The sequence below is a fragment of the Seriola dumerili genome, unplaced genomic scaffold (genome assembly GCF_002260705.1).
Source record: "Seriola dumerili isolate Sdu_G_001 unplaced genomic scaffold, Sdu_1.0 BDQW01000674.1, whole genome shotgun sequence".
Lineage (NCBI taxonomy): Eukaryota > Metazoa > Chordata > Actinopteri > Carangiformes > Carangidae > Seriola > Seriola dumerili.
Window position 1 is genome coordinate 1,035,459 of NW_019174929.1, and position 144,179 is coordinate 1,179,637.

Here is a 144,179-nt window from a genome sequence, read left to right on the forward strand (position 1 = left end):
AAAGATTTAATTCTTATTTGGGGAGAGAGTTGTCTCATGTCTTTGCTGTCAAATGTGTCATAAAAGTTTAAAGATAAACATTTTCACAGCAGAACATCTTTAACTTCAACCTGTCACCGGGGATATTTTGATGTTTTTTATAGTTTAGGGTGAGGTTGAGCCATCACAGCACAACTTCGGAACAAGGTGTCTTTGAGTCAAAACTACTTTCCAGTTTTCGTCAGGAAAAGAAAGGATATTTACAGAGGCAGCAGCAATGGTGCGTTTGGAGGCTAATCCTTGTCAACATTGGCCTGACATCATGTCAGTGCTTCCCTCACACATTCTCTTAGTCTCTTATTTCACTCTTTCCTCCTTCTTTTCTTCGTTTTTTAACTCCAGTATGTTTGACCAGAAAAGACAAGTTATGCTTTTGCTTGCTTTTCTTTATTTTATCCTTACTTACCTTACTTGGCTCCCTCCTGCTTGGACGAGAAAGCCCCCAGACTTCATTTTCAGGGCACCACACTGAGCTTGTAATTTCTATTTCCCCCTCAAAACCCAGGTGAGTTCACCTACCTTTCTCCCTCAATATTCTGCCAAAGTCGACTGCTGCTACTCTTCAAACCCTCTGCCGTCACTTTCTGATACATCAGTTGATTTTTTCACATCAAAAAAAACCCCTCTTGAGTCCCTCCATCTTGTATAATTGTTTCTCCCCAGCAGGGATAGTTGAAATCAGTCCTCTCGCTGGTTACCCTCTGGAGCTGGTTTTCATTTTCAAACATTTTCTGAGCTCATTTACTCTGCAAATACTTTCCAAAATTAAAGACTTTCTTGGTCTTGCTTCCATGGTCCATTGCGGCTGTGTGCCTACCTTGAGACCTGGGGTTTCTCATTTTTGCTGGTTCTATTTGAAGAGATGAGTTGCTGCACTTCACAGGCAGCCTGCATAGCAAACCATGTTATTAAGACTCAGAGCACTGACCTCGAAATGCACAGAGAAATGAGATTATTATTAAAATTATCCTTAGCAAGATAGGGCTTTACTTCAAATGAGTCTTCACCAGGTGGATGCAGCTTTGACTGCAACAAGGTGAAGTAGGAGGCTCTTCTCCACTCTCTCTGTGGGCTCCAGGTTGGTGGTGTTTAAGGGTCCAAAAACTCTCTGCAAAAACTACTACTTGTAATTGTTTGAAACGCTGAGCTGGTCATTGTGTTTTGTCCTCATCAGCTCCCCTCCAAACACTATGCTGTGATTCAATCCCATATAAACACCACAAAGCATAATTTACCAGAGTCAGCTCTTATCTTCCCCGGTCTCAACAAAAAAATACCATATACTGTAAGCTTCAAAGAGGAATTATTCATTGCAGGACTTTTGAATTGCATTGCACAGCTACCTGTGATACTGTGTCCTCCTCTTGTTGATTAATTAGACATGGAAGGTCTTGTGTGAGTTGTGTGCTCTGTTTGCTTCCTTGCATTTCACTTGTTTCATCATGTATTACAGCACTTCATTTTGCCATGTGAATGATTATGATTAGAGAGATTTAGATAGGTTCGCACTTTCTCCCCGTATAGTCCGTCGAGACACACTTGTGATGAAGGGTTCTATAAATAAATGAGCTTGAACTTAATGTGATTTTCATCTCATAATCCCTGTGTCCACATCTCAGCTACTTACCTTAATATGAGGGCTTATTTAAAAGTACAAATATTCAAAACACTTCAGCGCAGAGTCAAAAAAAAAAATCTAATCAGAATCTTTGCCCTTCAGCTGTTGGCAGTGAAGACTTGTAATATAACTTGAAACCATGTTTTTTAACAAGGTGCAGTGATAGAAGCCGGAGACAGGAAGCACTACTGAAAACTTCATCCCTCTGATTCTTATATAAATGTTTCAGGTGTGTTAATAAATTGTAAGCACAAACAGCACATATGTTGCAGTTCTGCATGTATCAACACCAGGTTATGAGAAGGTTTCGGTAATGTGACTTTATGAAAATAGTTTACTTTCATTTATCCGCTGGTTGAATGTCAGACTTAAAATATTTTGTTCTCGATAAAAAAAAGAAAAGAAAAACTCTAAGGTTGTAAATCATGCAGCATACAAAAGGGACTGGTGTATAGGGTTTTAAAAAATCACATTTATGAATTTATTTCAGTCTCATGTTCAATCATCAGCAGTGTGCACCATATACATGAATTAACTGAACGTGATCCTGTCTCGGGGGAAATTTCCTTTTTCCTGTTGGTCCCTCGCCCACAGAGAGTTCAGAGTTAAGGAGCACTCACCCACTCCATATGAAGGGTGATTTGTGTCAGCCATTTCTAGCATTTAATGGGGGGGGGTCTTTTCCAAAACCTTTTTATCAATGTGCACAAAATTTTTATGAACAAAAATCACTATAACTCAAAGGCATCATGTCAGAAGAGGTTTAAGACGTAAAATTAATCACAATTATTTATTTACTTTTCTGTGCTGTTAAGGTCTAATACGTACATGTCGAGTGTGTGGTTTGCTGATTAATGGTCGCTGTCTCCACAGCTGAGGAAGTCAGCGTGCTAGTGTCTTTGTCGCTGGGACCTCGCTGTAATGATTATAGGATAACCTCTTGCACGAAGTAATTAATCAGTCCGGAAGAAGCCCATTCGCTCAGACTAAATGTGACAGCTGCTTGGCTGGGTGGATGACTCACTGGGAGGATCATAGGTCCCTAATACCAACCTCAAAGGGTCCATGAGGCTGGCTCCAATTCAAAGGAAAGAAATCAATAAAGGTTGCAGGTCTGATACCTGCAGGTGTTTGTGGCTTGTCAGTTAAAAGCGTACACAGCTTTGAGGTCGTCTTCATGACAACATTTTGTGTTTGACATCCAGTGGTTGTACTTACAAGGACACATTTTGTTCTTCACGGAGGAGAGGTCAAAAATATAAAATGAAACCGGAGCTCAAACTCAACGGTGAGATTCATACATCATGGTGTAGACCTACTGCTCTGTTAGTTAGAAAACAAGCTAATCTTTGAATCTGCCCTTCACTGGGACTGTTTGGTGACGTAGCTGAGATTTTTCTCATTAAAATTTCAATCTGCTTTAATTGTATTCATCTCTACACTGTGCACATTTCGCAGTCTGATAAGCATCACTCAGTGGAAGAAATTATTCCAAGATTTGATTAGAATAATTAGATGTTTCTCAGATTTCAGTGAAATATTTCTCCCTCACTCATATCAAAAGTCTATTTTAGGTGATCTCAAAGTTGGAATACAGTCCACAAAGACCTACTGAGTGAGGACAAAATATCGACTTCATGACAGAAGTGAAAAGAAAAACACGCAGACTCCAGGGATGAAACTATTATTTTTACCATCACATAATTGGTAGATCATTGTCTAGAGCTGAAACAGTCAGTCAATTAATCATTTTGTTGTTTGACAGAAAATGAATCAGCGGCTACTTTGATAATTGATTAATCATTTTCAAGGAAAAATGACAAATGTTATCTTGTCCCAGTGGCTTAAATGTTTGGATCCAGTGTTTTACTTTGGTTTATATCATTGTAAACTCAAAGTATTTCTGTTTTGGATAGTTGGTTGCACTGAAAACATTTAAAGACGTCGCCTTAACCTTTGACAAAGAGCGATGGGCATTTTGTTTTTACCATTTTCTGACTTTTTATAGACCAAACTAACAGATTTATCCAGAAAATAACTTGTCAGACTAATCCATAATGAAAATTATTGTTAATTATTTCAAAGCCCAAACTCATAGTCTTCAAATTTCTTGCCTTATCCAGCCAGAGATATTCAATTGTCGTTGCCAAAAGAGGATTCATTTTGTGCTGATCGACTAATCAATTACGCCTAATTGATCATTTCAGATCTACAAGGCATACATGATTGTAAATCATATTCTACACAGTCAACACTTTAAATTTATATTCCATAATGGACCTTCAGGAGAGAACCGTTTGCACCTCGGGGCATAAAATCCCACAAATAATTTATTGACTGTCAGCAGATTCTCTTGGGTTAGGATGAGAGATTAAATGAACAGAAAAAGTGAGAAAATGCTTTTTCATCACGTCCATGTAACTAGCAAACAGAAAAAAACACTTCACATATTGCAAAGCAGAACAAAAAGCTTTTTTCACTCTAGCAGGTGTGTTAGCTGAGATGAATGGGCAGCATGTTCCTGCATTGATCATCCCACAGCCATAAATGGCTTCTGCTGAGCAGACAGCGCAGAGGGGGTGGTCTGCCGTTACATCTGGATTATAGAAGGAAGAGCAAACAAAGCAATGCTGATGGACTTTGACTGACAAAATGAATTAGAGCCAATTATTGATACCCTCACGTGTTTCTAATGTGTAGTCATGTGCATTGGAGTTGAGGAGAATCTTTTCTTTATCGAAGGGCAACTTATTTCCAGCTGTCTCTCTACCATCCACAGTAATTGGAGGTATACGATAGCAGCCGGCCACAAAGGAGACGATTCAAATGCAGTTTGCTCTGAAAAGCCAGTGACTGTGAATATTGTTGCAAACAAAGAAGTTTGAACTTTTCTTTTCCAAATCATGCTTTGCAAACATGTTGCATTCATCCAGAAAAAAAATGTGGGAAATCGAGTGTCAATAATGCTGTTTATTCCATTTGAAAAACATAATTCATACATTATATTGATGTAACATTTATTTTCTTTTGTTTCTGACTATAATACTTTCACTCCGGCAGCCTGTTGTACCAGCCGTCTGGCAGGCTGGATGACAAAGACTGTTTTTAGCAAGGATGATATTGGAAAATACTGTCAAAACACAATCAAGACCTTTAGGACAAATATAGCAGAAGACCTGACATTGATTCAGATACTGCAGTTTTCATCTGCATTTAGAGGATCCTCAGTGACAGAAAGCTGCAAGATGTCCTCAAAGAAGAAAATGATTTGATGTTCTTAAAGAGTAGGAGGATGACTTGCAAGAAATGACAAGTCACCCAGCCTCAGATACACATAGAAAAGGGGGGGGAAATAAATAAACACAAAATCCAGAGAGTCTGCTGCACTCCTGCAGATGGGAGAATTATTGCATAGTATCTCGAGAGCGAACACGGGCAAAAACCCACTACACGATGGCATTTTGAGTTTTTTCTTTCTGCTGTGCCATTTAATGAGCTCCATTCTTCTCCTGGGCAGCACAAATAACAAGAACTGAGACCAGAACCATTCATAAAATTCTCGTATACTCTGGGACTGATACTTACAGTTTGGTAAGGGGGGGGGGGGGGGGGGGGGTGCCAAATTGCTTCAGGAGGTTAAACTGCTGCTCTTCAAGATCAGTTTGTCTGCAGTATTTTCCCTTGAAGCAGATCTGCTGTAGCCTAATTAGTCTGCCTAGTATCTTTTCCTGCTCTGGTCTAATTACAGAAACACATGGGATGAGAACAGCCTTTTCTCTGCATCCGGTGTGTCTCACAGTGAGCTGGACCAAAGCCAGGACCTATTAAACATGACCCCCCCCCCCCCCCAGCCCCCCCGCCCCCACCCCGCCACACCTTGATTTCTCCCGGAGTCCCGCTGTCTCTATCTCGTGGTTTGATCCAGTATTGCAGCAGGTAGCTTACTCTTTCATGTTAGATCTCATGGCAATATAACTCCAAAAGTGCTTTCTAGTCGTGCTCGGAAGGATGAAAAAAAAAAAAAATAAAAGTCTCAGAGATCCTGCGCTTCAGCCGGATGTGTCTCACTGCTCAGGGATGGAAAGCAAACATCAAATGTGCACTGTTCGGGTTGTTGTGGCGCAAATGTCTCGTCGTTTGGAGAGAAATAGGTTATAATACTTTGTGTCCTGGTCTTATGGAAATGGTCCGGTCAGATCCACTTTCACAGTGAATCAGTGCGCAGCAGGGACGCGTGCAGCAGGGAGGCTGTCAGTCCTCACCATCCCTCCCATTGGCTGCAGCAGGATGCTCGGCGTCTCTCCTGTTTCCTTGATCCTCAAATGCAGCTGGAGCCGACGCAGGTTTTGCCACGGAGCGGGAGAGGGAACCTTCACCTGTAGATATTTGACATTAACCGGTGTTTCACCGTCTCCGAAAAACCACAAGCCACTTCTGAAGTAAAGGCTGGGCGCATCGGATATTGCATCGCTGCACAGTCTCTGGAAATAACTTCATTATTCCAGTTTTTTTTTTTTTTTTTTTTGCGGGCGACTGTCGCCCTGTCCTCCGGTATAACGGGTATAGTGCAGGCTGTAGTGTATGGAGGGATGTTGGCATGGCTTGCACCAGGAGAACCAAAACTTTGGTGTCCACATGCGTGATCCTGAGCGGCATGACCAACATTGTTTGCCTGCTCTATGTCGGATGGGTAACTAATTACATCGCCAATATTTACATCAAAGTCCCGATGCCTTTACCGGAGAGAAAGTTAGAGGGTGACAAAAGAGGCGACACTCTCCGGATCATGCAGAGGCTGGATCGGCTGGAGAATGTGGTCAACCAGCACATACAAGGTAAAGCCTCTGGTAGAAAACTGCACTCTCTGCATTACTTTACATTATCTGTGCTCCAGCATGAGAAAGTTTCACTGTGTTTATACCTTTTACTTCAAAGTGTGAATTCACAGCGTGTGTGTGTGTGTGTGTGTGTGTGTGTGTGTGTGTGTGTGTGTGTGTGCGTGCCTGTGGTCTGGAGAGGGATAGAGCAGGAACTTCTTTTGTGTGTTAAAGATCAGGTTATTTGGAGGGTGTGATAGAGGACAAAACGTCCTCAGTACAGAAAGGCTGCAACCTAACACATCTGAGAATGACACCTCACATACAAGAGATTAATAATTAATTATAAGTAGGCTGCAATATAATAATATTATATTACATTTCTTCCTCAAACGGAAGAAAGCAGGTCAGATAAATTTAGGCTGAGAAGAATTTATATACAACATTTATGTCATGATTTACAGCGACAGACTCTGCCTCTCCTTCATTAGTCGGCTATACCAGTGCCTTTTGTTAAGGTTAATGCGAATGTTCAGGTTCTGCTGAAACCAGCTGCTCATTCTGTAGAAAAGTGCTCCTCATATCTTGTACTGCACTCCACCTGAAAATGTGGCGTGAAGCAGCATTATGCATCCTTACTGAGAGCCATAATCCAATAAAGTGCTCAAGATTCCATGCAGCAGTAAGAGTTTCATACCTCCCTCAGTAACTTCTTACCTCATCTGAATGAACTGGGATTATAAATGGAACTGTTAAAAAGAAATTCTCCGCACCTTGTTTAGCCCACATCATTCGACTTGAACTTGCTCTTTTACTTTTAGGAATGTCTGGAATCCCTTTCTTCTCAAATTCCTTCAAGCCTTTTCCTCCACTCCTGGTGTACAGTTTCTTTACGCTTGATCACACACAGTTAATTTGATTCCACTCTTGTGTCTTTAGAGGAGCTATTCTTGTCATCACATGAGGGCTCATTTTGGGCAGGTCCCAAAATGGCACAGAGCTGGTGCAAAAAAAAAAAAAAGAATTGAAATGCAGACAGAAATCTATGCATGCTTCTTTTTGAGCAATAAGGCTCTGTGCTGAGCTGGGTTAAAAATTCCTCCAGGAGGCAGGTCTCTATTTCACCTTGGTGCCCATAGGCATCTATGGGGAGGAACTTTATATTTGTCAGCGTGGTCAGGGAACATTTCTACAGGGATTTTTCCACTTTAGCGAAACTAAAACTAAAAAAAGACACTTTCAATTTATAGCTTATACGTTGAATAGCTTGTTTTGTCCATGGTCTCTAGAATCTGTAGGCTAACGTGTGTGTTTTTGGCGGTTTTAAGGAATAGTTCCACATTTTGGGAAATACACTTACAGTGGGGTCCAAAAGTCTTAAAAACAACTCAAACATTTGGACCCCACTGCATTTGTTTCCTTGCTCTAAGTTAGACGAGAAGATCGAAAACAGGGGTAAACAGCTAGCCTGGCTCTGTCTGAAGTTATGGCACCTGCCCAGAAACGGTTCCACACACAACCCTAGCTTCATATTTGCCATAAACACATGACAGTGGCGTCAGTCTTCTCCTCTTAACTCTCCACCAGAAAGAGCATAAGCGTATTTCCCCCAAATGTTGAACTCTTCCTTTAAAAACTAACCGTGGCTCATTGTCTTTTTATGCCACTTTTAAAACTAGGACACTCATTCTGTAATTAGTTTTTAAAAAGTCCTGCATATCAAACATTTTCACCCATTCTCTCGTGAGCTCAAACACTGTCAGCCAGCATCATTAGCGGCTGCTTTGGGTGTTTGCACTCATTTCAGTTTACGAACCTGTTTCCAGGCCCCAGACGTGAACTGCAGGGACGTGACAGAGATCACATTAATACCAACAGTAAGACCCTGTGCGTGTCATTGTGGAGGTTTGGAGCGCAGCGTTGTTGTTGACAACAGAATCTGGTGGGGATAATGCCGCAGGAGATTGTTGATGCCGTATAAGTGCACATTGGCGACAATAAAAACTCTTGCAATAAAATGACCTGTCACTTTAAATACGGGCCACATTGTCTGGATTTCCCTGATAATTGCTCTGAATTTATTCGCTACAAATAAAAGCCCGTAATCTTGAGTCTGTGAGTGGCTGAAGGCATCAACAGTCAGCAAGCTTCAGGCAGAGCCAGAGATTCATTAGTGCACTTTTGACATCTCTAAAAATACATTTCCTTCCCATATAGTGTTGTAAGACAAGTGCAGAAATTGTAGGCTGTGTTGTGATTCTTGCATCCTCCAGTTCAGTACTGTCCTGGTCACACAGTCACGCACTCTACATGATGCACTTAGTTTTAGTGCTCCGGAGGCCAGTGTGAGCTCCCAGAGCAACACTGCATGTGAGAATGAAACATTTACTGCAGCTGAATCACTGTGGACAGTCGAGAGGGATGTCTCTGGTGTCATCTTCACACTCATGGAAATATTCCACTACTGTAACTGTGAGATGGAGTGAAGTGGCCTGTTACCAGGACAGAGCAACATGGCAACAGCACGTAAAGCGGCTGAAGTCTTTCTTGTATTAAGTACAGTCAGCCGAAGAGAATTTATTGGATAGTTGGACAGAGCAGGTTCACACATGCTCACCATGAGGGCTGTTTGTTACACTCACTGCTTTATGCTACCAAAAAAAAAAAAAAAAAAATCAGGGAGGAATTTAGCAGCTGCTTGTTATTGAACTAGAGACAGTCTGCAGAAGACTTTGGCAGGTTATACCTCAGTATATTTATGATGTGGTAGGAAAATAATAATTGGAGTACTTTATGTTTGTTTACTTGTTACTCTAATTCAATCATTTTTATGCTTTTGTGCAGCAAGGTTACTGTGCATATGTTTACATCCTTTTGAATATTTCTATTTCTTTACGGAGGTATACAGTATATAATCAGATTTCCACATATAGCTATGATTGTTTTTTGCTTTGCTATCAACAGTTTCTCCTGTTCACTGTGTGGCTGTTCGTTGACCTGGGTGAGCAGCTGCATACAATTACCCTTGCACGGATAAATAAGTTTAAGCAGTGTTCAATTAAACGAGTAGATGGTTTTATAATGTGTTGATCATGCTGTTGATTTTGTCTATGAAATGCTGGCACACACAATTTCTCAAAGCTCACGGTCATCTCTTCTAATTGTCATGTTTTTTGTCTAGAGATATTCAATTTGCTCTCACACATGACAAAGAAAAACATTATCAAAACAGATGATTCATTTTATTTCCATAGACTAATCCATTAAGTTAGTTAGTGATTTACTAATAATTGCAGCTTTTTGATTGAATTCAATTAAATACAGTCAATGCCTCAGTTGAATAGTTCGGGTTTAAAAGGTGATTTATTTTTTATGTTGACAAACTAAAACAATCAAAACTTTATGTGGATACTGATACTGTCGATGCAGAGTTTGTATTGTTAGAAAATCTGTAGTCTGAGCAAGCAGTGTCCGATATATGTACATGACGGTGTTTTAACAAAGGCCTGTTTTAATAGCATGGTGTTCGTGAAAAGGCAGCTTAGTTCATGGTTTGCTTTGACCTCTGAGGATGTGCATTACCAGCGTGTTGTCTGATTGAGGCCTGCGAGAGCTAGTCATTAACACAGCGCTGATCTAGCTGCAAATGATAGTGACAGTTCCCAAGATGGCTTCAAGCAAATCCACCCGTCAAGTCAATTGAGAAGCTCAAGTAAATCAGCGCTTCTGCTGATGCTCAGAGGACAGTTATATTTGGGTATTTATCTGATGTGATTTTCCAGAGTGACAATGAATGCAGCAGAATAAATGAATGATGGAGAGAAATGGGAGAGGGGTGGAAGCACGTGTATATATGGATGTGTGCTGGTGTTTGTGTGCATGCTTGTGCTTGCAGGTTATGGAATGCAGCTCAGGAAAATACAAGTTACACTCGTACATACAGTACTTCCAGCTTCTTTGTCCTCAGTCCTCTGGGAGGAAAAACTGACAAAATACTGTTTTCAGACAGTGTTAAAGGAACGCAGCCTTGTTTCTTACAGAATAAATAATCTTTTCTTAATGAAAAATAAAAAACCTATTTACTAAAGTTTTGAATGATAATATAACACTCTTTTAGATATAAAATGCATGAATAGGTGTCATAAAGGTATGAAAAAAGTATTAAATGCAGTACAAATTATCAAGGTGTAAGTGCATATTGATGCTGCTGCAGAAATTGGGGAACATTTCTCCTTTTAAAATGGGCTTAATTTGCAGAGACCTCACTTCCAGTGATGATTGTGCTGTTTCAATCTGTCGTGTAACTTCCTCTGCAAAAATAAATTCATTTGGCAACTGTGAGAGCTCGTTACCTCAGCAGGTAGGAGATTGCAACAAACCACAGAATTGCTGCTGCCATGGTGAAGGCAGCTTTTTTTTTTCTTACTTTCTTCTTATAGAGGCAGGTAGTAGATTTATTTATAGAAGGTGATGATGATGATTTTGTAGTATTTTGCGTATTTTAGGTGTAATAGATGATGACTGTTATGTGTCGACAGGGAACAGTGGCAGAGGACTAGTGGTTCATGAAGTGAGTGGCTAATCAAGGTGGATGAGGGGCAGGTGTGCTGGCAGGTGATGCTCAGGTGATGGCAGAAACAGCTGAGGGCGGTTGCTGGGTGGAGAGAGGCAGCGACCGGGCAGGTTACAGCTGAATGGAAAGAGGGATGGGCGGAAAAGTGCAAAAGTATGTTGAGATGAAGATTTCGCTGTGACAATTAGAAGACATTCTTTGGATATAGTTGACTAATACACAATATTTAGTTATGAACTACTGTCAAGTAATCATTTCCTACATATACATTTCATTAGGTACACCTGTAAAATCGAATTAAATCCAATACAACAGCTCAGCCATAAATTCTACTTTTACACAGATAATAATGCTCAGTCTTAATTAACACTGTGAGAAAGGTATTAATTTAACTATATGTTTATTATTGAGCTTTCCGTTTGTTTGTCCCACTCAATTTCCAAACATGAGGGGAGGGCAGAATATTAGAAACACATTTCAGTATAATGCAGTACAGTAAAACACCACCAGGATCTATGACCTCAGTTATAAAACACGTAGTTGAATTAAGATATCTAATGTTTTCTCACATTTTCTATAAAAAAAAAGAATATGGAGCATAGCTGTTGTCCTGCACTAGGTGTACCTATAATAAAGTGGCCATGAAATGTATAATTGGAATAAGTTTTCAAGGCAATGGGTACAACGTTGACCATGGTCACCATTTGAATTTAGTGTATTGTTATTTTAATGTGTAACTTATCCTGAGGGGAACATGAACATCATCATCCATCAAAGAGTGGTTGAGATATTTAAGTGTGGACCAAAGTGGTGGACCGACTGACAGGCGGACGTCGCTGTGTTGGAGCATGGCTTATATTCTTTCATTTATTTATTTATTTTCAAATGCAACATAAGCAAACATTTTTGAAAACAATCAAATGTGTTTATGATCGACCAAGTACTGGGCTAGGTATTTTACAGCTGGAAAATAATCTTGTTGGTAGACAAACTGAGTAATGCCAACATTTGTTCTAAATGACTGCAAACGTATCTTTGGCATTTCTGTGCTGCAGTTTAGCATGACATTTTGATTTATGTATGTCCATATGATAGCTCTGCCATTAATAATATATGCCGGCTGAGTTATCCGTCTGGCTTTACCTTTAAAAGATTATGTGATAAATAAAATATATGTTGAGGGAATATTTTTGTTTTGCTGTTCAGAAAGCAGCCAGGTAGGACACTGGGCACGCTGAGACAGACAAAAAGCTGCATACAAATTTGAATGCCTACCGTAGATTATAAATTGTTATGAATTCATCACTGTACACTGATCGTGCTTCTCAGGTCAGTGATTGTAACCAACATATAATTGGCTCCTGTTGAAACAGAGTGAAGAGAAGAGGCTTTACTGTTCTCCGCACTTGATACATATAAAATGAAAGTAACTGTGGTTTCTATAAAACCTTCTGCTGTACATTTATTGAAAGATTGATTATCTCCCAGCAGTTGCTGTTTGCACTGCCTGTCTGTAGGCAGGGCTGCAGCCGAGGTGAGAGAGACAGAGTCCGGGGTGAGGAGTGCGAATATAAAACAGGATATTCTGGGTGGTAATTCCAATAAATCGGGGAGTTATTGAAATATAGGGATATGAGTGCACTGGAGAATATTTGGTAATGAAAACAATTAATTATCCCGACTCCAGAGGGCAAAATCATCATGAAGAGAATAAATTAGATGTGTAGAAACCTCGTACAAGAGTGTCGATGCAAAGGTCGTCCCTTGACAATTTGTACTAAATAGATCAGTTCACTATTGCAAATGTTCTCAGTGTAGTTCTTGTCCCCTCTGATTTTCTGCAGCCTCAACAAAAATATGAAAACAACGCTTGTAAGTCAGATGGAAATCTAGTTTAGCTGTGGCTGTATGAGATTTACATTAGAGCTCAAGTTGACAGCAAGCCATTTATCTGATATACACTGATATACCGTGATGTATTGCTAAACGCTTCATTGCTTGGTCAAAGAAACACTGTACATATTTTCAGGGTGGATGTAGAGCTGTATTGAATTATTTTTGACCAGTAATAGAAAGTGTCTAAAACACAGAAACTCATGTACTATCAGCTTATCAAATACTGGTGACGGACTTCCTGTAGCAAATATAGGATGTCTGGAGTCCTCTCTCTTGCCTGGTTTGATCTGCAAAATAATGTAAAGAATCATATCTGTAGCGATAGCATGCCAAACGTTCAACTTTCCAACCTCGTCTCCTAAAAATGTCATTAAAATACTGCTATCAGCATAACAAAGAGGCATGTACATGTAACGTATCTGCACGTATCTTGCACTGCCACACAAAACCTGCAGTGCGATTTGATTTTATTCACAATAACCGGATCCTGGCAATTCAATAATCCACGTTTTTGTGGTTGTGTTTTCGCAACTGAAACTACCAAAAGTGGCAATCTTGAAGGTTTCGGTCCTGATTGATTTGGTGACACCTGCAGTCACTGGTGGCAACAGCAAATGCAGTTTAATACTGCAGGTCACAGATTTCAAACTATTATCGTTTTTATAAAGAAGTCAGGAAATAATTTGCCTTTTTCCATCATTTTGTGAGCAGCCGTGATCTGATTTTATGCTGCAGACAGCATGAGTCTGAGAGAACAGCAGGGCACAGTGAGAGGAGTTGGTTTCACAAACAGCTTTTTTTCCCCCCTTAGCCGTCAGGACTCACATTCCACTAACATGCATTGTGTGCTGTTGCCCATTGATGTACTTGTCTGATGTTGTCCATTCATGTTTTGCAGAAAATAACATACTGTACCAAAAACAAATTCCACTGGCCTTGGTCGTCTGGCTAATGAGCAATCTATATCTACACGCTGAGAAGTTGGAGGTGTGCAGCCTGTCGTCTGCAGCTCTTCATGTAACAGCTCACCGAGGCTGCTTTGTGTCATTCCATTATCCCGTGCAATATTTCAAACTGATTCACTGTCAGAAAATGTCGAAAATGACCGTTGTCTTGTTTTTTAGATGCATTTTTGATTAATGATAGATACAAACACTTTGCATTTCATTTGACTACTTCATAAAAAAAACAAAACTAATTTTTCAACCCTTCACTGAATTCAGTTTTATGCTTTTAATGTGAAGCTGCAGCAGTGATGTTCGGTTTGCGTTAGCAGAAACTTAACAACAGCATTTTTCTGGGAATGTCGCCACAGACACCCAGTTCATAATACGGCAAATATACAGTAGAAATATTGCAATACTTTCATCAGCCGGCCACAGAATCAATCACCGGCAATTGTTCGGCAATAGATAGTGATTAACAGACTTCTAGTTAAATGAAAATCTTCAAGATTGCCCATTTTAATAGGAGAGAAAGGCCAAGGTGTTTTGACTAATACTGAAGAAAAACAACCACAAGAGCAGAAGAAGGTTCAATAAATGAGCCCATCTTTTCCTTCTCCCTCCTTACAAAATCCATGAGTATGCAATTCTTGAAATAGCTAGATCTGCACCCGCCATCTCCGCTGGTCCCGCTATACTTCGTTCCGAACACAACAACATAGTAACGCGGCTCCACAAACCCTACATTTTTAATGTTGAAGAGCTGAATTTGTGTGTTTTCACATTCAGTAATAATTGTTCTACATGTCTGATTTTAGAGGCGTACTGCAGCCATCAACAGCTGGGGGAGTTCAAATTGTTATTACAGTGTTTTATCGACAACACTTCTCAAGCAAACAACATTAGAAAATGATTGCTACCAAAATACCCACCTGTTTGGAAACCCACTTGTGTGAGGTTATTATGAAAGTCAAATTCCCTGTGTGGGTTTCTCATAATAACATCATACTTTCTCATAATTCTGAGATTGAATATCATTATGAGAAAGTTTTGGTCTTATACTTAATATCTTAAACTCCGCTGTAACATCTTTACATATTTGAGAAACCTCATCTCCATCCTGCAAATTCGACAGTAAAGGCACCAGCACTAAGGACAAATCAAAGCGTTTTGTTGCTTCATGCATTTAAAATTTGTCAGCAGTTTTTTTTTTTCTCACTCCTCCTCTCTACTTTCTTTTTCATAATTAATGGCACTAAGTGAGGAAGTGTACTCTGGTTCAAACACACCCATGCCATTATGTACAAAATGGTTTCATCTGCTGATTAACAAATGTAGACTGTCATTTCCTCGTCCAGTAGAGTGTTGTAAGTTTCTCAGTTTGGACTTTTTCTTATGATCTAAACTGTCAGCGCACATTTTCAAACCCATGAGATAATACAGCAAAGGCAAAAAGTTATTTGCCCATTTCTGGCTGAGATAGATAATACTTCCAGCAGACATTAAAATTAAATTAAAAAAAATAAAATAAAATACATATATATATATTATATATATTTACAATAAAGAACTATTATTGAACTGAACAGATAATTCAGCACATTGATTCAAATCACTGCCAAGCAAATCACAATGAAATTCCCATAAGAGTCTAAAGTGGTAACAGAGCACAGCGTGTTATATCACCCATATGATCAATTATTTTTTGATTGATCAGTTCATAGTTTGGCTATAAAATTACATTATATTGTTAAAAATGGCTTTTACCATTTCCTTCATCCCTAAAAACCCTCAAAAGCAAATCCTGACATTTAAGAAGCTGGATGAAGGAAACATTTGGTTTTGTTAAAAATAAATGACTTAAACAATCACTTGAATACCAATGTAGTTGACAATTAATTTTCTGTTCAACTAACTGCCCAATCATTAAATCTCTGCACACAATCCTAAAATGAAAACTGATCTTTGCCGCTGTGCCGTGCTGCATTCACTGTCCCATGCAGTGTGCACCATGTCAGATTTATAATGTGCAGTTCATATATGCTGCCAGTACATAAAGTTTATCTGTTCAGCCCTTCACTAAATTCAATAAAGTTCTATTAACTAACCTCTTAAACCTGACTACATGAGTTGTGTTTGCAGAAACAACATTTTTCATGCATTAGATCGAAGCTGCATTTTTTCCACTCAGCAGATCCATTTGTCTATACGACGGTCAGTATTCAATTCATCTTTATTGAGTCAGCTGATACTGATGTGAGGTTATGACGGGGCAGGGTGGAGATAGCTCACAGCATGAGACTCGACAAGACTGAAGTGAATTACTGGTGCCTCGAAATGAAATTCATCAAAGCTAACTATAATTGAGATCTTCTATCAAAATGCATTTTCCCAACCTTCATTCATCATTAATCCGTCGCTAATATAGACACAACTGGAACTGTCGTCATCTGCTACAAAGCATTGTACTAATGAGCCACAGACCTTCCAAAAAAAACCCAAAAAAACATTAGGCATGGATGGTAAGGTTGCTGTTCACCCACTTTCACACCACAAACGTCTGAGCATACTTGAACGCACCGCCAATGTAAATTTTCATCTCCCCAGCTTATCACAGCTAAGCTGTGTTTGCTCAGGACAAGAATTACTTAGGGTCCTCCTGTGATTTGTAATAACTGCAGAGGTTGTCTGTCTTCATCATCCTGTGCAAATCTGTCGGCTTTGTAATCTGTAAAATAAAACATGAAGCTGTATTAAGTATTAAGCAGTGATTTTAACCCATAGAGAGTGCATATAGGCTATTGTATGTTTGATATTATATTTCATGCTCTACGTCACTAGTAATTATAGTCCTTATTATTTACCTTTATTAATTATTACTTTTTTCACTTTTTTTCTGGCAATTTGAAAATGCACATAAAAACATGTGGAGGGAAATGTTACAGAAATCCATGACTCTCTTGTCCACCACAGGCTTCCTCTTTAATACAACTGCACTTTTTACCTACTCCTCACAGGCCGACACGTTTTCTCTGCAAAATTTCTTCGAACAAATTACTTAAAACTTTTTAAATCCAATCAAAATGTATCACATCTCTTCCTGTTATTTGCACAATCCTCCACCAGAATACAGATGTAATAGAGACAGAAGCATCTTCCCTGCAGACAAGCATCAGTGTGCTTCAGATCACTAACTGCAAAAAGGTGTCACAAATTAGGTGCAAAAGGCTTAGTTCCCAGTTCCCAGCTAATTTTACCCCTTTTTTTAAATTGGGCTTTAGGAAGAATGTTCACAGAATTAAGTCAGATCTCTTATTTATATAAATGCTTGAATTGAATGTAATAGAAAAAACTTGATTTCATGTCTTACAAGATATTTTATATAGGTCTAAACATGTAGTCTTGTAGCATCATATGTCATAATATATCATGTACAATATGTGAAATATTTAAATATTATTCTATTTTGTGTCTATTGTCATACGAAATCACTATATAAACCCGTCTGCAAAAGATGATGTTGAGCTCAAGTGGAAAGTGAACTTGATAATTTGTTTTCAGCCGGGGTGAAATGTCTGAGTAAAGAATAAAAACTAAAAGGCAAGTTTAACTCAAGGTTTTACTGTTTTTAAGTTCAACAGTTCAGTGCTTCTCTTTCTAAACTGAATTATTAAAAAGAAAAGACTACTTTCAGGCAGTTTTCATGGACAAAATTTGCAGACAACAAAAGCGAATAGAAAAGATTTTTTTTATAATGAAATAAATGAGAGGAAATGAAATTAAAAATGTGAATGCATTTTTCCGTGACTAGTACAGCTAACTTATTTCACTGCCTATATATCACATGAATAAAAGTTGTAAAAAATACTGAGTCAGTTTGCTGGCATGAAGAAAAGGTGACACTTCGTGAAACTATCATAGTGAGAAGATTTCCTCCGCTACATTTCTGCCACTTTGTCTGACATCCTGTCCTAAAGTCCATATGAAAGCATCCAAAGTGCGATCCACCTGTGCCCCTGAAGATTTTATGAAAACTTACGATCATGTTCGTGAAATGAAGAGGTTGTAAAAGTGTTTCATTCCCTTGTTCTCAAACCTTTCAACCTTTTCCACCCATCACCGTACAGCTTATGGCTCCGTACAGTGACTGTCGAAGAGCGCCTTAGTATCCGGTAAATGTGAGAAGTATCTACATGACTCAGCCGTCCTCTACTGTGTCGGACACATGTCGCCTCGTGTTCATGACTAACTGTAAGTGATGCTGCGAGGACTCGTCACCTGTGACCAAACTGCTTGCCCTGGCGTATAGACGTGTAATTTAGAGTTTAATTTAAAGTGAACTGCAACAAATTTAGAATTGACTTATGTATAGTAAACTGAATGTCTTTGGATTCTTTTTTACTGTTTGCACTTGTGCTGGGCATTTTAAACAATTCTCTGATATTTTAAAGACCTAACAATTGATTTATAAATCGACTGTCATTATGTCATTATGTTGGCCAGATTTACTGTTGATAAAAACAATAGCTAGTTGCAACCTCAGAGTAACTGTTTCCACCAGATTATTTCTGTAGGTGTAAAATATTTACCTACGAAGGCACCAAGACAACTTCGCCCCCGGCTATTGGTTATCTGGTTTCAACACAGAAACCAGATGAAATTCTCACTGGCTTGGAAAGCTGGGGGAGGGCATCTTGTTATGGGGGAGCTAGAGAAATGGCGGCATTAAGTGACTTATATTTTCACAGCTTTTATTATACACCTTCGAGTTTATAAAAAAACTAAATCAAAAGTCATTGTCACGATATGTGAGCTTTAGATAAAAAAAAAGACTACTCCAATATAACAGAAAGATACAGAAGAGGAAAAGAAAAGTAATGGTGACTCACACTACTATTTGTACTGTTTCTGAATCCCCCGCTGCTTTAAATTAACAATACCATGAGCACACAAATGGTTTTGGTCGCATTATGGAACAGTTGATGCCTAAAGCTCTGCACTAGCATCCCCCGACTGTCTGTGCCTCTTCCTGGTAAAAGTGCAAGCCATCAAATATTCACAAATGCCTCTAGAATGCAAATGCTTAGCATAAAAATAGATCCAATCCATTTTAAGGAGGTGATTCGGTGCAGAAATGAAGTCATTACACTCCCCCCCCAAAGATAATACTCAGAACTTGGTCTGTATTTGCATGGGGATGTCTCAGCTGAATTATACACTGAGGAGAACAACAGTTGGTGCTTTGCAGCCCCAGAAATGATTTCTTTACAACACTTTCGGTTACCGTCCGTAGTCCTCTGAAGGAGGTGCATTTGTCGTTGTCAGAAATGTTGAGTGCAAGGTGTGTACACTGTGTACACAGTGTACGCCGCAACATGTGGTCAGACTTGCCTCTTGTGTGTTAGTCACTCTGTCTAGAAAATGCGGAATAAGATGATTCAGCTTTTAATTTTTAATTGACAAATCTGTGAAAATGACAAACCTCGATCTTGACTTGTAAGATCACAGAGTCTTGATATTGCTTTGATGTTGATATTGGAACTAAAACTGTGCTTCTCTTCCCAACTTGTTCGTAAGATTGCACTCTAAAAGCTTTTGGAAAGGTTTTGGATCTTCTGACAAAACATGATAGGGGGATGTAGCCATCAGGCAGCGCTTTGTCAGCTTGGTACAGAGGCCAGTGGCTGCCATCAGCAACCAGCCAGCAGCCAGTCCGCCTGGCCTGAGGTGCAAACCCACACTGCGCAAAAAAATCCCCTGTCATGTGCTTTTGTGGGGCATCTGCTCTGTGGTGATAAGGGTTGGGCTGTTTCACTTTTTGCAACACAGCGCAGAGTTTTGGAGCTAATTATTTATCTCTTTGTATTGTTGTCGGAATTAATGTTAGATAAAACTCTCTCTCAAACTATACGTTCTGTGGCGGAGTCATGATTCGTGATAGTGAGTACACAGCAGGATGTTAAGAAAAATGTGATGTGCAGTATTTAAGAGCACATCTGCTACACTCTGATTACAGAACTGAAACACAGAGCAACTAAACTCTCATATTTCTGTGCTCAGAGCGCTCTTTGCCAGAGCATCTGAATCAGCAGCCTCAGGTTCAACACATTGAGGACTCACTGGGCTTGTCAGCGATCGCTGTGGCTCCACAGGCTGAAATGCTGCTTGGTGCCTCCTGGACAGAACATTAACTGTTGGTTGGTGGGTTGATTTCAGGTGGTGCGCTGAGGCACCTCGCGCCTCGCCTCAAGCTGCAGAACATTCTTTTCTGTATTCTGTATACAATAGAGGCATCATGTTCTCTTTGTGTATTTGATAATGATGCTAATGTTGTAACAAAAATAATCAGTATGTATATATATATATATATACAGATATATAATATATATATATATATATATATATATAGGCCTATCCTTAGTGGTCTGACTTGTGTTCTTGTTTGGTTAAAACTGTAAGTCTCGGGGAGGGCTTTGTGCACAAATGCTCACTGTAGATGAATGTTTCTGGTACTGCCCAACAGTATGCTCATGGTAATTTGATTGATGCAATAAAAAATAGTTCTTAATCACTTCAACTCAACAGCCACACAGGCAGTTAACCAGCAGGGGGGCTGGTGTTGTTAGTCACTGCTTACTTCCATCTGTGATTTGAGCACTCCCTTCACTGAGTAACGTACAGAGTGCTGAGAGTGAGCTAGCTAGACCTCTACTTTGTGTAATGTGGGATGAACACAGCGCTGTGTCTGTGAGAGCCACAGATAGCTGAGTAGGCGTTGAAATCACATGAACAAAAAAAAACAACCTCTAGCTGCACTATCATATAGTTTCTATTTTCTTACAAAAAAATGAATTCAAATTTCACTTTAACATATTCCTCTCCCAAATGAGATAAGCTGTTTTACACATTCAATAACTGTTGTAGCAAGTCTGGTGTTTCACATAGTTTGTTTATCACTGACAGCCTTTTTTTTTTTTTTTTACGTTTTCTACCAGAGGCATGATAAGCCTCATTACTGGCCTTTAGCTTGTTTCTTCACCCTGAACGGGTGATGTGAAAGGTGCAACACATTTAGCCAGCTGGTCTTGCAAATGGAGACAGCCTGAGGCTATTTTTCTCCATTTCCTCATGAATGAGCACGCCAGTTCATTCTTGCATCTGGACTGCGAGGTTTTATATGACTGAGGTTAATGACACCTATGATAATAAAATGCGTCTCATTTTTTGTCAAAGTCGATTTTAATTTCCATTTAATTTTCCAAGTCTTTATTTTTCTTTTTTTTTGTGTGGTTTACTACGCGTTTTATCGATTGTATTCTTCAGGTGGATTTTGGATTACAAACAACTCTTGCAATATTATTTGTATTTTAGTCATTAACGTGATAGTCAATAAAATGAAAAAACAAACACACAAGAGAGCAGTTGAATTCCTGTAACAATCACTTTGTCCTCTATGTTTTATAGTAAGTGCGGAGTTTCTCAGGCTTTTGCATCTTGTACTTTATGTTGTGTTTTTCAACCTCTGTTGAAATGAGCATCAAATGAGCAATGCATGGTTGTACAGTGATATCCATCAATATTTATCATAGTTTGAAATGTTGGATTCTGTTTGCGAACCTTCAGTCTGTGATTTCTAGAGCTCTTCATTTACAACACGCCATGTTTACTTCTACATGAAAGCAATAAACCAGAGGGAATGAGAGAAAACATTTAGATGAAGTAAAAACCTCAAAGGGCTCATTAAAAAATCTCTCTAAGAAAGGCAAGGGCAAACAACAAATAAGGACATTGAAAACCAATTGTAGCAGATGTCAACACGGCAAAACATGTTTGTTTTGTCTCCGTAAGATGTCAAACTTAATGTAATGTAAGCTGACCTCAAAGCTGCCTTTTAAAGCGATTCTTATCTCTTATCAGATCAGTGTCGTTGGAAACGGTCGACAAAGACGTGAAAGATAAGATAACGATAAGATAATCATCAATGTATTGACGTTGTTGAAAATATCAAGGAGCATCATGTTTCGCACGGAGTCTACAGGTTTTCATCTGAAACAAAGACAGCACTATTTGATTTGGAAATGATATGACCGATAAAGTCTTTGTGTGAGTAAATTAGAGCGGAACAGAAAAATGAAATAAGAAAATACATAGGGAACATTTTTTTTGAATGTGTATTTCTTGAACTACTGCTTGAATTTTGTGGCTGCTGGGATTGACAGCAGCTTCATCACATTTCAAGCTGGTGTTATCCCTCCTCCACAGACGGCTGTACAGGTTGACCCACAGGTCATTTCTCCTCCTCTGAACAGAAATGGAGAAATCTTGATTGATATCATTGTCCAGGCCTTCAGCTAACTTGCAGATGTTGAGGATGGATAGTCGGTTACCAAACCTCAAGAGCTTAATCTTTTTTTTTTTTTTTTTTTTTTTTTTTTTCATGTAGCCTCTGTTCCATTTCCACTAGCTAGCTTTTGTCTCACTTTGTCTCGCACTCCGCTCTCTTGTCAGCGCTTCCAGCCACAATAATGTTGAAATAACCTCCACTGATTTTAAGCCACAACATTGACTCACATGCCTCGCATTTGTTTTTGTTACAGAAATGTCTTTCTCCAGCTTTTACTTCTCTCAGAAATGCACTTTGTCCTTGATGGTTTGTCTCAGCTGAAGTCCAGATTCTACCGCATAGAGTTCCAGTTTCATCCTTTGATGGAAGTGTTTTCTTAAAAGGAACGAGCAGTCCTACCTGATACCTGTGTCAGAGACAGCCGAAGAGCGGGAAAAGTGCAGCGGATTTAAAACAAGCAACACATTTTCCAAAACTAACTTCCACACTGGGATCAGTAAAATATCATCTTGCTTTAGTTTAGAAATCCATGTCAGTAACATTTTTATTTTTTACCCAAAACAATCACATATGTTTACTAGTTTACACAGGCAAAGTAACAATGCAATTATATACACTTGTTACTAAACCCTATTTACATGCAGCGGGTCAATAATCAGATATTTCCCTAACCTCCTTTCTTGATGTGGAAGCACAGCTCACTTATTTTACAGTAATACTCATAATGATACAAGATGTTGCCTCCTGAGTTGTATGGGTGTGCAACCCTGTCTCTGCAGACAGTATATCCATATACTGCTCATTTGTTCAATTACATTTTGTTTTGATAAAAAAAAAAAAAAAAAAAAGTAACCCAGGTGGCATTACATTTCTTTCCAAACATAGGCTAATTGTTGTTGCATTGTATGGAAATCTAATTTGTAGGAGACAGAGTTGGTGTGTGTGTCAGGAGGCTGATGCTGCAGTTAGATCAAGGCTCTGTAGCGGGAGCGCTCAGCTTTACCACAGTGTGAATGTGTCTGAATTACACAAATAGTCAACTGCTCAGTGGAGGAATCTAATTCTGGCGGATACTTTCAGTTTTAGTTGGACTTTTCATACAAAGCTTCATCCTGTCACACTGCTGTTAAACCTATACTTTCCCTTTTTTGAAGTCTTTGTCATACACGTGTACATTTAAAAACTCGTTCCGCCATGTTTCCTGTCTACGTGATGTTTCAGAAATCAGGTTATTGAAGTTTAAAAACAAAAGAAAATGTTTTTGAAGTGCAGGAAAACACACGGAGTTACAGCAGCTCAGCAGAAGGTCAGAGTCACAAAACAAAACCTCAGCACACATCTCCAGAGATGAGCAACTTTTTGCAATAGAGACCTGTTCTGGTTATTAAGTGACCTGTGCCTTATTTTCCTGAAAACTCCCCAACTGAAAAAATCAAGGAACTCTCCATGTGAATAATTGATACTCGCCCGGTACCAGCCATGAACAGGGGCCATGATCAAAAACAAAACATGAAATAAAATACTGGATGTCTGTATCCGCCATACAAATCCATGTAGACTTCATTAATATAGAGCAAAGACTTCTGTTTCTGTGCAGCGAGTATAAGAGAAAGACAAACTCTGCAGTGTTTTAAAGATCCTGTTAGTACTTGTCAGTGAAATATTAAACACAGCGTGTCAGAAACCTTCACACTTCTGAAGATCTTTTCCGATTTATTAAAAAAATCTCTTCATGGAGCGTTGCAGTTGGAGGTGAACATTACTGTACAGCTCAGCTGGAATTATTTTCATTGTTAGAAAGACATCAAAAAATCATTGTCAATCGTTGACAGACCTCGACTTACTTGATCTTTAAAGTTGGTGTTCATATCATGATCCTTTAAGAAACTATAATGAACAGACTGCAGAGTCTGTTTTAATTTTTCATTCATTCATTCAAGTTTTTCTTTGTTAAATCGTGTGGTTTAATCTAATGAATCTAATTGCCATTCTGGAGCAAAATTTAAATAAAATAAAATAAATTAAAAAAAAAAAAGGCAAAGAAACAAAAGATGTCCGTTCTATAACTTTCACTTTCTCTCTGCATCACATAAACACATGCAAACACAAACCTTTTGTCAGCTGTCTGTCAAACGGCCGGTCCAACACTTCCAGACTGAAATATCTCAACAACTATGGGATTGATTGCCATGAAACTTTGCACAAACAGTCATGGTCCCCAGGGGACTAAAATATTGATTTAGCATTGCACTCCTGTCAAACTGACAGTTTTATATCATAATCAGGACTGATGCATCAAAACCAGAGATAGAACCAGACCTCATTCCCCTGACGTTTCCTTTACTGCCACCAGCACAACAAATTTTTCACTTATCTTGACAAATATCTCAACAGCTTCTCAATGGACTGGGACAAAATGTTCTACAGACACTCACGGTTCCCAGATGATTCATCCTCATGACTTTGGCGATCATGAAGGTGATATTTATCCCCCACAGGATGAGTTACAAGTATAACTTACTTTTATACTTTATGAACACATGCCTGCAACACTAATGCCTTAGAGCTGCTGCTGTACTTTGTGTTTAGTGCTAATTATCAAATGTCAGCGTGCCAAACTAAGGTGGTAAACATTAACTAATACTAGAGTTCTTTAAGCTTAACTATTTGGATAGACAGTCAAGAAAACAATACAATTCAGTGGTCTACAAAATAAAAACCACAGTAAAAGCACTACAACACATTACATCTTCCTACATACACAGTAGTTCAAGGTTAGGGGTTTATTTGCAGCTTTTTGGCTACTGGTTTAACTAAAGCACTCATCCATTTTGTCAGCTGCACTCTGAGTTTAAACAAAGACCTGACTTGCTTTTTCTCTTTAGGTCATAGGGGACGCTGAAATATTTTAAGACCCCTTTTCCCAGTCTTCTCCTCATGTATTTTTCAGGACTTTCTTTTTGTTTTGTGTCTTTTTTTTTAACTGTTTAAAAATCTCCACAGTGATCACAATTCAAATGTTGTTCAAGTCAATTTCCATTTGTCTGTCCCCGTACAGAACAAAATGTTATCAGTTCCTCCCTAATTGAGCTGATTCTTACTCGTCAGGGTGTGCAAATCAGCAAATGGGTTTGATGGAAAATTAAAGGAAAAATAGGTCTTGCTTGAAAAATGCAAGGGGTTTATACTTGAAACATCATCGCCAGTATATAATTGATATTTGCTCAGAAAGATGGATGCCCTATGTGACAGATTAATGGCATTCTTCACCCTGTGTTTTTCCATGCCTTTTAAGTTTGCTCTCAGGTGAATGTTCTGAAATATTTCTGATTTATATCCTACCCTGATGAGTGCTTTTCTGAGGCTACACCCCAGACAACAGTTTATAAAGAAACCACCCCCCCCACCCCCCCACCCCATAAAGGACAAATGATGTTAAATGCAGGGCACAGATAAAACTTGCCAGATAAAAAGTAAAAAGATAGAGCAAAGATTTTTTTCTTTCACAGGCTGAGTGCTGAGGAAGTCAGATCTGATAGGGGGTTATAGAAAAGGCATTGCAGATGACTGGATTTAATGGAATGACAAATCCAGCTTTTCAAGTTGAACAGTGGGAATGAGAAATGCGGTGCAGGAGCAAAATGTCCAGAGCTTGATATCAAATAACGGCTGCGCTGTCTCATAAGATCTACTGTTGTTCAAAGGAAGGAAAATATTGCAGCGAGTTGCTAAGAATGTGTTGGTTTTAATGACATTGAATTTCTAGAGGAGAGTCCTGCTCCTATACAGGATGAAAAAGCACAAAGAAAGCTTTTGTTGCCTTCTGAGGGGCACGAGTGATTTCAGCGTTTTAATGAGGAGAAATGAACAAAAGCGGTAGAGATGACAAAGGCCACTGCAAGTAAACATGACCCTCCTCCTAAGTTCTGCCACTGCATATCCACTCTTGGGAATAAACAAAGAGACAGACAAAGCTACACACCCCTCTCTTCTTTCAAGAGGAAATTGTCAGTGTGACGTGCCAGCCACTGATGCATCCTAATGAGCGAATTTTCCCCTCCTCCAGAGCCAGTCACGGACTCCTGTACAGCATCTATACAGTAGTGGACACAGCTTCCCACCCAGTAAACAGACTAATTGGTTATTAGTTTTATTTACTGTCAGAAAAGAGAGGACTTCCAGTGAGCGAGGAGTAATATTTATACTGTAAACTGTAATTGTGCTGTATGTGCAAAGCTGGTCGCGGTCAGTGTGTAAGAGCGGCTGTGTTCTGCAAACACAAGCATCTTCTTCATAAGACACTTTACACCGCTAGATAGGTAGGGCTTGGGATGTCTACAGTGTTCTCATCTGTTTTGTTTTTTTAAGCTCTGTTGACAAGCTATTTTACAAGCTGGTCATCAGTTTATCAAACTTGCATTGATTGATTTCTTTTGGCCAATTAGGGGCATCACAACAAGATGTAAATACAGCATTGACATTCTGTCGTCTTATATCTTTTAAGTTGTTATGGACAGGCATATCAGTAAACACTTATCCAGGAAAAATATTAGCATTTATTTGGAGTCGTGTTTTCAAGCCACCCAATCAGAGCTAATTCAGTCTTCACTTTTGTTTTTGCTCTGCTTTGTTCTCCACCAACTCCTGACAGAAGTATATCCGTCAGTGTTCACCAGCTAGGCGCTTTGTGCGCAGGAAGCATAGAAGTGTGTTTTATCAAAGCTTTTTCACTGAAAACAGCCACCTGCTGATGAGAGCCAAAACAAAATAGTGAAGCTGTGGAACGTAAACCTGAAAAGACGGTGAAAGGCACTGTGCTCCACAAAGCTCAGAGGAACTGTAGAGTCAGGTGATAACGCTCTGCGGGTTTGTCACTGTAAGAAACACCTTTCACATTACACATTCTTTTGACCTACTTTTAATATAAAGACATTGAATAGTGCCGTCGTAAAGCTGGTAACAAAACAAATCTTGCCACAAGGACTGCTGTCATCTTATGAAACCAAAACTTACAAAGCCCCTGTGCGCCATTATCGATGCCCTGTATTTTAGTCTGTTTTCTTCGATGCTTTGCAGATTGCAGATCTTGGCACAACATGGAAGTAAATGACTTCATTTTGCGAAAAATCCCCAAAACAACACTCTACTGCCGTACAGTTATCAAAAACTTTTCCACCTGCAGAAAATTCCTGTGATGAAACCAGTTGTGTTTGTAATGAATCCTGCTGTGTTCATTAGCTGGCCGTTAAGGCACAAATTGCGAGCCAGTTAGTTGCCGTAAAAACTAAAAACCTTACAGTCGTGGTGGTTTTATAACTGAAGGACTGACTGACTCACATGTGGTCTGCATCATTCTGTTCTTCTGTGAAATAAGAACAGGAATATTTTCAGCTTACACAGATAGAAAGCTGTTATATAAATGTCTGTACATGGAGAGGACCTTGCACTGAGGGTGTATTCCACCTCAGTCTTTAGACTAGACTATGGACTAGCCAGAGGGTTGTTTCTTGGAGAACTAACCTCTTGTTATAAACGCAACAATGGCTGAAGCTCAGCGCCGCCACCACCCGCTCCTGGCAAGAACTCTTCCAGCCCACCAGCAATATTTCCTACTACCTGCTTCTGAAAAGGTAAAGGCATGAGCAGAACAAGCTTAGTCATAAAGAGATGAGAGCAAGACTCACCTCCTCTGTCACTGGAGAAGTAGAGCAGTTTTAGCTTAACAGTACTTCTGAACCGAACACACAGTTGAACCTGTCTCTTCACCCGCTCGCATGTCAAAGACAAAAGGCCCTCTTTGAACACAAGCTACACATTTAGACGTGTGTGTTTGAAAGAGGTTTGAAGGAGGCCGTCTACGTCAAGCTGTTGCTTAATGTAAGTTGTTGTATTTTTCTATTTATAACTCTTGCGTTCGCACTCTGAAGAGATGGCAACATGGTGAAGTCGAACTAGGGGGGAAATCTCTGAGCAGAACACAAGACAAACACATCTGAGCTGTGATGGATTCCAGGCAAACCCTCAGTCTTAGACTCTTAAATCTTCTCTCACAGCAGTGTATTAATTGTGGGGACATTTGCTGCTCTGACCAGAACACCAAACATGCTTGATGTTTACATTTATAGAAAGAACAAAGCCTCTTGAAGAAAGCGGAACACAAGACAAAAGTAAGAAACAACCGCTAATGGCTCCGGAGAGACACGTCAGAGACTCCTCAGGCCTCTCTGGCAGCAGGGGGGTTGATGTCATGCCATGACCGTTGTTTAATCTCTGGGTCTACATACAGAAGAATGGAATATTTTCAAAGAAGGGACAAAATCAGCAGCTTAGTCCTGTGTCACTGCTTGATAGACATAACTAGAAAAGGAACTATCATATGTGCCTTAGCACACGTGCACTCATGCTACAATGTCCTGAATTTATTACTGTTCTTAATGTTTGAATGTGTGTATTGGTATTCTTACTCCTGATAGGTTTGTTATCATTTATAGGTTGTGCCTTTGTTAAATTCATATGTTCATATTTCCATAACCAATAGAGATAAACAAGTGTTTGATCTCCTTAAAAAATTATTTAGGAATTTGTTTTAACAAAGTAACATCATTAAGCATGTGCCATGTGGCCTCTACTAGACATCGTACCAAGAGGGGGTGTAGGGATGCCACCAACCAAAAAATGGTGAATGTGTGTGGAAGCGTGCACTGTTGTCGAGACCGAACGTGAAAAGAAAAACGATCTGATTAAGCTGACAGCTGCTTTGATAGCAAGTTGTAGAAGTTGTGTCCTGAAATTTTGATGTGGATGATGAGATCTGTTTTATGCCAAAGTCTTCTCCTCCCCCTCAGTCGAGTCAGTATCAATATACAAAGAATATTTTGACTTCACCACAGCTTTGATGTTTCGGCTTCATACGCCGCTCTCATTATGTTGGATATAAAATGCCACAGTGACAGAGGATAAATTGCAAACCGTCTGCTTTAATTGAAGGGTATTTACAGACAGAGGAATCAGAAGAAGTACAGACTCATTTTTATCAAGGTCAAACAGGGATCCTCATCTGGCTTAGACAATATTCATTTATCACTTTTAGTTTGTAGTTAACTATCTATGATTTATATAAGCAGCTGACATTAATGTGGCAAAACAGAAATGAACTGTAATTTGGTTTAGTGAGTAGTATGGCAACATTCTGTAAACGATGTGACTGTCTACATTATCCCTTAAATTCATGTTTGTGACTCTGTCTGTATTTATTTATTTATTTTTATTTATTTATTTTTTTTAATTAGCTTTTTCCTCAACCATTTATACAGCAAATGTCGAAAACAGTTCTTTCAAACCTAAGTGGCTCCCAGTTTCCCAATAATCATCTATCTTGGAAGTTAAGAGGTACTTAAATTCCCACTCATGCTTCCTAAAGCGGCACTTTTATGCAGTAAACTGCATGTTTTTTTCCGCTACATCATAAATATAAGTCACTTTTCCTGTGTCTTCATCAAAAAAAAAAAAAAGATTTATATTTTATATTTGTTGGTTTCATGATGGTGCTCCAAAGTTTTTCATGAGTTCAATAGAAAACCATTCCGATATCTGTCTATGTAGACGGAAACCTTATTTCAGTTCAGCCAGTCAAATCTTGCATAATGTCATTGTTCTATCACAGGCGGAGCAGACGGTCGCACTGAACCACACAGAAGCAGCTACAAAAGAGCCACAGACAACAGCGCACATAAGCTTTTCTGCTAAACTCTTCTTCTTCTTATCCCCTGTCTTGTCCTGCACTGTAGCTTGTTGAACCAAACTGCACTGCACTGCTAACATCAGATATGTTGCTAATTAGCTGCTCAGCTGCGGCGCATTAAACAGCACGTAAATGTACCTGCAAATGTCACTCGGCCCGTTTAAGTGCTGCTGTTTTCTTTACTCTTCAAAACCACTAACAACGCACTGTCTTCTACAGAGCTACTCTGCTTCTCCTTCCCTGTGGTGAACATGCGCTCTGGCAGCCCGCCAGCTGCTGTCAATCATAGACACCAACACACAGAGCAGGAGCATATCTGATATTTCCCCAAACACCTTGTTTTCTTCCTTTTGATAATATAAAATAAAACAAAAAAATTTTAAAGTCTGTGGTACTGGAGATGATGCTTAATACACTCTTACATACTGTATCTCACATCTCTAAAAACCACTCAAATATATGTGGACAACACAAAACAATTTTGACACCTGACAATTGTTGAAAACACAACAGGAATAGAAGAGACTGAGTCATATGACTGAGTAAAATCCAAAAAATAAACGCAACTTGAATTTCTAAAGAGTCTTAAGACCTGAGGCCTGTGTTTTGAGGTTAGTGAGGATGTTCTGCCTTCAGCATCTGCAGCATCTGGTTCACACTGAAGATCTATTGACCGAGATTTTGCCTTTTTTTTGCCCCACACACACACACACACACATACACACACAATAGAGTTTAGGGTTTAGACAGGCAGGTAAAAAAAAAAAATCTGCCCTACAGCACTTTTATCAAAAGTCTACATCTGTACCACTGTGACTTAGTGTAGCACATGAAAGAGTTATCTCCAAGGTGTCAAAATTGATAATGATTTGCATCTGAAATTCAAAACATTTTCCTCTGCACTGGCAGGAGGGGATGAATAAACATAATTTGCTAAAAATCTTTGTGCATTCTGGGGCAGTTTCATCACTGTGAACTATTTTTTATGAGCTCCAATTTAATAATTTAAAATGGGCTGCTGTGCGTCTAAAAAGTTTCTGTAGGGCCTGGAGGGTTACTGTTCCTTTTCAGTGACTTCGTTGTCAAGTGTCTTAAGTTTGTTCTCTAGCAGTTTTTGTTTTTGCCTGTGTTTATGACAATGAGCGTGCGCATGTATGTGCATATCTTTTCTACTGGCTCTCTCCTCTGTGACTGCACACAGCTATAACTCAGTTGCCTTGCTGTGCACGCACTGGAAGCACACTTCGTGCTGCAATCCACACACGCCCAGAGTGCTGCTGGGAAGCTTAGGGAATACTTCCCCTGTCTACACACATACACATACGCACACATGCTGTTCGCACTACTTATTGCCTCAGGTACTTGGCTGTGCTTTACTTGAGTTAGCACCAAGGTTAGTTGACTGGATGTGCACTCAAGAGGAAACCATTCTCCAAACAGCAAGGTTACAGTAAGTCACATGACCTGCTTGATGAAAAACACATCATGTGACATACTGTAAAATGTTTCCGCTTCATGTGATTCATGTAAACGACTTCAACGATTGTACTAACATGTTTGTCAGACATCTATTGTTTGTATGTTGCCAAGGTTACCCTGTCCAAACAACACTAGCCTGACCTAACCGCTGCTTTAGGGATTCACTGCTGAGGGAACCGTCTCTGTGGGCTTAATTAATCACCGCCACATGAATGGACCTTCAGGCATACTTGCCAGGACTGAAAGACTTTCAGAACTTTCATCCTGTCCTTAGTCTAATCACAGTGTTGTCTTATGAAGAACTGAGACACTTTCCCTCTGCTTCACATCAGTGAGATTTTAACAGCTGTCTGTTGAATGTGAGGAGCTGAAGTTATTCCGCCTCAGGCTCGTAGCGTTCACTCTGCATTGTTCTCTCAGCTTGGATGTTGGTCGACTTTTTGATTTGTTAATGTTTCACAGATGAATGAACTGCGTGTGTACAATTGTTTTGTATTGTAAATGTGAGAGATTTTACTTTGGTATTTCTTAATTAGCCACCATAATTAACTGCAACTGTAGCTTTCATTACAGCTAAAATACAAACACTATTGTAGAGAATAAAGCATTTTGTTTTGGTAAAATCTCATTGGTATTGTACATTATTACCACTGAATACATTAGTATAGTAAATTTTTACACAGCTCCTCACCATTTAGAGCTAAAACACATGCAGGTATTCTAGCTAGCTGACAGCATCTAAAGAAAGTAGTAATTTTATATTGGCTTAACATTAAGCTTCATGTGTCATTAAAACTTAAAACGGAGCAGTTCAACATTTTTTAAAAGTATGCTTATTTGCTTTTTTGCAGTCAGTTAAGAAGATACCTTTCTGATGTCTGTCTGTTGAATATATATAGCTATAGCCCTCAGCCAGTTAGCTTGCCCGCAGCTAGTGAAGCAGCGAAGCCTGTAAAATGAACTTGTTATACAACTATTTCTATATAAATTAAACAAATGAGACATAATGTTTAAATTAAATTAGAAATGAATCACGTAAATTTATGTAAACATAAACATGTCCTCAGATGTGTAAGAAAGGCACTGCATCTTTGGATTTTACAGAATACAGATCCTGTAACTATCACATTCCAAAGAAACTTACTGCAGCCTGAGCTCCTGCCTTTAAGAGGCAGCTCTTTTTGTTTTGGTTCATAATGTAATCTCTTCACACCTGCCTTTGTGCTTTTGTCTTAGTCCTTACTTGGCTCTCTGCACAGTTTGTCACTCGTATGTTAAAACAATCTCCTCATGAATATTAACCTTTCCCAATCTGCTTAAAACACACTAATGCTCAGACACACACACACACACGCACCTCTTTGTCTTACTATATTCATGGGGACTCATCATTGATAGAATGCATTCCCTCTCCCCTTATCCTAACCTGACCCAGCACAGCTGAATGCCTAACCCCTAACGTAAACCTAATCCTTACCCTAACACCAAATCTCAATCTTCTAACAGCCTTTAAATGTGCATTTAAATATTTTGGGTCCAGCGTTTTCGTCCGGAACAAGGACCCTATAGGTATAGTGGGCTCCAGGGTTTCAACCCCCCAATCCCCCAAACACACACACAAATTTAACCTTGCCCTTTGCATATGGTTTCACCAAGGTCCCAGCTTTTTTCCTCCTCTCCTCACAATAATGCCGTAGGTGTTTGAGGATTCTGAGTTCATGCTAATGTCTCACTACAAGATTTGTCTTCGTTTATTAGCCTAAAGTGTTCATTCATCTTTATCCTGCTCCTGTTCTTAAACTTAAAAGACAACATGATTTAAAATGGCTTAGATAAATATGGCACAAAACCACTACATGACAAACAATAATATTAATATTATTCAAAGAATAAATGATTCTTGTCACTCTTCTCCTAGCTTGCATTTCATTTCAATCTAAACAAGAAAACAAAACTGTTTATTATGTCTGGTAGACTGTGAATTGTTCCTGATCCTCAGTCTGTCAGCAGCAACCTGAAATGTGAAGCTTTATAATGAAACTGGTCCATTTATTCTATTGTTGTATAGCTTCAATATGCTGCAGGGGACTGATGTCTTTGCTTTTAATGAAATTATTAAAAGACGATCCCAGAACCAATTTTCATTAGATTTAATTTCCTGCTGATTACGACATTTAATTGACAGTATGTCATTATTATCCATGACATGGAATTCAGTTTCACTCCAACCTTTTAAACTAGGTAAATTATTATGAAATATTATTTCCCCACCATTTTCTTCTCTTGTCATTTTATTCTCTGCAGGAGTATAGGTGTGATAAGGTCAAACTAGTTTCTCTAAATTATACTGAGGCAACCTATCACACAGCTCACAATGTTTTTCACCAATTTCAGTGCACATCAAATGACATTTTCTTTTCTTAGCTTCATTGGGTCACCAGCAACCTTTCACCCACACCCCTATGTTTTCCCAGTTCATAAATATCACTGTGCTGTTCAATAATGGTAAAGCTCATCTGACTGTGGCACATTGCATAATTTCCCAACAGGTACTATGAATCAACAAAATTGCTGTTAAGCAAAAAACCTGGGGAAGCTTTTGTGTGTTTATTTTGTTTTTTTTTAATGTAGAAAAAAAATAAGGTTACACTTTCATTTCAGAGCGAGACACTGTAATCATGCAAGTGCAGTTGAGAAACTTTCATATATACTCTTCATGATGATATCATTTCATTTTTTTTTTTTTTATCAGCTTTACCTACTGCATTTTTGGCATTTAAAGCGCAAGCCTGTGGGTAAAGCACCCTGACTATTAAGCACACTCAGAAGTTTGCCTCTAAAGTGCATTAAAACCTCCTGGAAGCAGGACAGAATTTTTAACAGACATTTTTTTATGGAGTCTGGACATGAACTGAGTCTATCAACAAGGACCACAAGTAGTAATAGACTGTTTTTCACGCTAAGCTTGTGTTAAATGTCTCTCTGCTCTCAGTGCTGTCAGTGTTGCTCAGCTATGCGATGAGTCAGGGCTGCTCTCATTTTGAGCCCTTTCAATACAAAAGGAGGTCTTGTGTGGGTTGAGAACACAAACAAAGAAAGCTACACTCTCTCCAAAAATGATCACACATTACCACTTGATTAATGATTACAGGAAGCTTGTGTGTTTTGGTCTAAAGATACCTTCAGGGAAATTAGTTTCGCTTTCCCCTCTGTTGGAGGTCAAAGAGCAAAGTCAGCTACAGAACAGTTCACCAGCTGCTGGTAGGGATTGAATCTTTTGTTCAAGGACATTATAGCTTCTCATCATGTGTACGAACTCCGGTGCTTCTGTTGAAGGACACAGAGTCAGTCTTTTTAAATCACAGGCCACCCTTCACCTGCTAACATATATTACAGCTCAAAGAAAACAGCATTTATCACTGTGATTATATTAGCGCTATCAATTTTCCACATTCCTTAAATGTCATCTTACGCACAACCTCACCGGTAGGTTGAGAGGCTGTGGCCTAGACAAATACTCATGCTATTTGTCTTCCTGTGCCTCCTAGAGACTCCAGGGAGAGGAGAGGACGGTCAGGCGGACACATCATTCTCTGATTCGTCGCTGTTCGCTCACTGGGGTCAGGAGCTCAGCCCGGAAAACCGGCGGGTGGCGTTAAAGATGTTCCAGTACTATGGATATAACGGCTACCTCAGTGATCGTCTCTCTCTAGACAGGCAAATACCAGACCTGAGGCCTGATGGGTAAGAGTGCAGGCAGAATGATGCTCAAACACTGTCATTTTTATATATGCTACTGGCATCCTACACTAGATGCTAGCTGTTGGTATAGTATCCTATGCTTTAAGCAGTTTGATTGTGTGTAAACTGATGTTTCTCCTCACTTGCTTCTCTTGGTGATTACATTTGCCCTGAAAAGGTGCAATACTACATAAAAATATCAAAACCAATGTGTGGTGCAGTGTAATCGTGGTATCAGTTAATATGTTTGTGTCTTCATGTAGGAGTGAGCAATTAATTCCTCTATCACAGTGCAGTGTATTTAATTTTATATTGTGATGTGATAATGAGTCTACAGCCACGCTAGAGGCACTGTGAGGCCATGCTTTGAGCTTAATGCTCACAATCACAATGCTAACATGCTGTTGTCAAGCAGATATCGCAGATCATCATGTCTGTACTGTGCCATGTAAATATTATATCATGGTCCATGTTTACCAGCCATGTTGTAACATTTAGTAAAAAAAATAATAATTAAGTGCAGCGGAGGCTGATTGACAGTTTGTAGGTATTTGGTCATAAAACAATGTATTTGACCAGTTGGAATTTTGCCCTGATGGTGGCGCTAGATGAACAAATGTCATGGTGGCTTTAGAGATATGTCAGTCTGGACTAAGTAGCTGACAGACTGACATCGCCATCCCTAACTTTTTTTTTTTTTAATCCTATATTAACAAATATCTGCAAATATGATCTAACACACCCAGAGATATTAAAGGGGTAGCCACCATGCTATAACCGGCGTGGTAAACTTACATTGTCTCAGTGCTGCAACTAAGTATAGCTACAAAGTTTTGAATTCATGCCCATTATAATTTCCCAGAGCCCGAGTTGCCGTCTTCAAATGAATTGTTTCATCTGACCAACAGTCAGAAGAAGTATGGAATTATGGCACTTGGGACAATTAACCAATTATCAAAATAATTTCCAGTTAGTTATATCGCAAACGATTGATTGACAGATCATCAGTGCTGCATCTACAGTGCTGTTCTGTTTATTTTTTTTAAGCTTTGAGGACCTGAAGAGGCAGTTGCTCCGCAGAAGAACACACTGTTGTTCCCTCTCAAACACTGAGTGCCTCTAATTGAAAAACCATTAAAGAAAAAGACTGTACTTCTGCCTACAGCATTCAGTGCAGATACCTGCTGTTGAGTTGATTATATCATGTAGACAGATGAAAACTCTATTACTTGACAGTAGGCTTGATCAAGGGGTGATTCTTATTGTACCAAAATGTCACACATCCCCATGGCTATCTGAAGCTGGCAGGAAAAAGGACATACTTTCCATTCACAGCATATAAAGTAATGGACATGTGCGTTTCCAAAGCCTTCTGCTGTTATTCATGCACTGTGGGCACTTTGATTAAGTCCTAAGTCCTTTACAGGGAATTGTTCAGACCTTGCTGGCTGGCTGTGACTCTGTGACTGGTTTTCAACACAGCTTATATGTTCACATCACCAAGGTTACAGCAGCGCACTGACATCCGTGGGAAAGTTTACACAGCTCAGAGATCTTCGGGGCATTTTCACCACTGCACATCACTAAACTCCCTTCAGACCATCTGTTCCCACTAATACAGGCTCTGTACACTCATCCAAAACTGTTCCAGGGGAAACATTAATCACACACATTTTGAATCCATGTTTTCCCCACACATCTCCCAAACAAAGTGCCTTAACCATGCTTTTCTGTAAATAAAACATGCTCCTGTCAGTAATTAACAGCGTGATATGGTAACAGCCATGTGATTGTGGTTATATTCCACAGGCAGGTAAGACACCACAATCACAGAGCAATTCAGTCTTCACGATTAAATTGAATTAAATGGTGATGTCAAAAAGATTATTATGGGGAGTTTGCAACAGATTTAGCCACCACCATCCACATACTGTTATTGAGGAAATAATTACATAATGCATAATGCATTTGTGTCATTCCACACAGAAAACATCAATTTCAAAAAACATTATCTGCAGCTTTATGGCCATGTTTTTACAGCTCGCTCTCTTATTTCTTAGAAACGAGCATCAGTCTTCTCTTGGGAGAAGAGGCCGGCCTCCTCATTCACAATGAAAATGTCAGGACACATTGTTTTAAAAGGGAAAGAAAGGACCTTGACTGACAGTCCTTAGCACACGGCCATTTATTTATTGCTCCAAAACCAATCCCTTTTATAACTGCATCACTATTGTAGTAGCAATCTGATCATTATATTTCCAAATATCTGCTGGCCATGAACTTGTGCCAGTGCCTACATTTATACCTTGATTCATGAAAATAGGGTCCTGATACAGTCTGCCAAGTAGCTGGGTTGGCATGAAATCTGACATTCCCCGGCTCTCCAGGAATCAATGTCAAATGTATCTGTTAATCCTTCAGACAAGATGTAGATCTAACCATTGCCTCACCAAGGATTTGTTATTTCTCCTCCACAGGTGCAGAAACATCACTTATCCTTTAAACCTTCCTCAAGTGAGCATTGTGTTCATTTTTGTGAACGAAGCCTTGTCTGTCATCCTGCGGTCCATTCACTCTGCCATCAACAGGACGCCCTCCCACCTTCTCAAAGAGATAATCCTGGTCGACGACAACAGCAATAACAGTGAGCAGCATCATTTTTAATACAGCAATTGACCGTTTGTTAAACTCCCCTCCCCAAACAATGTGCATTTGTAGCAAGGTAACTATAGGCTATTCAGGCCTATTCAAGCTTTGGGTTTCTTGACATGTTAAGTGTGCATGTGGCTTCAGCAAGAAAGATACTCTGCATTTAAAGGATTTGGCAGCAGTGGAAGTGTAAGGATAGATTTAACAACTTTCTGGGTTTTAACATCATCGGTTAATAATTTTTTAGAGAATCCAAGGGTCACCTATAGTATGTGACCTCAATATATGCAGAATCAGATCACAGACAGAGATTACTCTTAAAAGACAAAAGAAACCAATGTGAGAGTTTGACTTAGGTGGAGGAACTTTGAGGCTGTTGGCTCCTAGTCTCACCCTTTCTTAACGATGTCTTGTGATCATCATTCAGTTGCACACATTTCAAATGACTGGTCAGATGCTTATTGCCAATGTGGCTGACGTTTAAACTTGTTTTTTCAAACCAATTTTCATAAAGAAAAAAAATGGGGGAGGGGGGGGGGGTGATTTGTTGATAAAAGTCCTTCAAATGTTCATACAAACTGGCTTCAGCTGTTGCCAGCACTACACACCACACGCATGCCGGTGCTATAAATCCTCGGGTGCCGCCATAAACACAGTTCTTCTTCTGATGGTTTTTGGCATTTGGCAAACAGCTTTTTGGTGCATTAATGCAACCTTCATGTTCATTACTTGCAAATGGATTCATTCACCAGTTCAATGAACAGTGCTCATTTAGCACATTCATGCACAACCTTGATCACAGTGTTGCCACCTGTCACACTTCTAGCTCAGAATATCCACTGTCAAATACAGTGTCTCACGCTGACCAAAACTATGTAGAATATCGGCTCCTTTTCCTCTTTTACTAAATATCGGTGGCCCTCACACTATCTCCACATTGAGAGAGATTTTTCCTCACGGCAAACAGGTGAGCTGTTGCACACAAATTCCAAGTTTATGCAGTGAAACGGTTTAAGGAACCAAGCTGCTGTGTTCACAATGAGTCCAGCACTTTCAAACCTTTCAGCACATTTTTATGTTTATTTTATAATGTTTCCTCTGGAGAATGACTTTTTTTTCCTGGCATGTCAGCTGAGTTATTAAAGGTAGTTATCAATTTTGCTGCTTAAATGTAATAATATTTGCAGTAGTGTCATTGCTGGAAGCATAGAACTTGTCAAATCACTGAAGTAAATAAAAATAAGGCAACAGATAATAGGCCTAATAATGAAAAAACAGTTTATTGTACTCAGCTTATTAGTTACTCTGCTGTTGTTTTCTCAGTGCAGAAATATCTTTATATTTATGCATTGATAGGTATAGCTGTGGTTAATGAACCATAAATTCTATGCAAAAAAAAAAAAGTCTGCCCCTGGTAGTGTATTTGGATATACGCCTGTATTTTGGTTTGCTGTGTCATTGCCTTTTGGAACTTCACAGTGCTTCACAGTGGTGGAATCTTTTTTTTTTCCCTCAAATTCATTTGATGGGTCATCTCACCCAAATTACCAATAAATAAATAAACAGATACATTCAACTAGAAATGAAAATGTTGTCACTTTTCCCTCATGGTGTCTGGCCACTTAGATAGCTAGATTCAATTTGAGATATCTGTCTCTAAAATTCCACCAATACAATGGAGGTGAATGGAATTATTTGGTACTGCGTTAACATCTCTTTCCACAAACAGTGCCATTGTTACTCCACACAACACAGTGTCATCCATTTTCGCTGGAACTACTTTCTACTGCAAAAATAGTCCCTACAAAAACTGTCAATAATGAGTTCTGTGGAAACCAACCCACCAATACCCACCCACCCCCACCATCCTCACTGGACAAGGGCTTCCTTTCCTTATGAATCCCATTTTAACCCCTGACCAAAGTTTGAAAATAACTCATGGAGCTAATGTTAGTATTTCATTCCAGCTGGCTAGAAAATGAAGTCTGCTTTTTTCTACATCTGAAGTTAAGAACCCAATTTTAGTTATCGTTGTAAACTGTGCATCACATGTGCAACAGTTGGAATTCAAACAACCATTTCAGAAAGTACTTTTCAGCAGCTTTGTGCTAAAGGAGGCCTATAGTTTAAATATCACTGCTTTATGTGTGGAGAAATCGGTATCTGTGATATGTACTGCTCCTCTGATGGCCTCTAGACTCCTTTTAATGTTTTTAATTCGAGTCTGTGTTCACTGGATTGAACCGATAGATGAATAACACTAATTAGCTGCAGAGCCTGGATATTTGCCCCGAGGCAGATAACAATCCAGCAAGGTGATGAAGTGTTTGCAGATATCTTGTCTGCATTTGCAACCCTCATCCATACATCTGCATGCATTGGATGTTGCGTAAACAGTATTTGGTCGAAAAGATATCCAGTATATGCTGACAATGTGCAACTGCTGAGCTCTGTTCGTCCATTATTACAGAGACTGGCTGTGACTGATGTGTGAGAATACTAAAAGGTGACTTAAGTCTGCCATGCAAAGCACAATAAGTTGTCTTGAAGTAACCTGTGAAAAGTGGACCTTGTAATATACAGTGTAAGGCTTAACGACATTACAAAAGCAGAAAGCAGGCTATAAAACGGTAATGATACTGTGCCAAGGTCATTTATAGGCAATACACTTTTAAATGGGCTGTTCTGCTTGTAACAAGGACTGAGACAACCATTAGGGGCAATCAACATGGCAAATACTGGCACTGGGAAGAATATGTTTACCAAAGTCAATTATGCAAAGCATGTAGCATGGCCTGTAGCTTGCTGGAAGAGAATATAGATCACTGTGGTATTGTCTTGCTAACGTGTCTCAACATGTTGGTAAAAGAATGATCTATTATTGACCAGGAAGGTGAATATATCCAAAGTTATCCATTCATTAAAAAATGAAAAGGTGAAAACCCAAACGTTTGCTCCCACTCCTCCTAGCACAAGAGGATTATCACATCACATCTCATCTCATAAACATTCATATTTCATCACGTAATTGAGAACTCGGAGCAGTCGCCTTTAGCTCCCTCAGATACCCAAATCATGCACTGACATTTTGCTGGTGGCATTTCACCCTGTTTGCTTGAGCACTCTGTCACACTGCGTCTGATAGGCCTGGTGTTATCATTATCACCATGACTGTGAATCTTATCTGTGTTAAATGTCATTAGCCCGCTGACCCGTGATGCTGCTGAGATTGCTGAAGGGGTCATCGTCCACAGCTAACCTCCCAGGCATCCACAGCTTTACATTAGTCATCCGCCACTGTCACAGCTCACCTCCGTGAGGCATTAGCATGCAGGAGAATGTGTAGCCATCAAGGGAGAGAAGGGCAAATTGACCTAGCTGATTCTGCCTTAATTGGATAATGTCCCAAGCTGTGGCCCAAGAAAGGCTTGTCTGTGTAAGAGCGAGATTTTGAGAAGGGCTCACTTATTAGACAGGCTGTCAGAAGGCTTATGATTCAATACTTTAACTGAAATGATTAATACCAAGAAGTCTTGTATATGTGTGAGGGTGGACGATTTTGTGACGAGCAACTAATTTCAAGCAAAATGTGCTTTGTCTGTAAAAGAAATTAGTGGAAATTTCCATGACAATCTCTAATGGCCCACAATGACTTTTTCCATTTGCCTGTTTTATCCTTTAAAATGTATAAATATTTTCTAGTTTACTGACTTGACCAAGAAAAACACCAACTATTCCCATTTGAGAAGCTAAAACCAGTGAATTCTCTGCCATTTTTTCTTAAAATTAAAACAATCGGATATTAAAATATTGCTGATTGTTGTCGATCGACTAATCAATGAATCAACTTGTCTTTTCAACTCCAATTAAGCTCAAGACCTGTATATTCATGTTTAGCATTTACAGCAGATGACAAGTTATTACTGATCACTTGCTTCTCTTTGACACGTTCATCCAGCACCTCAGGTTTGCAAAGAAGTTGTAGCAACTGTTTAAAACCAGTTTGACATCCCGCAAGCAGTCTCTGCAGGTCTAGCCAACGAAAGCTGAATACACACAAAAGCTGGGACAATATCAGCACAAGCCAACAAAGCCGAGTTTACAGCACATACTGCCATAAAATAAAAGCAGTGCCCATTTGTACTGGAACTTCAGCGGCATGTGTTAAATGTTTTTAACAAACTGCCAATGGAGCCAGGGTTCGATATGAGCCTGTTGGAATTGTGGAGGACGAGCGAGTATCAGTTGGATATTTTAAACATGGATTTTCACAACCGCAGAGTTGTGTAGTCAGAAATTGCCAACTTGTGTAGTGCTAAGTACACAGCAACTGTGAGACCTGTATCCATGCCGATTTGCCATCTGCTGGGCCAGCAATAACGCCAGCGTGGTAATCAGTGGTGTTTAGTTTAAACACGCAGGAACAGAACATAGAGTATTTGGCACATAGACCAACAAGCTCTGTTCAGACATACAGTAACACAGAGTGATGGAGCGGCAACAGGTCGTAGATGAAAGGACACAGTTTATCCCATTCATTAATCAGATATCCTTTGCCTGGTTATACGCAGAGCTACATATGTATGTCACTGTCACAATTAAATTCTGTGCACACTTAGAGAAAAGCTAAAGCCTTATAAGACTATAAGAGAGTGTTGTTGTGAATTAGAAAAACAGTATCCATATTCAGGTAGTTATACACATTTTTATTCCATGTTATTTTGTCATATTGCACTGAGGATAGTATAGAGGTGAGCTAAATGCTAAATGGCATGTTCACCATTTCGTTGCTCACCATCAGCTTTGCTCTTTATCTTCTGAGACAGACCTTTACTTGTTACATTTAGAATATGTTCCTGCATAACTGCACAGTGATGTGAGAAACCTGTTCGCATCTTGTTCTAGTCCAACTCCATCCCAGAGCCCATTGCTTTCCAGCTGAGCTTCAGCAGGATATCGGTCCTGAAAGATTGATGACTGTTGGCCATCAGCCATTCCTGGTGTAATGAACTGTGCTTTATTATGATTTGTTATGAGGCATAGCACTTCATCTTTCTTGTTTTCAATTCACTCGCACCTCAGAATGTCTTAATTATTAATAGATTAGGAATTATTATAGACAGAGTAATCTGGTGGAACGTCATGAGCAGCTGCTTGCATGAGTAACTACAGTAGCTTTTCTCTCCGCAAACCTGAATCAGTAAAACTGAGTGTTTCTTAGCCGTGGCCTTCCTGGTCCAGAGTCCCTCTGCTTGAAGTTCTGAATATCTAATCAAGGGCAGGTTTACACCTGGGATGTTAACCGATTGCAATCAACAAAGAAGGACAGAAAACCAATCACTGCTCGTCTGAGTGGGATGCTATAATACTAAACATACATGTAGAGTACCATAGAGGTTCATGTTCAATATAGTGCATATAGTGTGAGTATTATTCTTCTCAGGACTTGTTAATAGCAGCAGTTCATAATTTGAAATGACCAGCAGCTCCAATGGTACTGTATTTCTGACTGTGATATATTTTTACGAAATAATTGTATTTGTAATATTTGTATTTACTGACTCATGATGTCAGTTCTTGCCCAGGTACAGTTAAGACAAACTGAGGTAAGCGATGTCAGTATAATTGTGGCCACTGGTAGTGCTATGAAGCAATATTTTTACAAGTGGATCTCTATTTTGTTTGTACAGTGCACATGTATGAGGACATGCTGGCAACAACAGACATCACAGTCCTACAGTGGGTTGACAGGAAACCAGCAAAAACAATGTGTAACGGGTAAAAAATATGCTAATATTAAGTCATGAGCTGAATGAACTGAATGCAGATGGGCAGCGGCTGAAATAAATGAAAAAAACAAACAAACAAAAAATAGTAATGAAAATAAGAACACAATTTTTAAAAAGATCTAAATCAGCGTAACTTCTATCAAGCCATCTTGATTTTTTTCTTTTTAGTGTGAATGCCTATGGCAACCTTTCACCCTCAATTCATCATCAGCCCAGAGCTGTGAAGCTGTCCTCGACATGAAAAATCATAATCCTAATCATTCAATACTCATAATGGCCAAATACTATTTAGATTTTTAATTAAACTGGTACATTGTTATTTTCTTATATTCAAGAAAAACAACACACACTATACTTGCAATGTTGAAATTTAACTTTTTTATTTTATACATACAGTACAGTCTGTCTTCTCTTGCAATACTGTTGCTTGCATACTTGTAAATAACTAGACCTACCGCCTTGTAGTTGTATGCCTGCGCCAACCAGTCAAGTTGCATTTTACATCCATGACAGATATGTAGTGAAGACTTTGAAGGAATTTAAAAAAGGCATTGCGTTTGCAGAACATTATGATGTCACAGTGAAGTTGACCTTTGGTTTCAAGTTTAAGTTTATTTGTCATATGTAGGTTTACACAAGGTTTTACCATTTGAATATAAAATGTCATCACTTCATAATTTTATCCTATTAGAGATTTTTGGGAAATTTTGTAATCAGTATATTAATTTTTGAGTTATGGCCAAAAATGGAATTTGTGAGGTCACAGTGACCTTGAACTTTGACCTTTGACTACCAAATTTTCATCAGTTCATCCTTGAGTCCAAGTAAATGTTTGCACCATGTTTATAGAAATTGCCTCAAGTTAATGAGATATCACGTTGAACCTTTGAATAAACAATACCTTATTAAAGATATGGAAATTCTTATATTAAATTCTTGTATTTTATATTAGAATTCACTGGTGTAGAGGCATGAATTGATCTGCTATGAGATGTGTTCACCAACAGGTGCCAACTTTAGCTACTTTTCTAACAGTACTCTTTTTCCAGTGTTGATGGATTGGAAAATCTAACTTTTCTTGACTTTATAAAATGCCGCACCCTGCCTCTAAAGAAGCCAGGCGAAGCATGATTTCACGGCGACTGATTTCTGTCTGTTTGCAACTGCTCCCCATTCCCCTTAAAACTCAAAAGGTACCACCAGTAAAAAGTAAAATAGTGAGAACACAGCCTCGGGTAATTTATGATGAAACACTGTGCTGATAAAAGTTAATTTTTTTTTTCAAGCTTTATTCTGTTGATAATAAAGTATAAAGTTGTGAAATGGTGGTTTTGCTTACTCCCTGGCTCCTGCTGTCACTTGACAGTAAACTCAAAAGCATGGCCTTACAAGGACAAGGTATTTTTCACTTGCCTTGAAATTTTTATACTTGAACCACATGGGAAACCTTTAATATTCTACCATAATTTATGTATTTTTTAGAAAATTTGCAGAATTATTGCTAACACTTATAACTTGTAGGGCAGACTATAGCACTGACTCTTTTGTCCTGCAGGGTATCTCACCATACAGTATATATCTCAGGTAATAATGGAGGTAAACAATGAAGCCAAACATTAAACTAGACGGATGTCCTCCATCTCCTCCCCTCGTGATTTGAAAAGCATTGCAGGCTGAGTCTTCTATATTGCAATATCCCGTTATGACTGGTAAGCCCCATGGAGGTCTGCAGTGCTGGCTCAAGCTGCTGCCTCTTTGGTCCAGTGATCAAAGCAGTGAAGCGCAAGTATTTTTGGACCAATAAAATACTGCCCAGTGAAGGAGGACATGACAACATCTTGTGGGTGGAAGTTTGTTCACAAGCTTACTCACCTATCTCAAACGGGATCTTCAAACACTGCTCAGATATTAATGTAAAATTCCTGTGTCTGTGTGCTTTGCAGATGAGCTGAAGGAGAAGCTGCAGGATTTTGTGTCTGAAACCAACAGCCAGCGTCCAGGGTTCATTAAGATGGTGCGGCATGCCAAGCAGGAGGGTCTGATCCGGTCCAGAGTGAGTGGGTGGAGGGCTGCCACTGCCCCAGTTGTTGCCCTGTTTGATGCCCACGTCGAGTTCAGCGTCGGCTGGTGAGTCACACACAACATGTGCTGCATGAGGTTAGCACAGCTCAACACAAGAGCGCTGGTTCTTGAGTCATATCACCCTGTGTGGGTTTACTGAAAATAATTTAAAAACAAAGACAGCAGATTGGCTCGTTTTCTAGAGACAGTATTTTGTATCTATTAAAAAACCTTTCATACGATGTACGTATAGAATACGCTCTGTGCACAACAATCACTAATCTGCCATGGTACTCTAAACTAATGTGATTTTATACCCTTATTGTCCAAATGCCTAACTTCAAATGATCAAGACATGAACGTGTTAAATCAATAGCTCTGCATTTTCCAAAATACCTTTTCACTTTCTAAAGAAAGACTAGATGAGAACAACAATGCCACTCTCATGTCTGTTCATATGTCTGTTAAATAAAAGGCTAGCAAGCAGCCAGTTAGCTTAGCTTAGCACAGAGACTGGAAACGCAAGGAAACGGCTAGCTTGGCTCGGTCTGAAGATAATAAAATGTGCCTACACTTTGTTTTTTACTGTTCAAGGAAACAAGACAGCACTCATTAATTAGTAAGCTTTCTTCTCAGCCTACTCTCAATAAGAAAGAAAATGAGCTTATACTTATTATTATACTAAATCTTTACATGATATTATTTTGAATTAATACGCTTGAAGTCATACATATAGAGCATGAAGAGCTTTGATCCCTTTTGCGGATATTCAGCAGTAAAGGGGAAGACCAGCACATTGAATTGCCTTGTGAATGTATTGTGTAGTTTTTCCTAATATTTTGAATAAAACAAAAAAAAAAAACTTTCAGTTTATCTGATGGGAAAAAATGCTCTGTCAGACTATAATAAATTAAACTGAATCATCTCTTGAAATTGTTTTTTAAAAGGGGCCCTTACATGACAGACATGATCACCAAGCTAATGGAGGAAGTCTGTCAAAACAAACAGTCACAGTAAAATTACTTCCTCTCTCCATATTTGAAGGGCTGAACCCATTCTGCAGAGAATTAAAGAAGACAGAACCCGCATCATCTCCCCATCATTTGACAACATCAAGTACGACACGTTTGAGATTGAAGAGTATCCGCTGTCTGCCCAGGGCTTTGACTGGGAGCTGTGGTGTCGCTACCTCAACCCACCCAAGTCCTGGTGGCACAAGGGCAACAAGAGTGCACCAATCCAGTAAGTGAACACCACAGTGTCTTTATAGCCTTATTCAAATATGATATGATTAATATAATATATGTATATACATATTATCTGAAGTTAAGTAGATGAATATCAACTCTACAAAAAGGGTCATTTATGCAGTATTCATGACAAAATTATATGTTATACAGGGTCACATTTCTCTTCTCCTTGCTGCTGTTTCTATAGCAACTGAGCCAAGCTAACATTACCTGTGCAGACAACAGCAACAGACCAATAAAACTGATCTCCATCATCTTCAATCCCCCAGGAGCCCAGCCCTGATTGGCTGCTTCGTGGTGGATAGGCTGTACTTTGAGGAGATTGGGCTGCTGGATGAGGGGATGGAGGTGTATGGGGGAGAAAATGTGGAGCTGGGCATCAGGGTGAGTAATAATGTCATTCGCCATGGCCGTGGGCCATTTTTCATCCAGGTAATATGTGGAAAATTAACTATGATAATGACAGTTGATGGTTGTTAGAAGCAAGGTCAACGTGGGCCTGACACTCTTCTTTGTATGTAAAATGCTAAATTCATTGAAAAAGTGACATTTGGTTTTATATAATGTGGGTGGCATTTAAAAACTGTGTAGAGGTGGAGTGGCAGTTATTAAATTCAAATATGACATGGTCAAGCCATATACTAGGTTTTGACCTAGTCTTGTTTCTATTGTTGACCTAAAAATCTAATTTTTATATGATGACTTTACGAATAATTGAATCGAACTTACCATTTGTAAGTTTTTAATTATAGAATGTAAGCTCAATGCTGCGGACAAAAATCCTAAAGTGTCAAAATCAATAAACACTGTCCATGTATGTGTTTTTTCTTTAGCTTTTGGACAGGAATGGAGGTCTATGATGAGACGTTGGCTATGCAGGAAATAATTGTTAGTAGGATCAATTCATTGTCGGTATTGGTCTTTTCATGGGATTTGTTTACAATAAGAAAATGAAAGAATATCATCAGCCTGTTTTTTTAAACCCTTTTAAACAGGAAAACTAATGTAATGCCAGTTAATACATGCTTTGACAGGAACAGGTGAATACAGTGGAATAAATTATCCTTTAGCAAGTATTCAAAACACACTGTGACCTGCTCTCTCTTGTGTCATCCTAGCTAGAATAAATAATCACCTCTAATTAAGTCTGAATGATCACCTTCATCCCCTGGTGATTCCACAGAAACATGTGAGAGTTGTAGGACTCAAAGTCATCGTTACTGTTCGCAGTGATGTGTGAAGACAATGCCGACATTGTTCAAAGCAAATGGATGTACTGTCTCTCTGTTACAAATTATGGAAGGCCACAGGGCACCATATTAGAATGATAATGTAAACTTGAAATTGCAGTCCCACAATAGTTTTGTAGTTTTTACATATGTATGTGTAGTACGAGAGTAAAAATTTAAATGAAATTGCAGAAATCCAATTTTCATTTTCATATTATTTTCATATTCTATGACCATATTAAAATGAAAATAGAAAAACCTATTGTAATGCTTTGATGATTAGGGAATTCCAGGCAAATTGGTGTCCCTCCTTGCGCTGGTAGTGCTAGCAGTGGAAGTAGTGGGAGTAGTACTCATTTTCATTTTGACACCACTAGAGCCTGGTGACATGTAAGCGTAAATGCAACAGATTGGGGGTGCTGTTTCGCTTATAGCATCTGAATCCAGGTTTTCTAGAACCCTAAAATGTTATTACATTCATATCTCAGTGTATAGAAAGGGCATTTTTTAAGCAAGTCTCAGAATTTCTATCATGAAACAACCTCCTTGATCCAAATCCGTCGGGCTTTAAGAGTGGCCACTCCACTGAAACAGCTCTGTTGTCTGTGACAGAAGCCATATGGGCAGCTAGAGCTGCAGGTCAGTCCTCAGTTCTTATCTTACTGGATCTATCAGCAGCCTTTGATACAGTGAACCACCATACCCTGCTGTCCATACTCTCCAACATGGGAATCTCAGGCAAAGCACTTTCTTGGTTTCTTGGTCTTATCTCACTGGGAGCTCTTTCAGTTTGTCATGGCAAGAACAAACATCCTTATCCCATCCATACTGGGACCCCTCTGCTTTGCATTAAACACTTCCTCCTTGGGTCCAATTATCCGCTCCCGCTACAATAGGTTCAATCTTTGAAAATGAAATGTCAAATGCTGATGTCATTTTCAAATCATTTCATATCACTTTCAAAATTGCATTTTAAGTGACTTGAATATTACTTGCATCAGTGGAAAATCAGGTTAAATTTGACATTTGAATATTGTTCACTGTACAACCAGGTATGACTTTGAAAATTTAATGTCAAACAGCTTTTCCATATTCATTTTAATATGGCCATAGAACACCCATACAAGTATGTGAAAATGGAAATGCAAATTGGATTATTTCATTTTCATTTTCATTTTTACTCACATATACATATACACATACATATGTGAAAAAAATGAATGCTTTTTTTGGAATTTTCATATATATATATTAATAAATTCCCAAGGCTTCCATATAATTCTTCTCACAGTACTATACTTAATTTGTACTACATCATCAGCTTTGACTGGGGGCTGAAAATTGCTTGGTGTGTGTTCAGTTCAGCAGTACCACAAGCAGATGGGCTGAAGAAAGAACAACCCTCCTTAGGGATAGCTAATGATAGCTCACATCTACTGTACAAAGATCATTAATGCAGCTATCAGCCAGTTCAATAGCAGCGAGAAGTGAGGGACAACTCCTTGGCTGCACTCTCACTAGATTGCACTGTGAGAAGGAAATGGAGACAAGCTTACAACAGGACGTCGAATGTGGAAATATCCATCCTCGCTAATGACACAGATGCAATCATCAGTAAAGAAGGGAGATTGGTCCCCTAAGTCATTTTCCTCCAGAAATTACATGCTTTTAGAATTCCTGTGCCTGATAATAGCCTCACTGACGGCTTTATAGCTGGACACATTGATGATTTTATCACATACTATATTATAAAACAGCGTTCTCCCCCTCCCTACGTATTAACAGTTTGATGAATCATTTTGGTTCATTGCTCTGTTTCTCAGTTTTGAGTTCAGTGTTGCCCTCCATGTTGTTTACTTGCTTGGTTCTGACAGGCTGAAGGAACTCGCCCTTGCCTGGAGGTTAATGTAGTGTAGAGTTCAGTAATGCTTTTGAAACAGTGGGTGACACAGTGAGCTGAGAGCTACAAGACTGGAGGACCCTGGCTTGGCCCCGGATTAACAGTGCCAGAGAGCCCCAGCAGGGTCCGTCCGTCCGTCCGTCTTTCTGTCTGTCTGTCTGTCTGTCTGTCTGTCTGCCCATCCGTCTGTCTGTCCGTCTGTCCATCCGTCGTTAAGTCCGTCCGTCCGTCTGTCCATCTGTCCGTCCGTCTGTCGGTCTGTCTGTCCGTCTGTCCGTCTGTCTGTCTGTCTGTCTGTCTGCAGTACATTGGTCATGCCTCCAGACCACCTGCCAGCACACAGACTGGCTGCTGATGGATCCTCTGAGACACACTCTAACCAGGCCAACAGCTACAGGCTTTGGCAGAGGCTTGAAAGGGCTGTCCTGGGTAGTGTGAGGGTGAAATGAACCGCTGCTCTCTGTTCACATTCGGTCAAAAAATGGAAGCTGAATTTTTCTACCACGATGTACAAAAAATTGCATTCTCAGTAAGCACGGCAACACAAATGTTTCCGTTATTTTGTGTGTCAGTTTCATAAAACATCCTTCTGTACAGTTGTAGTGTAGTGTAGTGTATATGTGCATATATACCGCCACTACCGCCCTCTCTATCTCTCTCTCTCCATTTCTTCCTCAACCCAACCAGTTGAGGCAAAACAGCCGCCCACCATTAGCCGGGTTCTGGTCAATTCTTCCCCCCATTAAAAGGCAGTTTTTCCTTGCTCCAGTCTCCAGGTGTTTGGTCATTCGGGAATGTAGGGTCTCTGTAAATGATATTATAAAGTAAGGTCTCTACCTGTTCTATATGAAAAGTCCCCTGAGAGAACTTCTGTTTTAATTCAGCACCATATAAATAAAATTGACTTGACTTAACTTATAGTAAATATGTATGAATGTAGAATTCGTACACTTTCCTGTAGACAAATACAGTAAGTACCTGCAGTGCCACCTCTCTGTTAAATCCACACAGCAATGTAAGGTATCTAAAAAAATTTTACTTCTGCCATAATATATAACTGGGAGATGTAACACCAGTTACAATAAGTACCAGTTATATGTTGAAAATATGGTCATCTAAATGCCATTGAAATAAAGGTTATAATCTGAAAAACTTAAATCCAGTTTTAACAGACTAGACTTCTTTTTCCCCATAAATCCCCAATAACCACATTGACTGTTCTGTGCTGGCAAAATCCACAAGGCTCTGCTACATGAAATTAATTTAACTTCAATATATTAAACCTTCAGGTTCGTATTTCAAGTAGCTTGCCAACAAAAGACCGATCAAAGACCGTTTAAGATTGAGCTGCCTGCCTTTAAGGTTCCAGTGATCTCTCGCTGGCTGAGCTGGGTACACTCTGCATACATTTCTCATCTGAAATGCCACTTTAACAATTTCATGTGATTCAGCTTTTTTCAGTCTCAAATGGTTAGACTGAAAAACTTTTACATCTGTCGGAGAGGGCAACTGCTAACTGTGATCAACACAATATCTGTGGCTTTACTGCCAGAGATTGTTTGATTTTGCCACTGCAGTAACAGCAGCATTTATATACAACTGAGATCTTGTCAATGAGGGGAAATTATGATGATGCAATCTGTGGTGTCTTACAATAAATTTCTAAAAGCTGTTGATTGAAAGTGTGGTCCTTGTCCACCTGGCCTGTCACAGCTGTCTTACAGTACTGGCTGTCTATCTGAGCTTCAACTCACAATGTGTTGATTTGTTTTCAGAAAATCTGAGGTGGGTGTTCAGCAAACCTAAGATATAATTTTATTGTGAAGTGTCCCTTCAAGTCAGTAGAACACACAACAAATTGGACAGGATCCTGAAACAGAATATAATTCAGTACAAATGGTTTCCTAAAACACCTGTGAATGCTGGGTAGTGTGCCAGTGAAGCCAGCCCGCAACAATGCATCACTAGAAGACCAAGGCAGACATCATCGCTCTCAACTGATGCCAGGACGGTTGTGTTGAGAAATTAGGATCATTGAGGGCTATGAAAAACAATTATGATGCAGGCTCTGTGCACAGTATTTACGAAAGGGGCAATAAAACACCATTACTGTCAAAATAATGATTTACACATTACAGTTTGCCCAAATGTGTCATATTATCTGTATGAGCATTTTGAATAGCAATGCGAAACATAGTGAAACGTTATTATACTGTAATATTGAGACTTTGGACACTTACATGGATTAGACCCTGGCAGATTGCACCGTGTGTTCAGCTACCAATTAAAAAATAAAATAATTAAAATGATTGTAATATCTTGTTTATAAGAATTTCATATGTAAAGCGTCAAGTGAATGCAACTAAAACAGAAGACATGGTCACATTCACTCAGCATTAACCAGTGACTCAGCTGTTTCTTATCGATCTGATATGCACTGTAAATGAACACTGTCAGAAAAACCGCATCAGTTTTTCACTTTCTTCCCTGCTGTCCTGACTTTCTCCATCATTTGAAAGGTACAAAAGCTTCAGAGTTCTGTGTAATCAGACAGGATGAATGACAAAACGTTGTTCCATAATGACTCAGTCCGTAATTGTAGAACAGCACTGATTGAGTTTCATGACCCCCATGCTGCTGAAAATCTATTGAACCCCACTGTGTAATCTCAGACCAACAGGACAATCAATGAGAAAAGCTTTTGTCTGACAGAGGTTATGTATCCCTCTAGTACAAGAATAAGAAATACGATAGCTTCATGCAATATAAAATCAGCATAGTGAACTACAATAATGTTGTTTGGACCATAGTTTAACCCTAAAAAACATATTTTGATGCAATATTTCGTATAATAAAAGAAAATAAATGTAGAAACATTATACATAATAAGAGCCATATTAACAGTATACAACTGCGAGCTACCATGACTGCTAATAAACATCAGTCTGCTCACATAACTCTGATTGGCTTCATTACTCTGGCTCATTTAGAGCTGATTGCAAAACTATTTTAATTGCCTGTGAGGCATTATATGAAAAAGACCCACAGTTGATGGTTCAACTTTTAGCTGTTTGAAACCATACCAGCTTTAATTTTGTTTTAGTCATGTTTATATGCCCTATTTGATTATTACATTAATATCACTGTATTACAACTACCTAATGATCATAGGAAAGTATAGCAGGCTGTCACTATCACTGCATGTATTGTTAGAGGATAAGCAACAATGATTTGCTATCATACAATATGAACTGTTGGACTAAAATATATATTAAATATGTAGAGATGTTATATGTAATATATAATAATATATATGTTATCAAATGGGCACTATGGTTGATTTTAATTATATAGTACTGTGCTATATTACACTATAACAGCAAATTTCAGTTTTGGCTTCTTTAACCAAATTTTTATAACCAGGCAAATTTACACCCTAGTTAAAACAATAGAAGCTGAGTTGCCTGATTAAAAAGACAGAATATGGGGCTGATGTCAGGAACTGTGTTGTTTTAACTGGCATCACAATTGTAGGGGGAAATTAAGACTGGGAGCAACGGCAAAACTTGTCCAGAGAAGGATTTGAAGAGAGGGTTGTATTTCCCTTTGCCGTATCGTTGCCATGAGCAGCAGGGGAGTGATATACAGTTGGAGGACTTAGCGAACACAGTGTGGCTGCAGCATGTGTGGATAATGATGTGTGGTAGAGTGTCAGTAGCACGGAGTAGATACTGGTTGCAGTACCAATTCTGGTTGAAGTGTGGGCTTGGTGTAGTATACAACCCCTATTTCATTTTGTGCACTCCTTCCCTGAGCTTTTATCCTGGATTTTTTGAATTCACAAGTCCATTCATCAGTGAACAGTCTTTCTGAAGTCATCTCTCTCCAATAAGTTGATATTGGTGGTTTTTCTTTCTCCCCTACTGAAAGTTATATTTGTTGCAGTGTGTATTGTGATATAAAAGTGGATATGCTTTGATTTACATATTTATCACCTCAAATAGTCAAACTGGTCCAACAGGAACTGAAAGTTAAACTTCATGTCAAAAACTTTAGTTCTAAATGGGGGTTTTTCTTATTTTTATTAGGAAATGTAAAGGTGATGGAGGTTTTGACCCATAGCTGTTTTTCTATGAGTGGCTGCCTGTTTATTTCATGCACATGCACGAGGACGCACATACATGAGGGTGAAACTACACACACTCCCACCATCTTTACACTATTCCACTGATCTACTAATAGAGATAATCTGACAAAATATGCAGCACTAACAAAGGCAACAAAGAAGAAGACCCCAAGCTATAGTGAACATGACAATAACAACACATACATAAGTAAAATCAGCTTTTAAAAGTGTTTTTATTACGTTCATTACACCTCGAATATACACATGTGTTTTGATGTGTAACACTGATGTAAACAGAACTTTAGTTCGTTTTCAAGAAATCTCCACGGAGCACCTTGAAGTATTTCAGTAAACGCCTTATGAGCTCAGATATTTATTATAAAATCTTATGGTCCAATGTGAAAAGTCTTAATAAAGACTGCTGAGGGGAGTGAGAACGTGCTTGATTGTGGTGAGAAATCTTTCACCCCTGAAGGTGTTGCTGTGTGGATAATATGCCAACATGTCTGAATGATTCACACTTTTTTGTGCTGATGATAACAGTTCTGAGGAGGAAGGAAACTGTTTAGATTATGAAAAATAAATCAAGTCCCTCATCACAAAGATTTTTGTTCTCAGTGGGTTCAGTTTCACGTCCACACAGCAAAACTGTGCTCATCAGTGTTCCAACTGCAGCTTTTTATTTGGAAATAAGAAGCTCGAGATGCAAGAGATGCTCGTCATTGACTCGACAGCTGAATTAAATTCTTTATAGTGGTGCCTCTGGAGGTAGAATCAGTCTACAGCATTACAGCAATCACAGTGGCATTTTAGAAGACTAATGAATTAGATTTGGACTAGTGAATATAAATGTGAAATATAATATATTTTTTTAATTAAATCTCTAAAATGTCTTTAGATATTCATTATATAACTCTTTAGATTAGATAATCCTGAAATACTAAATAGTTTCCTGTTTGATTTCATTATCCACACTTTATGAAAGACGTTGGATGTTAATTACAGATACTTTTTTATTACTGAAACACAGTTTCTGCAAATATAATTCAACCCAAATTAACACATCACTGGTTACCCATGGTTGTGTGTGTATAAAGTAATAACAACAGCCCCTGGATAATTGGATAACACAAACAACAAGTGAAGAAGCTCGTCAACACCTCTATCCTTCTAGAAAACTCCATGTTTTTAGTTAGACAGGATGTGATGTTAAGTGGTACATTAATAATTCAAGGCTATGAATCTTCGCTTGGCTGTCCGTATGCAGCCCTGTCGCCTTCAAATTACATTTATATGCATTTATTCTTCATTAGCGGTTTATGTTCAAGGGCAATGTTCAGAGTCAAGTGAGGGTCAGCAAAATCAAAAAGAGGATGGATTGGCATGTAAAACACTGACCCTCAACACTGGCAGCATGTTTTCATTTCCCTTATCAATCTGATAAAACAAACTACTTTTTATTTTTTAAACTATTAGTTCTTCAGAATTACCGAAAATATATTTATGTTTTTTTTTGGGGGGGGGGTTTCTCTGACTGACCTTTTGTGGTATATAGCCATGCATAGTTTTGGCTTAATTAGTCTTTTGGGATTTCTGTTGCCATCATAATACAGTGGAGACAGGGGGTGGGGGGTGTTTTGTTTGTGGTCCTCACAACATAGATATATTCATTAAAAAAAGATGGTTATCTACATGAAATTTAAAGGCAAACTGATCAAGATATTTTAGAAGAATGGGGGTTTGTCACCATGTTTAGTGTAACATTATTTTTCATATTCCATTAATCTGATGTTTATCTTCATTTATAAATGTTTTGCCTGTGAAACATCAGAAAAAAAAATCTATCACAGTTTGTGGAGCCATAGGTGATATTTCAGGAATTTTTTTGTGCAAGAAAACAAAGAAAAGCAGCAAAGCTTCATATTTAAGAAGCTCCAACCAGCTAAAAAAAAAGCTATTTTGTTTGAAAAATTAAAAACTATTAATTGATTGTGAATTTCAACATGGAATCTGTAACAATGCTGACTTCACCTATCTTTTAAAGTGATGGCTTGTTTGCTTTCAAACTTAACTCTTTGGTAGGTTCACTGTTCTGTAATAACTATTAAATTAACTGTGCTGACATAGGATCAGGACTAAAGAGTGACTGTATTGAAAAATAATGCTATGAAAGACGTGAAGAGTTCTCAGTTCTGCCTGCATCAGTGAGAGAGTGGGTTTAAAAACTGTAAAAGTGTTGCATTTGAATGACTGTTTATCTTGCTGGTTTATCTGATGACCCCCTCATCATTTAATTGACTATACACTTTTGTTGCCTAGTTTATTGCCTACAGTCCAACAGCACAAGTATACTTAGAAAATGTTATTGATTTCTATTAGCTAGTATTTCATTGGATTAAGGCAGATTTTAATGGATGAAAGTTGAACATAATGGCAGGGGTATTCAAGTGCAAGTCTTAAAGTTTCATTTACCAAATTCCCACAGTGCGATTGATTGAGTGACTGATATTTGAGTTCTAGGTGTGCTCACAAAATGCATTTCTGTATTAATGTGTGATGACCAGGCAGAGACAGCTGGTGAGGTTTTGTGGTTTTTACTGTTGTCGTAGTGATGTTTTACCTCTTCAAAGTGGACACTGTTTGAAAATGAGCAAAGTGGTCTCATGCTTTCCTCGGGTAAAATGATCACACGTATTTTTCAATCTACATGCTTAAAATATCAGCCTATATTTGAATCGGGTTCCTCAACCATGGCTACTAGCAGTTAAGAGGTGTGTTGACATGATAGATATGTCTCATGTGTTAGTGATCTGAATCAGGTTGCTTTAAAACTTAAATTGTATTTCGATCCAGATCTGTACCAGAGATTAATCAATGGAAGATCAGTGGCCTGTTGATTATTGTGGTTCAACCTACATGCTGTTTTCATCTTTATTAAGCATGGTACTGAGATTGCCAGCACATCAACTTAATGAAGTAGTACAACCATTTTTTATATTGTGTAATGTACAAAAACATTTGTCTGAATTTTGTCACAGGTGTTGTCAAGTCTGATAAACACAGCCTTCAAGCTAGATAGTAGATAATACGTAACTCAACTGCCCTAACTGTGTATTTGTCCAAGGTGAAGACAGTAGAGATGTTTCCTGTCTCTCTTCCTCTACAAGTTGATTTAGGATTGTCTGTAAATGGTTCAGCTTTTCTGTGAAGTGAATGAGAAAGGTACTTCCCTTTTCAGACAGCAGACAGGGCAAGCTCCTGCACACACAGTGGAAACTCTATGCCAATTGTCTGCACTGATTCAACTCTGTGCTCTGGGCAGCAAAAGAGGAAGCTAAGCTTCACCTTAAAAGTAAGTCTGTGCTTTGATGTGAAGGGTTTTATTATCACAAAATACAGAGGAAATGTGAAATGAATGCAGTGGGAAATATTAGGCTATTTTTTTAGAGTCAGTTAAGGTTTCCGGGGGCACAGGAGTGGTGGTGCGGGCAGATGAAAGCAGATAGCTTCAGATACAGTATAACATGAAAAAAGAACATTCCTAAAGCAGCATAGTAAATCACAGGAATGTGGAGCACAAGTTCCAGGGGTTCTGCTCATCTTGTCAGGAGGCTGTAGAAGCAAGTGTTTCCGTTGCTGTTGCATTTCTCTTCAAGTTTGACAGTTATCATTGACAAGTTGTCACCACATTTTCACATCAGGATGCTTGTAATATCATTGCTACCCATAGATCCTATAAAATTCCAGTTTGCAAGGCATTTCTGATAAGATTTCTTTTTGTTTTGAGCATAAATGAAAAAAATTATCTCTAGACCTCACGTCTAGTAACGTGATTTTGGATGTGGTGACCAAGAACATTGCTAGAAATGCCGTAATCCTTGTGAAACCTTTCCTCTGTCTTGAAACACCCTGCGGTATCCTGCAGGAAAACAATCTTTTCAGAGAGGTATGCTCTGCTCATCATATCCTTACATCTAGCGGTGTTCAAACGTCTGTCAGCTTTTATTAAGGGGGATGATGTTTACAATGAAAATGCACCCTACCTCATCATATCCCTACCTCCAGTTTGAAGCAATGAGTCATGGCATGACTGATGCGTGAACTTAAAGTTATGCAGATCTCAGTCCACCCAGCTTGAAACGAGATGTTTTTTGTTTTTTTTTTAAATCCTCCTGGTGACTCGAGTATGTTTATCATCTTCACTGAGACGTAACATATCCCGTAGTGCTCTCTCACTGAAGGTCTGGACGTATGCCTGTCTTACAATTCATGGTATGTGGGTACTGTGAAATACTTTTCAGGAATGCATTGGTAATTTTTATTCCATGAGTTCATGACATAAATAAAGAGCGCTTTATAGCTCAGTGATAACAAGTTAATAATGGGATGATATCATGCAGTCATCAGGTAATATATATGCTGGCAATCGCAATGTAACTTGATAATATTGGCATTTCATTTTTGTAATAGGTTATTAATGGGCAAGAATATCCAATGTATCACATTAATAATATCCCTGTCAAACTTGACCTTCTTGTATGTAGTTCACAATGACAAAAGAGGCAGATCTTCCACTCAGAATTTAATCATTAGTAGTTAGACAATGTCAACATGCAGTCAAATCCAATACAAAAAATATTGATAAACAACTTATCAACTTATTCAATTACCAGTTAAAATGTGGGTGAAGGTGGGTTAATATTTGGTTAAAAATGACTGTCTCTGCTGGCTTTTGTTGAGAATACAGAGCTGTGAGGCGGGGCGATAGCATAACTCAGAATCATATTCAGCCAGAAGAACAATACTGAGCACAAGAGTGAGCAGCAGAGAAATGTTTTATGCTGCAGGAGTGGTTTGAGATATTTTATGTACATCTTGATCCTTTTTTTGGCTTTGAAAATTTTGGAATCCGTTGTTACTGACACAACTTCAAGCTGCTGCTGTTCTCAGTGAAGAAGAAAAACACAAACACGTTACAGCCCCTAAGCCTGCAGGGGGTGAGTGCTTGACACTCTAAAGATAGATTTTGGGTGGAGTACTTTCACGCAGTGAATCATACACAAACCAGAGGTTGATGAAAGTTCATGAATTTACTAAGTAGATTGACTGTCCAAACATTAAGCTTAAGCTTGTATTTTCTGGAATTTCATTTGACATATTGCTGCACCATAAAACTGCATCATTATTAAGCATCATATCCCCAAAAGATTTTGAAATAACCTTGTGAGCACTCCCATCAAAAACCACTTTAATCACTAGACACTCTGCTTGGTTACTGGCACAACTGTACATAGAAAAATGAATAAATGAATGAGGCACTTCCACTCACATTACATGCCCATTAAAGGTATTTAGCTTTTGCTCTTATCCAAAGCAAATTATTATGAGGGCAGCAGTAAAATTAGCTTAGGCTCAGGCTGATGGTGCCCTGATTATAGATCTAAGCAAACACTGCTGAAATGTGAGACCACTTCTCTGCCAGAAAAGTTCTACAAAAAGAAATTAGAGGAAGAAGAATGCCTAGAGAGCGAGGAAGATCGGATTTAGGAGCATATTTGCAGGAGGATAGGGCAGAAAGGGGATGGATACAAGAGGGGACGTGAGGTATTTCTTGAGGAGGTGAGTTTTACGTTTACAAGGGAAAGGAGTGGTTTTGCCGTCCTCACTGACACTCTTCCATTGCTGTAGGGTGAGGACCAGACTTTTAATAACACCAAGTAGCATCAAACATAGAGTGGTGATTTTTCTGTACCATAGTGTGGATGAAGTTTGATATCGCCCCCTAACACATGACATGGATCACATCACGTAGCATGGAGGTGGAGTGCAGTCACTGATCACGCCACCATTATGGAGTTCGCTGCAGTGCTGTTGAGCCATGCTCATGCTCGGCAGTGAACTGGAAAACACATTGTATGAGTCACCATGTAAATTAGATGGTGGGTTTGATCATTCAAGGGAAGTGCACTATTAGGAATATTCAACCGCATAAAATTGCTGTATTTTGAATAGAATAACAATACAGCCCTCCATAGTAATGGAAGACTTCTGTCTTGACAGTAATGACCCATTTCTTGTAATTAATTTGAAAAAGGCAGCAGAAAATTAGTGGTTAACTACAGGGGCGTCACACAGGCAAAAACTCAGAGGCATTGTTTTCATTGTCGGAAGGGAAAACTGAAAACGAGGAACGGAGGGAGAATTATTTTTGGGCCGAGGTTGCATACGAGCTCTAATTGAGTGTTTTAGAAAGTGCTGGCACTAGTGTGCCAATGTTTTATGTGCCGTTTTCAGCTTGAAAAAAAATGCCAAAGTTTTTTGTTAAGTTGGGTTTACAGAAATAAGACTGCAACTGATTATTTTCTTTATCGGTTAATCTGTTGATTTTTATCCAAACTAGCCGCACTGCTCTAGGAATATGTCGGTCAATCCACCATTTTGGTCTAGATTGAAATATCTTAATAACTGTTTGATGGACATATCTTCAAAATGAATGACACTCCCGTCAGCCTCAGTTGTGTTCAGTGTGAATTAGCTAATATTTGCATGTTAACATGCTTAACAAGATGGTTAACATGATATCTACTAAACATCAGCATGATAGCCTTTTCATTATGAGCATGTTGCTCAGCATGTTCCTAACATCAGTGGAGTGGACACCAGGAAGTTGCTACCTTGGTAGTGGCTAATGGGGATTCAAATAAATAAATGAATGAAAATCAGCAGCCTCAGAGAATTACTAATTAATTGTTTTTCTCTATTAAATGTCAGAAAATTGCTAAAATATTAAGTTTAGAATTATAAAAAACTGGAAAGTAGTAAATCCTTACAGTTGAGAAGCTTGAACAAGCTTATTTTGGCCATTTTGCTTTTTAAATGATTAGTCAATTATCAAACTAGCTGGCAATTAGTTTCCTGTTGTCATATGTTTGTATCACCTTTTAATATGAAAAATCACCATCAACATGGCCAAAGTTTCGATCAATGAGGTGAACATATGTAACAATAATCCTCTGAAATCTGAACAGTAGGTTCCCAACGTTTCTTTCTGTGACAAGCAGATTTTCTTGTGCGGTCCTCCACTCTAAGCACAGCTTGTTCTCCCAAAACTGTCTACTTGAGCAGTATTACAGGCATTTAATGTACTCAAGCATACAGTACACCATACAGGTTTACTATGTCGTTGTTTGTTGACAGCAGAGTAACATTTCACTAGCAGCGTTAGCTTTTGTATTTCCTGACAGCAGACATTTGCGCTGCAGTCAGCATTTTAGTGTTCCCCACATGTCCAACTATGAACTGGAGAATATATAGGAAAATGTTTATATACAGATTGTGATTGACTTGTGAAGACTTAATCCACCTTTGTGTCACACAATAAGCAGGTAATGGACTTATGATTTACCAGTGAGGTCCTGCTGCTGTAATATTTGTTACTGTGGATGTTTGTGCTGTCTGCTCTCATATTGCGGGTCGCATATGGTCTCGAACATGTATAGATGAATTTGAGAAGCTGCCATTTCTAGTCTATTATGTAATGTTACTTGGTAGTTTCAGTTTGATTTCAGTACTTCCTCGGTGCTCCCAAGTACTGGGTGCTGCAGCTCAGCAGGCTTCTGGAGGTTAGCCAATCAGAAGAAAGTGGGTTTTTTAGGAAGGGAGACCTTAAAGAGCCCAGAGCTAATATTGCCTGTGTCAGTCAGATGCTCAAATGAGGGGCTGTGTAACAGACAGTGTGAGATAAATAAAGATTTTATTTTTTTTTTTTTAACTGTGACTCATGCAAAGCTACTCTAGTGGAGTGCCAGAATAAAAGTATAGAGCCAGAAATGAACATAATACACACCCTTTAATGATAACGTGGGTCAATCGGTTAAGTGATTTGTTAGCATACCACCTGCAATATGGAGTTTCAGTGCTGTGCCAGGACACCACTGCTGCTACAACTAAACATTTTCTCTTGAAGCACTGAACTTTAAGACCAAATGAGTATATTATATGAGTTGCTCATATAATATGTACTCAGGCTCAATTTTATGTCCATTTTAGATTGGGAAATGAATAAATGAAGATGTTCCTCAGATAGTTTCATAGTCTCAACTGTAATATATATATTTTGATCAATTGCCTCCCAGAGAAATCTCACTATAGAGATGCCTTATGTGTTCAGCCTTGTTTTTGATGCCTGTTAACAACACAGCCGCTTCAATAAGTGTGTGAGTAAAATATATACAGTTGTATTTTGTACATAATGCAACAACTGACCACAGGTCCAGGCTTTTACCTCTTCTTTTTTAAATTAAGAAAATAGTTGAAAAAAAAGACTAAGGAGAATAATTGTCAGTGACAGCACACCAATGGGTCATGGACAGATCTGCTTGACAGCCGGTGTCCTGTCATTAGTGTCCCAGTCACATCCACAGTTTATGTCACATTTGATATTTGTTATTCACCCTTGATGATGGGCAAAGAGCACGGGAGGAAATATAAGGTTTAAGGAGATAAGACAGGTATGACGGGGCCTTCCCATTTAGGATTGAATATGTCATCAAAAACACTTTAAAGTCTGATCTGACATGGAGAGGAAGCCAATGACGAAAAGCTAAAATTGGTATATTGTGGTCCGATTAATTGATACAGTGGAATCTGAATCCATAGAAGCTGATCATTTACCAGTTTAGCAAGTGCAGTTTCAGTGGAGCGACAGGCCCTGAGAGCAGATTGAAAAGGTTCAAAAACATTCCTGTTAGATGTGTGGGCTGAAAGCTGTTGAGACACAAATCTTTCTAGTACTTTTAAAAGAATGGAAGGTTAGACTGGTCAATAGTTATTTAGCGACCCTGGATCAAGATGTGGTGTCTGTAAGTTTAACCACAGCAGTCTGAAAGCTTTTTGGGACAATGCCAAATGTAAGGGACGAATTAATAATATAAGAGACGGTACCAATGAGTTGTCACTACAATAATCTGCACTCTGAGGATTTCCCTGGCTGGACATAAACTAGTGGACTCCAAAAACCACCTGTCCTATAAATCTAGCAGGCTCTCTAATCACCTGCAATCTGCCAAGCACTAAGTCCCTAACGTCAAACATGACTTAAACCCCTGTCTATATTTTTAGATAAAATAGTAGCGTCTATTCCAGGATGAAAGCCATCTGCTTTCAGCAGGTCAGGGTGGCCCTATAGGAGGAAGGCCAGTTGTTGATTAAACAGGAACAAGTAGGAGAAGGGGCAGACAGCAGTTGTCAGTCTCATGGAAAATCTCCTGTACTAATGTTAAGATCAGTACATTTTAGTGATTGAGCATCCTCCACAGGCTCTGGTAGTGACAGCTCCTTTCATGGCCCCATATAAATGAGAGCATGTTAATAGAGGAGCACATCTTCATTCCTCCTGCAGAGTCATTGAATTGCTTTGAGATACCATTCAAATTCTTCAGATACTAATCAGCAGCCTTGTACGGCCTTATTCATTCCCTAATTCATTCCCTCCAAGCTTTAATACTCATTTTATTCTTTTCAAAGTTTTTGTAACTCAGAAATCCATATCCTTTTTGATGTATTAATGCTAGTCCTAAAAATGACAGAATAAATTGAAATATGCAAAACTCATATGGGAGATTATGGCTGTTAACGAACACAGGAAAGAATGTAAATAAGAATATAAATCAAGTGGGTTTACATAAATCACCATATCCACATAACCAACTATTTTAATTCTTAATTTCGTGTTAATTAGAAATGCATGGGAAAAGTATAGAAAAGGCTAATTATGCGATTATGCATAGCAGCTGAAAAAGTGCACAAAGCTGCATTGGTTTCTTTGTTCTTTGCTGCATGCAGTGCACAAAGATTTGCGTAATCTGAGAACATAATGTTGAACAACATGAAAACTTAAACATGTATATGATGCTGAAAAGTTGTTACAGAAAGTATAATTGCATTTCTGTTATAGCTTTTCGTCTCTATGAAGGAATTTGCTATCATCACATCCCATCACCATTTGCTGAATGGAGCTTTCACAGTTGGGAAAAGTTTGGGGTCCTGTGCCTCCCAGAGGTCTTCATTATGTGAGGAGTAAGTGCCGCTGGATTTTGGTTATCAAGGACTCAGGCTTCTCTTCTGGACACTGGGACATTAACATTTTCCACCATGGGAACTCCTTTCTCACAGTCAAGGACACATTAAGATGCAGAGGTTATGAAGGGCCTCTTGTTATTGGCCAGTACGGTACATGCTTTAAGCAGCCTAGAAGTGATGCCATCATGGGCCGCTGCGCAGACTGTGAGGATTTAGATCTGACTAGTCTCAAGCCTGACTGACAGTCTGTTTTTACGTTTGATGCTAGCACTAAAAAAAGTTCAAAAATGCAAAAATAACTTTACATTGACTGATTAGAAAAACAATACAGTGAAAAAGATCAAGGGTTCACAGCTCTACACAGAAAAAAAGGGCATTTTTCATCAGATTAATGAAACAACTGAGTAGTGAGATTATGTTTTTCATAAGATTTGTGTTCTGGGGTAGCATGACGAATTGTGCTCTACTGTAACTTTTTACTTTCTAAAGTAACTGTGCTCCCCAGAACATCCAGGATGAACATCAGGTGCAAGGCTTATACAGTATGTCACAGCATATCTGTGCAGCCTTTGTTACAGCTGAGGTTTCAAGCCTTGATGATTGTGTGTGTGTGTGTGTGTGTGTGTGTGTGTGTGTGTGTGTGTGTGCGTGTATTGTGATTTCTAATTAGTGCGAGACCACAGCTGAAAATTGTCAAATGAACTCTAAAAAGTAAAGCAGACACATTGCTAGGCTATTGTTGTCAATGGATATTAATTTTCTCTTTTCTTTTATATTTGTCATGTTTAAAACCAGGTGTGGCAGTGTGGCGGCAGCGTTGAGGTCCTGCCCTGTGCTCGCATCGCCCACATCGAGCGTGCTCATAAACCTTACACTGAGGATCTAACGTCTCATGTGCGGCGAAATGCCCTCAGAGTTGCAGAAGTTTGGATGGATGAGTTTAAAAGCCATGTGTACATGGCCTGGAATATTCCCCAGGAGGTGAGTGGCCGTGTTCCTCATGTTATTTTCCTAAAACGTGCAAGTCACAGTCGTAGTACATATTAAGTTGGTGAAGTAGTCAATTTTGACTGACAAGGTCTCAATGTGATATGCTGTCACAATATTTGATTCATAGTATAACATACAGTGTAGGTGTTCCAAATCTGTCTAGTCGTCAACAATACAAAGGAATCAGTATTTAGTTTTTTGATTTATCACAAATATGAGACAAATATGTGACTATTTTAAATAGTAAACAAAACAGGTGAAATAAAATATATGATTAAAAAAATCTAATATAATAATAATAATATCTAAAAATCAGGCTTTAATAATACAATTCCATTTACCATTCAGTAATTCAACTGTTGTCTAATCACTTTGAGGGACTAGTATAACCAGCAGCTCCTTTCATTCACCTTTTTTTACATAAAGATTATGTTTCTGTCATTTGGGCTTCAAGTTGAAGTTGAAGTTACATGGCATGCATCTTCCACAGGATTTCCACAGGATCTTCTATTTACATCTTCACTCTGTATTTATGGAAGAGTATCACCACTAGAAAACACTTTACCGCTCTGAACAGTGTCTTCAGGGTGTAGGAACTATAACAGTATTTGTGTATATTATCTATAACAGTATTTGTGTAGGGACATAAAGTTAAGTTAGATGTTAACAATAAGCCAATCTTAAAAAAAAAAAGAATGGTTATTTTTTGTTGAGAAGCAATTAAAATCAAAAACCACAAGTCGTAAGTTGTGTAACTGAAGACGAAAATATACCCTTGAAATTGCAAAAAAGTTTGCAGTCTTAAAGCAAAAAACCTTTCAGTTTCTCAGCTTTACAGTCAGCTAAAATGAAATAGTCTATGCCATATTGCATGGCTTCTAAACCTTGTCAGTATGTACACGTGTCCCATTTTTCAAATGTCAGATGTCAGATACAAACTGGCTACAGGCTTAATTGACAGACGGCAGAACCATTGAGACTTCATACATGCAGAAATACAGTAGGTGTCATCATATGAGCAACATGTTGCAAAAGATCACATCACAGTATATGGCAATATGGATTATTTAAGATATTTTTAAGATTTAGAGATAACATGACAAAAAGAGAAGCTTCAGTCTTAGTTTGTTTTCTTGTGTGTGTGTGCGTGCGTGCGTGCGTGCGTGCGTGCGTGCATGTGTGTGTGATTATAGCCTTTTTTGTGTCATAATCCAAAGGGAACACAGAAATCCAAATCAGATGTGCAAAAATGATGCACAAACCCACAAATATGAATACAGATGATATTGACTGATACCTTCATAAATCTAGAGGACCAACAGGCAGCTCTGTTCTCCAGCAATCTAAATGTTAGAGGGTTATCAGCTGCACTCCTCCAATCACAGACGTTCCATTGAATCATGCCCCTGACACCTCCAGAAGGCTCTAATGAAATGATTTCTTGTCACTTACAGAATGGCCTGAATTGAATACGTGCCACAGAATAAATAAATACATAATTTGATTCAATAAAAGGGTCCAAATGGAGACATTAGCAGTTAGAAAATTCAATACAAAGAACGACAATAAAATTTTAAAGGATTAATTAAAAAAACTAACTGGATTAGAGCGGTGACTTGGGAGCAAAATCATTAATAATACAGAAAGAATAAATTAAATACAGAGAAAGGAAGATGTGCGTAATTTATTTTATTCAATTATGTATTTTTTTCTGCAAAAACGCAAACAAATGTATTATTTTGAAAGAAAGACATCTGCAGTATCCACAACTCACATAGTTCAAAATATCTCATAGTCTGGAGAATCAACATGAATCTGATATAAAATGTATATGCTAAACACTGTCCATGTTTATTCAGAATTATATTATTGTTTTATTTTCAGGGTTTTGAGGAGACACTGATTTTTATTTGATCATCAGATGGATTTCTGGATTCAGCTGAACTCAAAATAAATAATCCTACAATGTCGTCTTATGTTAAATGTAGCATCCCTCAAAGGCGAAGTCAAATGTTTGTTCACTGAAGCTTTTTTTTCTCCTGCATAATCTGTTTGAATATGTAAATCCACGTTATGAATAGATGAACATCTGCAGGCAATTCATTCAGTCAATAATGAGGCGTTTAACAGAGTCTGTACTCAAGAAGCATGAAATTTAGCCCCAGTTTTAGCCCCATGAATTAACTACACAGCAAAATTGTCAGTGTTAATTTACCTCTGAGAGTGTAAAAATCAACGCAGTGCACACTGTTACGCCCTCACCCATCTGACTTCACTTGTTGTCGTCAGCAACAATTGCACCTACTGAAGCCTTTGGAGTTATTACTGACAGGAATCAGTGACATTAGATGAAATACAGTGCAAATACAGACACTATGGGGCAGATGGTAACATTGATGGTAACAGTGATGGAAGCAGGATCTTAGCTTAAGTGCAACCACCAATAATGCTATATTGAATACTGCATTTGAAATCCCACTTATGTAAAAGTACAGAAATATTAGCAACTAAATGCATTTAACTTCTCATTCTGCATCAGATTTACGCTATGACTGGTCATGTATATTATTCCATGTGACATTATCATGTCACATTATTAGATTCTTTCTGATGCAGCAAATCTATCTTTAGATGCTATTAGGTTGTTTAGTCCAGTGGTTTCAAGCCGAGGGATCTGACCTCTCTCAGACATCTGTAACATAACAAGCCCCCAAAACACATAGCTTTTTTTGTCAGTCAAGTATGTTGTGAGCCACTGGATTAATCCTAACAATGTATTATATTTTATAAGCTTTGTCTATGGACCATCCAAAGGATGTTTCAAAACAAATACTTCAAAGTATTTCACAAGCAAAAGGCATCAAACAGTAGGACATCAAACAGATACAATAAAAATTATATTAAAACAAAAACAAACAAAAAATATTACAAAGAAAAACAAGGGAATTATAAATGAGTCTTGAGATTTTTTTTTAAATGCCAGTTGAGTTGGATGATCTTATAATGAAAGGTAAAGTATTCCAAAGTTTACATATAAAGACAGCAAACGCACAGTCTCCCTTCATTTGAAGTCAGGCCCAGGGGACATCCAGAAGGCACTGATCTTCTGGCCTGAGAGACTAGGTTTCCATATGGTCACAACAATTCAGAAATTGACTCAGGGCCTTCACCATGTAGAGCCTGGTAGGTAATAAATAATGTTTTATATTTGATTCTAAATTGCACAATTAGCCAATTGAGAGAGGCCAATCCTGGAGAAATGTGTCTATGTAAGAAGTCAGGCTGCAGTATTTTGAACCATCTGCAGAAAAGCTACAGCCCCTTGACTAAGGTAATAGTATAAAGAATTAGAGTAATCAAGGCATTTGAACACAAAAGCTTGAATTAGTTTTTCAGCACATTCAAAAGATAGAATGTCAGATCTTAGAGATATTTCTTAACTGCAGAAAGGATAATTGCACAAGCTCCTTAACGAGCATGCCAAATGTTGTCTATGCTGTTTGATATTTCCAGAGTCCCAGTCCCAGAGTTTGGTGCAGTGTCTTTTGAGCACTACCAGAACCTGTAAAGAGGACCTCTGTTTTATCCCCATTCAGTTTTTGAAAATTTTGACACATCCAGAAACTCGTGGCTTTTAAGCAATCATTTAGGTTCGCTAAATTGCTGAGATCCTTACATAAGATCTATTGAAATAATAAGTATATTAAAACAGCCAATTAAAAAGATGATGATAATATATAGAAAGTAAAATAGGTCCAAGAACAGACCCTTGAGGCACACCATAGTCCAAAAACAGCAGTGTGAAGTAAACAGTAACTACAGTCATCAGATAAATGTAGTGGAGAAAAACAGTTCACTTGTAGTTAAGTAGAAATCTAAAAGAGCATAAAATGGCAATACTGATGCAATGTACAAGAACCTCAAAACTGCAATTAAGTTCAGTACATGAGCAGATGTACTTTCCAGCACAAGTCACATGAGACTAGCCCTGATTGTGGCTGCGTGGTGGGCCAGCTGGAATAATACAGTAGATGGTTTCGAAGTCAGAAAAAGAAAAAAATCAAAATCCTACAGAGGCTATTCAAATACATAACAAATGACTCCACAATGCTCCTCAATGGCCCATTATCTGATTCACTTCTTCACAAACCACGGTTAATCAATTTTATGCTTTGTGTCCATCTGTGTCTCTCTCTCTCTCTGTGTTTGCTGTGTATGTGTGCGGCTGTTGAACGAATCCAGGACTCAGGGATTGATATTGGCGACATCTCGGAGAGGAAGGCTCTGAGGAAGAGGCTGCAGTGTAAAACTTTCCGATGGTACCTGGTCAACATCTACCCTGAGATGAGGATGTATAGCGAAACCATCGCATATGGAGTAGTAAGGCGACGACTCCCTCTTCATCCAAAATTAAATTCAGTGCCCACAAAAGCCAGAACAGGGCTAAACCGTGCCTGAGCAAATCATTCTAATCCCTTGTGTCGAGATCCGGATGGCTGCAGTCAGGAACACAAACAGTTCACAAAGACGAGGTTGGCTGCAGAAACTTTGACCTAAATGTTAGAGTAAGAATTTTCTCTTGGTTTATTGTGATGGAAGTAGATACATAGATCCATGAATACATAAATTAATTGAAGCTCATTTTAAAAATAGATGTAAGGGGCTTTCCAGCTGAATTTTATTAGTCAGAGAAGCCAGAAAAACTGACAGCCAACAGGGCATGCTGGCAGTGTATCTATTTGCCCGTCCTTAGTTTTTCTCAAACAGCTTTATTTCCATGGTCCTCCCACCCTGCATCACTGTGATGCACCCTAATACACAGTGACACATAGGCCGCAGTATTATGGCACTGCTTTCTATGTTCTATGGGTGATTTTTTTTCTTCATGTACGAAGTGACAAATGGTGGATGGATATGTCAAGGAAATAGGCCAGCCTCATTACATTCATTTGTCCAAGTTAGTTGACTTCATTATTCTATATTTGTGACTTGCATTTGACAGGTTAGCCAGTCTTGGTGGTTTGAGGAGACACTGTGTGGGAGCAGCTCGTCATCCTTATTCAACACAGTGGTATGAAATAAATAAATAAATAAAATCAACGTCCATAAAGCTACTTTATTCATAGTAAAATAAAAAATACATTCTCCAACTTCCAACTGTTCAGTTAGCTCTTAATATATGCTAAATATATGACAAAAACTTTTTTGTGTTTATATATCAAAATCCCTCTCTTTGCTCTTCCTGTAAAACACCCTGTGACTATCAGAATGGTGTCATAGCAGGAAGTGTGCGTCTGGACTGAGTCTCCAGTCATGCTAGTGGCTGTATGAGGTTGTACTTACAGGTAAAACAGTGCTTTGAGCTAACATGCTCAAAATGACAATGGAAACAGCTGATGTGTAATAGGTATAATGTTTACCATCTTCATTGTCGTAGTTTAGCATGTTAGAATGCAAACGTTTGCTAATCAGCACTAAATACAAAGTGCAGCTAATGTCATTAGTTTTGCAGGTATTTGGTCATAAACCAAAATATTAGACAAATTGAAATTTTGACCTGAAGATGGCACAAGAGTAAAAGTCAGGAGATCACCAAAGTTAATACTATTCATCCTGGAGAGGATGTTAATCTATGTAGTAAATGTCATCGTAGTCCAACAAATAATTGTTAAGATGTCTCATTCAAACCATAAATGTCAAACCCATGGTGCAAGAGGAAAAGTCATCACCTGAGTCATTAGGACTAATCCTCTGTTAATCATGAATGCCTGTGTAAGATTTCATGGCAATCCATCCAATAGTTGTTGAGATATTTCAGTCTGGATCAAAGTGGTGGACCAGCTGACAGACCAGCATTGCCATCCCCAGAGCCGTGCCACTAGCACGGACAAAATTTGCTTTTGTTGGCAAAAACTGTTCACATTTCCAAAGAAGGTGTTTTAGGTCTTGTTTATTCATTTTCCCGCCTCCTTCTTTTCCTGATCAAAAAATGTAAGTGAGCAAGGTGTGGGTGGAGGCCAACCATCCTCCACAGCTCCGTATCTATATTCACTAAGTCATGCCCACATCAGAGCAGTCCAATCACATCTGGGGGCTTTGATTTAAATCTCTCTTGTAACTTGTTACATTTCATTCAGAAATATGTCACATTACAGAAGCTGAAGATGCTCTAATTGCTGTCTCACTGTGACTTTAACCTAATGCTGTCCCCGAAGGTGTCACTTAGTGTTGCATATTCACTATTTTTTCACTCACACAGTAAAAAAGTTTAGACGTGGGCTGTTGCGCAGGACCATGTGCTGCCTGTGGATTTAATGATTATCAGATAGAAGTAGACATCTCCTGAGCCAGTAGGGAGCTGAATCCTCCCTAGCTGAGTTCTTTTGATCTCACATCTTTACCTAATTCACTCCTCATACAAACCACCATCCCTGGAGCTCCCTAGGGTGCAGTTTGTATCTGGCAATCAGGCAGACCTTTGTCATGACACGCATGAATAACTCTCTGGGCCTCAAAGTCTGCATCATGTTCATCATGCATAACGCGTCTGATTTACATTCTTATAAAGTCAAAATGACTTTGAGAGGATACACAATTTATATGTTTCAACCTGCTCAGGTCTACCTTCTTCTGTATTTTCTGTAAATATCCTTTTAATATTTATTCTCTCTTTAGTGAAGATGTCTGTCTGATGCTGTTTCATTTTTGCTTTCTTTTTTGGTTAGTAACGCTTGTAAACATCACAGCAAGCACAAATAAATGCTTGGATAATAATTTCTTTCCCCTGCAGAAATAATGTGCTGAGGAGTTGAAGAGAGCAGGTGGTAGATGCATCTTTCTCGGTCTCAGTGCGTTTTGACTGGAATTATCTTTTACCACTTTTCGTAATCCATCAAAATTCAAACAGGCAGCACCACTCTTCAGAGCACCATGCTTTATTCACCCAAGCTAATCTTTTCTTACCTTCTTCAGTGATGGTGTCTATGGTTGTTCTCAGCTTCCTTCTAAAATACACAAGTGACTTCTACACGCATATGTAGAAGTCACACTAATACTAAGCACACAAGACACAATCATCATGTTTTAAAATAACTTTCACAAAATACTGCACTGTAACTGAAATTTAAATGTTTAATATATAATATTAACAACCATCTTTGAGAATATTCTTTTGCAAATGCAAACTTTCATCTTATCCCATCAGTGGGTAGAAAGGTTGAACATTAATTTTTCAATATTACCTCAACCTCACAAATTTTTTTTATAGTATAGTTTTTTAGTATACGCAGTCTTTCATCTCTCAAAATTCATATAACTCCTAACTAATTTCAAAGACTGTCTTAAAACCCCTGAAAATTTAGCTTCAATTTTCACTTTATAACATTTTATATTTACTTAAATAAGCAGCAATAAATTAAAGAAAAACAAAACCCAAAAAAACAACCTTCTTTAGGAATAAAAATGTATTTATTTATTTATACTCTTATTAAGTATCTTAACACTAACAACACTTTTTGAGTAAATTCCCTATACCATCACGTCGCCATCTATTGATCCTGGTCCCATTTCATCGTGTATATTGCAACAGAAGTAACTCAATTCAATTTTGCCTGGTTGAAAAAAAAAGCACTTTTATTTGTGATATTTAATTAAGTCCACAGGCAGCAGGAATCAGGAGTAATATCAACTGGCCAACAAGCTAACAGGCTAATAAGCACTGAATCTACCGTGGCACATGAATGAATCCAGCAAGCCTTGGAGCTCTCGATCGGTCTTTTCAGTGTGCAGCTCTTCAGGTACAGAAAGTGTTGAGAGCAGCTAGTGTGTAGGAGAGCTGGTATCAGCAGCAGCTGAGTCAAGTTGAGTTGAGTCAAATATACTGGTGTGCATTTGTAATATAGAACGGTCTCAGCAGCAAACACATACATGAAACATTGGTATCCACACACTGTGAATACACTCGCCATTTTTCAGTTAGACAGAAAAAGTCCAGATTAGAGCCAGACAGAAGATGAGTTAGTTGGTTGCTGTAAGGCTTCTGATGTTGAAATGAGTTTCACATGATTGATGGTTTGGAAAGTTTTGAATAACCTCTGCCTCCTCGCTGCAGGGTTTCAGCACTCAGTGGTGTTTGCTGCAGATTTTTTATAAGAGAGACCTGTCAAGGTCTCCACAACAACAAAAATGCATTAAGATAAACACACTCTATGTTAACAAAGTTTAGTTTGTTAAGGGGGAGAAGCCCGGCTCAGAAAGTTCTCACTCACTGACCATGACTGGCACTGGACACACAATTGCAAATTGGGGCGCAAATCAGTGGTGGCAGATGACCAGCCTGCTGGATCGGTGATTTGCTGTAGTACCTGGGCTTTCCTGTGCCACAGGACACAGGAATAGATTACAAGGTATGCCAGCAAATGATGATAGAAACTCACTGTTCACTGAGTGCCCAAGAGTGCGCGGTGGCCCAGCTGTTTCCCATCTGCGTTAATTGCTCTGGCCAGACAGATGCGCACAGGTAATGCAGCTGTGAGTAGCAGCAATATTCCAAAAATCACTCTGTGAAACACAGCCCAGGGGTCCTGGTGATGAAAAATAGTTTTGCACTAGATGCTGTTTTTTGACAGGCACAGCTCTGTGGAGCGATGAACGGCCTCCTTGGTGGAACGTGAGGTTGCAAGGTCGCAGGACCTGCCACAGTGCAACTCCACGCTGCTGCATGTGTCACATATAAGTGTTTTCTAGAAATCAAGCTAGCACTAGCATGACACTTGAAAGCAATCCAGTTCGCTCCTACCACTGCCTCTACCTTCTGTGTTAGACTTCGCCCAGCCCTTCGTCTACATCCTCAGCGTGTATCAGTTCATGCTGGAATCAGGAGCTTGCTAACCTGTGAGTCAGCTGTAGCAGTGTTTGATTGATTTACAACCATGAAAAGCAGCAAGCTAAGAAACTGAGCTAAGTGACATGTTCTGTCTGTCTATCAATCTCCTCCATTCTGTTTAATCACAGCGCAGCACCTACGCACAACAAACAGCGCTTCAGTGACAGTCAGTTGATCAGAGAGTGTGTGTGTGTGTGTGTGTGTGTGTGTGTGTGTGTGTGTGTGTGTGTGTGTGTGTGTGTGTGTGTGTGTGTGTGTGTGCGTGTGTGCGCACGTGTTGGTGTTGGTGTTGCAACCATCGGTTTGCTGATGTAAAACTATGGCAGGGCAAATGAAATTTGATATTAATTCAATACTGCAAATAATAGTGTTAATACTTTAAAACATTATTGCGAAAACAAGCCAAATATCGTCTTGACATTGGCAAAGGCATAAGATATCATCAATCACTCTGATGACCATCGACCAGAGATCATCATCCATCAGCACAAACTTATTTAAAGCATATTTCAACTAAAAAAATATCAGATAACAGTTACACACTGTGGCTTTAAAGCAAGCTTAATTTGTCAGACAGTACTCAAGTGAGTTTATACCAAAAATATTATCAATACATTTGGTAATACTTTTACCTGATGATGGCTAATATCTGGGTTACTTTGTACAGGTAAAGAAATCATATCTTTTGTTTCTTATTGTGTGTGTGTGTTTTTAACTATGTGTTTTTCTTTGTCTGTCAGCTGAAAAACTCTCTGAAGAATGATCTGTGTCTGGACCAGGGGCCCGACAATGACAACGTCCCTATTCTGTATCTCTGTCACGGGATGACACCACAGGTCAGAGCTCTCCTGGGCTTTCTGTCTCTCTCTCACTCTCTGCACCGCTGTTTCATGCAGCATGTAGCATATATCCAGATTTAATATATCACCTCTATATTTTATTTCCATCTCGGATTTTTCTTCCTCAATAAAAAACTGTTCTCTCGAAGAAAAATGACTCGCCTTTCCCCTGCTTTTAGATTGGATCAAACTCAGTAGCTTTATCTCATAAAACAGAATCAAGTTTTCTATTTTGCCCTTTGCAGAAACAGTCCTCCATGTTTTTAAATATTAAACTCGTCCCCATTTTTCATACACCTCCTTGTAGGGGTGACATGTCCTAACCGAATTCAGCTCAGAATAAAATACACATTATTGACCAAACATAATACGAAATCCTGTTTTTAAATGGTTTTAGAAGTTAGATTCCACCTGAACATTTGTCTCTGTCTTAGCTTTCTTCAGTTTAATGTCAAAAGGTTACTTTCTCATTATCACAGGCATTTAAAAGATTAAAACGTTAAACAGTAAAAGATTCAGGTTCAGACAAACAGCCTGATAAACTTCAAGTTTATTTCAGCTGCTCACTTAAGTGTATCTCTCGACTCACGATTCAAGATATATCTCAACCTAAATAACAGGGAGTTGATTATCATTTATTTTCTCCAGCCTCCTCCAGCTCCTATTGATCCCCTCATCCCATTATGTCTGAGCAGGTTGTTTTCAGAGATTGTTTAACCTTGCTGTGGCAGTTGTAAACGTATCTCATAGAGTGCGGCTTGATCTCACATTATCCCTCTCCATTCAAATGAATCTATTGAATGTGTCAGACACGTCGTGCCTGTATTGATATTTACACCACAGTGCACATTAGAAGTGATTCGGGAGAAGTCTTTGGTGAGAAATTTGTATAATCCTGTGGAATCTTATTAACACTTTTTCCTTAAAACACTCATAAGTCAACTTCTGCGGCCCTTTCTGAGACTTAGATAATATTAAAACTTAAGAGTTATAAATATGTTATGTGCTATAAATCTCTCATAAATCCAGGCATATCAAACAAAGGATTGGGGTAGCACCAGCGTTTCTAATGAGATTAAGGATCTCCTCTGCAAGACAAATCTAGTCTGCTCTATTTTTATATTTCAGTGTTACATCATCGAGAGGAATTAGCCCCTGGATTGCCTCAATAGTGATACAGACACATAGACTGTTGCAAACGTTTGCTGTAGTCAGTGAAAATGTGTCATTGTAAGTGCCAGCTACTTTTCACTGATGATGCTTTGGGAGAGCTACACTTTTGTATCTGAGGTGCTGGGGTAAATGCAGTACATCAACATGCTGAAAGAAAACTGCACAGGCACACATGAAAGGGTATTACAAAGCTCCCAATCCAACACGTGGCTGACTTTACAAGAGCATGTTGTCAGCAAACAGTACAGCACTTCAGCTCGATCAGTAATAAAACATACCAACTTAAGCACAGCAACAATAGAAAAACCTCAGACACATCCGGCCTGGCAGCCTGCGCTGCTGCTCCAAAAATGAGCCGCTCAAACACACACAAAAAAAAAAGTCACACTCGTCAGACTGTTAAATGTCTGGTGTGAAGGAGGCCGCTTGGGTGTTATCAGACAAATAAGATTAGAGTAAAAGGATAAGAGTAAAAGTAAGACAGGCAGCACAGGAAGCAAACATGGCCCTGATTTTTTATTTTTAATAACGCAAAATATGTGGGGGGTTGGAGTCAGAAAGAAACTTTATCCCAGTCCCACTTATGAAATGTATTGACTTCTTCAGACAGAGCCTCTGTTTAATTGTCTGCTCTCTACCCAATTTTACTCTGATATGAATCAAACTCCCCCATGATCTTCTTGTGCTTCTTTATCATTTGGATACTACAAACCAATTAACTGAATTTAATTTTGTTTTTGTTCATTTGCTAGTTGAAGCTGCCAGTGGTGGAAGAAGTACTCGGATCCTTTACTGTAGTGAATGTACAAATAAAACTATGTAGAAAATAATCCATTCATCCAAAATTCTACTTTAGTAAAAGCACAGAATTATCAGCAAAACGTATGTAAAGTACAAAGGTAAAAGCACTCATTCTGCAGAAAACGAGCCTGTCTGACTGATTAATTATTATATATGACATTATTAGATTGTTAATACAAATGCATCAACATTTCACTGTTGTAGCTGGCCAGGATGGAGCTAATTTCAACTATTATATACAGTATACTGTATACTATAGTGAAATTCTGAAACTGCTAACATATCTCAATGTGCCCCAACTACACATTGTTTTTCTGAGAGGTCACAAGGTTTAACCTTTTACAGTGCATTATTTTTCACAAGTTTCTTATATATTATTATGAAGTTTGAAATGAAATGGAGTGGAAGTTTACTCTACGCAAAGAACAAATATCTCTTTTCTATTAGCAATTAGCAATTTCATATAATCTTATACAGTACATCCTTGTTTTCTCACAGCTCTTGCTTATCACTCTGTGTGAACTAAACCCAAACTAAAGCTAGTGTTCTGCCAAAAGTACAATCAACAAATTCAATCTCTCAAAAATCAATCTCTTCCCACTCTCTGTCTCATGGTTATACCATTAAGTCTTTTTCTTTTTGAGCACACAACATGCTTCTCCTGCTTCATTGCTGAAAATGATCATCAGTTTTTGTCAGCTTCGTATGCGCAAACAACTGCCCTTCAAAAAAAATCAGTTGGGAAGGATTCCATCACAGAGGGCACAATTATTCGGGTTTTCGCCCAATGCCTGAATTAATCATGAGCTTCTTTTGTGTGTCTGGCCTTGTCTTTCCTTGTCCTCCATTCAATCAGGATAGCTGTATAAATACACATATTTAGTGTATGTAAATCAACCTCATAGATGTCTCTTTCATAGTCAAGACAATCCAAGAGGAAGCCTCATTTGCTGCATAATTTATTGCCTATATGGTCATATACAGCTCTGGAAGGGCCATTATCTAAATGTCAACCCCAGTCGTCTCAACATTCAGTATATAACACCACACAGTTTGTTCATAGCAGGATGTGGTGTATCTTGCAGAATGTGTACTACACCAGCACTCAGCAGCTGCACATCGGGCTCCTCAGTCCCACCATTGATGATGACGACAACAAGTGCCTGGTGGATGTGAACAGCAGACCTCGCCTCATTGAGTGCAGCTATGCTGCAGCCAAACGCATGAAGCTCCACTGGCTCTTCACTCAGGTGACAACACATGACGCAGCCACACACGGTCAGAAAGTACAAGGTTAACATTCGGTTTGCTGTTGATATACAGCCTCAGTTAAGGTAATGTGTCAAATGTGACCGGAAAAAACTGTGGAGGTAGCATTTAATCATTTAGGTGATTTAATTTACTGTTTGACTGGAGTTCCCCTCAATCCTGTACCTGCTTTAGACGTGAAGAGTCACTGAAACTCAATGACTGTCTTACTTCATTAGAGGCTCTGTGCTTGCAAACTGTGTTTTGGCTGAAGAAGTAGCCACCTCACGAAATGCCCCATGACAGTGGGTGAATTGGATTTACAGCATGCTTTGATTTGGGCTCAAAACATCTCGTATTATTTTCTGCTAAGCTGTCGGCTGTCGTGTTAATTATAGATTTGTGTTCCTCTTTCAGTCACATATGTATAAAATCCCAAATGTGCTTCATATTAGACGTTTAAGACAACAAGTAAAATATTCTTTTGACGATGTGTCCTCTGGACTGCTGCTACAGGTGTGTCCGTGGGGTTTTACAATGTAACGGGCACTAGGCATGAAAAGGTTTTATACGCTTGAACTCGTTTGTCGTATCTCCTCACACTGGACTTTAAATGGTTATTTTAGTTAACTGTGTATAATTTAGCAAGTGGAATGCGGACATATCAGCAAGGCTAGAGCATATCATGTTTCTGAAATATGGCATCAATTATTGAATGGAGCTGTCTACAAATTAGTGAGAGAGAAAGTTTTTTTTTTTTTTTTTTTTTTAATTCAAATGTTGCACCATTCTGCACAAAACCTAATTAACAGAAGATATTTTTAATCTTTTTCCAGTGGAATGAGCAAAATGCTTCACTTCCTTCATCCACTGTAAATACCTCTAAGTGGTTTTGATCAGCCTTGCTTGGTGAAAGGAATGAAACGTGTGCTTGCATGTTAGGATTAGACATTAGTTTGTAGGTGCTGATTAGAACAGCAAACACATGTTCAGTGGGTGGGACTGTATGGTTTGGTTTGCTTGTGTGGATATGTGGATTTGTGGTTATGTGTGGGTGATGCCTTTTTTTATTTTTCTGCCACAAATGCCTATTGTTCTGCATATAGCATAGTAAATTTAATATAAACCCTATAGCAAACCGTAGCATCCTAAGTCAAACAACAAACATCCCCCATGCTACATACTCACTTACACTGTACATTCATTAGCCGACTCCTGGAGACTGTTTGAAGAAGGTGTTACACTGGCAGAGAAAAACCCAGAGCAGCTGCTTTTATCAGTTAATGTTTCAGATTTTCAGGGATTCTGGGTTTTACTTTGGCCTCGTTCCAGACCTCTGTGTAATCGCCCACATCTTCAATATGTTCATGGATTCAAACGGGTCTGGTGGTGTGCTTAGCGATGGCTGTTCCCTCCGGTCTGAGAAACCACCAGCCAATCACAGCTTTTGGATTTCTATGGGTTGAAATTGTGCTTACAGCACAGGTTGTGGTAAGTCCACGTACAAAAATAACAGCTGTTAAGAAATCAACAAAGATATCCTCTGAAAAAGATTGTGACGTTAGATGGAATTAATGGAGTGAAACAAAAATGCAATTCAGTCCAATTATTAAGCTGGTTTTACTCAGCCAACTTACCCAATTAACTCCAAATATTCTTGTAACAAGCTCCTCTAAATCAGGGGTTTTCAAAGTCTGACACTGTGACACTGTGGGCTCACCCTCAGACAAAATCAAGACAACTGTTTCATCTGCTGCCTGAGAAACACTCCCACAAGCTCCCGTAGGAAAGTTCTCTATCACAGGTGAAGTGATTAACTAAACATACATTTGCCAAACCAAACAGTTAATTGTCCTTGAAGTGTTTTCACTTGTTAAACCAAAAAATATTTCATGAAAACACTTCCAGTATAAGCATATATCTCACCTTTGTGTAACTTGGCGAGGTTTGTTTTCGAGCGTAGAATGGGCTCGTTGTTGCCCCTTGTGGTTGCTGGGGGAAAACACAGCTGCTACAACGGCCATTTTCTGTCCTTCAGCCTCTCGGCGCAGTAATGAGCCCATTACGACTTAGCACACCACAATGAGGCAAGAAAGACGCAGCACTAGAAAAACCTACTTGGACAATTGACACAAAGGTAAGGTTTATGCTTTATGTGTTTTCAGATTCAGTTTTGCAAGAGAAAATACTTGTCGGATGAAGAATAAGTTACTGTGTCAGTCCATTACACCATCAATAAAATAGCGTTCTGGTCGGGCTACAAACAAAACCTTTTTATTTATTCCAACAGGCTGATGTTTTTTGATACAGATGTTGCACCTGTAACTCAATGACACGCAGACCACAAAAATGAAGCCATCTCTGAATAGGGCTTAAACAGCTGGTTTAACATGCAGGCTCAGGCACTCTCCTGCAGTGCAGTCTGCCAGGACCTGATCCAGTCTTTGATAACAAGCCCTATGGAGATTGTGCCTGCGTGAAAACGTTGATCAATAAAGGGTTGAAGTCTCTCAGTTTGGGTTCTGCTCTACACTTAAAAACCTTATAGGCAAAAATAACAAGTAAATACTGAAGTTCTTTTATATGTTTTCATTCCTTGAGTTGCTCAATTATCAGGGAGATGGTGTAGATGTTATCACATCATAAAATATTATAATCTAATATTTTCATCTTTACAGCATGCACAGCTCAGCCAAAAGCTGGTGTACCCATAATGGAGATTCAATACACAAATGATCTAAAATGGATCTCACTTTGTACAGATACCCTTTTTTGTCTTGATTGCACTCATGGGCTGGCTCAGGGCATATTAGTCCATAAATGCCTACTACCCACAGTTTATACCAATCTGGTATCTATAAAAAATGTCTCTTGGACCTCAGAGACAGGCCAGACTCTCGTGGAAACACACAAAGAATAATTTAGCTCACAGTCAGTACAACCTGTCCAATCCTTAGGTCTTTTTTTTTTTTTTTTCTCCCATGTCCCTCTGCATTCCCCTAGTAGTATTGAAAGAGCTCTCTCCTCACAGCTCTCTCCACACTGTGTGTGAATGTTGATGGTCTCCTCTTCAGTCCCTTGCCCTTTGTCAGTCCTGACACTGTAATGAGAAAATCCTGCCTCATTTCATCAGGACATGCTAGAACATTTTTTGCCGAGCTGATGCGCTCACTCTGTTCAGACTGGCAACAGCTGTCATATTAAAGTTTGTAACTTGTTGTGCCTTACTTTCATTTTGCAATAAACGTTTTTGCTCTTCCTTCACACTCCGTACAGTCCAGACCATAAATGCTCGGACAGTTAAAGTTGTACCTGTGCTATATATAATAGATACTGCATTAAAGTACGTTTAACACACACTGCCTTAAATTTAGGGGTTCCAAAGTAATTGGACAGATATACATGAAGTTAAACATACATTTTATTCGATTTCAGGCATATCTGTCCAGTTACTGTACAACTGTACAAATACTTACAATCATTTTTCCCATAAATCAAATACTTAATTAATCTATTTTACACATTATTGTAACGGTTCAGAAATTTGATTTGAGCTGTCCTTCTACATCAGCACCAGATGTTTTTGTCCCTGTCGCTCTGTTTTGTGTTTGTCTTTTTTTTCCTCTTTTGATTCAGTTTGTTCATCCTGAGTATTCTCTTTCAATCTTGGAAGAAAGCTAATGACTTCACTGGCAATTGCATTGTTGTTTTTGCCTTGAAACTATGTTGATGCTATCTGGTGGGCCCAATGAGGATGGTAGTGTGAATCAGCCAAAACGCCCCAGAGCTTAGCAGCAGCTCACGTCCATATCTGTTCAGAGCAGTGTGGGTTTAAAAGGAGGCAAGTTATGTTGTGCACACAAATTGATCTTCGGGAGCTCGGCACAATTTTAACCATCCTGCTTTTATCTTTTCAGGGAGGATCCATTCAGAACAAGAAATCAAAGAGATGCCTAGAGCTTGTCGCGAGCAGTGACAATGAGTTTGGCTACCAACTGGCACTGCAGAAATGCACTGGACAGAAATGGTTCATTACAAACGTGTTGTTTAGCAGCTTGTTGTGATTGACTGCTGAAAGCAACACCTGAGTGAATAGCACACCGGACTGGATGAAGTTGGGTGTTTGGTTTTTTTTTTGGAGGGTTTTTCTGTGAGTGTGTGCACATGTGTATGCGTGTGTGTCTGCGTGTGTGAAAGGACGGTGCGTGGTTGAGCACGCTCATTTTGAGCACCACAATGTCCACTGATGAGCGGTCGACATCACATCATAAATGTTAAACATTTTATTTTGCCTACAGGATCAGCCATAGTTGGCAGATATTTTGCAGATTTGACAAGGTAGTATATTTAGTATATTTTGTGGTAAATACAGTACAGTCAGATTTTCGTTGACTTAAAAAATGTAATAGGTTCATGTTTTTGTACTTTGTTCATATTTGCTACTGTGTAGCAAGCTTTCTGAACCTGTCCCTGCTGTAATTATTTTCTTTTAGTGTCTCAGGTTTGTAGGTTTATTATGCGGTTCAGCTCTACAGTTGTGGGAAGATGTTGGAATAAATCTGAAAACAATACATAATTTTCTAAATGTAAATATTTCAAATATTTGTAATATATAACAGTAAAACAACTGATGTAAACTACTGAGTGCAAGTGCCTCTTTTCTTTTGTTGTTGAAGGCACAATTTGTCTGAACAAAAAGGGTCATCCTGTCATTGAAATTGAAAGGACTGGAATCTGCCGTCAACCCCAAATAGATTTTTGATTCTAAACCGAGAGTTCAATACACTGCAACATTAGGAAAAACACGTACGTATACATCACATTTTTTTTCACATCTGTCTTAAAACAATAGCCAGGTGGCTATGTGAACGGATGAAACAGGTTTTGTTTGCTGTGATTGCTCCTCATGGTCGGACTGGCTATTAAGATGTACCTTCGCAATGTGATTCCCGTGTAAGTGATAGGGGGCAAAATCCATGGACATGTTATATTGTTTAAAATATTGTGCATTTCTGTATTTGTAACATGGTTGTTGATATTTGCAGCACATTTTGTTATGCACTTTTGTCAAATTGGTGATGCTTTCTTCATTTGCTTGTGCATGTATTTTCTTCTGTTGCAGAGTATTGAACACTCAGAGCCACCGTAGCTTTGGCCTTTGAAAGGAACTTTTCGTTGAATATTGTGCACACATACAGACTAATGTACATGCACGTACCACACCATTTAGAAAGTGCAGAGTCGTGGAAGTGATGTCTTCAGTTTGTAGTGACAAATTCATGGGCAGAAGCTGAGAAACAGCGTGGCTTTCTGCTCTGACTGTTGTGCGCACCTTGGGAGGAGACGAGTAGCACAGCCTGTTTTCAACATGCCAGTCCTCATTACCATCCATATTCAAGCAGAGCTCGGCAAACCATGGCATTAAATATACATGGAAACCCACTTTCATCAAAAGGACTAACACATCTTAATATATGCAATAAGAGCGCCTCTGCATGCCCAACTTTTGAATGAAAGAAATCCAACAAAAGAATTCCCATGAATGCCCATGCACATTACTTGCATCTTCTTTTAGTTGACCTCTTCTCCTGACTGCCCGCTGGTGCACTTTCCAAACATTACCTTCAGCTTCAAAATGACAGTAGATGGGGAATCTGTATATGTATATTTGTTTAATATTCTATTATCATACATACATTTATCACCCTTGTTGATTTAGCGCATCATTTTGTGCCACAGAATGACATAAGGAGGTTTTTTTTTGTTTTTTTTTTTAGGTTGGCACAGAGTACACAGCAGAGACATAAATTCCCTGTAAATCTGGAGTAAAAGATACATCCAACTGTATCCCACAGTGATGGAGCTGTGGAGCTGTTTCTGTCTGAGTATGAGTCACATGCAATATTTCAGAATAGTACTGTCCTGATTTCAATGAAGCCGGGGTGATAATATATCTGTATTGCCTTTGAGATCTAGCATTTGCAAAATTACAGTTATTTACCTTGCTGTGAGAATTAAATGCTGATTTTTAACAGGTTCATCTCCTTCCTTCCTGAACCAACTGTCATTTTTTATGACAAGTCCTTCTTCAATTTAAATCTTCTACAAATATGCTGATCTGATTTTGCCTTGTATATAGCAGAAATGCGTAACTAATTGAACCAAACAGGCACTGTGTATTATTTGTGGGAAACAGGATATTGACTGTTGAGTAAAAGAAATGCCTCTTGGTGAAAATATGTCCAGGAAAAAATCCTTGATTCCCAACAGTTTTGTGGCTGTCCTTAAATTGTTTTAATTCTTTTTGTGCAGAGTGCAAAGTTTTTTTAAAACAAGCTTTTGAAACATTTGGGTGTAAGTAGCTCAGGTGAATCATTAGATCACTTCATGTAAATTACAGTATAATAATCAAGGACATTTGTGAAGTATTTATTGGGTACCTATAATAGGACTATAACAAGTACAAGGGGTAATGTCAAGCGATCAGTGAATAAGGAAGTAACAACTTTGTGTTTAAGAGGGAAATTTCAGTATCTTTAAAATTATTATTCCTCTATTTAATAATTAATATAATTATTGCGTAAATGACAGGAAAAAAAAGGTAAAATGCTCATATAGCTCACATATGTGAGCAATAGTTCAATTTGTTTTCTTTCTGTTAGATGAGAAGTTTGATACTAGTCTCATATCTGTACGGACCCAGCAGTCAGTTAGCTCAGCTTAGCATAGCATAAAGACTGGAAGCAGAGCGACACCGTTACTGTTGGACAGAGCCAGGCAAACTGTTTCCCCCATTTCCAATCTCTTCATGCTAAGCTAAGCTAACTAGTTACTGGCTGTAGCTTCGTTTCTACCATGCAAACTTGACAGTAGTATCAATCTTCCCAGCTAACTCTCAACAAAAAAGAAAATAAGCGTGTTCCCCAAAATGTCAAACTATTCCTTAAAATAAAATCTAAGTTCTCTCTCTCTCTCTCTCTCTCTCTCTCTCTTTCTCTATAATTCATCTCTTTGCCTCTTGTGGGAGACGGCTCTGAGAGGCATCCTATCATGTCTTGTCATTATATTCTGCCCCCGACACAGAGACATAAAACACTGAGGGATATATTCCTGGCAGAAGTCGCTGTGTGATCAGGGGAAACAGCTGAGTTTTGAATACCATATGACAAAAGGAAGCAACTTGTCAGAAGTGAGAATATCTGAATGCCCCCCAGGAACCAGAGAGGCAGCTTTCTATGTTCTCTCTCCTGCAGGTGAGCCACAGGTAGGTAGCTGAGGAGAAGCTGTCAGTACCACAGGGCGGATGGGACACCACAAATGGAAAGAGAATCAGGTAATAGTCAAGCACTTGAAAATAAACATAAACCCTGCCAAAGATGAAATGACTGTTCACTTACAATCTAAAGCAAGCCATCAGTGTTAGAAGGAAATTTTAAGTAGAAAAACAGATTTACCAGAACAATGCATGTGGGTGTGAAATCTGCACTCACCACCCAGCTAAAATGCTTCACATGTGGATAAATGTCACTGTTAATTGTTTTCTGCGAGACTGAATCTCAGCTGTGGCTGTGTTTCCATGGCTACAAGTCCTACGCTGCATATTCTCAGATATCCCCAGGCGTCGGACCGTAGGTGAGCATATTAACTGAAAAGACCTGACAGGATGTAATTGCTCGCAGATGCAGATGTAACTTTAATCTCTGCCCTTTTTATGTCACGCCTGAACGCTTTGACCTATGCAAATGAACCAGCTGACAAATCTGTTTGTTTTTGTGCGTATCTGTCTGTGCTTGTATGTGAAGTAAAGGAGCGAATGAGCGGATTCGCTACAGCAGAAATAAAATTCTCGACAAGGGGGAAAATGAAGTGGAAGTCTGAGGTCATAATGAAAAGGCTCAAAGTGAAGGGGAAATCATTTCTAACCAGCCAAGCACAGAAGTTACTGGTGTTGATAATGTAGTGCAAAAACATTCACAGAAATTCTCACAGTCATCACACAGTCCGTATAATTTAAAATGTAGTCACATAAAATTAGACAGCATTTGATACTTTCACGTACAGTTAGCGAATAATAACTACTCTTCCAAGTGTTTTAAATACTGTACAAAAAATAGAAATGCTAATAATCGTAATGTGAAAATGGATCAAATCATGCAGTTTTATTCCACGAACATACAACCTGCTTTAATTAATTTAATCACTTAATCAATAAGATGAATGACAAATAACTTTCTACTTTAACTTCAAGATCTTCATTCATTACCATGTTGGGGGAAAAACAAGACGTAAACACAACAATGACAGAACACTTGATCGCAGACAGCAGTTATGGAGCAACATTAACATTCACAGGAGTTATGTTTCTGGCCACCTGACGAATCTAATCTGGCCGTTTAGTTGCTAAATGCTCCACTCTGTTCACCAGCTCATCTCTTACTGTGTCTGTCTGCTGTTTGGTGCTGTGCGGGTAGCACTCAGAGTGTGTTTGATCTTATTCAGTTAAAACCGCTGCATTTTGCAGGTGGAAACGATGCTGATGTGATCAGTGAGACTGAACCTTAACAGTGGAGTTGTGGGCTGGAAAACCAAAACCATGAGCTGAAAGAAGTTAAAACACCTCATAGAGCTGAAGGAAGCTGCAGAGTCAAGTGCTATTTCTCTGTATAGGTAAAACACATTTCACAATGCACAATCTTTTAATTGATTGTTGATGTGAAATGTTGATCAGTGCAGCTTTAAAATCTACTTGCATGAATTTATCAGACATATTTTTCTTCTTCCCAGTTTAATACTAATACTACAAGTCCTTGATAGTCATTTTTTTGCAAAACAGTTACAACAATGAGCCTGGATATTACATAGTTCAGCTTTCTGTATCTGTCAGTCAACTAAGTTATTAACCCTGCAAAAAGATTTCAAAAAGTCATAGGGCTCATTGGCCGAGCAGCTGGGATCCCACTATACATGTACTACTCTTGTCATATTCAGTAAGTGTTAACAAGTAAGAGGGATGTAGATATTGTGGCATTTTATCCATTACAATTTAACTGGCTTTTGACAGTGATGGATGAGGCTCCATGAGGAAGCCTATAAATCAGATTAAACTGTGAAAATGGGTATTGACTGTATTATCTGGATTCTATTTGCTTTTAGCTTTTAGTAATTTTTTCCTGAAGTTAAATCTGTCTTCCTCTCCGGAAAGCCTTTGTGTGCATTATTCCTCTTTTGAAGTTGGCATCAGCTGTCACTGAATCAATTACTGATCATAATCTTGATTTACTTACTTTAAAGAAAAAGCTGAGTCAAACCTTCTAAATGTATGATCCTACTGGTGGTGCAACAACTTGATGTTCCCCTTCACACTTATTCTTCAAATCATGCCTCCTAATTGAAGCACTTGTTTCGGACGTTGGAGATGAATTCAGTTATTCTGAATATATGCTTCATTGATTCATAACTGTTGGTAAATACAGCCATAATACACCAACACACAAACTGACTTTGTTTAAAGGTCAGAATATTTTGGGATATTTTACAGAAAACAACATGTGAATCACAACATGACATGTGTGTGCTTACCTTGACAAAACACTGTCAATCACATCCAATCAAATTTCACCCACTCAGTCTTGCTAAATCAGATTAGCTGAGTTTTTGACTGATAAACTGTAATAAATGGTTCTTTAATCTGCAAGGACTGACTTTCTTGGGCCATTTGGGGGAAGCAGAATTAATCTGTTAGCACTTCATTACCTTTAGGCAGTTACTGAGCACCATTATCATTCATTTGGAGTTGTGTTTCTGGCCACCTGGCAAAAGTAAATCCAACATTTACTCTTTTAGCTCTGTTTTTGGTCCCTACCGCTATTATAAAATATTGGTTTATTGGTTAAAGCCACTTTAAAGGTTGTTTTTCTTTTAACTTTCATTGTTGGTAGTGGACAAGTATTTAAGATTTGAAAACATTTGCAAAGGAAAAGAAATTCTGGGAAATTTGATAACATTTTACTTTAAGTCCCACTATTTAGCATTTATAAGCTCTATGCAAACATTTAATAGATTGTTTCTAGCACATAATAATGTCTTGTAAGCAATACAGTGTAAGTACAGTTTTTTCAGCAACAATCATAACTTCTCCTAGAAGGTATATTTTATATTATTACAACCATGTTTTATATTGTCACTCATTATCTATTTACACACCAGCCTCAACTCAGTTTGTTGAGGTTTAGTATTAGTATACAGGGTTCTTCAAATTGTATTTTTGGCATTACTGCTACTCTATCCTTTTTGTCCCCTTTTTATAGTGTGTATAAACCTATTCTGAAGACAGAAGTTATAGAAACATTCGAACCAGTGAAGGCCTGCTTGTCAGGCCACACAGGAACAAAGAGAGCCTGGGGCAGCAGGGGTTAATCAAAATTTAATCATGCCTCAAAGGCTGATTCCATCTGTACATAGATAAGACACATATTTATGGTTCATTTGACTGTGACAACAATAGTCTACTTTGTCACTGCTCACTGACAATACCCACCCCTGACACCACTGACATAAATTTCAGACAGCCACTTTCATGAATGAGAAGAAAAGGCTGAAGTCCATGAACTCACATCCTGTACACTCCAGCAAAGTCTAATTACTGCAATCTGGATTTAGACTCTTCTCTGTTTCTCTTGCAGCACTATTGAGAGAGACATCTTGTGAGCACTGGAGCAAAACTCTCTTCCTATTCTTGTCCTCCCGCGCACAGAGCTGCATTTGATACAGGATCCTGCCAAACAGAGGAACTGATCATGAACGCTTCCACAGCTAAAGATTATCCTGGTTCTGTTCTTCCTCTGGATTTAGATTTCTCTGAGAGATTTCAGTTTGTCTAAGTAAACACAAAGAGCTCTGCATAGCATATGCATCAAAGCTTTGTGGTTTAATGAAGATTAGGGACATCAGAGTTGTGTCAACTATTTTTTGGATTCACATGAATCAAAAACATGTGACGACTGTCACTTTCAAGCGTGTGTGATTCTGAACTTATACTCCTGAATGCTGAGGAGACGCAGGACTTGCCAGCTTTTCAGCACCTGTCTCACACAATCTATCAATCAATCTGTTTGTCCCTGTCTGCCTTGTTCACTGTGTCTGTGTGCAACCATAACTACATTTTCTGCAAGTAGCCTCCTATTTTTTGCTACTTTATACTTCTACTTACTTCTAACTTCTACTTGGGGAATGCAGTGCACCATGTTGTGAGTGACATCTCTGGACACAATGGTTCATCATAACACACTGATACCCGCTGTAGAAAAAAAAAACAGCTGCATGAAATGAGTCTGAATAAACAGACAAATATGTAGCATGGCTTAAGATAAGAGCATTACTGCATTTGATATGAGACATTAGCTAATATGAAGCAGAATAAATCAGTTGTAGCTTTCATTTTGAATGATATTTTCATATTATCATTTGTTTGATGTCTGAAGATCCAAACAAACATGCTGACCTCAGTAGAAAATTAATAATTTCTGGCAAACGGCATCTGTCAAGCAGATGGAGAGCAATGATCTAGTGGTATGTGCTTGAGAAGGAGAGAAGCTCATTTCTATGACCACCTGGCTCTTAACTTATCAAGAGTACACAACACAATTCTCTATAATCCTCTGTATATTACAGGAGAAAATCCATCAGTAGTCTGAGCCTGAATGTCCTCACAGAACCCATTTAGATGAGCCTCCAAAAAACAGATTGCTTGCCATATTGAAACTCAGATATAGAATTCTATCTATTCTATCTATCTCAATTCAGTAATTTTTACTCTTTGAACCACTTCTCACTTCACAAGACAGCAACCCCCGACCAGCTGTCTTATGGATTATACAGACTTTTAAAAATCCATTTCCTGTTTCACCAAACAGAGGTTATGTTTGTTGTGTGAGATGGAAAAAGAAGATTGCTCCTATGTTGCAGATGTCGTCATTCTAGGTAAAGTCTCGTATAATCATGAAGAGGATATTTCTGGAAATGTGGCGTGAGCCTGCGATTTACATTGTAATTTTGAATCAGGAACTAATAAGATAGTGTCCATGTTTAAGTATCCAAATGATATTTAAAGGCACAGCGGAAGAAGGAAAGAAGAAAACATGGGCAACAGTTGGGAATTTTAGAGGAAAAAATAGCCTAAATAAATTTGAACTTGGGAATAATGTGGTATGTGGGTTGTAATGTACTGGTTTAGTTTTGCACATTTCTCTTGAACAAGAATTGATAAGTTTAGCAAAAACGAAAACATTGAAAAAAAAAAAAAATCAGTTTCTGTGTGGCTGTTCTCCCCTTGCACAACAAGAAGATTGTTAACATCATTTTTTCCAAAACTTCAGTTATGTCATTCACCGCTGTGCCCTGTATTTACAAAAATAATAAAATATTTTTATTTATTTCTTCTAAAATGCATTAGTATTTTATTAATACCTGTATCATACAATGAAATTACTCTGTAAATTGCAGGCTGCAATATAAACCATATCTTGTTTATTAGTGAGCTTTAGAGGTACTTGTAGGCAGATTTGTTTACCCTTGCCCAGAGCCAGGCTGTTACCCCGCGTTTCCAGTCTCTATGCTATAGCATCATATTATATGGACAGATATGAGAGTGGCATCGATCTTCTCATCTAACTCTCTACAGCAAATAAGCATTTTTCAATCAGCAAACAGCTAATCTGTGAACATAAAATGTGCCTGGGTCAATGCCTGTAACAAGTGGATCTATTAGTTAAACTCAGTGGAGCTCAGAGGAGGCGAGAGCATGACAGGTTTGGGAATCGGTTCATATCGGTCGATGTTTTCATACAGCTGAGCTAAGGTTTGTGCTAATTGGAAAGGGAATGGAGATATGTCAAGAACATGACAAAGGGGAGACAGAGTGTAACATGTACAGCCACAGGGTTCAGAAAGAGATCAGCCCTTTTCTAGAGGTTAGATCAAATGCCTGCAAAGAAATCTTTCCTTTTAATGTCATTAATCTCATTTTCATTCCCTTTGAACTTTGGTCAACACTGCAGTAATTTTACAACCGCAGGCTAATCTTATAATTTTATGGGGTAAAAGATGCTCAAATGACTTAATTGTCGCCTTAGTGAATGTTGTTACTTATTTCTGTTTCATCATCAGCACCTATATTTTAATTTCTTTACTGACGTTGCTGATCTCACACAAATCCACCAGTGAAATGTGCCTTTGAGCTCTCCTTCATCAGTCCCAGGCTCTAATTGTGTAATTAGCTGCTGCTTTCATGAAGCAGACTCTACACAATTGCAAACATCGGCCAGAAATTGAACAAGACACTTTCACGTCTCCAAATCCGGCCTTTAGTTTTCATTTTGTAGTCTAAAGTGAAAACATTTTTTTTTTACTGTGTAAAAAGACATATCTCAAATGCTTTCATGAGATAAGATGAGGTAGTTAAACACAGTATAGTAAATTCAGCATGTTTTAAAACTGGCTTTGCTACAGTTTTGCTACCATGGCATCTATACTTTGCAAAGTCGCAAAATGTTGGCTTCAAAGTACAATATGGCAGAGCATCAAAATCAAAGACCCTCAGTATTGAATGTAGTTGAGCCCTTCTCATTTTGTTACATTAAAAAAGGGGTAACCAGTATTCCTTGATTGGGACAATTCCCAATTAGTTATCAGTCCGTTTAACTGCTCACAGGGAAACAAAATCTTCTACAAAGCAGGAATGCAAAATTCAGACAAGGGAGTTTCAAAATATAGATGCAAAGGTAAGGAGAATGCACAGATTGATCATTACCCAGAGAACAAATCTGAACACTTTGCATGACTCTCTGGCCCCTTTTATATTCAGGGCCAGAGAGTCATTGGAGTGAACTCAAAACAGTTCATTAACAATCACTTCTTTAATATGCTTCTCACTCTGCCGTCCTCAATGAAAACAAATGACCTGAGCGGCATGAGACATAGGGGTGAGCAACTCTGATCTTGTTTTCCCGAAAGAAGAGATGTGACAGATTTTTAGATGCTGAAGCTGTTTGAAATGCTAATGCTAATGAAAAAACATGAGGGGAAACACCCATGAGCATGAGTACAGTCTGTATGCCAACTCACAAACAGGTGCAATGTTTGTTACATGATGGATGGTCAGTGTTGTGTTTACCACTGTGAGACTGCAGTGACTCCAGAGAGCAGAGATGTTCTTCAACTTCTACTGCCTCCTGCACAATATAAACACTGCAGCTGAGCCCTGCTCTTTGACTTACAGGTAAGGCGGCTGATATGGGCAGTATTTGCACAGCTAGAGGGGTCACCCAGGGTCATGAATGAGGAGAAAGAGGAATTGTGTGATTGATAGCCGTGGCGTATGACTGTTTGGCAACTCGAGCACCACCTACCCTGGTATCAGACCTTGGTAGTGAAGAAATAGCTAAACCACAAATCAAAGCTCTTGATTTACTGACCGATCGTTGTTATGACCATCATCTCTACAGGCACCTGAAATGAGATGCCTCCGAAAGAGAGCTGGTCATACTCTGACTGACAGAATGAGGAATTCGCAATTTCAGGGGACCTTGGCATCCAGCCAGTGTTCCTCCACGCTGAGATACGCCAGCTGAAGTGGTTCAAGCTCCAAATCAAATCACCCCATGGTGGAAGACAATGGGGCAGCCTCAGTCAGGACATGCTGATGGGACAAAATCTGACAGTTCTCCTCACTTCACTCTTCTTCCTGGCCTGGATAAATGGCTAGAAAATGGACAGATTCACCTCGGTCAAGCATCTTTTCCAGGATCACCCCAACAATATTCAGCATTACTGAGTCTCTGTAGTTGAGGCTGCACTCACTAAGATTTGAATGAGCACGTGTATGTCTTATTTGTCAACTACTTGATGGTTCCCACTTCATAAATGTAAAAAATAGCCACTTTTCATTGTCTTAACATTATAATAAGTTGGATATTTTGAAGGTTTTGAACTGTTAGTCAGACAAAAACCAGACATTTGAAGACATCACATAGGAAACTGATTGTACTTTTTCACTGCTTTATAGAATAAATGATCAACTGAGAAAATAGTTGGCAGCTAATCAATTATGACAATACCCTCCAAACATTTGCTCCACCTCAACCATCTACAACCTTAAAATGCTACTTACATTATTAATTTTTCCAGTGACACAGCACAGCCTACAGCAACTTCTGTGCAGTACAAAACTGTGGCACATCTGTAATCCTCTGCATAATCCTAACAGCAATGCCTTTTCTCTCAAAACATTAAAAACAAAAATTAGTAGTAAATAAATGTAATTTATAAGAGGCTGTTTTGTGACTAGGGTGGCATGGTGATGCAGTGATTAGCACTGTCGCCTCACAGCGAGAAGGTCCTGGGGCCTTTCTATGTGGAGTTTGCATGTTCTGCGGTTACTCCGTCTTCCTCCCACAGTCCAAAGACATGCACATTAGGTTAATTGGCGACTCTAAAGTGCACATAGGTATGGATGCGTATGCAAGTGGCTGTTTTTTTCTCTATATGTCGGCCTTTGATGGACTGGCTACTGTCAGCTGGGATTGAACCACCCCCACACACACACACACACACACACACACACACCCCCTGCGACCCTGCAAGGATAAGCGGGATGGATAATGGATAATGGATAATGGATGGATGCATGGATGGATGTTTTATGACTTTGGATATAACTGAATTACAACAGTGACGGGCTCCTATTGAACATGGTACCAGGTAGTAGGATGGTGATATGGTGCAGTTTGTCTAGTCTGTTACTCTAGTTTTCTCTAGACTGCAAACTGTTGCAGCTGTGTTTCATGAATGGGCTGACTGAAAATTGTCTCCGCTGCAACAGAATCAACACGGTGTAACAAAGATAAATTTTATCTTTCAGCATGGCCTCACTTAGGGTCAAGTGAGTGAAAATGAGATGAATGAGGTTTATTTTCAGAATGACACATAATATGAGCCCCCTTTTTCTTCTTAGTTACCATTTTGCCAATACTGTCCACGCCAGCACTATAATCAGCATGTTACGGTAACATGCTCAACCATAACAGCCAATGGTGTAAAAGAATTCAGATCTTTTACTCAAATTAAAGTACAAACAGACTACAACAATGTAAAACTACTCCATTACAAAGTAAAAGCCCTGCATTTAAAATCCTGCTTAAGTAAAAATACAGATGTTTTTTTTCGCTTAAATGTAAAAGTGCTCATTTTGCATTAAAATGTTCCCTGTGACTGCTGTATTATGATATATGACATTATGAGATTTTTATCCCAATAAACATCTGTTTTTGACACATACAGTGGATTCTTAATTCAAACTGGAGAGGATCATTAGAGAGCTAATGGAGCACATCAGACTCGGGGAGACTTGTGAGCTCCTAATCGAAGGAGGCTGATTCAGTCACAACAACAAAATGAGTGGGAAGTGCTGAACCAGTTTCAGATTAGGTTGCAGCTTTTGACCTAACACCGCAAAAATCACACATTAGGCCCGTGGAGGAGATGAGAAAAATTTACTTCAATGTAAAAAAACCCATATATATACCAAGGTGTCATTCAGTTTTGTAGGGGCAATCACTTTCTACTTTCATCAGGGTTGCCTGCAAACCTCTCACTACACCCAGTTGGTCTGTTAGTTATATTACAAGATTGTATACTCACTGCTTCCACTGGAGCCTAATGCCTTGAACTCATATGAACTCTAAATCTCTCATGAAGAACAAATGTTTATGTCATGTTTTTAAGTGCTTGCAGCTATATGGTAGAAATTTAGTAGATTGTCTCACAATGATGCCTTTGTCACAGCAGAGAAAACATTTTTAACTAATATATATTTTTTTCATCTGAATGTGTTTGGCATCTTTCACTGAATATTCATAAGTAAACTGAGTGAGTAATTAGGAATTCTTACGGGACAGAATCGAGTAAACATGGAGTTCAACTAAAAGGTTACGCGGAGGTATGCAATTAGCACAAGTCACCAGTTTAATTAGTCTGACCACACTTCTTTCTTTATACTGAATTCCTTACATTTAAAAGACACCTCTCATTTGGGGACCTACAGAAACTCCATCCTGTATCATGGGCAGTTTGCAAAAGGGAAATGATGGAAAATGTCCACAAACCATCTATTTTTGGGGTTTTTTTTATTTTTTTATTTTTTATTTTTGCACTATTTTTATTGGAGCGTGTGGTTGCATAATACTCTGTCCACAAACAAAAGAAAATAGTTGTTCCATGAAAATTAGAAATACAAATTTCTAATTCTGATATTTCTAAATGACATGTCTGAGGAGAGCTACCTGGTCTGGTAGAGATACAATGTTGGCATGTGCACATGGATGCTGAAAAGGATCAAACAGTTATGGTTTGTTTTACCCTGAATGAAAAAATACATATCCATTTAGAAAAACATGCAATATCAAATATGACTCAACTATCTCACTTGGTAGATATATTGTGTAAACTCTCATTACCAAAATGTTAAACACCTGGAGCCCTTTTGTTGGAACCTGCTGCTTTTACCCTGCTTAAAGTGCCTGCTGGTGTTTAAATGACCCGAGAGCTCAAGAAAAGATATCACATCACAACAAGAACAGAAAATCACAGAGCAGCAAGAGGGTGTTAAGAAGAAATAAAACTGACAGGAGTGGTAGCATCATGCCTTACGGTTATGTTTAGTAAAACAGAGGAAGAAAATGAACAAGAACAAAGAGGACATTTATTTACAAAATTCTTTACCAAGAGAGGTGGATGTATCGTCCAAATGTGAGCCACTTTTCTGTACCAAAGTGTTTGCGCTCTATTGTTTCAGTTACATTAGTTTCACAGTGCTGCAAAAAGGGTTTGATTATCCATGAGCCTGAAATGTCCCAGTGGATTCACCCCCCTCCTGATGAACAAGCTTCAGCAACAACAGACGGCAGAGGGATTAGTGTGATGTGAGTTTATTTTTAATATCACCAGGAACAAGATTTTTCTACCAGATGCATTTAGTTTCTCAGCAGCAGCAACATGATTTGCCGCCTGTATGTCAGCAATCCTTTACAGCAATTTATCCTATTCTTAATTTCAAAAGAAGCTTTAGACGCCATGCCAATAATGCAAGGCAAGATGGTTATAAAATGAAGTTAGAGTTGGTGGTGTTTGGGGGGTATTAGATAAATATGATGAACAATAAAGCACTGTATAGATTTGCATTTGTCCATTGTCCTAACCAGTTTAAACATAACTCAAACCATGTCCCCAATGTGACAGCCCCTGCGCCACAAATTAGTTGAGGGATAAGTCTGGCAGTTCTTCATTCTTTTGTCATTGTCAGTAGATTTTGTGAAAACACCAAAAACAACAATGTGTTAGTTCATCTTTCCATACTTCCTGACATACTCCATCTATGCCGCTCAGCTCCAGTTCCTACTAATGACAAAACTATGGTGGCCCAGACGGGTCAACGCAATGCAAAAGCCACAACACAAGTGGAAAAGCCACAACACAAATACAAAAGCCATAGTATGAATGCAAATACTGTCGCTTTTGTTCTTGTGTTGTGGTTTTTGCATTCTGTTGACCCCTCAGGGCCACCGTACAAAATCTTAAAAAAACAGATAACAAATATGCTGTATGGTCTCATTATTTAAAGCTAAAGAGTCTCCTAAAAACAGCCGCACACAGAGGTTTTTATTGAACAATACTCAAACAGGAATAAAATTACATCTGATGGGGACTATTTTCTGCCACATATTGTGTATGCTACAGTGAGTAGTGTTGGTAGCACCTACGGCAGCAGGACAGTGTATATGGGATCCACTCAAAATAAGCTCTGCCCATGTTCATTGTAATGAAGGGAAATTTAATTCGGCAGAGGAGTAAGCTATATCCGATTCTGGCTACATAGACAATACTTGAAATGACTGTTGGTTTGGGCATTTCGTGGGATTTATGGGTGATAAAAAAGCAGATCAAGACAAATAAAAAGTTCAAATGAAATTAAAGTACAATTTTGTCTTGATAAACGTTTTTGGCTTTCAGTGAGGTGGAACAGCAGCATGATGGATGCATTCATATACATGAGATCCAGTGCTACGTAGGCACTACGTAGGTGGTCTGTACTGATCACACAACCATGGAACATTTAGTTTCTATGGCTCAGGATTTGCTGTGGCATTCTTAAATGTTATGAAATAGGGCGTCCTTCCAACTGTTTCCCTTTTTCACGAGAGAATTGTTTGGTAAAAAATAAGAATACAGACAGCAGTCTGCAGCAGTCTCCATGCTACACTGCATGGATGTCTGCAAGCATAGAACATCCACAAAATCAGACCACAAGTGAAATGACAAGTCAGTGCCATACCACACCAACAGCATAACACAGTGCCTGAGAACAACTTCACATCCTGTCAAACAGTGTATTGTGCCAACCGAACTCATAAGGATGAGTAAGGCAGAGTCTGTAGCGTGTACTTGATAGCTATCGAAAGTGACACAAAATCTTGCAGACACAATAGTGTCATTGTGAAGCCAACCCACAGTGATAGCACTGATCTAAAGGATGCTACATGTTGTGTGACACCATCACAGCCTCCTCCTTCACGGATTCATTTGCTACTTCACATAAGATGTTTGTCATTATCTCATTGTAACTACAGCAGTTTCATTAGAAGCTTTTAGTTTACATCACACTGAACAAAATGTACTGTATTTAGAATGAGTGACAAGTTGGTAACGTCTCAAGTCATTAAATATTGCTGTTGACATAGCAATAGCAGTATTTAATGACTTGAGATGTTACCAACTTGTCAGAGAAAAGAAGATCACATTGTATCCGGTATGAAAAATAAGTTTTGTGAGCTTAAAAAGAAATATTTTGTGCACGTATCCTACTGCAGTTTTAAGCAAAGACATTGCTTAGTTCCTCAATATCTTAATAGTCGTAGACTTTTATTTGTAATATAAAGCTTTATTTCTTTTTGAACTCTTTCACACATATTTCTATTACTGACTGTGGTTAGACATATGCCTTGAATCTAAAATGCAATTCTTGCTAGGTAATAATTACCATCCATTACCTTGAGGTTCTGAGATTACAATGAATGTAATTCTTCTCCAAGGTAACAGTAAACAGCTGATAGGCCACTGAAATTAAATGTGATAAATCAAAACTGTGTAGTCAAAAAACAAATCCTAAATTCACCGGTCTTATTTGTCTCCCAGACACCTATTTCTTGAGAGTAAATAGTATTCGATGTTGACTCACGTTAACTCTACACTTTGCAGGGAAATAATTAAGCTTCGGCGTCTTCCCATGATATTGAATGAGAATGTGAGTACTGAAGGGGGCCCTGATCTTCTGAGCTTGAAGATGAGGAATTGATTGCCAGAGTCTCCTTGAATCTTTGATATTGATTATTGCCTATGTGCCAACCTAATAAGCCTGTCCTTGATCATGCATTTAGTGTTGACAGAAAATCATTTCATATGAAGCTGAAAGGTGGCTTTACTGTATGGTGTACACAGTCACGTGCAGATACAGATTTTGGGACTTTTTCTACGTTATTGTATATACTGTACTACCCCATATGGGGTATTTGTACTCTGTACTTCTGCAGTTTCAGGGGATACATGAAGCTCAACTGATTAACTCAAATACACTCAAACTGTATTGATGTTTTGCATGTCTAGAATTTATCATTGCCCAATGTACATTTGAATTCCTCATCTTGTGTTGATACTCTCAGGTTTGTGTTGACAAATCACTGAGGGTGCAGGTAAATTTCAGACATGGTTACAATGACTCTGATCTGTGCTGACAGTGCTGAAACTGCAGACAGGACTTCAGTGGCTCCCGGAGCAGACTTGAGCACCAGGACAGGCAGACAGGAGCATGGCCCAGCTCTCCCTGTGTTGAGCAGACGTCTCAGGCCTGGTCACATTACCTCAGCCTGAATGGAGTTTGTCTCCCAGCTGCTCAGCTGAGTCCTCACCCTGTCACTCCACTCTACTGGGATCTATCCCTGTCTGAGTCTATGCTGGGAGACATCTGTCAACACGTGTAACGCACTCCAGGAACAAAACCAAAGCCTGTACCATGTGGGAGTTACCTATCAGTGCCAATACATCTCAGCCTGCACAGAGAAACAGGGTGAGTGACAGGAAGAAAGACAGATGTATTCAATAAAAAAAACATTGACGAGTCAATCATTTCTTTAAATAATAGTTATTTTTTTAAGATAATTCAGATTTTTTTTTAAAGTGGCATAAACTATAATAAACCCCATAATCCTAATCTCAATGAAAATGCTTTGATATATTTAATATATTATACGATTATATGTGTTTAAGGATCTCAGAGGATGAACATAATTTCCATAATTTGATGCCGATTTACATAATACATCTTGACGCTACGTACAATAAGCAGTATCATGAAGCACAACAGCTACTGTATAATTTCTATAGTACATGGTCTGCAAGCAAAATGGTGTGTAACGTAGCATACATTTTGTAAATGTCAAAATCCAGGGCTATTTCTATCCTGCCATAAACCAGCATCAGCAATATTGATGACTCCAGTGTACACTGCAGGTATAATGAATATTCAGCATTTGGTGAAAAGACCATCTAACAGAGGGGAGTGAGTGATTGAGTGATGGTCTGACCCTTTTAACAGCCTGAGATCTCAGCGCTTTTTCAAAAACTTCTGCCTGGTTCAGTTTATTAGTTAATGCTGAGTGGCTTCTGCAGCCCGTCCCAGCAAGGTAGAACAAATGCCAATACATTTAATCAATATTTATATGATTAAAGCGGTTACTGTGTCCAAACATGCAGTGCACTCACCTGCCGTGCACTACCTTTCTACTCAGAGGATTAAAGTGGAAACCAGAGAACAGTATCTAAACAGTTTGAGTACATTTTCAGTGTTTCGTTGATTGTTAGAGGCAGCGTGCGTGTGCAGAAATATGAATGTCAAATCACAAAAATAAAATAAGCTCCTTCATGTTCTTCATATTTAGTCATTAGGGGATGCATGAGTGATAACTCCCCTCAGGGTAACATCCTCTGTGTCTGAGTAAAACCCTTAAAGTCCTTTTATTTATTTATCTATTCATTTATTTATTTATTTATTTATTTAGTAGAGTTAAACATGGGATTTCAAGCTTGTAAGTGATGAAGTGACACTGCTTGGAGCAATTTTTTCTCCTTTTTTTTTTCCATTAAGATTTCATAGAAAACCAAGACCCATTTGAATGTTTTCTGCATGACAGTCCTTGATACAGTAAAATTCATTCATTGTTATTGTTTCATGCTCTGAATACACAACATATTATTGGCGGAACTATTATCAGCACCCTATGGAATTCAGTCCAGTAAAAAAAGCAATACTGATTCCGGACATACAGTGCACTGAGCCGCAAAAAGTCATGAAATGAGAAAGCCATCAACCCTTTTTGAATGCAATTCTGAAATAAAAAAACAAAATATGAAAAGGAAAAGACCACGGTCACAGTAATGGTAAACTTCAAAATGTGTACTGTGCAGAAAGGGCTGATATCTGATGTGTTAGATATTCTGTGCTCCTTCTAATTCTCGTTACATGCCACGATAATTCATCTAGCTCTTATTTATGTTTATATTATAGCCATTATACACATTTTTATTAAGTAAGATTTTGTCCTGCACAATTATTTGTAACCAAAAGTGGCTAGGTGCATTAAATTTGGTCGAAGAAATAAGTTGTGGCATTAATACTGTATTTTCTAAGACTGTTAATTGCTGTATCATGTCTTTGTTAGTTTGTTGAACCCTGATATGAGAGCAGCAACAAGCTCTCATTGAACAGCTAATAAACCTCCACTGGCTGCCTTTTCTTCAGACTCAGATGAGAGTGTTGAGCTTCAGCGCTGGTGCCACACTGATTTTGATAAATGACTTTATTACTTGTTTGGATGTTGAGGGACGATGTTTTTCTGCTGCCCAGTACATTAGTTCTTTGTCCTTACAGAATGATGCCAGCAGACTTCACCCAAGGCAGACAGTACATTACACTGACTGGTTTCATACTGGAGAGGAAGCACCTCTTCTATTTTTCAAGGAAATTGTCTGTTCCACAACGATGTCTCAGGGCCTCATACAGTGTATTGTCACCTGGATTAGTTGGCTATAGGCTATTTTGGGGATGAGCACCTTCCGGCTGCAAGATGGCTTGATGGGTAAGGACACTGTCCCAAACAAGGTCGTAGGTAGAGTGCACATGACAGCTGGTGTCCATCCTACTCAATATGCCCTGGACTCTCAAGATCTCTGACAGTGGATCTCTGGAGAATTGGTTATACTGCAGATGAAACCGTCTCGTATTGTCTTGTATTGTAACATTTACATTGCAATCGAAACAATAGTTTGTTGAGATATTTCACTTAAAACCAAAAATGTCAAGCTCATGGTAGTGGTACAAGAAAAGTCCGGATCACCAGAGTCATTAGGATTCATCCTTTGGGGACAATGAATATCTGTACAGATTTTAATGGTAACGCACCCAACAGTTATTAAGATATTTCAGTCTGGACCAAAATAGTGGATCAAATGACCAAAATAATAGCATTTGCATTACTTATAAGTGCTGATGAGGTTTGTTGAAATGGTTGAAAAAACAACATATTTAAACTGCATAAGTGTGCACCTACATCTAGATCACTGATATAAAAAAGAATATATTTCATGATACAAAGCTGCTTTTATGACTCACAAAATTGGATGTTCAGTATTTGGTCTTTTTTCCACTTTCGGCTTCTTACAGAGAAAACACTTTAACTTCTCCCCAGGGAGCGCTCTCCTCTCCAACAAATCTCATGCTAATACCATCAGGCCCCCAGGTAGAACCCAGCCAGAGTGTAAGCATAGCTGGAATCAGACACAGGGTTTGTCACTGATGACTCAGACAGTCCCTCAAGCCCAACACAATTTGGCTCACAGGACAGCCACCATAGCTCTACCTCAGCATATTCATGCAGTGTGTGTTCAGAATATTAAAAACACAATCAGCACAAGCAAGTTTGGGAGTCTTGTATGTTAATTTGCAATATCTGGGGCCACGCGCCCTCTCTGCCATGTATGAGCTACTCCATCAGCAACAAATAAGAGCCAATTAGATGGCGAGCATGGGAACCCTCATGTAATAAATGAGAGCCATGTCTTAGATAAACCTGGCTTATGAGAGCAGCAACAGCAGGAGGAAGTCAGGGAAGCGCTATAAGTTTTTGACACAACCTAGACTGTGCTGTAGGGTGGGTGTGCCTGGGGGAGGGGATTCAATAGGCCAGTATGTATGAATAATTCAGACAAGCCATGGTTGTTCTTAATGTGATTCATGTTCTGTATGCTGAGAGTTCAGTCAATTAAATTTGCATTCCAAAGAGGATTTTTTTTCCCTGCTGTCCTGATTCCTTAATGGATGATTTCCAAACTTGTTGACCCATTAGGTATGGAGCTCTAGTAATCCTGAAGGGTTTGTATGCTGCTGTAGTATGTTTATGCTCATATACTGTATGCACATTAGGTGAGATTAAGAGTAAAGAAATTCTGTAAAGGCAAGGAAATACAAATCTATGACTAAGATCAGCTGCACACATAGTTTTTTCTCATGAATGTCAGCTGGATTTTTAGTTTCACAGACATATCTGTTTTTCATGTGTATGTGTTTTTAGGGGGTCTCTCTCACACAATTTCACAGCATTAAAGATCTAGAAGCAATAAAACAAAAGTAAGCTGGTCCAAAAAAGGAAATCCATTATTATGGTTTGCCTGAATTGCAGCTTATGGCCTCAATTTATGTATGGTCACATTTATAACATCTTTTAATAGATATGTGACATGACACATACTGTGTGTTCAAATGCAGTAGGCCACAGCTGTACAAATGATCCTGCAGTGAACTATACATTATTTTGAATTTTATCTCCAAATTGGACAGTAAAGTAGTATTAAAGAACAAGGCAAAATATATAAACTACATATCACCATTAACTTTTTATTTGTTGCTTTCATTTGACAGTCACACTATACAGACAGGAAAAGCAGGGAATTGCAGGGAGACAACCAGAAAACCAGCATCACATTTCAACAAACGTTCTCGGGTTCACTTCAGTATAACTCAAATATTTAATTCTCACTTGGTCCCATAGCCATGATTATGATTAAATGATTCATAAATTAGGATAGATTTAGAATACGAATCATTTTGGGATTATTAGTCAGGACATGAACACAAACTTTTGACTTAGAACAAATGTGCTGATATTTTTAAAGAAAAATAAATCATGCCTCTCTTTTACAAGCCTCATAGACTATTTCCACAGCACTCCACTCATCACAAAGACATTTTAAGCCTATTGTCTGTATTTTACAGTGACCTTTACATTCAGTTCTATGACCTCAAATGATGCCTTTGCCTTCCACTGACTATACAAAGCAGACAATGTTGCAGGAAGCACTGTAGCACCATCTACTGGCTCCAAGATTTACCAAGCATTCACAAGCCAAAGTTTTCATGAGGCATTTGTTAATTTTCTCATTTTCTCTCTGCTTTGCTTTTGGAAGTATAGTGTTGTGTATTTTTCTGGAAACCATCTTTAATTAATTTGGGCTCACACAATCGTTTCTATTCTTCTGTGATGGCTAAAATAATAAATAAATAAAAAATTGTCTCCTATTAAGCCCTATGATTGACATATTCTCTTTGTGAATTTTTCTTTTTATTAAATATAGTATAGAATATACTATGACGTCAAAAGTATTAAACTTACTGAATTTCGTGGTATTGGAGTGGAGAGTGGCCTATGAAGAATTGTCATAACTTGTTAGGGTGTCACTGTTATCATACATCACTACCTGCAAACAAAAAGCCTTCTCACAGCATAACACTCGTACCATGATAATCGAAGGTAATGCTGGTGCGAGACGGATGCTGCGACATGCTCCCACTCGACAGAGCATTTGGTCTGACGTTTGAAGAGTTCATCTTTATTTCATCAAAGTCTGGAGACTCCAGACTTACCCTCATTCTTTTCCTCCCTCAGGCCAATTACAAAGGCCATAGTTTTATTACTTGCTGAACTTGCTGTTGTCCCTCTGGCAAGTAACACAGTCATTTTGCATTTCTGTCAGTGCTTTCCTCTGGTCTTAGTCTACACTATCACTAACTCTTGGTTGTTCCACAATTTATTATTTCATAATTAAATAGTCTTTAGGGTTCCTTTAAACAATGAACGCCCCTTTAAACTTAAATCATTATAGTATATCTCTCACCAGATATATGGCTTCTCAGGGCCAGCTTTAGGCATAAGCCAGCTAGGCAGTCACTTAGGGTGCCACCAGCTGGAAGGGCAAGCAAAGAGGATTAAAATCTAAATAAATATTGTGCTCGAAAACATGGTCAGGACAGCCATAAGTGAAAGTCTCATAATAAAACACCTGCTCCTCAGTACAGAAATGACAGAAACTGTAATCTAGAGGCATCGAAGACACAAATAAACAGTAACATGATATGAATAATCAGATTATGTTCTACATCATACCCTGGATATGGTTAAAACCAGGATAATACATAACAGGGATTAGTGTACATGTAAATACTAACTGACAGATAGTGTTGATGGCATGATATAGAATAGAGGTTGAATAAAGTTATATTTGAAATAATAAAGTATAGTAAAATTATTATAATTCAGATAAAATATTCAAATGAAAAAAATCAGACCTTTCAGGAGCGCCAGCAGACGTGTCACAGAGGACACTAAAATGTCCAGAGACAGCTCTCCTCATATGCCTGTCTCTGAAATCAGTTCAGTGGATGTTATGGCAGAGTTTGGGCTCAAATGACACAATGGGGGCGTATCTGTTTTGTTCATGTCCAGTCAAATGAAAGAGTGTCACTCAAGTTAAAATGATCTTTCACTCAGGGGAATTTGGATGCACATTCAGTCACTTTGAGGTGTCACTGCAGAGCAGCTGAGTGCTTATTAATTTAAACATGGACAGGTTTTAATTTTTCATTCGTGTGTATAAAAAGAATGTGAATTAAAAAATGGCTGTGACGTTCAATGTCAAGTTGGGGAAAGCTGAGACTGAAAGATCATTCTTGACTTTAGAAAAAGCAACAAGCAAAAACATCTCCCCATCTCTCCACTCAGTAACAGAGTGAGCATGATCTTCACCAGAAAAAGGAGATGCCCGCATGGAAATGTACTGTACATGTTCAAATTATTTGAAAAAAGTATTTTGAGGGACCTCTCATCCAAGTTTTTCAGCCTCAAGACATTGGCTAAACACTGTGGGCACATTAACACAATCTAGAAAGTAACACACCACTTAGGTCTGTCCACAACATGGGCTTTAACTCCATTAGGGCTATCTGGGGCCTTTCTGGCCTTTTCTGAGTCTCCACACAGGTTTTCCCCCCCTGGTCTCTGTGGGCAAAACAATGTAGGTGTCTGCTGCTTTAAATGCAAACCTCTCCACATGAATACAGTGTAAAGTGTCAAATATTGCATTAGCTTTACATTTAACTGGCTTTTAAATGAGTAGGTCTGCCTGCACACATTTACTGCATGTAAAATGACAGCTGGAAGTTTATACTTTCAACAACAGCTCTGTAAAAAAATGTAAGGCTTTTTATTTTTTTACATAAACATATGTCACCAGTTCACAGAAAAACACACTTTAAGGTCTTATGAACATTGCTATTATTGTAAAGATGGCTAATGTGTCAAAATAAAGTATGTTTCTACTTAAAGGTCCAACACCATCAGTAGATCAGTAAGCTCGCATCAAAGGGAAACAAACCACTGCTGTGATAACCAACTCCACACCAGCACAGACTGAAACTCTGTTTTTCCTCGAGTGCAAAGCTAGCCTTTGCTGACTTTATTGGCACACTGGGCTTAATTAACTTGGGGTAGAGTGTTTACTGTCAGACAACTGGCTTCATTTAGCTTTTGATGAATGATTGATGCCTCTCAAGGGTGAAGCAGCAAATGAGCACAGGCATAGAAAAAGGTCTAACGCTCCCTTGACGAACATGGAAAATGATAAAAATAAACATCATGAAACAAACATCTTTGAAAGGGATGGGATTATGTACATCAGTATGTGTCAATAAGAATACATACAGGGAGTAACCTTTAATCTTCACTCAGTGATTACATAATATAGCCGAGTAACCGAGACTTTCTCAGACACTTTATTTTATTGTGTTGTTCTTCCATTTGTCAACTGACCCTCTGATGTATTCATCAGAACATGGGACATATATCAAGGGTTTGAAGAAACTTAAAGATTTCTTAAATTCTCAGACAGACAGCGTTGGGTTTGTAACACCACACATGCTCACAAGATAAATTAAAGAGATTAGAAATAATGGGTGAAAAAAAAACAGGTTCCTGTCTCACGTGTGTAAATATGTGTGACAAAGTAATTCAACTCAATGCCCACTCACTTGCTCTTTCTGATATTAGCTGCATCTTCATCAACAAACGGATTACGTGTAGATATGTTCATTTGTCTAAATATTCTAAGAAGGGAACATCACTCTTTAGCTCACAATCATAGAGATATTATAGAAATTCACTGATCTAATTATAAGGAAGGCATCCCTTTTGATCATTGTGTATTTCCCATCAGAGTTTGGTTTTGTACTCTGAGTATTTTACCACAAAGAGTTCCCAGACAATCTGAGTTTGCAGGTCAAACCATGTCATAACAAGTCAGAGGGAATGTACTGACTTAAAAGTTTCATCTTATCATCATTAACTATGTAGATTTATTATCTGTGCACTATAGAGGCATAATATAAATTCATAAATTCAAACTCCTTTAAAACATCTGTGTCTTATGTGGATTATTTTCATCATCATTATTGTGACAGCAAAGGTTACAACTGTGCTTATCTCACACAGTAGGCGGCACAGTGTAATCTGAGCTGCAAAGAGGCGTTACCAGTCCAGTCTCACCCTGTAGTCATTTACTGGCAAATGGAGGAAGTGACTCATCTCACCAAGCCAGTGTGAACAATACTAAGGGTACAAAGAACTTCTAATGAAACTGTTACACCCTCAACCTCTGTAAATAAGAGTCTGAGAACAACAAATTGAGGTCAGAAACAAACTGAGTTCTTACAGTCTCCTCCGAACACAAGGCCTGAAAAATCTATAAAAAGTGGGGGAAAGAAGGGGAAATAGATGAACATTTCCTCCTAACGATGGTGCTACAGGAAATGTCAGGTGAACATTATGATCATATAGGATTCATCCTCTGGGGCCCATGAATATCCATTGCAAATTTTATGGAAATGTTTCCATTCATTTTTGAAAGGTCAGGTAGTTAGCAAAATAATTAGGTATCCTTTGGGGACTATTAATATCTGTGACAACTTCATGCAAGTGTGGCCAGTTCTTGTTGAGATATCTTACTTTTTCCATCACCAAGCAAGTGCACAGATATAGGATGGATGAGTGTGGGATCAGCCATGTGGTTGTAAGTGGTTTTATCATGTATATAAAAGAATTCAAAATTCTACCACCTAGCTGGTTCATATGGGCATTGACTGGAAGGTTGAGTCTCATGTCAACAGCTATCGATCCTGCTCCTGTGGCGTCACTGAGGAAAAACCTGTGAATCCCCACCGGCTGCTGAGTCGATGCCCTGTGGTTAACCCTGTGCTTGAACATCACTGCAGTGGAGGGCGAGAACATTGAGTCTCCCTGTGAGCATCGATAAAGTTTTGCTAGTGAATTTACAGTCCAGTCAGTCTTGTGTTGTTTTACTTATGGATGATGATTTCTGCCTGGAAAAGAAAAAATGGATGAAAAGTTAAATTTAAGAGAATTTATGAAGGAGTAACTCACAGTTATGAGACACTACAATTTCCACTCACTATCACATAAGTTTGACTTAAAATGATGAAATCAAAAAGTCAAAATTGTGAGATGAAAAATCTATATTATACCAAGTGAAATTCATTAGCTAGTAAGTCGACATTTTGACTTACCATCCCATAATATTGACTTAACAAGTAAAGATTTTCTGTAAGAAATGTGACAGAACAGAGTGCACAAGTCCAAGGCTGGGTTACCAATTACCGTTTCTGTCTACATAATTTGATTAAACCCAAATTAGCAAGAGATTTGCATTGCTTCGCTATAGTATCAACCATGATAGGTCCTCCATCTTGTCTTCCCTTGAGTCTGCGCCAAAACCTAGTTTTATGACCTTGATTGTTTAATTCGTATTGAGCTAAATTTTTTGTAATTCTATGTTTTATCACACCAATTCAACATTTTTTCTGTGTGTCAAGTAATTAACCTCAGGCAAGGTACTATTATTTCATGGAAGAACTGTAAGGCTGAAACCAATTTTAATAATCCATGCATGTGAGTTATTTTCGTTAATAACTGACTAATTGAAGAAATTATATTAGGCTTATATGAAGAAAATCAGTGAAAAATACCCATCATTATTAGATCCAGCGTCATATGAGGTGATTGGTGAGCAGTAACCCCTGGTTTGGATTGCGAAACTGTTTTCTGTTCGTGACATAAACAGGGTGGGATGATGACGTCTGAGACAGCCGCCATACAAAAAGCGGCTTCATGTGACGTAGACGAACAGTCAGCATTCTTTCTCCACCGAGGCCGGTAGCAGCCACATCTCAGCATTCGTGTTTATGCTATTTTAAAACAAAACCTCACAGGTTTTAACACGACGTTTGAGCTATCTTTTCTATTCAGTCTTTATTTTTTTCTCTTGGTCGACCAAGACAACAGTTAAGCTGACGTTCCGTTTGTAAAGGTAAGGTATTTAGGTGATTTTCCGTGCCTGGCTAACGTTAGCCGACCGACCGGTCCGGTAGGAAGTTCGTTTTAGGCTGATTGTCATGTTACAAGATTTAAAATACTATTCTGGATTTTCAAGTTTAGCGTTGGCTAACGTCGTTGACCTAGAAAAATTGTTCCGCAATGGTTTCATGTTCAGGAAAACCTTGCCTGGTCTCTGAGAGTTGTTTACAGCCTGTTAGCCGTTAGCTTCCCGGAGGCCTACAGAACAAAACCCCCCAGATGTCGTTGTGTGGACTTCCGGTGTCTGAACAAAGACCTCATAAAATCAGCTGATGTTCTCCTCGGTGAACATAAATCCTTTTATAACTGAATTGACACCTATTTCTCTGGATTATAGGAAAAATGAATACTTTTATGATCCAAATAAATGTTTTTAGACGTTTTCGGTAAATTTTGACCTGACCATTTGGGGATATTAGGAAACCGATAGTAGGAAAACGTAATCGTGAGTAAATTGAGAAGTGCTTGAGAAATAAGATTTCATTCGAAATTACCAACAATAGCTCGGATTATAAATTCACCGACTATGGATTTGGATAAATCCAACAAGGCGCACATGTAAACCATGTTCGAATTCGAAATTTTCGTCCCCATCGGATAGTGTTTCCTGTATCCAGTGCTGCCCTCCATGATTGGGGTTAGGTTTAGGTAAGATACTTAACACTTGGATAACACGGGTCAACGTTAGGTTATGGTTAGGAGGAGTAGTTGGGGTTTATAGTTGGGTTGAGGTAATGAGACACAAAACGGTTGGGAAACAGACGTCGACATATCACCTCCACCGTCGTGTGCTAAGCTAACACTATCTGTTTCATATTCTCTTGTATGGACACGTGTTGGCGCTCATGTGGTCAACAAGTTAGTTAAAATCAAATGAATAGTTGATAATAATCGAATCTACTGTTTCAGGTATCATTGTCGCGTTGTTGTAATGTGCTTTATAAACCTCGAATCCGGCTCTCTGCAGGCCTTCAAGTCGTAAAAGGCCTTGGTTGCGGGTTCCTAAAAAGGCCTATTATAAAGCTTCTAAAAGAGCTTAAAATTAATTTTCAGATGTCTTAAATATTTCTTTCTTTTTCTGTATTTGATCTTTAGCAAAGATTGTGCAAATGTTCCAGTACTGTCACAGGCCTCTGATGTTATGTTGTGGGCCTTAAATAAATAGGTTAATCCAGCCATCCATTTTCTGGTGCTTATCTGGATCCAGGTCGTGTTTAATGATTAAGTAATGCTATTATTAGGAATATACAACTGGCAAGTCGTGACAAAAATGTTCATAAGCGAATGCACTTGATAACTAATTGTTGGCCTTATTGTCCTTACTGGTTTTCATGTTTATCTTTCCTGTCAAATGTTTGCTTTCATTTTACAGCCGTTAGCTGCCAGCTAATTTTTTTTCTGTATATCCGTCTCTACTTCCAGATCGCTCTTTCCTGCCCCACTCCTAGACCTTTATTCTTTTCAGATATTCTTTGTCAAGCCGCCAAAGTGGAGAGTGTCGTTGCGCCAGGGGGTCCTTCTCGTTTCAGGTAATAGACATAATCACACTTGACTTTATTTTCTTTTACTGAAAATCCTCTCAAGAAGCTCACATAAAGACTTAGGCTCACATTTCTTATGCTAAGTTAAAACAGTTTTCCTTTTTTTTCTTTTTTTTTTTTTTTGGTATCACAGTGTAGGGGGAGGAGGTGGGGGTGCACCTCAGCACTATCCCAAGACTGTCGGCAACAGGTGATTTTTCCAAATTTTCCTTTCACATAGATCACATAGTCACTAAGCTTTGTTTCATCTTAAATCCATAAGCCTCACCACTGACCGTAAATTGCATTCCCACATATGTATTATTGTTTTATCAGCACAGCTGGGGGAACTGGGTGTAATAATTGGCTTCTTTGCCCTATGACTACACCCTGATAGGATGGTGGTTTCCTGTTTTGAGAATAAAGTTTCTCCTCTGGAAAATTAACAGCTTCTACAGCTTTTACTTTGAAATTGCATGACCTTCCACCATTTTGACAGTGGCTCAGGTTGATTCCGTGTAGAGCTCAAATGATTAGTCTGTTAATTGATAAGTTAAATAACAGAAAAATAACCGGCGACCATATTGAAAATCAGTTAATTGTTTGAGCAATTTTTAGGCAAAAGTAGCGAAACAATATAAATAGCAGGATTTGCTGCTTCTCTTTGTGACATGTCATACTAAAGAGAATGTCTGTCTTTGTGTGACATTTCAAGACGTCTCCTTGGGCAGTGCAAGTTGTGATGGACATTTGTTCATTATTTGTTGTCCTCTCTTAAACCAAAAGATTAATCAATCAAAAAAAAAATGCTTTAAAAAAAGAGCTTGCAGCTTGTAAACTATCTTTGTGTAGAAACCACATGCAATTGCTGGCTGAAATGATTTGGCACCCCACAGTCAGTAATTTCTTTAATTTTACAATGCTCCATTGCAAATATTTAAATAGCCAACTACTTGGTGACAAATAAATCACTGAACAATTTACACAGCTCCATTTCTTCACAATATGTCAAACAAATAACAACCCACCTGATTCGGGTCAGGTCGGTTGCCTTTTACCGGTGGGACTTTCCAGTGTAAAATATTGCCAAATTGCTGACATTTTTCCAGTGGCTAATGTTACACTATTTTTTTGGAAATCAATTCTTCTTAATCACTCTAAAACAGTAGTTTCCAGTGGCTTAACAGTGCCACTTCCTGTGTAGGCTACTGTATTAGTGCAGCAAAGAAGAATTGATTTCATGGGAAAACTGCTGTTTTATTTGGATGTGAAACTACTAAGTTTATTAATGAATTATGTGGCATCAGATCGGTTCATAGGCTTGCATACTCGCAGATAACCGATACAGTATTTTAGGCAATATCGGAGGCATTTCTGATACTAGTATTGGAATCTACTTGTAACTCAGTCACCATGGATCAGGGTAGATACCCGAGATATGTCATGTTTTCCTGATTTTAAATATTTTTTGTATTTTAACAGTGGCTATGTTTTGTGTTCATTGCAGCGAGTTCCTGGGGAAAACCCCAGGTTCTAGCGTTCAGAGATGGGTACCTTCTCGAAGCACTAGACGAGATGCCAACTCCTCCAATGAGAAAGGGCAAAATGATGCAATCTTCAGGAAAGTGAGAGGGTACGTTTCCATTTAAATCCATAAATTCTCAGGCACAGATTGTGCACAGTTTTTACACAGTATCACTTAAATGGTAAGCTACGACCTGAATAAGACATTGGAGATAATCTGTCGATATATGAATGTTATTGTATTGTCTTTTAAAAGCTTTCCTTAACCCCTTGTCCTTCCTCTTCTTCATTAGCATACTTAATAAGCTGACTCCTGAGAAGTTTGACAAACTATGCCTGGAGCTCCTCAATGTGGGTGTAGATTCAAAACTTGTCTTAAAAGGAACCATCTTGTTGGTGAGTATTCTCTTAAACCGTGCTAGTCTATCACTCCTATAACGTATTAAAATGGGCACATAATCTTTTTTATCTTTTTTTTTTTTTTTTTTGTCTCAAGATTGTTGACAAAGCCCTCGAAGAGCCCAAGTACAGCCAGTTATACGCTCAACTATGTCTACGCTTGGCTGAGGATGCACCAAACTTTGAAGATCCAACAACAGAAAGTCAAGCAACACAAAAGCAGAATACTGTAAGTTTTTTTTTTGTCCTTTTTTTTTTTTTTTTGGAACAATAAGATTTACACTTTACTGCTTTCTGGTATGTTCTGTTTGTCTTATTTTGAACAAATTCTGTTTTACAGACCTTCAGAAGGCTTCTGATTTCCAAGCTTCAAGATGAGTTCGAGAACCGGGCTAAAAATGTCGAACGTAAGTGAAATATATTTGATACATGTTTAGTTAAAAAATACAAAATTTGCGTGAATGTATTCATGCATGAATTGTTCATTTTCTTTTTTTTTCTTTTTTTTTTCCCTGTAGTCTTTGACAAACATGATGGCCCACTCACTTCTGAGGAGGAGGAGCAGCGTGCTATTGCAAAGATCAAGATGCTGGGCAACATCAAATTCATCGGCGAACTTGGAAAACTCAACCTTATCCACGAATCTATCCTTCATAAGTGCATCAAAACAGTAAGTTCTGTTGATTTAACATTTAGATATTTATCTCTAATGTAACATTTACATATGTCTCTGTTATTGTAAACCTTTTTTGTATTCTTAATTTCTGTGAGAGCTTCCTGATGGTTAAATTTCCAAAGTCACCTCAACACTTGTGGAAGCAATGAAAGTGGATTAATTAAACATTTCTCATTTCTTTTCAAGCTTTTGGAGAAGAAGAAGAGAGTCCAACTTAAGGATATGGGTGAAGATTTGGAATGCCTCTGTCAGATAATGAAAACAGTGGGACCTAAACTTGATCATGAAAAGGCTAGGGTGAGTATATTGAGGAAATGGCAAAAAAAACAGTCCTGTCTTAAAATCCCCGTGTTCCATTTTAATAACAAATAAATTCTCTTCTCAGTCTTTGATCGATCAGTACTTTGGCCGCATGCGCTCCTTAATGAACAACAAGGAACTGCCAGCGAGGATTCGTTTCCTGCTGCAGAACATGGTGGAGCTACGAGAAAACAACTGGGTGCCTCGTAAGGCTTATGTTGACAACGGACCAAAGACAATCAACCAAGTTCGTCAGGATGCAGTAAAGGTTAGTCTATCTGGTCCACTGTAGGATTAACTTTAGGATGGGCATTCATTAAGAGCTGTAAGAATGATGTATGGGATCAAATACTTACTGGACTAGTCATTAATATCAGTGTACTGGTTTAGTAGTCTAAAGTCTGCCTGTAGCCTTAGATTCTGATTTGTCTTTGCAGGATCTAGGTGTTTTTATTCCACATTCAACTGATGGAATGAGAAATGAGTTCTTCATGGAAAACTCCTCCTTCCTGCCAACAAGGATCAAGTTTGACAGGGAAACTCTTGGTGGGCTGGCTGATATGTTTGGACAAATGCCTGGTATGTCGCAGTTTTTTTTCACACTTGAGCGACACATTAATAAGGGTTGGTCCTTTCTGTCAGTGTTTTTAATGTTTGTTGTCTTATTTTGGGTAGGAAGCGGCATTGGTACAGGTCCAGGAGTCATTCAGGACCACTATTCCCCTACCATGGGACGTCATCGCACAAACCCACTCTTCAATGGCCATATTGGAAATGGCAACGGTTCACACCAGCCTCAGTTTGAAGCAGGAAACAAGCTTTTCATAAAACCAAACCAGGTACTTACCATATTGTAATTGTTTTTTGGGGTTTTTTTTATTATTTATTTATTCATCTTTTTTAAATACTTTTTTGGCATGGTGAACGATTGCAGTCATCATTACTAACGCTCATGCTGTTAAATCTCTTTGAAAGGGGCAGAATTCACCGGTTTTCAACCATAAGCAGAATCACTCAGGGCAGATGCAGTCTAAGGATATGCCTTCACGATTCGGCAAGAAAGGGAAACTCAATGCTGATGAGGTACAGCTGCTTTCATTGATAGGCAAAGATTTTTTTTTTATTTTTTTTTTTTTTATCTTTTAGTTTGGCATCTTGAGTTTATGTCGCAAATAATCCGGGCAGCATTCAAACGTATCCTGTTGTTTCAGCGGGATGATGTTATATACCTTTCAGTTTAAGAAATGTGAAGTAATATTCTAACCATGTGGCATTTTTCTAAACCTGTTGTCTTCTCTCTTGTAGATCAGTCTGAGGCCAGCACAGTCCTTCATTTTGAATAAAAAACAAGTGCCAAAGCTGCAGCCACAGATGACTATGATTCCTCCAAGTGCCCAAGGTTCCCCACTAGGACAGGTAACATTCTTACATTTAAAACAAAGACATTGAACTGATATGGTAATAGGAAACATACTCATGTGGCCTTTTTTGTACAGCCTCCGCAGCTTGGCTTGAAGACCAATCCTCCTCCGATTCAGGAAAAACCTGCAAAGTCCAATAAAAAAGCTCCTCCTACAAAAGAAGAGTTGCACAAAATGACAGTAAGTTCCTCATAATTCACTCTGTACTTCTTTTCTGCACAATATACTTTCTGTATAGCACATTAAATCTGACTGGTTCTTTTCATGCAAGGAGACACTGGTGACAGACTACCTGAACAACAAGAACATTGACGAGGCAGTGAATGCTGTGAGGGAGATGAAGGCTCCCAAGTACTTTTTGTCTGAGATGCTGAACAAGATCATGGTTCATTCCCTTGACCGTTCAGATGAGGATAAAGAACAAGCCAGTACCCTGATCCATGCACTCTGCACCGAGGGGCTCGTCACAGGTGAAAACCTAATGCAGGTCAGTGTCATAATGTACAGTACTCGGGTAAACCGATATTCAGTACATGTTTCATTGTCTGGACATTACTCAGTACTATATTTTGTTTTTTAACAGGCCTTTCTGAGTGTTCTGGACCAGTGTCCCAAGATTGAGGAAGAAGTCCCACTGGTGAAGTCTTACCTGGCACAGTTTGCAGCACATGCAATCATTGCTGACCTGGTCAGCATTGCAGATTTGGCCCATCAGTTGGAGAACGGTGCACATTTCCCACTTTTCCTGCTCTGCCTGCAGCAGATGGTCAAACTCAAGGACCGTGAGTGGCTGAGTGACCTGTTCCAACAGAGCAAAGTCAACATGCAGAAGATGCTGCCTGGTATGTCCAAACCCATTCTGACCCCATGTTTATAATTAATATGTCATTAATTAGGCTGTCAGCTCATTTTGTATGAGAAACTTGTTTTTTTTGATGATACAGTTCAAGGAAAATGAATGAGAATCTCATTTCATTTATTTATTACCCCTGTAGAAATAGACCAGAACAAGGATAGGATGCTGGAGATTCTGGAGGGCAAAGGTCTCAGCTTTTTGTTTCCATTGATGAAACTGGAGAAGGAGCTTCTGAAGCAGATTAAAGTAGATCCCTCTCCACAGTCAATCTACAAGTGGATCAAGGACAACATCTCTCCTAAACTCCACACTGACAAAGGTTTTGTCAACATCCTCATGACCAGGTACAGCAGTGGACAATGTTTCTAATACTGCAATCAGTCTCTCAAATATATTTACATTATGAGCCAGTGTGTTGTTGGTAAATTTAACACCAAGTATTTTACAGTATATTGATTATTCTCTTGTCTGCCAGCTTCTTGCAGTACATTGCTTATGAAATCAACCCTGATGACGATGAAGAGCAGCTTGCAGCGCCCAGTAAGGAACAGCTGGATGAGGAAAAGCAGCTGTTGCTTTCTTTCAAGCCAGTGATGCAAAAGTTCTTACACGATCACATGGACCTGCAAGTCGGTGCATTGTATGCCCTGCAGGTCCACTGCAATGCCAAGGGTTTCCCCAAAGGTACGCATACCTGTTCTTTAACATAGTAGCTTATGGCTCAAGTTTTTTTTTTTTTTTTGCAGGGAAGTTGGCTAACTTTGGTATGGAAGCTTTAGTGTGTAATGTGTGTAATGGTTACTCTCCTTTTTTCAGGCATGTTACTGCGCTACTTTGTAAACTTTTATGACATGGAAATAATTGAAGAAGAAGCCTTCCTTTCATGGAAAGAGGATATCACCCAAGAGTATCCAGGGAAGGGAAAAGCGCTATTTCAGGTAAATTGCTAATAAATATTTTTGTAAAGTTCTTGAAATTGCTCACACAAAATTTAAAAACCAGGTTTCGCAGTTTGAAACATTATGTCCCAGATAACATCAGAACAGGGATATCAGTGTGCATGTAAATGTATTCATTATAAATAACTTGGGCTGATGGAGATATTGTGTTTACATTGCAGGTGAACCAGTGGCTGACCTGGCTGGAGACTGCAGAAGAGGAGGAGTCGGAGGAGGAAGATTACTGAGGAACAGGCCAAAGCCATGTGTTATCAGGATGCAATGAATGATTGTGTTTTTGTTTATTTCTTTTTACTTTTGTAACTTTTTTTTTTTTTTTTTTTTTTTTTTTTTTTGTGCCCTTACCTGTCTCAACCTAACCCCTCCCCCCTATTGTTTATAAATATTTTCCAACCACTGTTAAAATTCATTTCACTATGAAATGCTTTGCCAGATCAAGCCAGCATCACCACCATCTTGTATTTATGCTTTTCTTCCTAATTTCCTCTCTCATTTGATGTCCTATAGCAGATGTTTTATACATTTCAATCATCTTGGGTTATGTTTTCCTTATTACTAGGTGGTATTTTGCAGGAAACTGTACCAGCACCAAAACCTGACCCATTTTATCACCTTTTACATCTGGTAGGCGTCACCAAGTGCTGCAGAAACTATTGACTTAAACTGTTTACAATAGAGAAAAGGCTCAAAGAGACTTTCTCAGTGTTTTATCTGTATTTGTTAATCAGTTTTTAGATGCACTTTGCTCAACATCTTGAGTCGTTGCAATAGTAAAATACACTTTCCTTGATTTATCAGTCCTCCTGAGTTGTTGGCTCGAATGATTCATAATGGTTTTCCTGTGCTTGAAAGCAGACCATTTTGTCTCAAATCAAAATCTTAATCAGGATTTAATGATTCTGTAACAATAATGGCCTGTTTTATTTGCACTGTTTGATTTCAGTTACCCACATTTAATCTAATTGAAGCTTTTTTTTTTTTTTTTTTTTTTTTTTTTTCTTCATGTATGAAACTTTTTTGCTGTTAGGAATGTGTGGCCTTGGCTTTTTTTTTTTTTTTTAATTTATCAATTAATATGGATATACCTCTAACGTATCTCGGACTTTACTTGAATGTCTCGCTTTCAACATCGAGACAGCCAAAGCTTAGTTTCCAGTGCTAGTTGTTCACCACCATGAGTGGAAATTTTAAGTCTGTTTTCCATATTTGTCAAGTTTTTAAATGGTCTTTTTATCTTCATAAAATAACAGAGAATGTACTGTATGTGTACACTTAAACCTTCTTTTGGAGTGTCACTGTAATTTTAAGTGCAACAAGATGAGTGTGCAAGTATAGATCAAGGTTGAATAAAGTTTAACAGTTCATTTTGGTTTCCTAAACCTTTTTTTTTATTTTTATTTTTTTATGCCTATTTAATGCCCCAACAGGCATGGGCAGAGGCATTTTTTTCAGGCTGCCTTGTCTTTGACTGGCAACAAATTTGGCACAAATGTTCACTTGACCTCAAGGATGAAGTGATCATCCCATTCTTTTGAATGCAATCGGATAAAATGAAGTAATAACCAGCCAAAGAAAAAATCCCATCAGCTTTTTGTCAAGGGAACCAGGGTGATGCCAACAAGTGCCCTGCAGCACTCGAAATTGTATTAAATTAAATTAGGGTGGCTGGGAAGTACACTAAAATGATTTTCTTTACCGAAGAGCCTCTCGTTTAACCGATTCTGTCTTTGTGAATTGAGGGACGCAAACAACTTAAAATTTCATTAGTAAAAGCCAACTGATATCAATGTTATATTAACCTTAGAATTGCGTGTTTCCAGTTAAATCAAAAGACGAACAATCAAAATGTCTTAAGTGACTCACTATGGTTAAAGTTGCTGTTTGAGCAACTAATTTTTATGTCTTAAAATGATACAGGAGCAGGTGACAATGCACATCTCAAAAACATGAATGAGAATGTTGCCGTCTTGAAATGATACAGGAGCAGAAGGTGACAATGTACATCTCGCACAAATCTTTGTTCTTTTTTTATTTGACATTTTGTTGAGGCATCGTTCCATTTTTGAGTCAGCGTCTTGTCTGACCATCTGAGATAGAAAATAGATGTTTACACCTTTTAGTTCACTCCAAACAACTTGATCTATCTTTAACAAAACATCTTTAACAAAACAGCTGTGAAAACACATTTCCAGTAAGACGTGAGAAATACATCACTGTGCCAAAATAACTACACTTTTCTAGGCTAATTCCAAGATATATGGACAGAAATCCCTGCTTTTAATAGAAAATAAAAATGCAGATGTGGAGATAAGTCTGTGAGCAAGATCTGAAGATTTAATCGCTGTCTTCATCATTGTTGGAAGCTTCAGGTTCAGTACCGTTGTCAGATCGCCGTGGGGAGCCCTCGTTGTCTGATCCCGCTTCAGACCCTCTGTCTGATCCCCGGTCTGACGCCGCGACGGGCGAACCAGGCCGAGACTCGTCATCTGATCCTGACCGACTCCTCTTGCTTTCGTTGTCTGACTGCTCCGAGTCAGACTGCCGCTGGATCCTCCTCTTCTTCACTGGGCGGTCGCTGCCGGAGTCGTCATCCTCGGAGCCTGCGGAGCGCCGAGGGCTTCCCGCCTCGCTACCGGAGCGGTTCCTTCCTCCGTCCGACTCACTGTCAGATGCAATGCGCTTCCTGTGGCCGCCCTCGTCATCAGATCCTGAACCACTGTCTCTTTGGTGTCTGTGAGGGAGAGAGGGCACCGATGAATTGAATTTTGTTGATTTACTTAAATTGCCAGCACTGGTTTGAGTGTAAAATCTGATTTTCAGGACTGTGCTTTTACCTGTCTTCAGCTATTTTCAGTCCATCCTCATCTGAAGATGATTCAGAAGAGGAGATGATAGCCTTAGACTTGATCTTCCCTTTGAGAGATGGTGGCAAACGCTCAGGCTGTGGCTAAAAATGAGAAGGTTAAAAAGCTAGGAGTTAGGCCTGAGAAGATATTTTAAATGATTTAATCCGGACAGAAGAGCACAACAAAGAAATGACCAAAAAAGGACCTTTTCGATCCTCTTGCGTTCTTTGGGTTTACGCTGCTTCTTGGATCGTGATCCTCCTTCCTCATCATCACTCTCATCCTCTCCTCCTGCTTTAGCAGGTCTGCAAACACAGGACAATTTTCTCTTAGTATTAACATTGTTTGCATTGCAGTCAAAATAACCACATTTGGCATTCACTGCATCAGACTCACCGCCTCCTCTTCTTCTTCTTCTTCTCTCCGTCCTCGACCTCCTCCTGCTCGCTGCCGCTTCCACCCTTTCTCTTCTTCTTCTTCTTGATTGGCAGGTCCTCGTCAGAGTCATCGTTGACAAACTCATCCATGTCACCTCCTTTCTTACGCTTGGAGATAAAAATAAAAAACAAGTATGTTACCAACGGTGAATTTTGGTGCAATTTAAGAGTTTGCTGATGAGTTCGCTATCAGTGCTGGCACTCACACGTCCTCCACCACCGCCTCCCTTCTTCTTTTCTTTGGCCATTTCTTTCGACCCTTCTGCGAAGGTGAGCAGGTTCTTGGTCTTCTCCACGTACAAAGCTCTCTGCTCCAGGAGCTTCTTCTGTTCCTCTGCCTCTCTGTTCCGTTTTTCCTCCTAACGAGGTTTGAGGGCGACAAGCCAAACGGTTAATAAGAATCCTATTACCATAAAACATGTAAAACATGACTCCTTGTCACTGTGCGCTATTACCAAAAAAGTTTTACATTTTTTGTATGGTAGCAGCATAAGTACCTGCTCTTTGAGCAACTGCTGGCGCAGCAGGTCCCTCTCCTGCTCCTGTTTGGCCCGAAGCTCCTTCTCCTCCTCATCCTGCTTTCTGGCTCTTGCCACGTGGTATTGAGCCTGACTCAGCAGGTCAGAGCACTGCCTGCAATCCCACAACACACCCGTACCCACAGTGATATTACAACCCACACTAAATGAACCAAACTCCAGTCCCATGTAAAACATTATAATTAAATGTAGAAATGGGTCAATTATTATATATTGGCAAACTATCAGTATCCTCTGATATTAGCTTTAAAAAACCAACTACTTTTAGAGCTACTGCTATAAATTCTTGTCACTGTTCCTTGAAAGCACCTAAAAGCCTTCAGCATGTACCATGAGGATAAATTCAGACTGACCTGGCCTCAGAAGCAGCCAGAGCGAGGTCAAACCTCATCTTGTCTCCTGCCTTGCTGAGGTAGCTGAAATACCTGTGTGAAGAGGAGGAAGCAGAGGAAGGTGAGAGGGAGATAACATTTCAGGACTGGGCAGAGGACAGCCAGGAGGATCAGGATGGTAGGAGAAGTCATGAATCAAGTCTAATGCCACTACCTGTGAGCCAGCTCAAGCTCTTTGACAGCGCTGAGCACAGCCTTCAAGTTGCTCTTCTCATCTTTCAGCACAAGAGTGGCCAGTCTCTGAAGCACCAGCGCCACATTGAACATCAGCACCGTGTCGCTGGGCGCCACGTGACGGGCCTTGTTGGAAACACATCAGAAAGACAAAGTTATACTCTCCTCATTTTGTAGAATAAAATAAGAGCCTTTCATTTTTTCCTCATGTTACCTTCAGTAGCATCTGCTTGCACTCTTGGAGTTTCCCACATTTGAAGAGCGCCCTCGCGAGGTACAGCAGCACCTCAGTGTTCTGATATTTGTAAAATTTCTTCAGGCAGTTCTCATACTGTGGAGCAGATCCAAAAAACTTAACTGTACAGACCAAAGACAATAACTTTCAAAAAGTTATCGCAAATGAGGCTCTTACCATCTGCACAGCGCTGATGTACTGCTTCTGCTCGACATAGATGTGAGCCAGATTTAGCCAGACGTCACTGATGTCCGCTGTGGCCTCCCTCACCTGCGCAAACACATCCCGAGCCTCTCTGAAGTAGCCCTTGTGGGCAAGGACGGCACCTGGACGAAACGGTTTTTATGCTTAATGCATCATCCACATACGGCAGAATAAACAAAACAGAATGAAGCTATACAGACCGATGCCATTGGCGGCATAGAGGTTCTTGGCATCATTTCGCAGGACTTGCTTGTATATCGCCAGGGCTCGATCCTGGTGTCTTTTTTCCTGTCGAGACAAAAACACCGTTGCTCCATTTGGGGATCTACAGTTTCCTTTCACATAGTGTTTCATCATAGAGACACCCCGCCTCACCCGAAACAAAGCAGTGGTGCTACATGACACACCAATGTTTATGTTTATAATGAGGGAAGCAACTCATCTATTAGTTACACTGATAACAGGATGTAAAGTTCTTACAAGATGGGGAAAGTTAAGACACAGCCCCACTAGTCACAATCACTTTTGCATCGCATGAAGACACAATGTTAAAGTCTTCAGCATTCACTGAAATGCTGTACTCTTATACGATTTCAACTGCACTGTCTGTCATTTGTCACTCTTTCAACTTATGTTAGAAAACAGCCCTCTGCACCTTTTCCCGGTCTCTGGTGGGCTGGTGCAGCGTCTGCAGCCACACGTTACCCAGAGCCAGCATGGAGTAGGTGTCGTTCTGTGTGGACGGCTGCTTCAGGATACGCTCAAACTTCTTTTGGCCCGGTCCCCATTCCTGTTTGGCCAAGTGAAGGTTTCCTATCAGAGACCAGGCGTCCGGGTGGTCCTGCGCCAAACAGAGCAAACGTAAGAAAGAGCTTTGCGTCAGACTCTGTCATCTGCTGTTGTGTGAGTATTGTAACATAGATAGATAGATAGATAGATAGATAGATAGATAGATAGATAGATAGATAGATAGATAGATAGATAACCTGATTAATCTGCAGAGCTTCTTTGAACCAGTCAGAGGCTTCATAGAAGTTTCCTTTGTCACGAGCCATCGCTCCAAGACGCAGATAACCTGTAAGCCAAAACATTTAAATGATCTTTCAGAGTACAATCCTTTAGTCTTCATGGTCTCACACTTTTTATTCTCTCATGTGTCATGCTTACAGTCCACATAGTTTGGATGCTCTCTGAGGATGTTTTTGTAGAGTTTCTCAGCTTCGTGGAATTCACACATGGCCTCATACAAACGAGCCAGATTGTAGGAGGTGGTGACAGAAATGGCGTTGTAGTAATGCTCGTCATGCTCTCCCTCAGCTTTGGCCCGGTCCAGAGATGCCAGAAAATATTTCTGTAGGAGTAAAGACATGACCCCAACCTTGAAATAGCACTATTGTACATGCTAAATATACAGGGTTCTGCATACTTCAGGATCCTTAAATATCACTATGTAGAAAAGCATTTTACTGTATCGTTTAACATCCCTCATTCTCACTTTGATATTAGTCAATGAATTCCCTGGTAAATGTGGCTATTTTAGGACATCAGCTAATAGTCGCTCTCTGTTGTATGTTGTCAGCTACCTTGGCCTCTCCCAGGTTGCCCAGTCTGAAGTGAAGAGCCCCCAGGTTGTTGAGGATCTCCGGGGGAACGTCGGCCTGCACCTTCTCCTGCAGGATGCGGGTGGCTGTACCGTAAGCAGACAGCGCTCCCTGTATGTCGGTCTGCTCCAGGATCTGAGCCAGCTCGATCCATGCCTCCACATCATCTGGGTACTGCTCCGTTACCTTCTTCAGGTGACCCTAGAGGACAAAATCAGTGGCGTATATCCAAGTTAAAAATATCCATGAAATGATCATTTAACATATTCCTCAGGTCAAGTCTGGCAGTTTTCTGAGCCAGGTGATAACTGACAGGATACCCACTTTAGCGATGTCTCTCTTTTCCTGATCGTCAGATGTTGCATAGAGAGACCCAAGGATTTTCATAGTTTCATAGTTGTTGGGGTAGGCCTTTAAAACCTTCTCAAAGCACTGTGCTGCGTTCTCCTTGTCTCTCCGATACACGTACATCTGCCCCAAGCCAAAGAAGGGCAACACAAAGGTGGACGAGGCAAACTGAGTGGCTTGGTAGTAATACTGAAACGCTTGGTCATAGTCCTCCTGAAGAAAGAAAGAGCAGAGATATCAGAGACGAAAATTGGTAGTACAGTAAACAACCAGTTCGCCGGCACGGGATTGGTTTTGGATCTTACCTGCACGTGAAAAGAGCGAGCTAACTGGTAGCAGCTCTCAGCCTGCATGGCTTCGACTTCTGTGTTATGGAAAGCATGGAGGGCCAGATGCTGCACTTTGCTGTAGTCCTGATGGGGAAACAGAAAAACAAATACGCATGAGTAATAGTTGAGTGACACACAGGTTTAGATTTGTGTCAGGATTTCAAAGGACAACAGACTAGTGATTACCTTTTTGAAGAAGAAATGGTTGGCGAGGTGGTTGAGCACCATGGGGTTGCTGGGGTCGATGGTGTAGGCCCGCGATAGGAGCTGCACTCCGTTCTTGATCGAGTCTGCCTCCTTGTTGTTGAGCTCTAAAACGGCCAAACCAACAAGAGCTCCCACGCACTTCGAATTAAGCTCCAGGGCTCGACCGAAAGCCAAACGAGCCTTCTCCAGTTTGTTGAGCTTGACAAAACAGTGACCCATCCCCAGCCTGACCTCCGCTGCTCAGAGACACCACAACAAGATAAAGAATGGTGGAGATATTAACTGTTACACGTGTCTACGTATGAGAAATACATTATTAACTGCAGCAGGAGATGGATCACCCATGTTTGGGTGTCAGCATCAATGTTAGCAGATCTACAAAAGGGAATCACAGTACAAGTATAAAAAAATCTTGTTTTTTGGATCTTGGATCTTGTTTCATAATCTGTCCATGCCTAGACCCCGGTATTACCTATTATGATTAAGACTTTTTAAGACCCAGATACCCTGTTCAAGTTAAGTGATTGTGTCTTTAGTTTATCATAATAATCAACTGTAATTTAAAGCAAAATTTAGTGTTCAAAATTTACTTTTTACTACAGTTTTTTTAAATGGACATTATTCTTCAACTGTAAATTATCATGCTTTAGTGTATATACACATATGCCACAACTCTTTATAACCACCTTTGTAATCTTTGTCAAAAGTGGTTGTTACCAGATTCTTTTACTTTCAAATATTAATACTGGCCTCCAAAGTCTTGTACTGGCCAGACTCTAGTAGTAAAAACAGCAGTATTAATGTCATCATAGTAGTGCTAGTAGTAATCAGGGATACAGGGATGTGTTTTCAAGATAAAACAAGTTGCTTGTTTACCTGGGCAGCCGGGGTTTGTACGCAGGGCCTTTTTGTAGTACGCCAGTGCTCCTCTGTAATCCTTTTTATTGAAGGAGATGCAAGCTTTACCTGTTGAATAACAATGGTGTGATTATTTCAGTCAATCACAGTGGTCAGGATAAATCTCAGTCTCTTTTACATTCAACTTGCCAAGCAAAGCAGGGATGTTATTGGTGGACTGATTGAGGACAAAGTGGAACTGAGCATCGGCCTGGTCCATCTTGTCTCCTTCCAGCAGGCAGAAACAGGCTCTTCCCAACAAATGGTTCTGATTGACATACGAGCATGTTACATTTAGTTGAAATGCAAAAACACTGGAGCCAGAGTGGTCCTCTCTCATTATCAGCGGCTCTGACAGACATTTTTCTTACCTGATCATACATGATGATCTTGTCTGCCATAGTATAGAGAAGCGTGGCCTGCGTGATGAGCTCTTTCTTGGCATCTTTGTTTTTCTCTTTACGTGCTTGCTGGACATAGTAAGCTGCCAATGTGTCCAGACAGGTCATCTGGTCTTTCTCATGGTCTCTGTAGTCCAGGTTTCCATCGATGCGAGCCGCCTCTAAAAGCTTGACAAAATCCTCTGTTTTGCCCTGCTTGTAGTACTCCAGCTGAAAAAGGACAAAGGGGCTGAATTTAACTTTGCTTTACAGGGATCACGTTTGATCTCTGGCTTGTGTTCAGTTTCTTCGGGCCATTAACATTATGCATTACGACAATGAAAGTAACAACCGTCTGTGGTAGCGCCACTGACTCACCGCCAAAGCAATCCAAATGTGGAGCTGTGTGTGCTCCTGCTTCAGGATACTGATGACCTCGTCTCCTTCTGGCAGCTGATCGAAGTCAAGCTCGATAACCTGCAAGGTGCAGTTTACTTATGTTAGTAAGCATCAGCGTCTGACAAAACTCCTGTATCGTTTAAGAGTGTTCTGAATGAGGGTTCGATGGAACAGCGATGAAGAGTGTGAGACAACATCAAATCTGAGTTTTTACTATAACATCTCTGGGTATATTAGGCCATTATGTTTGGTGTTGCAAATCAACATCCGTGACTGTTTTATGGCATTATTGAATTTTCAATGACTTTTGCACCAACATGATAAAGGGTCTTGTTTTAGTATTTATTTCACTTAATTAGCCAAAACTAGCACATCTATCTAGATGTTTAGCCATTAACAGTTATTTCATTGACTTAGAACCCAATATCACACTTAGCTTATAATACATCAGTCCAACTGCAAAAAATCCTACCTTAGTGAAAGTTATAGTGCTCTGTGTTCATTGCAAGTGTTCTAGAGATGTTGATCCAACTGCATGGTTATTTTGGGGGCTGCAGTGCTACTGAATTATATTGTTTTATACTGAAGTTATTCTAATGTTCTGTCCACATCAGTTATATCAATGTAGATACTCTCTCTGTATAAAGCAATACAACTCATCAGCACCACAAACTACAGATACAATATTATACAGCAGCTTACAAAAGTGTTAGGCACTGTGGATGTGTAGATTCTTATCCATTATGCAAAACTACCAGCGATGCTCTAATCTGTCCCATATTCATTCTGCAGCACGACAATGACCCCAGACGCACAGCCAGAGTCATAGGCCCAATCCCAATGTCCCCCCTCAGACTTGGAGGCATGTTCCCGGTAAGTTTGTGAGGGCTTATGGCTGTCCCACTGTCAAACCATCGAGGGCATGAGGGCTCTCTAGCAGACATTTTGACCCCTTTAAGCACACTTTTCGTAAGTCCGCATTTCTGTACTTTTGCTGAGTGAATTACCCAAAGTTGATAGCATTGTGACATTAAACACAGGGTTGCCATGGTTATCAGGGGGCGCCCGGAAGCGTAAAAAACAGCAAACAACGGCCATAAAAATGAAGAAAAACAGGATAGAAGAAGAACAGGTAACAAACAAGTATGAAAGGGACAAACCATAATGTTAGCATTACAAAAAAAGGCAGTATATGACAGTATAAACCCAGAGCTCAATGTGATTCTGAGCCAGAGGTGTGGAGTTATTTGTCCTATGATGATATGATGATGAATTCCAAATATCCAAATTGGATCAGATCAGGGGAGGGGGGGAGGGGGGTAAAAATGTACAATCAAAAGACCCAAACCCACAAATGAATGCAAAAGTTTTGACATCATCATGGTAACGCAATATAAGGTAACTCAATCACTCACCAGGTGATGCCAATTAAGTCTGTGAGGGTTCAGGGCTTAGGGGTTTAGGGGGGCATTGGGATTGGGCCATAGAAAACTATCTTCAAAGACAAAAAGAACAAGGAGTCCTGGAACAGATGGTCTGGCACCCAGAGAGCCCTGATCTCAACATCATGGAGTCAATCAGTAAGATTACATGAGACATAAGACACTGAGACAGCCTGAATCTACTCTCTCTAACTGTGGCAACAACCCACCTGCTAAGTACCTTTAAAAACTGTGAAAGAATGTAGTTTTAAAGGATGATCACGCCACATACTGATTTGATTTTGTGTTTTTTATTCTGTTTACTGGACTTTATATGACGCTAACTGAATATATACAATTGATTCATGGCATTACTTTTTTGCATGAACCATTTGCACGGAATTCAAATATTGTGCGAGAGAATTGTATATCACTGCTATTATGAACTAACCCTAACCCAGATGTCTCAACACTTTTGACTTTTTAAATTAAGATAAATATGTAACGATGCTGCTGTTCCTGTTAAACCTGATTTCATAGGTACGGCATCACTGAATACGGCAGTGACAGAAAACAACTCAATGACTTTAATCAGAGCCTGATGTCATATTTCTGTTATGTTTTCTAATGTTCACGCGTCTGTACTTGCAGCTCCGGTCATTACCGGTATTTACGTTTCAGATATCAACATCAAACACGAAGCTGAGATATACAGAGCATTAGCTAATACTAGCTAAAGTTAGCATTAATGGCAAGTGGCGTTAGCACGGCGAGGTTCACTTCAAACAATAACTCAAGTTTACAAGAGTTTTACCTCATCGGTGTCCCGCAGAGGGATCTCAATGGAGCCCCGAGACATCTTGACTGAGGACAAATCCACTTGAAGTTAGATTAATTAAAAAAATAAAATAAAATCTCCAGCCCGTTGTCTGTTGGTCGCTACTTCATGCTTCCGATAAGAAACAAACATACGGACGGTGCAACAGAAAATGTGTCCGGCCAGATTATTAATCATCCTAAAGTAAGGTTCCTCCGGGAGTTGAACACACGACGCTCTCCAATGGAAACCTTGTTGTACATAGCAATATTAGTACTTTTACGTAAGTATCAGTAGTAGTATCACACCGTAAAAAATGCTGTTTTAAATGTAATGGAGTAAAAAGTACAGTATTTTCCCTCTGAAATGTGGTGGAAAAAATACTCAACTCTAGTAAAGCAGGCTACAAGTCGGCCTACCAAGCCGACCTAAATTTGTGCATAAATAAGTACAGTACTAGTAGTAAATATATTTAGTTCATTATTTACTGCTGGTGCACAGTAATTATGACAATAACAACCAAACCAGTTACATCAAAATGCATCCAGGAACACTTTTAGTGGGTTTAAAGTAAACCTAATGGGACTCGGTATCAAATGCTTACAAACGAAACTAAACATATAATGAAATGCAGACAGTATTGAAAGAACCACCACTTTCAGTAGAAGTAATAGTATTTCTTAATGGACTAAGAATGATTTCCCTTATCACACACTGCCTGTGAGAGGAAATTTACTCACTGTGTTTGCTGAATTCAAAGTTCAAAATGTGGAAGAAATGTTTGGCAGACTGGGCATTTGATATGTTAAACCAGTGAATTTAAATTGAAATCCATTAACTGCATCATTGTCACAGACCTCTGCAGGGCAGCATTTTGGCAGAAGTGGGTTGAGGTGGGGGATGATGGGGGTGGAGGGGTGGGAGAGAGAGCAGGGGGATGTCAGCTGGTTTTGATGTGAAGCAGAGGAAAACAAACATAAGAGCATCTTGGAGAGGTGTGCTAACATCACAGCAAATCAGAGGAAGACAAGAAAACTGAAATGAAAATGAAGCTCTTAATTTAACATTTAACAATATTGTTTTTCTTTTCAGAAGACCTGCCTGGGACTGAGAAGTAAGAATTTATTTTCAGAATTTGTTTTCACAGTGTGATATTTGTAACATCAGGACAAACAAAATAACAGTTTTGTCTCATTGCATAACCCATACTGCGTGAGTTTTAGTAGTGGAGATTTAGTTTAAAACATTTTATGCTTTTAACATTGCGTTGCCATTATTATTACTATAACAGCCAATTAACGTCACATTTTTCTTCCACAGTTTAGGATGACAACAAGAAAATAGGTATTATATAGTCCTCTGAATAGATCCTACTGTATATATTTAAGCATTAAAATCAGTCAAATATAGACAGGAGTTATTCAAATCATAGATGTTTTGCTTCACATCTTATTAAAAATTATAAATTATATTCTGTAATTTTAAAGTGTGTTTCAATTTTTATTTGTGTTTCTTCTGTGGAGACTGAGGCAAAGATTTATTTGATGTTTATGAAAATATCAGGTCATGTAGGAATGTGACTCTCCAGGGACTCGGGAGAAACAAGCACAACAAGCATGTCGGACAGCAACGATGGTACGTATTGCAGTTACTTTACTCTTCTATCAAGCCAAAAATATCAAAAAGTCAGTGTATTAACTTGCTTTACATTATTCTTCCTGTGTGTGAATGTAAACTAACTTTTGTCCATCTCCATGTGAAGTGTGGGAGTCACCAGGCTGTGGGATGAGGGACGTGCTTGAGGACAAAAAAGACACAAGTGGATTCTCTGAACATGAACTCCTCGACATCATGTATAATGCATGTAATACATCCAGCTCAGGTACACAGGCTTGCGTTCTACTCAACAAAACAGATAAAAATAATAATCCAAGAAAGTGTTCGATCGTTTATTCCTGCTTCTCTCTCGTCTTCAGGAGAGGTGTTGGCCTCCACCATCGTGCAGTACCTGCAGACCATGACAGCTCAGAGTCCAGAGCAGGACAGAATGGCTGCCCTTCGACGGATGCTCGACCCGGACCGACAGGACCCACATGTGAGCAGAGAGACTTTCCACGCCACCATGAGAGAGTGGATAGCGCAGTGCAGCCAGGACAGGTGAGATTAAACTCCAGATCACCATTATTCTGGATGTCATGTCGGTGTGATTTAGTACATAAAATAAGTAGAGCCAACAATGAGAGCAAAGAGAAAAAACAAACAAAACAAACAAATAGATCATAAATGCAAGAAGGAGAAATATGTTAAACATTTGACAGGTTGACACATTGCCACACAGCAATTTAAAATCAAAATTTTAAACATTTAAAAGAAAGTTTATCACTCTAAGAAGCTGAAGCTATTTGAATAAAGTGGTTGAGTGTTTGTTAATATGGGTTTGTGGCTGTAAAAAATGAGACTTATTCAAGCTTAGTGCTTCTCTTTAGTTGGTGGAATGTAACCAAGGTACTTTCACTAAAGTACTTATGTACAATTTCAATTTTTCTATTTGATAATACTTTATACTTTCACTCCACTACATTTACTAAGGAAATTTGGTTACTAGGAGACCATAATCCTAAAAAAGCATGACGCATTGTCATAGATTAAACAGTATGTTAAATTAAAGTTAAAATTAACTCCACCTTGACATCGTTAAATGCTGCTTACATGTAAATGTGGAAAAAATAGTCAAATAATATATGACTGAATCGTGCAATTTTGCACAAGTTCTTTAACATTGGATACTTTATTTTGCTGTTTGAATGTAAGAGTATTCTGTGAGGGATAACAAGGAATAGTTAATGAGTTAATGGATGGACAGATACATTTGTTTTGTACTGTGTTAAGATCTCAATACTTCTACCACCAGTGCTTTTCATGCACCAGCAAGAGTGTCAATGATTTTCCCTAGAAAGGAAAGAAGGGAAGATGACCTGCAAGAACCTCCCTCTTTTGATTAATGTGCATTTTAAGTGATCCATGGAAACGAACTCACTGACTCCTCCTGTGTTTCAGCACTGATGTGGGTGGCAGTCATGTATCTTGGCCAGACTCTTCTAAAGTGCCTGTAAACGGTAGGCTGTTACTGTTTTGTTCAGAATTCTCAGAAATGTCTAAAACAGATTAAAAGCAATTCACTAAACCTGATTTCCTCTCAGGGCTGGATTTCTCGTGCTCGCAAAGCAAAGCAGCCTCTTCAGAAAGCCACCAATGTTCCTGGTTTGTCATTTCACTCCTTTAATCACAGCGTGTTTACCTCCTATAATCAATGTGTCGTCGTGCTTCATCACTGTTTGTTTGGCTTCAGTGATGGAAAAGACCTGTTAGGCACGGTGGCTGAGCTGAAGCACGCTCACTGCAAGCTGAGCGACCAGAACAGCAGCCTCCTGCGGACGGTGGCTCAGTGTGAAGATGTGAACCTACAGCTCACTCTGGAGATCACGGAGCTGCGAGCAAAGCTGGCCAGGTGAAGGATTAACTCCAGTTATAGTATGTGGGATTATTACTGTAATTCCAAATCCTCACAAAAGCACACCAATATTTCATTTAAATTAATTATTTCCTATTATCACTTCATTTTAACAAAATAATAATACACATTCGATGATTGAAGAGAAGCCAGGAGAACAAAAATAATAGATCCCACATACTGACTTCGATCATTTACAAGTGACACATCTCTATCATGTCAGCTCATACACATCTTCTTCCTTTAGCTGCTTGCAGTCACAGTTAATGGGAACATTTTCAGAGTTAGAAGCTCGGATTTAAAAAGTTAAAAGGAATGTTCAAAATGAGCCAATTTAAATAGACACTAACTGTGAAAACCATGTGTCAGCCTGAATAAGAAATAGGCCCACTTTCAACAATTTTGTCCCCAAAGTTCAGAGGTGAAACCCACAAAGGTTCACCGCTTCAGCATTTTAAATCAGTGTCTCATCCCGGTCCTCGCGACTTTTGTGTCTTAATTGCAAAAGTTACACAGTGAAGGTGTCCATGGATAGATAATGATAAAACGGATATCATGACCTCCCTACTGAAAGTGGTCTTTTGTGTCTGTTTGTGGTAATTCTTCATCCCTTTGTTGTCTTTTTGTGTCTTTTAACTGAGTTCTGTGACTTTTAAACAATATTGTAATAATATTCACAGAGCGTCATACATTCATACATCACACAGGACCCCTGCGCCTGTGCCGGGTAGGCCCATCTGGTAATCCATCCATGAAGGTGTCACTTCTCTCATTAATACAGACAGATGTTTTGTGTACATAGTTCTGGAGTTTTTGGAGATTAAATATCACTCACTTAATCTATCTTTTCTTGACATGTGAGGCACTGGAGAAATTTGGCAAACAAACAATATTTGCTGATGAGTAAGACCAAAAAAATACTATGGAAACAATCTAGAGAAGATTTTCACTTTTATAAAAGAAAACCACTGCAGCACCTCAAGTAATGTGGCTTTACCATTTCATTTTCCTTTTTTGTTAATATTCAGGTAAAAACAGAAGAAAATCTCTGTTCTTACCATTTTGGATAAGAATAGAGTGCGGCTGAATAAATGAAGCTGTAATTTATATTGTGGTGTGTGCAGTGCTCAGCGTTCAGCAGTGAGAGTCAGATCACTGACAGAAGAACTGGAGGAGACCCGTCAAGCATTTAAAGAGGCCCAAGAGAGAGCCACTCGCTCCCAAACCAGCTGCACCAAAATGGTATTTCACACACTGAATCATATCTAGGTGAAGCTATACCTAGTAAGTTCAATTTATTTTTTGCGGTGACTATTTTCACATAAATCTTTTTGATCTTTAGAGCAATGAGGTTGAATGCCTGAAGGTTCACATCAAGAGGCTTGAAGACAAGGTAACCTAAGTCCAAATGTGTGCACTTTCCTTTAGAAAACTAAAATTTTTTTTTCATGAAACAATATTTTCCTTGTATCCACGCAGAATGAAAAACTCACCTTTGAAAGGTCTTGTTCTGAAGAAAGCGTCAACAAACTGAGGAAGGTCAACGCTGAGTTGAGGGTAGGAACAGATCAGTAAAACTCTTGTGTGTTTGTCTCTGCGTTACGAGTTTTAACTGAACGTTAAACATCTTAACGTTCACAGGCCGAGCTTGAGGAAAGCCTGGTTATGTTGGCGCTGAGAGACAGAGAAATCACAAAGGTTGGTCCATCACAGTCAAGAGGAAAAATCAGTTTGCATATTAATTTTGTCTTTTAACTTGACTTTGAAATGTTCTCGTGTAGAAAGACATTCTTATGGATAAGATGAAGAACTCTCATGTGGAGAATCACAACATGATTGAGGTACGTGTGACAAAGGAAACATGGTGCAAATTAACTTTAAACTTGAGGGGAACTTTGGTAAGATGCTATAATATCTTGTTTGACATCGTACACTGTAATAATGTAAAGCTAGAAAGGCCACATTTCATCATGTTAAATCACAAAAAGAAACCAATATCATAATGCAATGTGACAACACTAATATCAACCATTACAAGCACCCTTGTTTTGTGTGTGATATTTTATCACATGGTTTTGAGTGTACGTTTTTGGCTGTTTTTCAACACATACTCTCTATTCTGGTGTTGCAGGGTCTGCAGTCAGAGCTGATGAGGTTACAGGAACATTCTCACCAAGTTCTTCTGAGGTACTTTAATGTCACTTGTGTCAGGTTTCTCCTTGACCCACTGTAGCTTGGAGTGTATCTAATTTACCAATTTATCAAAAGTTGTCAACGAAAACATTTCAATCTACATTTCTGAATCTAAACATCATCTGTGTATATTTTTCTGGACTAACCTCAAAATTAACTGTACTTTATCCACCAGTCTTTCTTAACAAAATTGTGTGTTAAAATGCTACTTTGGCAGTTTAGTGTTGCTCTTCCATAGACATTGAAGATTCACAAGAGGCAGATTAATAAAAAAGACAGAATGAGCTGCAGAGGCCGTGATATGCTGACTTTTGAGTATGGTTCAAACTCCAGAAGCACTGCATCCTGCATTTCCCATAATGCTCAACAGCATTTTTCACCTCTGCCTCCTAAATACCCAGTTGTTTCAAACCACGCACCTGCACTTTTACAATGCAGGTTTTATGGTTTTGACTCAAGTCCAAACAGAGCGCACTTCTCTAGACAAGTGCCCTTTTAACAGAGGGATGTGTCAGCTATCATAGGAAAGTTAAAGTCAAAAAAGAATTGCAAGCTAATGAAAGGAGTAATATTATAATTTACCAAAATATAAAGCAGGAACTTTACAAATTAAGTATTAAAGTATTGAATCTTGATTTCTCCTGCAGATATGACCGACACTTCATCAGTCCTCAGAGTCTCTACAGTCGAGATCCTCCAAACCACCGCTCTCTGCAGAGCGAGATGCAGGATATGCAGCAAGTAGGAGATGCTCACCATTCCCAGGTTATCTTCTCATGGTAATGATAATCTGTTTTTAATGTTAACCATGTCGCCGTCCTGCCGTCTTTGTCTGCAGCAGCATCACAGAACTCTGGATGACATAAGCCTCCCGTCCCTCCACACACACGGTGATGATATTCAGAGCATCATTCACAGGATTAAGAGCGCAGAAATAGCTCATCTTCTGCACAATAAGTATCCTGAGAAGGTGAGGAGAGAGCAGATACTCACCAGAGGATGAAAATTGTTACATGCAGTGACACTAGCATGTATGATTCTGTCTTATGTTTCTTATGTTGTCTCTCACACACAGGACTCTGCTCCCCTAGAAACACAGGAGAGGCCTTTTCCTCACCGCCAGCAGCAACAGGCAAGCATCAAGCAGCAGCTTGTCAATGTGTATGTGAGTTTTTTTACCTCCCGTTCTCCTGTTATGGTAACAAACTGGGTTTGGTTGATGTTAGTCTCTGTTCTTAGAGGCTTCCTCCAGCTAATAAAATGGGTGTCTGGTTTTAACTGTGTTTTTATGGGCATCTCCATTACGCAACCCATAGGAGTTACTATCTTCTGTGTGTGAGAGTGTATCAGGCATAAGTGCAGTTTTAGTACCCCTTGGTAACTACAGACATAACAGTGTGTAAAGGAGATGTTTATAAAACTGGTGGTTTCAGGCTGCAGGAGCTGGAGCTGCACAAGTGTGTGTGGGAGGAGAAAGGGGAGAAGGTGGAGGAGCGGTGGAGAGCCTGGGAGAAGGAGCAAAAGCAAAGCCAGACTGGGAGCCAGACTCAGATCCAGGAGGGCAAGAAGGTGGCTGTGGTGAATTGGTGGAAAGCCCTCAGCGTAGAGGGGGCTAAGGCCAGGACGAAAGAAACCCAGTCTGGCCAGGAGCTCTCTGAGATACAAGCAAAGCTCCAGCGAGCAGAGCAGACAATCACTGATATGAGGGAGCAGGTCTGCCACCTGCAAGCCTCTCTGAGATCGGCACAGGAGTGTGTCACTGAGCAAAAAAGCAGCAGCAGAGTTCTTCGTATTGACAAAGAGACCAACACTGAGAGAGAGGAAACAGACAGAACTGTGGGGAAGGCGGTGAAGGATCAGAGGGATGCAGCGGTGGTCACAGAGATTACAGGTGGAGCAGCCTCACAGCAGGAGCAAACCCAGCTTCAGGTGACCGCAGACGGACTTCTGGCGACCCTCATAAGGATGGAGGCAATGATCAACAACGCACTGGAGACTGCCGAGCTGGTGAGAGAGAGCGAGCAGAGGGTGAGCCAGGTGAGAGTGAGGATGGAGAGCATCACTCAGACGGTGGAGGAGGCTCTGGGCCGAGCAACCGACACTGACAAACAGCTGAATGTCCTGGAGGCCAGGATCACAGAAAAAGCTGCAAATCAGGTTTGTTAAAAATCTGGTTTTGCTGTACATTAGTGACAGTAAAAATTGCATTTAGTTTAAAACTTTTTAATGATTTAACTGATTTTGAAATGTCACAATAGTTGAAGTAATCCATGTAGATTCTTCAGTGTGTTACACACAGCTAAAATGCATGTTTGATTATACTTTTATTCAACAAAAATCCACATAAATTAATGTTCCCTCTGTTGAACATAGCAATTATTTAAAACATCTGCATCACACATCATAACAAGCCCCAGGTTGCACATTTGGCTTCCAATCACACTGAAGAGTGGTACATGTTTATGTGTAATTTGTGCTCTAATGTTGCAACACAATCACCAATATTGCAGAAATATTTGAACCATCAACACTATTTTTGTCAGCAAAATAATCTCACACTATTTTGCAATGCTCACATGTTGTGATTGGAATGTCTCAGCCAAACGCAAATAGTGCCCATCACGGGTATTACGTGTCCTAGTAGTGGAAGTACTAGTAGTAATTCTAATTGTACAAATATTGAGCACATGAAGTTTATTTGTTGTCTGTCTTAAATCATATGTAAGATAGTAATAAATCTGTTCTCTCTGTCTGTACTTTTCCGAAGTCTCCAGGTCCCAGTCTGCCAGCTGATCCCGGACCAGATGCAGCGTGCTTTACAGCTGAGTCCGACGTGGAGCCTGAACACAGAGACAGAACGGAGAGTTCTCCCCTGTCTCATGGAATCTCAGAAGTCAGCGAGCCTCCACAGCCGCCCATGAATGGTATGATGGCTGCATTACACAAATACAGCTTCAGTGTTGTCATGGTTGTGGGGTACACTGTGATACACAGATGAATTAAAGCTACTTCCTTTTCTAATTGTAATCTCTGAGGATGTCTGAAAATAGACTGTGCAGATATTTATATTGCACACAACAGCTGGTACAGTAAGGAGGAAGAGAGAAAAAGCTCTTAGGGAGTGTATGCTATCTATCAAAGGGCAGTGTGGGGGAAATTAGGGGCGGTCAGAATCATTTTTTTTATGTAAACATAGGGAGAGTCCCACCACTTCTATACTGGAAGAGGTTTTTTTTTTCCTGTCATTTGATTTGTTCTGAAGGGCTTTGAGAAAATTTATCTAGAGACACTGGGAAATGCAGGGCCTGTAGTTCACAAAATACACAATGCAGGCTTTAACAAAAGAGGAACAATTTAAATGTGAATAAAAGAACATAATTTCTTCAAAAGATTTGGAAAAGCTCGTAGGACGTTTACTATGACTGCCAATGATGAAGTATAGTAAAGTATAGTAAATATGAAAAAACTACAGCCAGCAGCTGATTAGCTTGGCATAGCATTTTTATTTCTAGCCACAAAAATGAAGGAAAACACTTAAACTATTTATGTCCCTGCAAAGCTGCTGGTTATGCACTAATAAGTTTGACATTTCATTACATATTTTCCAATTCTAATCATGTGTCAATAAGTTTTTCCAGCCCTGAAAGGTCATGGCAAATATTTCCACATTCTCCCTCCCCAAGAAGAGTCCCTTGATGGCTCAGAGGGCCAAGTCTTATATTTAATTGTTTATTTGTGATGTAGAAAAGCGAGTTAGGAGCATGTGGGTGTTACTGAGAACCAGTGGGTGGCTTCAGAGGGGGAAATGATATTTTAAATGAACAGACAGTTGTCATCTCCATGTCTGCTTGTTGTTATTTTATATCCCTCTGTCTGAAATTTAAACCGTCCAGTGCCACATTGACGTAGGCTTGTTTTTGCTAACCAAATGAAGCTGCATCCACATCACAAAAAAGCAGCAGCAGCAGCAAGATGATCAATAAACATTTTATGCCAGTCATTCATGTCATAAAAGTTGGTATGTGCACTGCCACTTTGTGACTGATGGCTACTGTACCACAAGATGTGGATGGTGTGTAATAAAAGCCAGTTATTGTTAATGTTAATGTGAGGAAGGTCTCATCTTATTTGGGGCTCTCCCCACACATCCAGCTACAGATGTTGGCACTGCCTTGTGAATACTTTACTTTTTAAAGTATTTATCAGGGACAGCACATATTAATCTCCACAAACCTGAAAGAAAATGCTAGTTTTCATCTCCAATCCCCAGACATGTTAATATTAAGCATTAAAAGAAACAAACAAGCAAAACAAGAGGCAGACAAAACAACACCAAAGCACATATTTTGGGATACACCAGAGAAATTTTAATAAAAGCTGCTATGAGAAACTTATGATACATTCAGTGGCAAATAATGATCAAAATTTCACAACAACATCACAAAGGTCTACAAAAATGTAGTGGGACGAGCGGATACTGAGGACACGTACTCATAATAACAATACAGAGTGTCTACAGCCAAGCTAGCAGCTCTGTGAGGCTGTACTTGGGCACACCTGGTGCTTTGAGCTAAATGCTAATGTCAGAATACTCCAATGTTACAATGCTGACATGCTGATGTTTAGCAGGTGGACTAATAAATTGCCATCCAGGGAGAAATGCTGCTAGCATGACCGAAAAATTATAACATAAACTTCATCCATGAGGCAAACGGCATCACTAACAATGATAAATGTTGAGCTTTTAAATGTCTGTCTCTATGTACAATGGAACACTCTGCCTCCATTAAGGCTTTTAAAACTATTATTAATTCCTCCTTTATCCAGCTTGCAAAAGTAAAACATTAATGTGAGACTAAATCAACTTTAGGCATAGCACTGTATCATTACAAAGGAATAAAACTTGTTTTTAGGTTTTATGTTGCTGTCAGACACAGTCAGCTTGTGTGATGATTAAAGATCTACTGGAGACTGAATGTAAATAATTTAGAGAAGCAGTGGGTCTCTAATGCTCCGTGTGTGGCGGTGGCTGTAAACAGTGCGCTCTTTGATGGGCAAACTATAAATTAAAGAACGGTGGAAATACCGAAATCTCTGGGATAATGGGAATTAATTTGTGGTGAGGCTGAACCCTTCCAAGAAAAGAGATACTGTGAAGATCGCGGGAGAAAAACAGAAGCATCTGATGGCATTTGAAGTGAAAATGAGGTTAAATTAGGACGAACGTGTGGATGTTGACACAGCTGCCAAGATATTCCCAGCATCTACGGTGCATCTTCATCGCCTCCATCTCGTCATACACTGGTTGCTTCGGGTAGCTTTGTCGAGTGTTTTCCTTAAAGATTTGTGTGATGAGTTGTGAAGTGAAATCTGGCTGTGAAATGCTGCATCAAACAGTGGTTTTATGATATTTTTAGAGTCAGATTTGAGTCCAAATTCTTGGAAGTGTTTTTTTTTTTTTTTTTTTTTTATCTGTATCCTCTCATATGTGAATAAAACTGGTTTATTTGTGGTTTAGTTACGTTTAAAGTGAAATATTGGCATTCAGCTCTGACGGTGCTCTACATAAACGTCTGTGAGTTGCTGGTATCGTAATATTAACAAACCTTTCCCTGAGGGCACCTAAAGCAGACAGCACAATAGCTTTTACTTGGGCTGAAAGCTTTCAACCAGCGGATCAAGCACCTCATGTACTCGAGATGGTTGCCAGGTTATTGTTGCCCCTAGTTAAAGGGGTGGGTGGGGGTGTATGTGGGGAGGGGGGGGTGACACTTCCTGAAACAAGAGTTTACAGTAGTTCTCCCAATCAAGTGAGTATCACTGTTCGAGCGGCAGCCTCACAGGACAGAAAACTCAATTTGTTTTCTCTTTCTGTTTCTCTCTCACACAATGTCTCTCTCACTCACTTACTCTTTTCTTTTTTTAACCGTCTCTTGACATTTGCATTGCACATGGTTCCTGTTAAATGCAAATCAGCTGTTTTCACTGTCTGTCTGTGCTCTGGCTCCAACAGGTGGTACAGGACCAGGCAGCTGCAGCAAGGTGAGTCTCTCCTGCATTATTACTGTAAAATATTATCTTGTTGTTTGTAGAGGCTGAGCTGCATGCTGAATGTGTTGTGTGTACGTATGTCTATGGCTTTTTTTTAAATGACCTGTTGGAAATGTTATTGAAGTTGTGGAAAGTAACTTAGTGCTTTAACTCCAGTACTGTACTGAAGTACAATTCAGAGTTACTTGTACTTCCATTTTATAATACTTTCTACTTTTGCTCCCCTACAATTCAGAGGAAGATATTGTAGTTTTTATTCCAAAACATTTATCAGGCTATGCTTACTATAGTATAGTATACATTTTAGTCACTGGTTAACACTAACACCTTATTTTAGGTTTTCATTAACTCCAATGTAGTTCCAAGCCAATATACAGACAGAATTATCATAACTTATTCTATGAAGACATTTTATATTATTCCATCTGTGTTTTACGATATTCATTACCTGTCATAATAAACACTTACATCTCTTCACAGCTAAATCACAGTGAGTTATAAACCACCTATCAGGTGTTTATATGTTGCTTATAAATGCTAGAGAGACCTAAAGCAAAATTAGTAAGATTTTAGAAATAAATGATAAGCTTTATAAAATGCAAAATGTACAATACAAAATTTAACCAGTTGTTTCCCAGCCTTTTTGGCTTGTCCCTTACAAAAAAGCATTTTGTCACTTTTCAGATAAGTAAGATAAGAACATTTATCAGCCAAGAGGAATTTCCCCTCTAACCTTTTCAGATGGTTAACAGTCCAAGGCAAGTATTTCAAAATAAAGCAAAAATTACAGAAAAGAAAAAAGAAAACTGAAAGAAGATTTGTGTAGTACCTCATCAAATAATCATCTCAGGACCCCACAGATTTATCTTGTGACTTTGGGAGCCAGTGGACCAAACTGCTTAAGTATAAAGTGGCTAAAACTAGCTCCACCTCCACCATCTACAACAGTAAAATGCTGCCTACACAGTCATGCATCAGTAATAGTTTATATATAGCATTCATCTGCAAAACAAATACTTGAAGTATATTTTGATCATAGTACTTCATTGTTGTATTTGTACTTTTACTTTAGTAAAGAATCTGAATACATCCACTGCTGGCTTTGGTTAAAACAACACAACAAGAAGAACAACAACAAGAAGATTTTCACTCAAGTTGAATTAGATAAGAGGAGCATCTGACTTTTTTTGCACAAATTACTCCATTGATACACAATTTCCTTCACACTGTAACACTTCAGACCATCATCTCACGTTAATTCAAACTGTGGTGCTGTAATTCGCTGTGAACGTCAGATGTGGTGCTCCAAACAATGTGACTGCTGTGCTTCTTTTTTTTCTTTTTTTTTTCCACAACATTCAGGATGATTGCAGCTCTTAGAACCCAAATCTCTCGCCTCTGAAAAGCACCACAAATGGTGCAAAGTTTGTGCACCATTGCAGCTCACCAAACATTAATGATCCTCAAGAGCTCGGAAGTGGATGCGTGGATTCCTCTTAGGCTGCAGAGTAAACACAGATCGGACGGATGCAATCTATCTATCCATCTATCAGTCTCCCACAAACATGCCCTCGCATACAACAACACACAAAACAGTCTCCTACTGCTCCCACACTATGATTACAGAAACAAAAACAAGCCCTGCGGAACATACTTTTCTAGCTTTCTTCAGGTTTTAGTTGAGGGATGATCAGTGGAGAACACACACACACACATACACACACTCACACACACACACTCACACACACACACTCCACAGCAGCCCAAAGAGGCATACAGAACCCTTCTCCTTAAATGGTCAAAGCTCCCAGGAGTGAAAGAGAGGCTGCTGCTGAAAAAAGACAGGGAACAGAGGGGACGGGAGAGGGAAGGAGAAGCCCCGAGGAAAGAGGAGTTTTCTGAGGGAAAGGCAGTGACAGAGTGACAGCTTGACTGTGGGAAGTCGGTGTTAGTTGGAGGGATCAGCGTGAGCGTGTGCGTTTCTCTACAGCACTACAGCGGTGGACTCAGGTAATGTGCATGCCGTCTCTGGACAGGTTTGGATTGTGGGCTGCGTAGAGCTGCGGGGTCTTTGATGGTGATGGCTTTAGGTGGACACATGCAGCTTCAGGAGATGCAGTTTCAGCTCTATCAGCCATTTGTGCAAGAGTTCGTGTTCAGGGACTTTTTGAAAGCGTTGTTGGTCTGACTTGTAGCTGCCCCGGTGAGTTTACATAATCTAGTGTTCGTCTGGAGGTGAAACTCTGTGTCATCTTGCCCTCTCGTCAGTGTGTGGTCAAGCGATTTTAAAGTCTGTGCATTTATATTCTCCCTCAAACCTGGCTTTACATGCATTTCTATTTCTTTCTCACGCTTCCTCTGCCATGTTATCTCAGATTGTAGCCCTGTGGCAACCACTTCCTCTGCTGGTCCTGTACTCAGTGCTTCACACAACCAAATTTTAAACAAATCTGGCAAGAGGGAGCAGGCTTATGTAACAGAGGAGGGGAGGAGGGTGCCGGTCCCTTCGTCTCCCTCTGAGGAAAGAGGCAGCGAGGCCTGGCTGCAATGAGGAGTTAATCCTGACTCTGATGGTTCTGATGGACAAAGAAGTTTTCTTTTAGAAGATGAGTGTACACTGCAAGAACAAGATTTTCATGTCCTTATGGAGTTGTGGTGCAGGGGCTTTCTGTGCTCAGGCTTGTATGTTCTGTCCTGTTTCCCCCCACAGGAAATAATCTGAGTGATTCAATTACTCTGCAATATTTATCTCAGTCTCATGGTCTGCCGGGGAAACAGTCGAGCCTCCCACAGTGCAGGTTGGCATCTTTGTTTGGGCTGAGGCATTTTCAAGAGGTAATAGTTTTTTCTGCTTCTGTCAGCAGGAGAAACACGGTCGGCTTCGATATTTCTTTGCTTGAAAGCAGGAGTCTGTCATCAAAAGACTTTAAACATTTTCACTTTTTTTTTTTTTTTTTTTTTTTTTTTTTTTTTTGGTTGCTTAGTAAGAAGTGAAATGAACTAAAACAGATATGGCAGTATTCTCAGATGATGTATACAGACACACAAACTTCTAGTACACAAGTATTCCTCTCCTTATTTGGCATATTTTGATAAGACAATACAACTGTTGCAGCTGTGGAAAAAGTAGAATATTGATGAATGAATAAAACAAAGTGATTATGCAAAATGGAATTCAGATCCATGTGGTTAGTCAGTCACGAAAAAAAGGCAGGTGGTTGTTACCAAAACTGCCCTGAACTTCAGGGGCAATTAGGTAATCACATTAGAAATATTCAGAGTGACTCACTCTCATATTTATATATGCTGAGAACCTCAAAGCTGATTTCTTTTCATCTACACTGATAAATAACAACTGAAGAGGTAGACTGAGATGACGGTGTATGCTGAGAATAAGATGAAACGAGTACATGTCAGCAAAAGATAAATGAGCTCGCTTTCCTTAACAGCATGACATTCAACATCTATTAAGCTCAACAGCAGTGTAGTAAAACTGCTTTTTAAAGAACAAAAACTTCTGTACTGCAGGCTGAGAAAGAGAAGTGAATTTACTCCTGCATGACACCAGTCAGGAAATATCCTCGCAGCTCTCTGGAAGACAGTTAAACAACCCATTTCCTCCCCAGTGACTCACAGCCCCTCTGTCCCTATATGTTCCCAAGAACTTGTCATGTTTGTGATGACACTGAGCAGTACTCTGAATACTCTGGCCCTGAATTCACCGAGGATTTGTCCTGTGTAAAGTGCATGCCATACCCCTGAAATAACCAGTAATTCATCACACCTTTCCCTGGCCGTATTCATCAGCTGCCGCAAGTGACGACAAGCACTGGCGGCAGAAACACAGCTACACCTGTGTATGTAAATCTGTCTATTTTTAGTGACACCAAACAAATGAGGAGAGGTGTGTGAGGGTGGGTGGGTGGAGTGAGTGGGTGGTTACATTAGCATCAAATACACTAACCCCACACTGACTCCTCTGAGTTCACTGTGCTCCTTCAAAGAGTTAACTCCACAATTAATTCCACATTTAGATTTGCATACATTTGTTACTGAAAAGGGAAGCGCTGTGAGTTCAAACAAACGTTCAGTTGCACACACCTAACATTTAACTAAAATAGCTCATGCTTCTCTGTAGTGAGCCAGGTAACTGCTGCAGTATCGATGGAAAAATAATCAGTGAACATTTTGCTAACTAAATCATTCTTTTGAGTAATTTTTAAACTAAAACAATAAATTCACTAGTTGAACTGGTGAACATTTGTGACAATAGTTAGATGTCACTTTGTACTATGGAAAATTAAACAATGGTAATAGTCATCATCAGATAACCAGCATATTAAGCAGTAATTAGAATAATCATTAGTTGCCCATCTGCTATCAAACTGTACCACAGGCTTTGTTTTTGATTTGGT

The 144,179-nt window shown here is 39.1% G+C and overlaps 4 protein-coding genes across 6 annotated transcripts in view; 3 read left to right on the forward strand and 1 right to left on the reverse strand.

Moving 5' to 3' along the window:
* Positions 1-6,254: 6,254 nt before the first annotated feature.
* On the forward strand, positions 6,255-82,788 carry LOC111236570 (polypeptide N-acetylgalactosaminyltransferase 18-like). Its single transcript, XM_022765357.1, has 11 exons — positions 6,255-6,492; positions 35,000-35,195; positions 37,670-37,836; positions 45,574-45,757; positions 46,736-46,933; positions 47,211-47,325; positions 65,072-65,257; positions 69,509-69,646; positions 74,891-74,986; positions 78,049-78,213; positions 82,129-82,788. Exons 1-11 carry the CDS (start codon positions 6,255-6,257, stop codon positions 82,273-82,275), a joined length of 1,830 nt encoding a protein of 609 aa, XP_022621078.1. The 3' UTR covers positions 82,276-82,788.
* A 27,766-nt stretch (positions 82,789-110,554) lies between these two features.
* On the forward strand, positions 110,555-117,112 carry eif4g2 (eukaryotic translation initiation factor 4 gamma 2). 2 transcript variants are annotated; one of them, XM_022765403.1, is made up of 20 exons: positions 110,555-110,657; positions 110,803-110,859; positions 112,156-112,281; positions 112,466-112,568; positions 112,669-112,800; positions 112,912-112,978; positions 113,090-113,241; positions 113,434-113,544; positions 113,633-113,815; positions 113,985-114,126; positions 114,223-114,386; positions 114,529-114,630; positions 114,853-114,963; positions 115,044-115,148; positions 115,240-115,455; positions 115,552-115,810; positions 115,964-116,168; positions 116,300-116,508; positions 116,641-116,762; positions 116,945-117,112. In XM_022765403.1, the coding sequence occupies exons 7-20, from the start codon at positions 113,158-113,160 to the stop codon at positions 117,008-117,010; spliced, it is 2,079 nt and encodes a 692-aa protein (XP_022621124.1). In that variant the 5' UTR covers positions 110,555-110,657; positions 110,803-110,859; positions 112,156-112,281; positions 112,466-112,568; positions 112,669-112,800; positions 112,912-112,978; positions 113,090-113,157; the 3' UTR covers positions 117,011-117,112. The 2 variants fall into 2 exon arrangements, with proteins under 2 accessions (XP_022621124.1, XP_022621125.1); XM_022765404.1 differs by lacking the exon at positions 110,803-110,859 and having other exon boundaries at positions 114,523-114,630.
* Positions 117,113-118,783: 1,671 nt separating this feature from the next.
* On the reverse strand, positions 118,784-128,153 carry ctr9 (CTR9 homolog, Paf1/RNA polymerase II complex component). Its single transcript, XM_022765405.1, has 23 exons — positions 128,007-128,153; positions 125,751-125,849; positions 125,364-125,603; positions 125,143-125,260; positions 124,972-125,061; positions 124,075-124,331; positions 123,865-123,972; positions 123,536-123,772; positions 123,194-123,412; positions 122,778-122,961; positions 122,597-122,685; positions 122,266-122,451; positions 121,811-121,898; positions 121,584-121,732; positions 121,386-121,502; positions 121,152-121,297; positions 120,959-121,030; positions 120,564-120,699; positions 120,273-120,425; positions 120,026-120,174; positions 119,835-119,934; positions 119,618-119,730; positions 118,784-119,514 (listed from the first exon to the last, which is right to left on the reverse strand). Exons 1-23 carry the CDS (start codon positions 128,049-128,051, stop codon positions 119,118-119,120), a joined length of 3,492 nt encoding a protein of 1,163 aa, XP_022621126.1. The 5' UTR covers positions 128,052-128,153; the 3' UTR covers positions 118,784-119,117.
* Positions 128,154-141,724: 13,571 nt separating this feature from the next.
* Positions 141,725-144,179, forward strand: part of mrvi1 (murine retrovirus integration site 1 homolog) — a 20,750-nt gene continuing 18,295 nt past the window's right edge. The window contains exon 1 of one of the 2 annotated variants that reach the window (XM_022765367.1): positions 141,725-141,774. The gene's annotated coding sequence lies outside the window, so the exon portion shown is untranslated. Of the gene's footprint in view, positions 141,775-141,921; positions 141,968-144,179 lie in introns of those variants that run through there. The other variant, XM_022765368.1, reaches the window with a different exon arrangement.

What these genes read in the sequence shown, in the direction of transcription:
- LOC111236570 (XM_022765357.1), top strand. Translation starts at nt 6,255, where the DNA reads ATGGCTTGCACCAGGAGAACCAAAACTTTGGTGTCCACATGCGTGATC. An exon ending in AACAAGAGTGCACCAATCCA is followed by an intron (nt 46,934 to 47,210) that starts GTAAGTGAACAC and finishes TCAATCCCCCAG; the next exon opens with GAGCCCAGCCCTGATTGGCT. An exon ending in TCCACTGGCTCTTCACTCAG is followed by an intron (nt 78,214 to 82,128) that starts GTGACAACACAT and finishes TTATCTTTTCAG; the next exon opens with GGAGGATCCATTCAGAACAA.
- eif4g2 (XM_022765404.1), top strand. Translation starts at nt 113,158, where the DNA reads ATGCTGGGCAACATCAAATTCATCGGCGAACTTGGAAAACTCAACCTT. An exon ending in TTGATCATGAAAAGGCTAGG is followed by an intron (nt 113,545 to 113,632) that starts GTGAGTATATTG and finishes TTCTCTTCTCAG; the next exon opens with TCTTTGATCGATCAGTACTT. An exon ending in TTTTCATAAAACCAAACCAG is followed by an intron (nt 114,387 to 114,522) that starts GTACTTACCATA and finishes TCTCTTTGAAAG; the next exon opens with GGGCAGAATTCACCGGTTTT.
- ctr9 (XM_022765405.1), bottom strand. Translation starts at nt 128,051, where the DNA reads ATGTCTCGGGGCTCCATTGAGATCCCTCTGCGGGACACCGATGAG. An exon ending in TACAAACCCCGGCTGCCCAG is followed by an intron (nt 124,332 to 124,971) that starts GTAAACAAGCAA and finishes GTCTCTGAGCAG; the next exon opens with CGGAGGTCAGGCTGGGGATG. An exon ending in CTGGCTGCTTCTGAGGCCAG is followed by an intron (nt 120,700 to 120,958) that starts GTCAGTCTGAAT and finishes GTGGGATTGCAG; the next exon opens with GCAGTGCTCTGACCTGCTGA.